This window comes from Natator depressus, chromosome 6 (assembly GCF_965152275.1).
Source record: "Natator depressus isolate rNatDep1 chromosome 6, rNatDep2.hap1, whole genome shotgun sequence".
NCBI classification, from domain to species: Eukaryota; Metazoa; Chordata; order Testudines; family Cheloniidae; genus Natator; species Natator depressus.
In genome coordinates, this window is record NC_134239.1 from 21,978,698 (window position 1) to 22,082,270 (window position 103,573).

The following is a 103,573-nucleotide window of genomic DNA, read 5'->3' on the forward strand; positions in this document are numbered from 1 at the left end:
ACAACTGAACATTGACTTAATACAGCTTTGAAACTTGACTGTGCAGAAGAAAAACGCTGCTTTCTCTTGATCTTATCTATCTATCTATATTTAGTAGTTTACATTTAACACAGTACTGTACTGTATTTGCTTTTTGTGTTGAGAAGGTGTGAGCCGGAGCGACATCGTGCATCGACTCTGAGAAAGGGACTGAGAGACTTTTTACATTGGACCACATGAACTGGAACCATAAACTCACTGAATGTTAAATCTCCCCAAATGAGGGTCAATCCATCCTCCTCATCATATCCACTCATTATACTCCACACCTGAACATAGCCATCATATGAACAACATACCCTCATATCTCAATGTCTGTACTTTGACCTGTTAACCTTTTACCCCCCAATCGGGGATATTGCAGATTATGTATTCCTTATGCCATCTGATCTTAAACCAAACTTCGCACCCCTTGATAATCTGTACGTTACTCCCTGATAACCAGAAACTTCTACACTTAAACTCTGTACCGTTCACTTTTTTTAAACATCATCTTAATATCTGAATGCAGGTGTAGTGAAATGTTGTTCTCGTTGTTGTTGTCTTTGTCTGAGTAAAGGGGAGCAGAACTGTGCTTCCCTGCCCAAATGAGGGGGTCACCCTCAGCTGAAAGGACTTCATGCCAGACCCCTGTGAAAGCAGAGAGGGGTGGGGACAGGTGTCCCAGCCAGGATTCTCCCCACTGTTCAAAGATAGAGCTAAATCTGCTCCATTAGGAGCCTTTTGTTATTTTAAATGCTTAAAAGAGCTGACAGACACTTGTGGTGGGACAGCTTCTCTGCCCAGCCTCAGAGCTGAAAATCACTAAGAGCTGGGTGGGTGGACCCTCAAGAGACTGAGCTGCAGAGGTCACAGCAGAAAGGCAGGTGGCAGAAAGTGACCAGAGGAGCAGAATGAGCAGCTGGCAGGGCGGCCAGCGGAGGAGGTGTTCAGATGGCAGAGCAAGCAAGGTGTCTTCTTCCCCAGGTGGGAGGTGAACTCCCACAGGTCCACCTCTGAACCCTGGGTCCTCGCCAACCAAGGGCAATCCCTCCGAGTGGTGTATGGTGAGTGAGCAGAGAGGGGCACAAAAAAGGAAATTTTGGTTGTAGAACTCAAGAACATGAGGCAGAAGGCACTGCCCCACGCACTCTGGGGTGGGTGTCCTATTCACAGTTTTATGATTAGGAATCCTGCTTGTGGGATTTTTCCTAATTAATCGACTTCCCTCCTTTCATTAAAAGTTTCTTTTCTGCACTCAGACTCTGTGCTTGCGAGTGGGGAAGTATTGCCTCTCAGAGGCGCCCAGGGGCGATGTGTAATTTTCCCAGGTTATTGGGTGGGGACTCAAGCCGGTTCTGTGTTGCATTGTTAAAAAGGAACCCTGAGATACTGAACCCAGCCCTGGTTGCTGCTGGCTCCATCTGAGCGAAGGGTTAATATATCTCATCTGAAAGATGGCAGCTCCAGCAGCCCAGCACCTGCTCACTCTGCTAAGGCCACTTGCTGCAGCACACTGGATTTTCCTTAGAGGTTTCCCATTAAACTACTCATGAGGGCTGGAGGATCAGCAGATATCATGGGATCTGGCAGTGAGAGCTCATTCCAAGGTGGTATGGCTTGTGATAAGGCAAAAGCACTTTAAATGCTGTTCTACCTTCAGGAAATGCCTCTAGACCCCTTCTTCCATCCCCAAAACTGTACAAGGGAGCATATGAAACTCCCAAAATAAACTGGAAATGAAAACGTTGACCGCTTTTGACTTGCTATTTATTTAAAATCTTTAACGTGTTGCAAAATGGTAGACGTTTCAGCAGGTCCAGTTGATGTGGTCACAAGATAGGCAAGCCTTCAGACACAGCTCTTCTAGGGCAAGTTTTTCCTGATTTGGAGAACAGATGTTTGATAGGCTTCTTCCTTTGGGGCTGCATGGCCAAAGTTGTAGCAGCAGGGACTTTGGAAGAGGATGGGGCTTGTGAGGAGAGAGAAATACATGAAATGACAACATAACCTACTGCATAACTCACTTGGATTTGTTATGTTCATGGCACACAAAAGAAGTTAGATAAAAATAATCTTGCTGGAAAGTTGCAATGTAACCATACTTTTTCTGAGAATCAGAATGATGACACACAAGAACCCTAAAACAGAGAAAACAGGCTGCTCCCTAAAAGAGGCACACCTCACCCCACCTGACTCGAGGCTGTCTGTATGCAGACTCCCTGCTGTTGGGCCTAGATTGCACGCTTCCCTACAGAGCCCCCTAGGCTACAAGCGGGACCAGGAAAACCCCTGAAATTTCAAGTGACTGATCACAATTTTAGTACCGTTTTCAATACACCACGCTTTTGATCAGAAGATTGAGGGTTTTGAGTCCTTTTGTGGTGGGCTATAGCGGTAATGTAGTCCAGTGGTTCAGGGCGCTGGCCCAGGCCTCATGAGGACTAGGCTTGATGCCTGACTCTTCTGCTGATCTGCTGTGTGAGACTTCAGGCTGACACTCCGCTTCTCTGTGCTTTTTAGTGTTTCTGATCTGCAATAACCTCTTATCCTGACTCGATTCTTCTTTATCTGCTGTTTCTTAAGAATATTTACTTCTGCATTTTATCTCTGATCAGGCTAGTTTCAATTACCCCTCCGTGTTAATGCTGCTCACAAGGGTAAACCATAAGGAGTGACAGGAAGGGGAGAGGAAATTAAATGAGTGCTGGGTGTCGTCTCAGTAATAAGGTGCATAGGTTTAAACTTGAGTCACTTTATTGATATGGCAAGGTGCTTAGGTACTAGTAAAGTCAGTACCTGGAGGGCCTGATGATGATAACATCTACCTCTCACGGTAGAGCCAAGAACAGAGTCCAGGTCTTCTGAGTCCTAGTCTAGCTTGCCCTCCTGCTTGACTGCTCTACGCTGAAGAGACACTCAATCCTCATCTTGTGTAAATACATGCGGCTCCGTTGAAGTGACTGGAGCTACGCCCATTCATGCCCGATGACGATCTGGCTCCAAGTTGCTATTTCCCAGTTTTGTGGTGGTAATGAAGTGAAATGCACTGTTGACTTTTGTATTGCTCTCCATTTCTGGGTCCCAATTATGGCTGGGTGGAAAAAAAAAACTCCATTTTGTGCCTGATTTGGAGCAGGGACTTGAAGCTGGGTCTCTTACATCCCTGGTGAGTGCCCTAATTGGCAGGCTGTTGGTTATTCTGGAGTTCCTTGCTCCTAAAATTCCACCCTGGTTCTGAGAAAGCTTCACCAAAATGGAGATGTTCCCGTGAAAAGTTTTGTTTTTGACAAATTGTCATCTTCCACACACCCCTCCCATCATCACCAAAAAAAAAAAAAAAAAAAAATTGTCAAAATGCCTGCCCAGCTCTGGTCCTGATTCTTCTGCAGCAGGATATGAGCGATTCCCGTCAACTTCAATAGTATTGCAATGGGGGAACAAGGCCACTTTTGCCACCTGTACTCTTCTTCTCCCTGAATTTATACAGTTTTTCTTCCTGGTTTTTGTCTAGGGATAGGGATGTTTCTCTTACAGCTTCCAATAGTTGGAGGAAATAGCTTCTCCTTTAGGAGAGTGTCTCTCACCACTTCTTCGTCATGACAACAAAATATGCACTAGAAACGGGGCCAACACAACCCACCCTCTCAGATCCAAACAGCCCCACAGCCTGGAGGATTTGCATCCAAATCTGAATGTTGTGGTTTGGGCCCATCTCTGCTGTGCCCAGGGGGCTAGGTCCAGAGGAGCTATGCTGTCCTGTGCCATGTGAGGAATTAGTTCTTAGAGCAAAGCCAGAACCTTTGGGAGAGATGATCAGGGCTGTGACCTTGTGTAGCTATACTTATCATGAGAGTGTGGCAGAGTTCTTTCTGCCCAGGAACCCATACCAACATGGCACTGGTACGTCAGGGGCGGGGAGCACCCACTGTTCAGCACTATGCTTCAGTTTTAAAAGTAACTCTCTGAGTTCTCACTCTCCTGTTTTGGGGCTTCCCCCTTTTCAGTTTCAAGCTTCCTCTGAGGCACAGATATAACTACGGCATTGTGTTTCAGTTTCCATGGGTACTTACCAGTCTAATGCCATGCTTGGGGGGGTCACCCTCTGAGCTACACTCCATTCCCCCTGGCTGCGGATGGACACTGAAGTGTTGGCTAGCTCACTGTCTCTGAAATGCTGCCTGAAACTCAGGAGAGACTGTGCCAAGTACACCTGACTCCAACAGGTGTAAGCAAATGAGACCGAGAATGTCTTGGCAGCAATACATCCCTCTGTATTTTAAAGGGCCGGTGTGCTCTCCGGAAAGCTGGCATTAACTGGGTCCCTGAGACGGAAGGTCTGCCAGAAGGGAGACTGCAGTGGTAGTAAGTGGCTGTATCGTCTCTACCAGGGGAGCCTATGAGACCTGTGTAGCCCAAAGAGGGGGGCAGTGCTCGCTGAGGAGGGCTGCAGCCAGGGTAAGCACTGATTCAGTGTAGCCCAATCAGCTGTGGCTGCTATGGAGCCAATATTAACGGTGCCCCTACCTAGTGGAAACTCCAGTGTGGGACAGGTGGAGTGACACCCCTGTCAACAAATGGTGTCCACCCTCCACATGGAACCTAGGTGGCCCAGCTGGTGTAACTTATACCTCCTTGCCCCAGCTTCAGTGAAGTGAGCTTATACGTAGACTTCCAAAAACAGATCACAGAAAACCTCCCAGTTACAATGTGGACCTGTTTTGTCTGCAGCTCTGTTCCCTGGCAGCAAATAAATAGGATCAATCCCCTCCAATAGCTTGTCTGAATGGCAGCAGAAGCAGTTCAGCTGTTCTCTCTGTGCCCGGGGGTTTGCATCATACACAGCCCGGACTGCCCCATGATGCAAGATCCAGGGCGCATGGAGAGTCTCTGAAATGCCGAAGGCATCCTCTGTCATTCAGACATAGCAGGGAGGCAGGACTCCATGCAGTCATTTACCACACACACAAATTCCCCCGCTCACACATGGTTATTTTTTTTCACTGTGCAAACCCTGCTCAGCAAACATTGCTACAGCCCTGCCTACACCTCTCACCTTGTTTACACCAAGGAATTTTAGAAAGAAAATTCCCATCAGGGCTATCTGGAGTTCAGCAGTATCAGCGCTAGTCCTTCTGGGAGCAATAGCATGGACAAGGTGCTGGCACTTTGCTTCTTGGTCAATTCAACTGGCAGTTTGTTGGCTGGTTTGGAAGTTTACTGACTGGCCACTGCATTCTTTCCTCCTGCTTTACAGAGACCGTTGCTCAGGTTGTTGTTTTGGTTAAACCATCAGAACTCCTGAAATGGATGGAGTGAGGTATTTTTATATTTAAAATTTAGTCTCCTGTGAAGTGCTTCTCTCTGTTCAGACTCTGGCCCTGGTAGAAACCACTTCCACAGTTTCTTTATCTGTGTTTAGGTTAAGGCCGTAACAAGGGGAATCTCTTGCACTTCTGAATTGCCTCATCGGGGAGAGACGACCATCTCTGCATAGTCAATGTGACTGTTTCAGTATTGCCAACTCCAAAAGTTCAAAAATCACAAGTCAGCCCCAAAATCCATCAGATTTTTGTGTTTTTTGGGGAGTCTGTCTTCTGAGTTTTGAACTCCCTTCCACCCGTGTGTCTGAGTGTTGCCAACGCTCACTGTACTCTATGAATTCGGGACTTTGGCCGTACTGCAGGAGCTCTTGCTGGGAGACCCAGCTGAGACCAAAATACACATGTCTGTGTGAAATACTGTGGTGCTTCCAGCTTCTTCCCAAACCCCCAAATTCTGATTACGCCTGTGCCCCACATCTACCCATCCCAGCAATTAATTATGCCCCCCAAACCCTCACATCAGTTCTACCCGCAGAGCATCTCTGCTCCTCTTACTTTCCCCCTGCCCCATTCCCAGACCTGGGAGAGCCCCTCAGGAATCCTTCACTTCCCCCCACCCAGTTCCTTTACTTCCCCCACACCGAGGTGTTGCAGGGATGGGGAGGGGAGGGTGGATGAGCAGAGGAGATGACTCACTTCACAGGAGGGGAGGGGAGAGCAGAGCCACTCTGAGCTGTGGGGATCTGTCTGCTTCCCCTCCCCCCCCCCCCCCCCGCATCATGTGAAAGTAGTACTGGCTGCTCCTTCTCATCACTTCAGAGGATGGAGTTTTTTGGGAAGGAGATATATGGGGGGAGTACTGCCTGCCCCCCGCAGCAATTCTGACTGACTGCTCTTCCCCAGGAGGCAGGGAAGTGAGGAAGGCAACCAGTAGGAGAGTGTCTTGCCACACTTGTTCAAGGAGGAGCTAAAATTGCTTCCTGGCCATTGGGAGTGTTGGTAACATTGGCTAATTCCGGTTGTTGGGTTTAGTGTGCAGGTGCTAGGTGACTGATATACAGGAGGTCAGAGTGGGCGATCTGGTGGGCCCTTCTGGCCTTAAACTCTGCCTGTGGCTCTACGACACTGCTAGCTTCCTGTTACGATACTCCATGCTCCTAATGTCATGGACCCTCAACCAATCCTTCTGAGTTCTTCTTGTTTGCACTTTCCTGGCAGAGGAGATCTTATTTGGCAATAAAACCTAAGCCAGAGAAATGACCATTGCAAAGAGAGGTGCAGGATGAAGGGACCAAACTCCTGGAAAATTGTTTTGGCAGAGATATTCTCCCTGCAAAATGCTTAGGACCAGATCCCAAGCCCTCAAATCTGATGTTTTTGCACTCTGGGAACTGACCTAACCAGGCAACCGGAATTCCCAGTGCCTAGGGGAATCCCTGAATGCTCTGAGACCAGATTAATTAGTTCTGTGCTATCTGATCCTGACTCCCCCTCCAGTCCCACTGCAACAGAGGGGGTTTGCTGGGGCTGGAGCAGGTGTGGCTAACGCACATTGGTCTATGGCAATACCAGGGGAAATAGCCCTTCCAGATGGCCTTAGTTAGAGCAACACTGAGAACCAGGCCCCTGGCTACCCCTGGAATCAGGGCCTTGGATGGTGCCGAAGGACAGTGGAAAGCCACCTCTTCCCCATGCCTCTTCAGATGCACTGGCAGGGGGGAAAGGGGGCGGATATGGAGTGGACTTTTCCAAAGTGCCTAAGAGATTTAGGAACACCAGTCTCACTGAAAGGCAATCTGACTTGTGCCCCTACATCTCTCTAGGCACCTTTCGAAAATGTCCCCAATGGCCCTGAAAATCTACAAACCCTGAACTCTATCCCCCTTCCTGCTTTGACACACTCTTGTGAAAGGAGAGTATCACATATTTGAAATTCCCTTAGCCTAGTCCTGTATAATTGTCCAGAATTTACCAGTCCAGGCACAGAATCAATCTGCCTTTCCTTTACCAAGATGAGGATGGGAAATGAATGAGGTTTTCTTTGCCCCTCTCAGAAGAGTAATTTTGTACAGCTGCCTCAGTCTTCTGAGACACCCTTGTTTTTTTCATAGGAGGGCTTCATTTTGTGATACTGCTTAAAATGCCTTGGCAGATGGAGCCAGTATTTTAAGGAGCTGAACCAAACCCTGTTGAAGTCAGTGCAGTGTTACCAACCCGTCACCTTAAAAAAAACCATGAGTCAATCCCCTGCCCAATCTTGACTTTAAAAAAAAAATTGGGGGGGTTTGTTTCGTGTTTAGGGTGCACTTTGGTCAGATTTCCAAGCTTTCCTCTGCAACCACGAAGGCTAGAAATTTACTTTTTAAAAAAAAAAATATTAAAGCTGGCATTCTCCCATAATCATGTGACTCCAGAAGCTGGGGCTTTAAGGAAAAACAAAAAACGTCATGAGACTTGTGATAAAATCATAAGAGCAGGCAACACTTCCATGGGAATCTTTCCATAGATTTCAATGGGCTTTGGATTGGGCCTACAATGAACAGAGGTTCCCCAGGACTGTCCTTTCTGCCCTCTTTTACCATGCTGGCTGACTCTTTTAAGGGGAGTGTTGGTGTAGCCGTGTCAGTCCCAGGATATTAGAGCAACAAAGTAGGTGAGGTCATATCTTTGATTGGACCCACTTCTGCTCGTGAGAGAAACAAGAAGAGCTCTATGTGGCTTGAAAGCTTGTCTCTCTCTCCAACAGAAGTGGGTCCAATCAAAGATATGTCCTTACCCACCTTGTCCCTTTAAAGGGAGTCAGACTCACCCTGGCCTGTGGCCTAGCAGCTATCCCCCAGCTGGTTCTGATTTGGCAGCTTAATTATAATTAGTGATCCCAGCTATGAAAGGGTCAGGACAGACTACATGAAGAGGGAGAATGTGGTGAGGTTGTAGGGAGATTTTAACTGGCTGAAGAAGGTCACCAGGATGGAGTTGTACCCTGTGGTGAGTGCTGGAAAGACAGAGAGGGGGTGCTCCAGGGGGGCTGATATTCCAGAGATGGTGGGAGGAGTTAGGGGAGAGGCTGTGTTAAGTTCAGGCTCTGAGGAAGCAGCACAAAGGGGCTTAGGGGTAGAAAGTGGCCCAGGGAAACAGCTGTGTATCTGAATGAGTAGGCCTAACTGCTTAATACAAGGTCCCTGGCCTAGAGCTGAGGTTGGGCCTATTCCCCTACCAGCTCCGAGGAAGGGGCATGCAAGTCTGATGTAAGGGCTATTGTGTGTTCAGGGTGGGGCTGAGGATGGAATGTGAAGGACAAGCTGAGGAATAGCCCCAGCCTCTTGTTTTGGGACTTTCATTTGTACCTTTGTCACCTGGGAAGGGGTCTAGATCAGGTGGGACTTAGCCAAGGAGCTGAGTTGTGGACAGACTCACGCCATCTCAAAGTCCCAGTGAAAATCAACAGGGGTTCTAGGGGTGCAGACCTCTGCAGTGCCATGCCCTGATGCCAGGGGATGCTATGAGAGATAGTAACTGCTTACCCCCTGGCAGGAGTGAGGCTCCACAGCTGCTCTGAGGCAGACTGGTATAGAATGGCTTCACTGGAACCAAATGAATGATGCAAAGATTTACAGGAAAAAAATAGCAGAGCAATGAGGAACCCCCCACTGTTTCTCAGATGTTCTTGTCAACTGCTGGAAATGGCCTACCTTGATTATCACTACAAAAGGTCCCCCTCCACCCCCGCTGTCCTGCTGGTCATAGCTCACCTTAAGTGATCACTCTCGTTACAGTGTGTACGGTAACACCCATTGTTTCATGTTCGCTCTGTATATAAATCTCCCCACTGTATTGTCCACTGAATGCATCCGATGGAGTGAGCTGTAGCTCACGAAAGCTTATGCTCAAATAAATTGGTTAGTCTCTAAGGTGCCACAAGTCCTCCTTTTCTTTTTGCGAATACCAGACTAACACGGCTGCTACTCTGAAACCTGTCATTAAAACTTAGCCCTGGTCTACACTAGGAGTTTAGGTCGAATTTAGAAGCGTTAAATCGATGTAAACCTGCACCCGTCCACACGATGAAGCCCTTTTTTTTGACTTAAAGGGCTCTTAAAATCGATTTCCTTAATCCACCTCTGACAAGTGGATTAGCGCTTAAATCGGCCTTGCTGGGTTGAATTTGGGGTACTGTGGATGCAATTAGACGGTATTGGCCTCCGGGAGCTATCCCAGAGTGCTCTATTGTGACCACTCTGGACAGCACTCTCAACTCAGATGCACTGGCCAGGTAGACAGGAAAAGGCCCGCAAACTTTTGAATTTCAATTTTCTGTTTGCATGGTCACCTGCAGCTTGCCACGCTGGCCAGAGCTCATCAGCAGAGGTGACCATGATGGAGTCCCAGAATTGCAAAAGAGCTCCAGCATGGACTGAATGGGAGGTACGGGATCTGATCGCTGTATGGGGAGAGGAATCTGTGCTATCAGAACTCCGTTCCAGTTTTCGAAATGCCAAAACATTTGTCAAAATCTCCCAGGGCATGAAGGACAGAGACCATAACAGGGACCCGAAGCAATGCCACGTGAAACTTAAGGAGCTGAGGCAAGTCTACCAGAAAACCAGAGAGGGAAACGGCCGCTCCGGGTCAGAGCCCCAAACATGCCGCTTCTATGATGAGCTGCATGCCATTTTAGGGGGTTCAGTGACCACTACCCCAACCGTGTTGTTTGACTCCTTCAATGGAGATGGAGGCAACACAGAAACAGGTTTTGGGGACGAGGAAGATGATAGCTCACAGCAAGCAAGCGGAGAAACCGGTTTTCCCGACAGCCAGGAACTGTTTCTCACCCTGGACCTGGAGGCAGTCCCCCCCTCCCCTCCCCCCCCCCCCCCCCGAGACCCACCCAAGACTGCCTCCCGGACCCGCCAGGCAGAGAAGGAACCTCTGGTGAGTGTACCTTTTAAAATACTATACATGGTTTAAAAGCAAGCATGTTTAATGATTGATTTGCCCTGGCATTTGCGGCTCTCCTGGATGTACTCCCAAAGCCTTTGCAAAAGGTTTCTGGGGAGGCAGCCTTATTCCACCCGCCATGGTAGGACACTTTACCACACCAGGCCAGTAGCACGTACTCGGGAATCATTGTAGAACAAAGCATTGCAGTGTATGTTTGCTGGCATTCAAACAACATCCGTTCTTTATCTCTCTGTGTTATCCTCAGGAGAGTGAGATATCATTCATGGTCACCTGGTTGAAATAGGATGCTTTTCTTAAGGGGACATGCAGTGGTGCCCGTTCCTGCTGGGCTGTTTGCCTGTGACTGAATAGAAATGTTCCTCTCTGTTAGCCGGGGGGGGTTGAGGGGCTAGCCACGTGGTGCGGGGAGGCAAAATGCGACCGTGGAACGAAAGCACATGTGCTGTGTATGTAATGTTAATGGCAAGGTTTACCATGAAAGAGTGTAGCCATTGTTCTAGAAAATGTGTCTTCTAAAAAACCACTGCCTCTTTTTTTTTTTTTTTTCTCCACCAGCTGCATGTGTTTCAATGATCACAGGATCTTCTCCTTCCCAGAGGCTAGTGAAGATTAGAAGGCGAAAAAAACGCACTCGTGATGAAATGTTCTCTGAGCTCATGGTGTCCTCCCACACTGACATAGCACAGACGAATGCATGGAGGCAGACAATGTCAGAGTGCAGGAAAGCACAATATGACCGGGAGGAGAGGTGGCGGGCTGAAGAGAGGGCTGAAGCTCAAATGTGGCGGCAGCTTGATGAGAGGAGGCAGGATTCAATGCTGAGGCTGCTGGAGGATCAAACCAATATGCTCCAGCGTATGGTTGAGCTGCAGGAAAGGCAGCAGGAGCACAGACCGCCGCTACAGCCCCTGTGTAACCAACCTCCCCAAGTTCCATAGTCTTCTCACCCAGACACCCAAGAACGTGGTGGGGGGGCCTCTGGCTACCCGGCCACTCCACCCCAGAGGATTGCCCAAGCAACAGAAGGCTGGCATTCAATAAGTTTTAAAGTTTTAAACTTTTAAAGTGCTATGTGGCCTTGTCCTTCCCTCCTCCACCACCCGTCCTGGTGCTTCTCTCCTCCACTACCCCTCCTGGGCTACTTTGGTAGTTATCCCCCTATTTGTGTGATGAATGAATAAAGAATGCATGAATGTGAAGCAACAATGACTTTATTGCCTCTGCAAGCGGTGATCGAAGGGAGGAGGGGAAGGTGGTTAGCTTATAGGGAAGTAGAGTGAACCAAGGGGCAGTGGGTTTCTTCATGATGAAACCCAACTTTCACATCATAGCCTGGCCAGTCATGGAACTGGTTTTCAAAGCTTCTCTGAGGCGCACCGCACCCTCCTGTCCTCTTCTAACCGCCCTGGTGTCTGGCTGTGTGAAACGATTGCCTTTGCTTTCACGGAGGGAAGGGGGGCCTGACGATATGTACCCAGAACCACCCGCAACAATGTTTTAGCCCCATCAGGCACTGGGATTTCTACCCAGAATTCAAATGGGCGGCAGAGACTGCAGGAACTGTGGGATAGCCACCCACAGTGCAACACTCCAGAAGTCGACGGTTGCCTCGGTACTGTGGACACACTCCGACTACATGCACTTAGAGCACTTGTGTGGGGACACACACAATCAACTGTATAAAACTGCTTTCTACAAAACCGACTTCTATAAATTCGACCTAATTTCGTAGTGTAGACATACCCTTAGTGTGTGGGTCAGAGTGACCCTGTTTGGCAGCGGCTGGGCTCATTCCTGTGTTACTCTGTCATAGCTTTGCAGAAGTGCGGAGTTCTCCTGCTACAGGCAAAGGGTGGCAGTTTCTCATTGGACTTTTAGCTCCCAGCCTAACGACTTTCTCCACTGTATCATGGCTTCCATCAGTACAAACCTCCCAGGAAGATATCTCAAAACCGCATCTCCACCAGAGAGCATTCTCGTTCACACTAAGCGTACAGCTATGCGGCAGCTGTGGGGTGAGGTCACAGCTTGGCTAAATGTACCAGCTCGTCTTGAATTTGGGCCTGAGAATAGCAATGTGGCTGCAGTGGCATAGGCTGGCTGCCTGAATATAATCCTGGGGTATGTACTTGGAAGGGCCGTCCTTACCCCTACGAAAAGTACACACTTGCATAGGGCACCAAATTTCCTGGTGCCCTACGCAGCTGCCTGCTGCTCCAGTCCCTGCTCTGCCTCTTCCCCATGACCCCCGCCCACCCCTTCCCCAAAGCCCCTGCCCCTGCTCTGCCCCCACACCGCCTCTTCCCACCCCCCTTCCCCTGAGGACTGCAGCAGGGGTCAGGCGCCCTGCACTCACCGGGTGGCGGTAAGTGGAGCGACCTGGCCCCAGCCTGCTCCATGCCGCCGGATCCCAGCCATGTCGGCGGTGAGTGCTGGGGGGCAGTTCCCCCTGCCGCCCAAGGCTGGGAGCCAGGGGAGCGGAGTGGGCTGGGGCCAGGTCGCTTCACTTCCTGCCGCCCCGTGAGTGCAGGGTCGGGCCTGCTCTGCACTCACGGGGCGGCAGGAAGTGAGTACTGGGGGGCAGTTCCCCCCCCCAAGCCTGCTCCTGACCCCCCCAGAGGCCTGGGTCCAGCCTGCAAAAGCCTGGGGCCACCCCACCCCCCCATGGGGGGGGTGGGGGGCAGCTGCGTAGTGCACCAAAATGGCTAGGGATGGCCCTGGTACTTGGACAGCTAGGCCCTGCGGCTGCAGCCACTCTGCTGTTTTTAGGTGCTAGCTCAAGCAGAGGTTGTGTGTGTACCTGAGCTGGGAACTACCTCACAGCTGCTGTGTGGACATATCCTAGGACAGGGGTTCTCAAACTGGGGGTCACGAGGTTATTACATGGGGGATCACGAGCTGTCAACCTCCACCCCAAACCCTGCTTTGCCTCCAGCATTTATAATGGTGCTGAAAATATTTAAAAAGTGTGTTTAATTTATAAAGGGGATAGCAAGCCTCTGAGTGCAATGTGAAAGGGGTCACCAATAAAAAAGTTTGAGAGCCACTGCCTTAGGAGGACCCCTTCATAATGCTCTGGCAGTGGAAAGGGACCATAAAGTGGCTGTGAACTCATGCTACCAGAGCAGTGTGAGGGAGGCCTTCTGGTAAATGAGAATTAGTCCCACACCTGGTAAAGGGGGTGTTATGGGAGAGAGTAACTGCTGGTTAAACACAGACTAGAATCATGGGGCCATATTATTTTGTCTTAGTAAATTGTGCTTGATTTTACTCACGCCCAGCTGGGTTCATTTGGGCTACTCCTAGAGTAAGGGTCTGCTCAGTGTAAATAAGGTAATTAGAATCTGACTCAGAAGACCTTGGAGCTGGAAATGACTTACCCAGGTCTTCCAGTTCCCCTCTTTCTCTCTCCCCCTCCCCACCCCCGACAGCTCCTAAAGGTGAGCAAGATGAGTGCAAATATCCCCTTCCCATTTCCATCCTCCACCCTGAGGTGCAGCATCCCTTGCAGTTGCAGGGGTTTGCACCTCCTGAATCAGTCCCAGGTGTCTGAATAGTCTCTTGGCCCAGGTGTTTGCTGTCTGTGCTATTGTAACTGGACACTGAAACTCCGGCAACCTCGGCTTGTACAGCCTGAGGTGTTTGTTTTATTAACTGGCCAATGTAGATGCTGGGGAAACAGGCCTGTACAGCAGACATAAAAGAAGCTATGTGGTGGTGGTTACATGCTGATGCCAGGCTTCTGTTTTGGGGTCCCCCTCTGACATTGCATTTCAGTGTTGGGAGACTTCTGCCTTTTTTCTTCCACTGCCACTGGTGCCCCTCTGACATACCACCCTCCGTTCCTATCCTGCGAGCGTGTTCATAGTTCCCCTCCAACGTAAGTCTGGCTGTCACCTGGGCCACAGCGAGGGCTCATTCTGCTTTCGAGGCTTGCTGCAATATCCCTCTGTGTTGTGATGTGCTGCGGCGAGGAACGGCATCTACTGTCTGCATGACTTCCATGCTAGGTGTTTGAGCCATGAAAGTCCTCTTCAGTTAGCACTTTTATAGAGACTCAGTGGGGCTGACTTAAAGACCTGCTGCAGGAGCTTCTGCTGACTCTTCTCAACTGCGCTTTGTTCACTCCAGAGCTTCTGCATTCTGGCAGCAAATCACCCAGGGTGCAAAAATAAGCAAATGTGGCTAATGCAAAATTAAGCAGCTCTGCAGCATTACCATTCAGCCTAGAGCTTCCAAATGACTGACTTTGCCCAACAGAGGGGTCTTTCATGTACAGCCCAGCCATCAGGTCCTTCATTAGCTCTTACTACCCTGTATCCTACTTGTATAGATAACAAGCACTCTGGACAACAAAACCAGCACCCTCTGCTGTATTTATTTGAAATAACAGGCTCTTCGTTTTTGCTTCTAGCAGGAACTTGGGTCTCAGGAGTTGCTGAACTAAGCCATCTGCAGGATCTTGTGGCCAGACACAATTCTCACTACGTATAAACGGAGAAAGTGAAACTCATCCGACCTGGCTGGCTGGCCTCCAAAGAAGGGTATGTCTACACTTCAGCCTAGCATGAGCTTCTGAGCCCGGGTAGACAGACTCCCGCTAGCAGGGCTTGAAATACTGTGCTAAAAAGTAGCAATGTGGACATCTCAGGCTCTGAAGCCGAGGGGGGTCAGGTGACCTTGAGAGCCTGAGCTAGAATGTCCACACCGTTAATTTTAGCACACTGAATCACACAGGCGTTGACTTCTTCCTTTCCCTGGGGCTGCTCAGACCCATGCCCCCGCCCCTCCTCTTCCTGCCCCTGCTATGACCCCACCCCTGCTCTTCCTGCCCCACCTCTTCCGACCCAGTTCTACCCTCTTCCCTGAGCGCACCCCATATCGGCTACTCCCCCTCCCAGCGCCTCCTGCACACTGTGGAACAGCTGATAGTGGTGGGTGGGAGGCGCTGGGAGGGAGGGAGGGAGGGGGAGGTGTTGATCGGCGGGGCCACCGGTGCTTGGGAGGCGCTGGAGGGGAGTGGGGGTGCTGGTGAGTACTAAGCACCCACTAATTTTTTTCCGTCGGTGCTCCAGCCCTGAATTGAGCCCCCGCTAGCACGAGTCTGTCTACCTGCACTGGGAGACTCTCTTCCAGTTGCAGTATAAACACACCCAAAAGCTAGGGCGGGGGCGTTCTGCTTTTGCAAGGAGTTCTGTTTTTGCAAGCTGCCTGCTTGGATCTGGCAACGAAATGACTTTGTGTATCAGTTCATTCATTAAAAAGATGGGTCTCTTAATAAATTCTTCACAGCGAGAAGGGACTTCTTTTACCGCTGACGTACGCGCTTCCTGTAATGAGAACCACTAGGAATACGCCAGTGGCTGCAATGTCTGGTTGTTCAAGTAGACATGGGTCTGAGTTGCAAAATCCCGACGTGGATCCGAAGTTCAGTGGTGTGGTGGTCCAGGCTTATCTGTGGAATTTCCTAATGTACGATAGGGCCTGGTGTCCCTAGAGAAATCCAGGTTACAGCCTCCTTTGTCTGGCCTTATTCCTGCCATAAAGGATACCCAAGACTCTTGGAGCTGATGTGTGTAGTCTGGACAACTTTCTTGAAAATGTCCACCTCTTTCAAGCCCTGATCCAGCGAAGTACTTAAGCTCAGGTTTCATTTTAAGGGCCTGGGTTGTCCCAATGACATCAATCAGTTTTCAGGAATGCTTAAACTTAAGCAAAGCTTAAGTGCTTTGCTGGCAAGGGTCTCAGTGGGAACCTGTTGAAGATGATGCTACTTTGCAATGGGAGGGAGAACAAAGATTTTGCTGTCAGACTGGCCTGACCTTCCCCTGCATGGTCTTGCCCTCAATGATGGTCCAGAGACCCAAGATTAGGAGTCAGGAGATATGGGTTCAATTCCTGGTTCTGACTTCTGTGTGAGCCCAGGCAAATCACTTTCTCTCTCTCAGTTCCTCATCTGTAAACTGGGGACAATACTTCCCGTCCCCTGTAGGGGTGCGGGGAAGTGTTGCTTGCTCATGTCTGCAAAGAGCTGGAATGTGCAATGGAAAGCTGGAGTAATCGCTGGGTCACTCTAGTGCCTGTGTGCTCCCCTCTGCGTCAGCTGAGGACGTTGAGTGGACTGGGGATGAATGCTGTGGACAGTGGAGGCAGGAATTAGAAAGGGATGAGACGACAGCCTTCAGGTTTAAAATATGGGACAGGAAGGCAGCTGGCTCTATTGCTGGCTCTACCAGAAATTTCCTGTGACCTGTCATTTCACTTCTGTGACTTGGTTTCCCTGTTAGGTAGGGGTGGCTCCATCTCCCCACCCCTTCCCAAATTCACAGGGGCGTGGGAGCAGTAAAGGCCTTCTCCTGCTCCCATTGAACCCAACAGCAAAACTCCCGTTGATTTCCATGGTGCAGGATCATTACATTCATTAAGATTTGCAAGGCACTCAGACCACGGAGCTGAGGGCCATAAAGATGCTCATAAATAAGGGCCAAATTATGACACCCTTCCTCATGTTGACTCCTCAGCAGAGAGTCCCAGTGAAGACAGAGAGGGGAAGTCCTCTTGGTGTGAGGTGCTACCAACGTGATTAATGCATCTGGTTTAATGTCGATCCTAGGCTAAAGTGGGAGTGATTGGGAGTTTTGGGTAAATTGGGCAGCACAGGAGGAATAAGTGACCCCAATGACATAGAACTGCGGGGAAGGAACAGAGAAGATCTCAGGATGGGAGGTGCTGAACATTCAGATGGATGAGATTACAGTAACTGGAATTAGTCCTTTTTCAATTTGTCCTGAGTCCAGGAATTGGGTATCATCATAGTACTTCATCCCTTTCAGAATCTCTGCACGAAGCTGATTCACCGGCACCATCTATTGGATTTGCTGTGCATTACCAGTTTGAGGATGTAACAAAAACACTTCATAAAAGCAATAACTCACTTGCAAGAAGAGCGTGTCGCTGTGCTGGGAGATGTAAATGATTTTTTTTTTTGGGGTGGGGGGAAGAGGGTGGCTGAATAATCATCAAAATGACAATACCCACATATAGCACCGCCTTTTACCCAGGGTTTCAGCATGTTCTGCTAACCTTAAGTAAGGCACATAAGGGGTACATAGGTATTGCATTGCTCACCACTGAGATGCAGCCTCCTCTGTTGTGGAATGTGGTGGCTGTTTAACAGTGTATAGAATGCAGTTTGGGTCAGGAGGAGATGAATGCTGTATCCAGCTGAAATGTCTAGTGGTATTCAGGGATGCAGAATACAATCACAGAGGTTTGAATTTAGCTGGGATGCTAAATTCCCTTATTAATAGTCCTGCCCTTATTAATAGTGCTGTGTGCTCTGATGACCTGAGTTTAAGACCTGAGTTTTTTGTGTGATTTGAAGGATAGCTGAAGGTGTGTTTTGCTGAACTTACCACAACATACCCAAAGCATGTAAATATCCCACGTTACTGCATACTTAGGGACCCTAATATATAAAGTGACTATGTGTGACAATTGAATTACTGATATTGGCTGTACATTAGCCTAATCAGTGCATTATTGCTTTAATATATAAGGTTATTGGTGCAACATGATGTTGGATGTACTGTCGTGTACCTATCATGTTGGAGTGGATTGAAAATTCTATTCAGGTGCTGAAGAATTCCAGTTCTCCAACTGGAGTAGGATAGGGTATAAAAACCACTGAGAGGATGGAAGATATCTGCTCTTGTGAATGAGTGAGAGACATTGGCTTGGAAAAGAGTTTATTCATTTTATAGCACATTAATAGAATAGTGGGTGAGGGTCTTTGTGCTTTGACCATTGCATTTTGAAGTTGTTGTGTTTTTTTTGTTTTTTTTTTTTTGGTATGAAAACTGTCTCTTGGTTTGCTGTCTCATGTAAAGTATTGAAACTTTACATACACCAGTAGCCACTTTCATCCAGGAATCTCAAAGCACAGAGTGAACTTAACTTCACAAATACAAGTAGGAGGTAGATAAGCATTAACTCACTTTTCCTACTGGATAAAGTAATCCAGAGTCCACAGCAAGACAAGTGATAGTTTGGGAATAAAATGTGAACTCCTGGTTCACAGTCCCTAATAACTATATAGAGCCACCTCCCCCAAATAAAAATCCAGGCATCCTGACTCCTGTGAGTCCCAGCTATAACCAGTAGGTGACACTCCTGATCTGAGCCACATTTTTAGAGCTGCAGGTGCAGAACCACGTACCAAATTTACCTGCCCAGTTAAAGACCGTGCATGCTGACTTGAGGTTTACAGTTGTGCTAATTGCACATGCAAATCTCACATGGATGCAAAAATGTATGTGACCATTTGCACTGCAAATCTGACTTAGTGTTTTCCATGTTTTGCTTTCCAGCTCTTTTTACCTCTTACCAAACAGTCAAACCATTTTTTCTAACCATGTTTTAATTTTCGGTTTGGGTGTTTCCTGATGCTTTAGTATTGTGATCAGGTTTGTGCATTCATATGTATGAATATCAGGGGGTATATGCTGCTTCTAATCAATGCATAGAGCTTTCAAAGCCATCAAATAGGCATTTAATGTCACAATGTGGCTCAAGATCACTCTGTGGATCCAAGTGATTTACGAGACAATATCATGGGCTATTTTCTATTGTGTATCATTGGTTTTAATCAATCACATTTTTCCTGTGTGCAGATTTTGTCTTTCCTGGGGAAGTTCCTGCTACTCTCCTCATAGTTGTGAGCAAAGTGTCTTTCATTGGAAAGAATGAGCTGATCATTTGCAACACAATGCTGTTATGGCAGTGACCAGTATCCCTGTAACCATAAGGGGGCAGTAAGTGTATGCACAATTGTTTTGGATAGACATAGGCAAATAATTCATAGCAAATTTATCTGGTCTCTTTTCTGTTCACAGGAGCAGCCCTATGATTTTTCTGAAATGCAAATACCTGTTGCAGGGAAATGTTTAGTTTGTAAGTTCACAGATTGTTCATTGATATGTATTTTTAAAGCTGCCTAAAGTTAGGCTCCTAAATCCATATTTAGTCACCTAAGTAGAATGGGAGCTGCTGGCTGCTCAATGCTTTTGAATATTGATCAGTTTATTTAGGTGCCTATAAACAGTGTTGGAAGCCTGACTTTAGGCATGCATCTTTTAAATTCCTGGCCTGTGTTTGATATTTCAGCACATGGGCTGGTGTTGATTGGACACAAGTCATATGGTATTGTTTCTGTTCTCTGGCTGGCTGAGTGTAACTCTTAAAATCAGGTCTCTGGTGAGAACTCACATTTGCATTCAGTATTTACTTACACAAATACCAAATATTCAGTGAAACTTCTTTAGCACACAAATAATCATGGGAACAGCAAGAGTACTTCCTGAAAGTGAACACAGGAAGCAAATTCCTTCTTTCAGTTTCCATTCCACTCTCCTTTTTCTTTATTTGAGCCTCCAAATACCTCAACCCTTTCCACAAATATTTAGGTTTTAGTTATGGGCATTGTGGACTGAACACCAAAACCTCCTATAGTGGTAAACCTCCTCTTGTTTGCTTTGCTACTTCTGTCTCAAATACTGTAACTATTTCTTTAAGGAACTTATGGCATTCTTAGAGTGGTGGTGATGGGGAAATCCAGCTGTATTTCCATTTAAATACTGCTAGAAAATTCCCCAAATATACTATTGAGAAAGTTCATCCTGTGACAGAATATCCCTCTGTATACACACCTTACACACTACTGTAATAATCTTTGTACAAAATATTCCTTGTGAGATCATTTAAAAACTAATAACTCACTGGTCAACAATGAGCTCTCAAAACTGGATACTCTCATAAAAAAACAACCTTACACACAAACTTCCTCTTGGCTGGACTTTACAAAAACTAGACAAGCCATTTACAACACACACTTTGCTTCTCTACAAAAGAAAAAGGACACTAAACTACTACATGTCACGAGGGGCCACACCAGTGGTTCCCTTAACCCACCCAGCAATATTATTAATCTATCCAACTATACTCTTAGGACAGATTCTTCTGCTGGGCTATCTCGGGGCCTCTCCTTCTGCCCCTCCACCCCCACGAACATGATACAGTTCTGTGGTGACCTAGAATCCTATTTTCGACATCTCCGACTCAAGGAATATTTCCAACACACCTCTGAACAACATACTAACCCACAGAGACCTTCTTACCAAGACTACAAAAAGGAGGATTCTGGGTGGACTCCTCCTGAAGGTCGAAACAACAGACTGGACTTCTACATAGAGTGCTTCCGCCGACGTGCATGGGCTGAAATTGTGGAAAAGCAGCATCACTTGCCCCATAACCTCAGCCGTGCAGAACACAATGCCATCCACAGCCTCAGAAACAACTCTGACATCATAATCGAAAAGACTGACAAAGGAGGTGCTGTCATCATGAATAGGTCGGTATATGAAGACGAGGCTGCTAGGCAGCTCTCCAACACCACTTTCTACAAGCCATTACCCTCTGATCCCACTGAGGGTTACCAAAAGAAACTACACCATTTGCTCAAGAAACTCCCTGAAAAAGCACGAGAACAAATCCGCACAGACACACCCCTGGAACCCCGACCTGGGGTTTTCTATTTGCTACCCAAGATCCATAAACCTGGAAATCCTGGATGCCCCATCATCTCAGGCATTGGCACCCTGACAGCAGGATTGTCTGGCTATGTAGACTCCCTCCTCAGGCCCTACACTACCAGCACTCCCAGCTATCTTCGAGACACCACTGACTTCCTGAGGAAACTACAATCCATCGGTGATCTTCCTGAAAACACCATCCTGGCCACTATGGATGTAGAAGCCCTCTACACCAACATTCCACACAAAGATGAACTACAAGCCGTCAGGAACAGTATCCCCGATAATGTCACGGCAAACCTGGTAGCTGAATTTTGTGACTTTGTCCTCACCCGTAACTTTTTCACATTTGGGGACAATGTATACCTTCAGATCAGCGGCACAGCTATGGGTACCCGCATGGCCCCACAGTATGCCAACATTTTTATGGCTGACTTAGAACAATGCTTCCTCAGCTCTCATCCCCTAATGCCCCTACTCTACTTATGCTACATTGATGACATCTTCATCATCTGGACCCATGGAAAAGAAGCCCTTGAGGAATTCCACCATGATTTCAACAATTGCCATCCCACCATCAACCTCAGCCTGGTCCAGTCCACACAAGAGATCCACTTCCTGGACACTACAGTGCTAATAAGCAATGGTCACATAAACACCACCCTATACCAGAAACCTACTGACCGCTATTCCTACCTACATGCCTCCAGCTTTCATCCAGACCACACCACACGATCCATTGTCTACAGCCAAGCTCTACGATACAACTGCATTTGCTTCAACCCTCAGACAGAGACAAACACCTACAAGATCTCTATCAAGCATTCTTACAACTACAATACCCACCTGCTGTAGCGAAGAAACAGATTGACAGAGCCAGAAGAGTACCCAGAAGTCAGCTACTACAGGACAGGCCCAACAAAGAAAATAACAGAACGCCACTAGCCGTCATCTTCAGCCCCCAACTAAAACCTCTCCAACGCATCATCAGGGATCTACAACCTATCCCGAAGGACGACCCATCACTCTCACAGATCTTGGGAGACAGGCCAGTCCTTGCTTACAGACAGCCCCCCAACCTGAAGCAAATACTCCCCAGCAACCACACACCACACAACAGAACCACTAACCCAGGAACCTATCCTAGCAACAAAGCCCGTTGCCAACTGTGTCCACATATCTATTCAGGGGACACCATCATAGGGCCTAATCACATCAGCCACACTATCAGAGGCTCGTTCACCTGCACATCTACCAATGTGATATATGCCATCATGTGCCAGCAATGCCCCTCTGCCAGGTACATTGGCCAAACTGGACCGTCTCTACGTAAAAGAATAAATGGACACAAATCAGACGTCAAGAATTATAACATTCAAAAACCAGTTGGAGAACACTTCAATCTCTTTGGTCACTTGATTACAGACCTAAAAGTGGCAATTCTTCAAAAAAAAAAAAAAAAAACTTCAAAAACAGACTCCAACGAGAGACTGCTGAATTGGAATTAATTTGCAAACTGGATACAATTAACTTAGGCTTGAATAAAGACTGGGAGTGGATGGGTCATTACACAAAGTGAAACTATTTCCCCATGTTTATCCCCCCCCCCCCGGCCCCACTGTTCCTCAGACATTCTTGTCAACTGCTGGAAATGGCCCACCTTGATTATCACTACAAAAAGTTCTCTCCCCCCCACCCCCACTCTGCTGCTGGTAATAGCTCACCTTAAGTGATCACTCTCGTTACAGTGTGTATGGTAACACCCATTGTTTCATGTTCTCTATGTATATAAATCTCCCCACTGTATTGTCCACTGAATGCATCCGATGAAGTGAGCTGTAGCTCATGAAAGCTTATGCTCAAATAAATTGGTTAGTCTCTAAGGTGCCTCAAGTACTCCTTTTCTTTTCACTGGTCAATGATATCATAGTGTATGTGACAATATTATATGTACAGTTATGAACATAAGCTGAAATCATGACTGAAGTGTGTTTTCCAGATGGGTCTGGGCAGTGGGTAAAAAAAAACCTGTTTCTCAAAGACTAAGGACAAGCTGATGCCTGGCCAGGTGTCATCAGTGGTGATGTGCCATCATCTATTAAATGGAAATTCTTTGGCAAGGAAAGGGAGCAGGAACAAACAGATCTGCATCTTAGCAAACCACTTAGCAACCCCCGCCTCCCCACCAGACTCCATGTCTCCTTCTGCTCAGCTAAATAGAATTTTAGCTTGCGCCAGCTCAACTTCTTAGGACTTCAATAGGTAAATAAAATTTTGTGAGGGGGCAAACACCCTCAAGGTGTATCTCTGCCTCTTTGTACCCAAGAAGACAAAAGAAACAGCTGCTGGACTTTGGGGGTGGGCTCCTGACCTGAAGGCTTGGTCAGTAATGCTGTTAGAAGGTTATGGTAAGAACTTTACTTTGAATCATGTATAGTTTGTTAAGCTAGGCACTAGGAAGTCTTATATTTATTTTTCTTGTAACCACTTCTAACTTTTATGCATCATTACTTGTACTCACTTAAAATCTATCTCATTATGGTTAAATTTGTGTTAATCTTTAATTGAAACTAATCCAGTATGTTTAAGTTAAATTGTCTGGGCTGGGTAACTCCATTTAAGGCAGCAAGTTGTTGTGTATTGTTCCCCTAAAGGGACAACATGCCTAATATCTCTGGTCTGTCCAGGAAAGGACTGGACAGTACAGAACATACATTTGGGGGGGCGGGTGAGGAGAAATACAAGACTGCATGTGTGTTGGGGTCACCAGGCAGAAGTAACCCAGGTTGGTAAAAGCCAGAGTGTAATCCAAGTGTGGCTGGCAGTTGCAGTTACACACTTACACACACACACACACACACAGGGTGTGGCTTGCGGAAGGCTGTTTGTGAGTGACCCAGGTGGGAGCTACTTCAGCAAGGGCATTGTAAGGCACCCAAGGTTGCAGGGCAGGAGTGACACAGGCCCTTGCTGGTCTGGATTGCACCCCAGTGTATGTCACACCCCAGCGTACTGGCGGGTGAGAGATGGGGGACAACAAGGGAGCAAGGAAGGGGATTTGAGAATGGAAATAGTCTATGGGGAAACACTCTTTTATAATTGGAGCTCATAAGGGCCTCTCCATTTGAATATTCCAGAGGCAAAAAAATGGTATCTGTGTTGGGGGGAAGATGGGGAGAGAAATAGTAGATGCCTGCATGTGGATCTTGGTAGGAAAAGATTTTAAAGAGAAAACAACATTTGAAAAGGGGATTGTTCCACTGAGCATATCTGAGGGGGGAAATCTCTTCCAGTGTGATCTGACTTACCTGCTACATTTTAGAATGAATGGATGCTCCACATTCACCTGCTGCTAAAGCTCAGGCATGCGTCCTAGCAGCCATGATGAATTTAAAACAATATTGCTTTTTTAATGCTCACGGAGGATACCTGCTGACCTAGGCCCTGATCCTGCAAATCCTACATGCATGTGAGTAAATTCACCCATGGGAGGAGTCCCATTGATTTAAATGGGGATTATTTGTGCAAGTAGAGTTTCTCATCTGCATAAGTGTTTGGAGGATTAAACTGTTAATAATTCATTTTCATATAATGTTGTTTGAAGTGTGTGTAATACACTTGGGATCAAATTCTGTGAGCTTCCACTGAAGTCAATGTACCTTCGTGCAAGGGCAACATGTGATTCTTGGCACCATCACTGTGAACATTTGAATGCACTGGGATGGACTCCTGCCTGTATTGGAACTCTACCTTCTTGATAAACTTGTCTCTCTGATCTGTTATTTCCTGGTTAATAAAAGGGATCAGGAATCTTTCAGTTGGGTTCTTTGCCACCTGTCGTCAGTCAGAAACTTTTCAAGTCATTATGCCACATGAAAGCAGCTCAAAGCTCTTTATAGATTAGCTAAGGGAGAAGTAGCTCATTGCAGCCAGCATGACTGATCTGTGCCTAAAATTAGCAGGGTTCTGATGTAGGCTGAGTAGCACCACAAAGAGAAAACAGTATGGTGAAAGTCCTGGGCCTTTCCTACCCCCACCTCTCTTCTCTTCCCTCCCCAGGGCAAGTATTTTCCTTGTTCCTTTCCATGCTCCCTTGTACCACCCACTCACCTTCCTGCCTTTCACTCCATACACACAACTTACAAAAAATACTGTTTGCCTGGCACTGCTAATGACTCCTCCTCGTCTTCCCTGTCGCCACCACCAGCCTATCAGGGCTGTGCTGGGAACATGCTCTAGATAGCATCAGCACTGAGTACGCTTATTGTAATCCGTTCTCTATTTTCCCATGGGATGTGGGGGAAGTCCCCTTGTTTGAGTGAAGCTAGTCTGGGCAAAGCGCTGAAGAATATGAACTAGACCGAGCCCAGTCTGGCCCTGGACTAGATGATCTAGCAGGGCCTTCTCCATCTCAAAGCACAGTTGTAAACCAGATTAGCTCCACTGACTTCTGCGCAGAAGCTAGGCTGACTTACACTAGCTGAGGGTCTGCTCCTAGGAGGCTGTGGCAGAGCCAGAAGTCCAGTGATGGTGGAGAGGTTGGTGCACTAGGGGATGTATCTTTTCATGTGCTGTGTATTTATACCTGCCTACTGTATATTCCATTCCATGCATCTGATGAAGTGGGTTCTAGCCCACAAAAGCTTATGCCCAAATACATTTGTTAGTCTCTAAGGTGCCACAAGGATTCCTCGTTGGGGTGTTTTTTTAGGGGACATGGAAGAGAAATTCTCCCTTACCCTGCACCTTGTGTTGTCAATTGTCCTCCCCCTCCCCCTGCGCAAAGGTGGGTTTCAAATGCTGCTAAATCAGAATGGTAACTATTGCATCCACTTTTCCCTGGCCCAGGGTTATTCTGGCCAGTAGCAGCACAAGGTCAAGAAGACGGACCAGGAGTGAGTCAGAGCAGAGGCCCAGGATGAGGTGAAGGGGAACACTGGGGCAACTTCAGCAGTAAACAATCCTCGTCTGGGATGGTACTGCAGTTGAGAGAGCTGCCCATTCCATACCCTCACATATAATGTTGATTCAAGGTGACAGGCTCAGCAATTTGCTATTGAGAAATTTTTGTGATGTCAATGGAAGCTTTATGCTTTTACAGCCTGAGATCCTTCTATGCAGATGGAACTAATGCTTGGCTTCCTCCATTATCTGATAAACTGTGTATGTATTCTAAGCCACAGAGACTTCCTTGTCTAACTCCCACCCTCTGCAAGACAGCTGCTCCATGGAAACCCAGGTGTGGTCATTCAAACACAGAGATTCAGCAGCCAAAGTACAGTAGCATCAAGGGATATTAATAGAGACCAGAGGAGATAGATGAAAACAAAGTCCAGAAGACAACTGGTCTGCGTGACTTTAGTGGGGTTGCATGGATGTAAATAAGTTGGATTTTGCCCCAAATTTGCACCCCAGCTTATCAATACATGTAAGATTCTGTTCTGCCTTTTGATGACGATGAGCATCTTAAAACGGAGTTGTGCTTTCAGCTACACTGGTGTCAATTGGAGTAGCCCCACTGAAGCCCGTAGTGTCAGTGAAAGTAGAATTTGCCCCAAGTTTATAGATCAGGAATGGGTGTGGTTGTGTATTGCTGTCAGGACTCTAGAAAAACAGACTTATCTTGATGAAACCCTGATACCATAGGAAGCTGAACAAGTGGAATAAACCAGAAATCCTGCTCTGCTAATGCCTTGCCCGTGATGCATAACTTTCTGACCACCAGGTCAACCCATTGCATGTATTGGGTTGACCTGGTGGCCGGTTTGCTTTCTGGGCCAGGTGTCACCCTGGGGTTGACCTGCTGTCCCAGAGGGGACTTACAAAAATGTCTGGCCACTTCCCAGGGGTCGACCTGGTGTCCCAGTGGGGACTTTTAAAATTTTTCGGCCCTTTTTCCCCGGGGGTCTCGACCTGATTCTCGGCCTGACTTAGGCCGACCGTCGGGGCCCCGGCCACTTGCCCCTAGCCCGAGCCTCACAGGCGCCCAGGGCTGGGGAGTCGGGCTGCAGCTCCCCCACCCCTCCCTGGCTTCCTCCGTGGGGGCCCCGGACCGAGCCGCCGGAGGGAGCCTTTCGACCCCACGAGAACCGGGGGACGGCAGTCCCGCTGATCCTCTCCGCCCGACCCGGGCGCTCCCTTCTCAGCTTGGGATACGAGCTTCTGACAGGTGGCGACCTGGGACCCCCTCCCCTCCCCTCTGCAGCTGCTCCTCCTCCTCCTCCCCCCAGACTTGGCGCTCCGTTCCCAGCCTTGGAGTCTGCCTCTCAGCAGTGGCTGCCTCGTGTCCGAGGACGCTCGCCCTCCGGAGGCTGATGATAAAGCCTGACGCTGACCGCCACTACCCCCCGACTCTCCGAGGGATGACTACTAGGCATCCCCCTGGACTGCCCAGGAGACGACAGCTAAGCCTCCCTCCAGACCTCCCGGGGGACGACTACTAAGCCTCCCGCCCTTGACTGCCCAGGGGGGACGACTGCTAAGCCTCCCTCGGACCTGCTCCGAGTCGACTATTAAGCCCCCTCTACGGTCCTCATGAGAAGTACTGCGCTGCCCTGGGAGTGGGGTTACACCAGCTGAGAATCTGGCCCAAAGAGTTGATCCCTTCACTCAAGACTCTCTGCTTCCACAGTCTGGAAGCACCTTGTTCGTTAGGGATTGCCAATGGCTGACATAAGGACAGGCAGTGATGGGCCGTAAAGGAAGCAATGGTGTAGTCACCCCTCCACAGTGAAGAAAGGTTCATGGCAGCATAAAGGGGGTACTAGAGGAGGACAATAAGGAGAAGGAAAAAACAAGCTTCTGTGAAGCCAAACCATAGAACAGAGCAGGAAGTCTGCAGGTTTTTAACATATCCCATGGCAGCTGGTTCCCTGCCCCTCTGGGAGGATCTGATCTGCTTTCAGGCTGGCTACTGTACTAGGCCAGTTCGGTTTGGTTCTGATAATGATGTTAGATTATTCTGCTCTCCTCCTCTAAGGGGCAGAGAGAACCTGCTGGGGCAAGAGATCACTATTGCTTTATTGTGGGTTTAAATGTAGCTGCTGGAGCCAGTGGGGACCAACCCCTGCCATGGGATAGGGTTACAAAAGGCCAATACCTATGCCTCGTGATGAGCCAAGAAATAAAGATGACAATCTTATCTGCACTCCTGGATGCCACAGCTTTATTCCAGAGACACGTGTGGTCCATTCGGCTTAGCATGACAGTGATCAGAGAGCCATAAAAAAAACCACCTTGATCATCATCTAAATATGAAACAAGGAGTCTTCTACTAACTCGTGGCCCAGGTCTCCTCGCATTGGCCCCAGGTGTGACTCCCCCTGAAGAGATTTGTATACCAGTGTCCCTGTGGATTTGGGAAAGGGCTCTGTGAAGGAGAGTTTACCCTCTTCTGCCCCACCAGTAGATCAGATCAATGCACAAACCAAGTACAATACGGTTACCAAAGCAGAGGGCTACTTTACAGTAGTTGCGGGCAGCGCATGCTGAAATCCTCTGTAAATTAATAGGTTTAATCCTTCGTTGTGGTCTTCATGGTTAGGAAAATGCTGGATGAGGCCCAGCTTTGCCCTGTTGACTTCATTGGGACTATTCCTACGCATAAATGTAAGCATGTGCCTAAACGTCTGCAGGACTGGGGCCTGGCTTTGGACTCGCTAAGCCACAGTGGGTCACATTCCTATTCTAAATTACACCAGTGGAAATCGGGAGTAATGGCCTTGATATCACAGCGGTGTCCCCGCAAGAAGAATCAAGTCTTAAATTAAAAACAATAAAGAATAAAATACTCCATTAAAGTGTTACCAGTTTGTGCAAATAAACATTCCTGACGTAGGGAGGAGATGACTAAGCTATGCTAATAACAGGAAATGTAATGGTATTTCCCACTACGCTTGTTTCTATGCTCTCTAGCTTCTGTGGGCAGAATGAGCTTGTAGTGAAGCGGGAGGCTGTTAATTTTACCTGGGGGGTGAATGAGGCTCATTCAGTCTCAGTGGGAAACTCTGTACTTTCCTTAATTTTGTGCCACTAAATGGTGGTGCCTCAGTGGTGTAACTAGCACTGGGATTTAAATGAGCCTCAAAGCAAACCTCTGTGGCAATTGCCTGTTTCATGTCAAAACCAATTAAAACGGACTCTCTGCAGCATTTTAAAGCAAAACCTGAAGTTGTCCCTGGGAGCTTCCCCACTAATTAACTTGGGAGGGGTTCATCTGTAGAGAAAGCCATAGGAAATTCACATCTATTCAGCCATTTCAAGGGAGGCTTAAGGGTATCTAGATCACTGCCAAAGAGTTCTCCTGATTGCCCCTCAGAAAAACTGGAAAGAGGGGACAGAAGTATTTTTGGAGCCCCCTGGCTGAAGTAAGACCTGGGCATAGTGCCGGTGGCCTAATGGCTAAGGCACTGGCCTTTGAAGCTAGGAACTGTGGATTGGACTCTCCTCTGGAGTAAGAAGATACTTGATTTAAATCAATATCAGCTCTGAAGGAGATGGTCTAGCTTAACCCCAAGTTATTGGGCCCAGTGCAGGCATCATTGAGTGAAGTTTTATGGCCTGTGCTAGGAAGGTCAGACTAAATAATCACAATGGTCCTACCTGGCCTTAAAATCTGTTTACACTAGAAGGCAGAAGGGGATCACGGAGAGTATGTTCGTGAAATCCGCCAGCCACCTGTTTGCTAGCAGGCCTGTCTCTCTCACAGCACAAAGAAACTGGGACCCTTAGAAAAGTGGCTTCAAATTACCCACAGTTTCCAGATTGGCAAAACTCACTTTGCTGAGCCTATTACAAAATGTCATCTTCTGTGTCTGCATCCTGGTCAGGTTTGAGGTTCCCATTCGTTGCTTGGAGCTGAGCTCTCTCTAGAATGAAGGACACCACTGGGTCACCATGCTGACTGCCCTGCTCATCATCCTCATCCTCATCCTCCTCATTCCTATCCCCGTCCCCATCACTATCATCTTCTTGTTCAACCTGGTCTTCAATCACTACAACATCATCCTTTGTGTCTGGATCAATATCATCCTTAAACCACACAGCTTTGTATCCATCGTCCACTGTCTTCCTGTCCTTTGTGAGGATAGATTTCACTTCTTTATTGCTGTCTGTGTCCTTTCCCTCTTTGTCCTCCTCCCCACCCTTCATGGCAGCGGAAGCTGTTGCAATGCTGCTCTCCACCCTGGGCTCCAGAGGAAGGAAGCCGTCTGACGGCTGCTGCCCGACAGGGGTACCGTTCTCCAAAGTGTCGCTTCTGAGCGATTCATTGTCTTTCGTGCTCCGAACAGGATTTTCATCATCTTGGTAGCTTTGGTTACTTAAATCCTCAAGGGGATCCTGGGGGAATGGCAAGAGAGGAAATGTCTCATGATTGGGGCCGGGGGGGGGGAATGAAATGCTTGGGCACCGCTCTGCGGACATCAGTGGAATTGCACCCCCGCTGCCAGCTGAGGATCAGGCTGTCGAGGGGGCCCAGACAGGAGGCATGCGAGACCCTAGTGGTAACTTTTGAGATGTAATTTCCCCTCCCTTCCTTTCTACCATCAGAAAAGTTGAATCAAACAGTCTATGGCATGACTGCCAAAACTTACTGACCCTCCGAGCCGCATATGACGATCTTCAAAAGCCCAAGAGCCAGGGGGTGCCTGCAGGGGCTCAGGGCTTCAGCCCAGCTCCTGCTGAAGCCCAGAGCCCTGGCAGGTGCATCCCACTGGGCAGAAGCCCTGAGACCTCCACCACCCCACTGCAAGGCAGAAGTCCCAAGCTTCCCCCACCCCAGTCTGGTAGGTGGAGAATGGGAGGGGAATGGGGGGTGCTCTGTGAGCTGCGCTTTAATAGTAAAAGAGCCTCATGTGGCTTGTGAGCCACAGTTTGGCCATCCCTGCCCTATGGGAAAGGACAAGTTCAGAACAGCTTGATTTGTTTAAGGATGGGTGGGCGGGATGCAAGACAGTCCAGTGAACTAATCAACAGCAGCCTCACCTCCATGACTCCTCCCCTCTTCCATCAGAACTTGAGGGAGAGTGTTTTTTTTTTTTTTTTTAAGCTGCTCCTAACCCCAGGTAGCCTGGTGAATTATTGGGACATTTATTCCTGGCAGAGTGATTGTCCAGTAGCACCATTACTCCGTTTAGGTGTTGTTAGCATTTGCTGGGGCCCATTTGTTCCTGTGGAAGCCCTGACTTGGGTCAACATGTCTCATCTCAGAGGCTTGCAGCAATCGCCTGAGATGCAGGCACTTGATGCATCTCTCAGTACCACCGCTGCAGTCGCAGGACACCCATAAGAAGTGTATCTAATACTTTGCACTTCTAAGGCACCTTCCATCTAAGGGTCTCGCTTCACAAACGTTAGTGAATCTCCCCTCCTGACACTCCTGTAACAGAAGTATTAGTGCCATTTTGCAGATGGAGACAATGGAAGCCCAAAGACATTAAAGCCAACATTTTCAAAAGAGGCCACTGATTTTTAGGATCCTCCATTTCTGGGTGCCTGACTTCTCAAGTTCTGAACACCTGCAGCTCCCATTGAGTTCCTACCCCTATCTCTTTGAATCCACCTATTGTCTGGCCTCTTATTCTTTGAATTCTCTGGGGCATGGGTCATCCTGCTGTTATATCTGTACAGTGCATAGCACAGGGGCTGGAGCCTCGACGTGCTATGGCAATACAAATCATAATGACTGTGACAGTGTGTGATGTTTGGCTCACCAAAAAATGGAGGCCTGCATACTCAGTGTGACGCTTAAACTTTGGTCCATGCGACCTGTCACCGTCACACAGCAGGACATAGAACGTGGATATCCCAGCACCCTGGTTCTTTCTTTAACCCCAAGACACATAGGTGCTGACTCCATGGGTGGAGAATCCATGGAGGAGAATAGTGGATGCTCAGCACCCACCAGCCACAGCTGATGGGGGAGGGGGGAAAAGGAGGTCGGCAACGGTGGCACCAATCAGCGGATGGGGGAGGAGGGGGGAGAGCAGTGGGTGGGCAGGGGTCCTCGAGGAGGGGACAGGAAGAGGCAGAGCAAGAACGGGGCAGAATGGGGGGTGGAGCATCCCCCGGGAAAAGGAAAAGTTGGCCCTTATGCCAAGGCAACATTTCCGAGCTCTAAGGCAACCCTGAAACGAAATAGTTACAAATTAACCACTTACTTTGTCGCTCTCTTTTCCAACCAGATGCTTAATTGTGTTTGCATAATGCTTGCCGACAATCAATCCAAGCAACAGTAAGGCGATTACCAGAAGTACCGCCAATGTGGCGCCTAAAGCAGCCATGTCCTGTGCAGTGTATTGCAGGTTAGCTCTTGCGCCTTTTGTACCTACGAGGAAAACAAATGGATGTTACACTTCTCAGAATCACTTATAGGTGGCCTTTAATGCAAGACTTGATTGGAGGAGAAGACAAAATCGCTTTTCTAAGATCAAGGGGAAAACTCTCCTGTAGAGTGCAAGTGGGGAAATGGACCATTTAATCTGACAGGGTGTACTGCAGTGGCGTGCTTGAGGTGTCGGCTTTTGGAAGGACACCGAATGGAGAGGCTGGGACTTACAAAGGTGAATTTCCCATTTAAGCAAATGGGGAATTTTTCCTGAGAAAGAATTGCTGGACTGGGACAGGAGTGTTATGTTGACATTTGGCTTACCACATTTAACCCCCAGAGCGTCCTTTCCTTAATCACAGCTCCTCATCCTGGACCTTGAATGAGGTGGGAGCTGAGGTGCCCAGTGCTGTGGGGATCAGTACCTGTGGCTTAGCAAACATGTCTGTGGCACATTCTGTACAGTGCCAGACAAAAGTTTACACCCATTGTGGGAAGGCAGATTGTGGCTGGAGTTTATTACTTTAAGTTTCAAATGATTAAAAGGCAAGTAGGATCCATTCTCATCCCTGTACCTGCTTATTACTGCCTAGACTGTGTAACTGAATGAGCAAATAAACAGTGGTGTTTCCTAGAGCAGACCTTTGTGACAATTTTTGCTTCACAAATTTCCACCAGCAAAAGAAAACATTTTTTTTTTGTTTTCTAGTGGAAAAATGAGGCATCCTTTGTGCAGCCTTCTAGCCCAGAGATTTGGGGCCAAGTAAAAACAGGGAATAAAAACTTGACCAGAATAGCATTCCGATCTCTGTTACATGGCTGCAATTTGCACTGACGTCAGTGGGATCTGAGAAGCACCTTCTACCCTCTTGTCTATTAACAGGTGGACTTATTGTGCCATATTACAGCTGTCATGCTGATAAAAGCTACGACATTGGCCATTGTGCTTGTTGCTATGCTGCAGTAAAGCGCAGAGGAAAGTGACTGACTTGGGAGTTGCATTAAGTTGCACTATTTTAAAGTGTCTTTAATCCTTCGTTGATGACAGCATCTCACTCTGATTCTTATATTCCATGCCTATGGCAAATTGCCAGCTTTTCCTGGCTGTAAGTTTGGGTTACACTTTCAGCACTTAGCAGGTACAAGAAGACCTTACCAGAATCAGCATAAAAACTGAGATACAGTACTATACTTCCAGAGGATTCATCTATTTAGCTTACCTCTAGGAATATTTGTTTTTTATTCCATCCTCATTTTGAATAGTAAACCAATTTCTTTCAAGTTTCACAATAATTAATAGCATGTTTTGCCCTTTTGCTGGCATGTTTTAATTGTGGACTTTGAATATTACCTGGGCCGGTGATAGTGCCAACTGTTTATTATTAACGTGACAGTGAAGGACTGGCACTTGTATGAAATTTTACTACTTAATTGTGTTTGATACCATGATTAGTGATGGGAAATGCAGTCTGTAGAACTGATGCAAGACTTCACTCTTTCTGACGTCAGTGGGTGTGAAGTTATCCCTTTGGTGCACATGTCCTAGAAATTAAAGTGTACTTCAGCATCAACCTCCCATAAGTTGAGTATTATTAAAATGTACTGTAACTTTCCCACTGACTTCTTCAATGCGCTTTGGCTCACACCCTTAAAGTACACTCCAGTCCTTGGCATACAAATCCCTTGACACCAAAGAACAGCCTTGAGGATAGGAGTCAGAGCATTTAGACCCAGAACAGGCCTATTGGCTCATTCCTCCTTGCCTTTGATAGTGCTGACTTGGCCCTCTGAAATATACTGTGTATACAGGAAAATAGGGCAATAGTTCTGTCACTTTAAGTACCCCAAGCCAACATATTTTTAGTACAGCGGTGAAACCATTTCCTTGCCTAGTTACCAGTATGTTGTTTGTTTGATAAATAGACACGAAGGGCCAAATTTTTAAAGTCACATCTATGTTTGGGTACCTCAGTTTCTGGGGTTTCAATCTCAGATACTTTAGGTACCAAGACTTGAAAATGTTGGCCTAATTTTGGCACTTAATAACTTGCCAGGGGGTGGGGTGGTGTTTTCCTTTTTCCCTCAGAGAGGCTGAAGCACCTGCAGCTCCCTCTGAAGTCATTGGGAGCTGGAGGTGCTCAGCATTTCTGAAAATAAGGCCCCATCAGTCTAAGCCTGGGCATCCAGAAATGGAGGTACCCATTCCAGCCTGGATCTTGGAGAAAAGCACAGGCTGGAGGAGGGAAAAATTTGGAGAAGGCACCAAGAACCCCATTTGGGTGCACATGGCTAGAATGCTAGCTACAGCACCTCTGCAAATAGTTCTCTTACTAAAGAGCCAGTTTAGTTTTAGAAACATGAACTCCTCATATGTTGTTACCCAGAATGCAGTATGTGAAACCACGGTGACAGCAGTCAGTCTAGTGAGACCCACAGCAAAGAAGAGAGTATGATTAACACGCAAACTAAGCAGCACCTAGAAATGGAGCAATCGGGTAGCATGGAGGGACTGGGAAAGCTGGATTTCCACACACAAATCTTTGCATGAGCAGGGAAGCAGTGGAAGCAAGAACTGAGTCTCATACACAGCTGACCATGGAAAATAACTATGAGAAAAAGAAGATAAAGCTTTTTTTACTACCTCTTTGGGGATGAGACATGAGCGAGACACTGGAACAGCCAATGAAAGTGTTTCTGTGCTGGGGTCTCACGCAGAATGAGATTGTAGAGATAGGTGATCGGTTTTTTTACCCCAAACCAAGAAGCCGAAAAGAGAATAGATGCGTACACTACAGAGCTGAGAACTCTGGCATCCACATGTAACTTTGTAGCCATGATTTAGAGACAGAGTCATTTGCGGCACACCTGATTCCAGCTTACAGGAAAGATTGTGAAGGGAAAACAGTCTAACCTTAGAGAAAGTCTTCCAAATAGCAAAAGCAGCTGAACTGTCCAGGGAAAAGATCAAAACCATGATAGCCATTAGTGCAGAACAAATACACAGACTCAGGAAGCAGGACAGAGACAGACGGATTGAGAACGTAGGCATCATTGTCCAGCGTACGTACTGCGCAAAGCAACATAACAAGGAAAAAAGAAATTGCCCAGCCAATGGGCAGTGTTGCAAGGAGTGTGGGAAACACAACCACTTTGTCCCCGAGCTGCAGTGACCCTGGAAAGAAAGAAAAGCAGCAGGACATGCAATGGTTTGTGGATGTAGAGGCTTCCAATGAAGAAAAGTATGTCTGCAGTGTGACTTCAGCAAATCCGAAGGCTGTCTGTGTGCACTGCCAAAGAAGGCGGTCAGCCATTCAGCTATTAGCTCAACGACCAATTTGATTCCGGCTGGATTGTGGGGCCAGCAGCAAATGTAATCCCAGCAACAGTGACACAGCAATATGAGACAGGAGAAATGTGGTTTCATTGTACACCACCAGGACTTGGTCATTCTGAGAACAGCAGGCTGTTGATAAGAAAACGTCTCCTGTTTCGTGGCTATCGCTTGGAGTCTATACTAGTTGATGCACGGTAGCACCAGCTGCTGCTAGGTAGCAGGGCAGTGAAAGCTGTGGATTGGACTGTAGTGTAACGCTAGAATATCCTCCGCATGAGAGAGGAGGAAGAACAGTCAGTAAGGGCCCTGCCCAGCATTTTAACAGAATATAAGGCCATATTTGAAGATGGGCACCTAAAGGGCAAGCTGAAGTTAGAAAACCATCCCCACATGCTGCCTGTGAGATCTCTTAAACAGATTTCAGAGTAGCAGCCGTGTTAGTCTGTATTCGCAAAAAGAAAAGGAGGACTTGTGGCACCTTAGAGACTAACCAATTTATTTGAGCATAAGCTTTCGTGAGCTACAGCTCACTTCATCGGATGCATACTGTGGAAAGTGTAGAAGATCTTTTATACACACAAAGCATGAAAAAATACCTCCCCCCACCCCACTCTCCTGCTGGTAATAGCTTATCTAAAGTGATCACTCTCCTTACAATGTGTATGATAATCAAGTTGGGCCATTTCCAGCACAAAGGTTTGTGTGTGTGTGGGAGGGGGGGTGAGAAAACCTGGATTTGTGCTGGAAATGGCCCAACTTGATTATCATACACATTGTAAGGAGAGTGATCACTTTAGATAAGCTATTACCAGCAGGAGAGTGTGGTGGGGGGAGGTATTTTTTCATGCTTTGTGTGTATAAAAGATCTTCTACACTTTCCACAGTATGCATCCGATGAAGTGAGCTGTAGCTCACGAAAGCTTATGCTCAAATAAATTGGTTAGTCTCTAAGGTGCCACAAGTACTCCTTTTCTTTTAGCTCAAAGTAGATCAGCAGCCTAGTAGTGGTGAGAGAATCTCCAGGTAAACTGAGGATTTGCAGTGATCCAGAACCACTTAACAGAGCATTGAAAATAAGTCATTATCCGGTTGAGGACCTGCTGCCTGACTTATCCAGGGCAAAAGTCTTCACACTTTGTGATGTTTAGAATGGATTCTGACAGATTCTGTACTGTGGCACTATATAATATATATATATTTAAAATCCCTATTAGTTCTTCACTCTAAAACACGGAAAACCAAAAAATGAGAAACAAATTTTTCAGAAAACTGGCAAAATGTGTCTGATTTTGCAGTGTTTTTTGATTTTTGACAGAATATGGTTCCATCAAAGTTTCTCTGACCAGCTCTGGTCAGCAGCAATGAAGTGCTACCCTCCTGAGTACTGGCAGAATTGAGTTGGAGAGGGGTCTCTGAGCCACAATGCCCTTCACGGCTGCATCTGGGGTGGAGCACCTTACACTTAACCGCCTTCAAAGGGCTGTTCCTAAAGTCACAATCTATTTAGCATGTTTCATCTGAAAGAATTCCAAAGCAATTTACAAACTAAATAGGCACAGGAGTCCCTTTCCCCAGCACTGAAAGGCAGCCGCCTTCGGAATACAGCAGTTTAACAGCACAGGGCAATACCATGCAACATTTGAGAACAGGAAGTGAAGAAGAATGCTGTATCCAGTAAAAGCTGCACTGGGATTTTAGTTAGGCACTAAAAAGTAATTATCCAGATTGGGCTTTCCCCAGGACATGGGGGTTTAGCCCCCCCGCCCCCCTTGCAAAAGGTGCCATGGGACCTTGATGACACCAAGTGGTCAGAGCCTTGCTGTGCACCACAAAAAAGGGCTATCTCCAGTAGTGTAGTGTTCCCCAATAGCATACTGCCATGCTGAGGAGTATTGATCCCAAAGGGTGAGTACATCCTACTGAGTCATCAATACTGCAGCAGTTCTTGAGACTTCCTTGGAAACCTCTCCCATTCATAAGGAGGACAAATCAGAAACAGACAGCGAGAATTAAACTGAATTTGCTGAGCGCAGAGCTATTGCGGGGGGCGGGGGGAACCTTGATTCTGAGTAGCACACACATCTATCTACCTGTCTGATGACTGTTTGTGAAGGATGTTTGAGAAGACACAGGGTCTGATGGCCTCGGAGATCTGCTTGCTACTGGAGTTGATGTAAGATGAGGGCTGGGCCCACCAGATGGGGAAGATGGCAGACCAGTGGATTGAACAGTTCCACCTGGGTTTGTTCCTGTTATGGGGAATTTGGTGATTCCGGATTCTGAAGACCCCACTGGATGCATGCTGGATACTGCGCTGGTAGAAGACTTTGTGGTAGCAGGCTTTGTTGTGGTTACAAGAGGAGGGATAAGTGAGCCTGAGGGAGTACCTGTCACAGGCTTTCCAGTGGGCCCAGATGTGCCAGCATTGTTGGTTGTCATGTTCACTGAAGAAGTGGATTTTATGGGTCCTGAATTGGATGTAGAGGCCGTGTTAGTTACTCCAGGTGGTGAAGCTGATGATGAACCAGAAGGTTTTGGAGTGGTGGTTCCTGTCCCAGCAGCAGCGGAGGTGGTGGTGGTGGTAGAGGTAGGAAGAGTTTTTGTCCCTGGAGACCCAACAGGTACCCGAGGTGGTGTTTAACTTTTAGCTACAATTTCATGTTACTTTACTTTTGACAATGGCAAAACATTTTATTCATCAGAACAGAGCAAAAGTAAAGCAGGTGACGATTGATACAACAAGCCATAAAGTTTCGATATAAATAACCAAGAAAGGTGTGTGTTCTACTGGCTGGAGGAGAAGGAGCTAAAACTTCTCCCTCCTTGCAACTCTTTAAAAGTGGAATTATGTTAATGGGCAGGCAGAATTTTAAAACCTACTCAAGTCCAGGACTGGCATGAATCTTAACAATCAGCAGAAGACTTGTGGAGCCATATTTTAAAAGGGCCTCCAAAATGCACCAGCAATATTTGTGAGTGCGGGCAAATCTGCATTCATAAGGGGACTCCTCCTGTTTTTGCACATGCAAATTCTTGTCTGCATGTGAAGCTGCAGGTGTTTGCCCACACAAATGGGTGTGTCCTCAAGTATAATGGACATGTTTCAGGAAAACTTTTTACCACTTGGCCTATTGTATCTTTCTGTGCACGTCTAAGCACCATTTTGCTGGTGTTATCCAAACATTGTTATAGTGGTGAGGTAATGCAGGATATCAACTGCAACATTCTGCAAGGTGTAGTAGGATATAAACCAAGAAGGATATTTGGCAAGGTGGCCTGGGGTTTCTGACCCACTCCGTGTATTTAATGTGCAATGCAATATTGGTCTGCCTTCACGCAGACTACAAGGTGCTCACCAAGCTTTCAAATCTGATTGAGTGTAAATTCTATCCAACAGCAATTGCTAATGAGTATGGAAGGCACAAACTACCTTGTTCCAAAGAGGTTCCGTGATGGCCAGGGGGCCACATGAAGAGTTCCATGCATTGCCCTGTGGCTACCCTATTCTGCATGAGTCACAGCTCCATATTAGTAAGAGCTAAAGATCCCAGAAGTTAATGTTCCATCTTGACCTGAGTAGGAGGCTGCTGGGATCAAAATGAAGCACAGTATGCTGGGACCTCTTGGCTTCCCTTCTCTTTTTTAAAGATAAGAGCAGCTGCCATCTGGTCCTTTTTAAGCAAACTAGGAAAAACCCGTTAGCAAGGTACCCTTGTGACTCTCACTTTTGCCAACACTCAGCACCCCTCTTCATTCTGACCAATAAAATGAAGCATTACATGATCCTAGCTCTAGTCACATGTATAAAAAACATGGGAAAAGGAAAGTGAGCTGTCAAAGGCTAAATCCCTGGCACTTTGGGTGGGGGGAGGTTGAGAGTGCACAATGGCTGTTGTGAGTGTTTTAAGGATACACTTGGAGTGCTCTAGCTGGAGGATAGAATAGAGCCTCCTATGGGATACGAATAGGTTTTGAATTGGGACCATAGTCTCTAATGTGTGATCTGTGTTCTCTAGATTGCCTGGGGCAATGTAAAATAACTCTTTGAGAACCATAAAACAATGGGATGCCCAGCGTACCTGTGGAAGATGTGACCTCCACCGTGATCACAGTGTTTGCCTCCTGCAGACTCTCCTCATCGGTAGCAGTGGCCTATGCAGACATGAGAAGGAGATGACATTGGCTGCTTGCTTCATTCATTCATTCTCCGAACATCCCCTGAAGTAATAGTACTCTGTACACTCCCTCAGCACCTCCCGCTTGAGGCACTCAGAGCTTTATACACGTTCTATAACAATCCTTGCAGCATCCTTTGCAACTATGAAGTGGGGAAGCATTTTCTTTGCTGCTTTACAGATGGGGACTCTGAAGCATGAAGGGGTAAACTATCTTGCCCAAATTCACGCAGGAAGCCTGACAGATCTGGAATCAGAACTCAGATCTCCTGAGTTCCAGTCCTGTGCTTTCAACACTAGACCATATTTCCTCCAGAAATGCAGCAGGGAACAATCTGGCACTGGCAGAAGGATACACAATGTGACAAAAAAGATCTATCCTTTAAGAAAACCCAAAGGCATAAGCCCCCTTTCTTGCTCAGAGGGGGGAAAAAAACAAAAGGCTTTATCAGAGGATTTCAGAGTCCCTACAGCTGGTGCGTATACCAAATCACCAAAAGTCTTTATCTCTCATCAGTCCCTTTTGGACGTAGCTCCCAGTTAAGTCATTGGTGACTTTGTGTGTCTACGGAAGGCAGATTCTTAATTTTAAGAAACATTGCCCCTCTTTGTGTAAACCCTTCTGTGTGCATGATCGTTCGGAAAAAGCCAGCTCAGAGGAAAAATCCTACACAAAAGAGAGCTCTTAACATTGTTATGACAATCGCAAATAACTTAAAATATTAAGTGCCAGAACCTCAGCTGTTGGAACATGGCACAGCTCCACTGATACTGATTTACATCCGCCAAGGATGAGTCCCTTAGTATTTCGTCTTCCCAACAAGAGCTGGTCTGTATCCTAAATGGGAACCTGGTAGATACGAATGGTGTTAATTGCACAGTCAACCTTTTAGCTGGGTCCTAAAGTCTTCCAAGAAGACAAATTTTGTTTTCTTTTTGTTAAATTCTGTGCATATGTAACACCAGGTTTGCAATGATTAGTAGACAGCGGAGCTCATTGAAATCTTTCTGTAAATTTTTTTCCTGTGGAAAACTGGATTTTTGACTAAACAAAAAATCTTGTGAAAAATGTCTGATTTCTTTGAAACTTGTTAACTTTTCATTGGAAAACTGAAAATTTTGTTTTGTTTTAAATGAAAAGTTGAAATTTTCTACCGAAAACTCTGGAAAACTTTTTTGTGTGTGTGTGTGTGTGTGTGTTCGTTGAAATTTTCCATGGGTGAGAGGGAAAACCCATTTCTTGACTGGCTCTGGCAGACAGTCCTGTATTTTGCAGGCTTCTCAGGCATGTTAGCTCTATGACAGGGGTGGGCAAACTTTTTGGCCTGAGGGCCACATCAGGGTTCCAAAACTGTATGGAGGGCCGGATAGGGAAGGCTATGCCTCTCCAAACAGCCTGGCCCCCGTCCCCTATCCGCCCCCTCATACTTTCTGCCCCCTGACTGCTCCCCTAAAAACCCCCCACCCATCCAACCCTCCCTGCTCCTTGTCCCCTGACTGCCCCCCCAGGACCTCACCCCCTATCCAACCCTCCCTGTCCCCTGACAGGCCCGCCAGGACTCCCACGCCTATCCAACCGCCCCCTACTCCCTGTCCCCTGACTGCTCCCTGGGACCCCCTGCCCCTTATCCAACCCCCCCGCTCCCTGCCCCCTTACCATGCTGCTCAGAGCAGCATGTCTGGCAGCTGCGCCGCTCGGCTGGAGCCAGCCACGCCGCTGCACTGCCCGGCAAGAGCTTGCAGCCCCGCTGCACAGAGCGCTGGCTACACGGTGAGCTGAGGCTGCGGGGGAGGGGGAACAGCGGGGAAGGGGCCGGGGGTTAGCCTCCCCGGCCGGGAGCTCAAGGGCCGGGCAGGACGGTCCTGTGGGCCAGCTGTGGCCCATGAGCCGTAGTTTGCCCACCTCTGCTCTGTGATCACTATTACCTTGAACTCCCTATCGCCCCAGCTGTTGTCTCATCATCTGTTTCTATTGTAAGGTCTCTAGGGTGGGGCCTGCCATTTTTATGATGTGTCTAGCTCTGATCGGAGACCCCAGATACTCTGGGAGCTACTGTAATACAGATAACTATCCTCTGCCTATCAGGAAAGATGACATACCAATACTGTTACAGTTGCGGCTGACTGCAGCATTATGTTTGTCAGGACAAGTCCGTCTCTGGTTACAGTGAAATCGCTGCTGTTTTGAATGCTGTACGTGATTTGAGGGTTGAGTTTCTGAAAATAAGATAAGAAAGTGAGTTAAGCGTCTGCATTGGCTGTCTGTGTTTTCCCAGAAATTGTTGCCCATAACAATGAGCGGAATCCTTACTCCTATAGAAATGGTTCCCTCACGGCGAAATTCACTCTCATGCAAAGAACCAGCACAAGTGAATCCTGTTGGGAAGGTTTAAATGGGACAAAAACGTTGCATAAGCCTCTTGCTGGGCTTCTGGACTGGGGTAATTGTTGCTGTATCTCTATATGTTGTTCCATCTATATATGTCCTGTTCCTGTCAGAGGCTGGCTGGCCCTTTAGAGCAAGCTAGGCTGAGCAGCTGAGCTATCCCTCAGCTTCACTGGTGATGCAGTGAATTAGTGATCCCAGCTGGGTGTGATGGAGCTTAATTACAGTGATAGACCCCAGAACGAGGATGATTTAAAAGGAGCTGTGAACTCAGCCTGGAGAGGAGACCAGAACAAGGGGAGTTCCCTCTCTGGGAAGGGCCTGGGGGAGTCAGGCTGGAAGGCCCACAGGGATTAGGGTAGGTTCCTATGGGGGAGCCTAAGATGGGGCCTGCAAAGAGCAGGGAGATCCCTGAGCAGGGGACCTGCTCGAAGGAAGCAGCATAGGAGAAACTTTGTGGAGGGGCTGAGGGAAAGGGCCAAGAAGCAGTGAACGTCAGTGGAACCCGAGCGGGTATTTATTTGGACTTGCAGAGGAAGGGGGCTGAACTTAAGAGGAGACCTGACTGGAGGGCCAGGCCATGGAAGACTTGGAGAGAGAGAGGCCATCACAGGCCTGAAAAAATGGTCAACAAAGGGTGTAAGAGAGACAAAGCCCACCCTGTGCAATGCTGCATCCAAGCCTGAGGGAGTGCCCCTGAGGTGAGGGTGCACCATAACAGGTACCCATACTGTGTTCCTGGCTGCCCAATTAAAACTGTCAATCTCCTCTCTTTACCCAGTATTAATCACTCTGTTGCAGACAGATAAATACCTATCCTTGCTTGCTCCTATCAGTAATGTCCCCATCAAGCTGAGCCCTCCTTCAATGTCTGAGGAAATGATGGGCCTTGCAGTGAGACTGAAAGGCTATGAGATCCAGACTTGGGATTTCTGGGCTTCCCTGTCACAGTGGATGCCATCAGCAGCTTTCGATGGGCTTGATCTGGTTGCCTCTCAAGTCAGTGGCAAACCCTTCCCTCCTATCCCCCACCCCCAATCCAGATCCACGCATGAAGTATGTAGAGTAACAGACCAGACCCTTCCAGTTCCTTACATTAGGGAAGTCGTCATCAGCTGCAAAGATCTTCAGGGGTATTGAAGGTGCTTTAGAGTCCATGACCAGACTGAGAGTGGCCAGCCCGGCAGACACCGTCCCTGTGTACCTGGAGTTTTCAAAGTATGGTGCGTGGCTACTTTTAGCGATGACCTTGATCTCTACTGTGGTGAAGGAGTATCTCAGTGCATTGTTGGCCTGGGTGGCCTATAGAGAAAGGAGACAATACAGACACACAACTATTCCCGTGGTTGGTGAGACACAAGAGGACGTGGGGCCAGATCCAAAGCCCATTAAAGTCAAAGGGATTTTTTTCTGTTGATCAAATGGGCTTTGGATGAGGCCCATGATGGGAGGCTGGAATAGGACTAAGTTAACATTTAGAGCAGGGGACTGATGGTTAGAACTGCTGTGTTCTAGCCCAGTCTCTGCCACTGGCTTCCTCTGTGACCTTGAACAAGTCTCTTAACCTTCCTGTGCCTAAAATTTTCCCACCTATCACATGGGGGGTGCTTGAGGCTTAATTTATATATGTAAAGTGCCTTCAATTCTTCAATGTCAAGGGCTACAGAAGTGCAAAATATTACTAGGATAGGATGATCCAAGCCAGCAGACACGGCTAAGCTGCATAACATCAAGAGGTTCCACCAGCAGCTGTGTTTACAGCCTGATAATCTAGGGCTTGGCACATATTTTTTTTCCCAAAAATGGTTTAAAATTCTTAACTTTCCTTTGATTATATTCTAGTTGGAAAATGAGCTTATTCATATGGGCAGATTAAATAACTGCTTTTGTGCCCACACAGATCATGCCCAAGTCCCCAGCACTAGTCCTTTCTGTTAAGTTATGATACTTTTAACCCAAATGGATGGCTCTTCAGTTAAGGTTGCTTCCTACATCCTGATTTGAGGGCACAATCTAGTCATCTTTACGCAGGTCAAAATTCCCACTAAGAAATCCCAGCAGGAATTTTGCTTGTAGGAACGAGGCAGGATAACACCCGTTTCCAGACACCTGTCGCACACTGGATGCTTCAAGAAGAAATCCTGTGTTTAATTACTCTTCATCACAAGCCGAAGCGCTGTGGTTTCCTTGACTCCTAGCACATGTAAAGTCACTGTCCTCCTGGCCAGAAGCTCTGGAGCTGAGACCTGGGGTTCTGGAATGTCAACAGACTTACCATGACATGCAAAATGAACGTGTCTGTAGTATTTGCTGCTTTGTTCATAGTTATATTCCCTGTATCACTATTCAATAAGAATACATCGTCCTTGTTTCCTAAAGACAATGGGAAGGTTAATTAGGACTAGTGTTGACCATAAGAGATACTTTAGTAAACGTATCTAGAGCTTTAAGAGATTTCGCTATGGCTTATGTGTTTTGCACCTTGGATATTGCAACCCATGACATCATCTCCTTTTCACCCTTGCCAGGCTTTAGGACTGGGGACATGTAACATGGACACAGTGTTACCTCAAAGCATGGATTCAGCCTGATGAGAACAACAGGAAGACACATGCAAGCCTGATAGGAGGTAGGAGAGCAACACTTCTTATTTAAGTTGCACTTAAGTGGCTCCAGCTGATGTATGAGCCCGACTGTGCTAGTACATACATAGTAAGAGCCAGTCCCTACCTCAGAGAGCTTACAATCTAAAAGGACAAAGGAGGTGCTCCCCTCATTTTACCGATGCGGGGGAACTGAAGCACAGAGAGACTAAGTGACATGGCTAGGGTCACCCAGGAAGTTTGTGGGGCTGAGCCAGGAGTTGAATCTAGGTCTCCTGGGTCCCATTCCAGTGCCTTAGTGACAACACAAGCCTTGGGAAGGAATGAAGAGATTTTTTTACAACACAGTGGGACATGTTGCTCACTGTCAGCATCATGTTCCCTACTCAGTTCTGCATTGCCATATGGGTATGCAGCTAGGCCACGCCTTACAGAACAAATTAAAAAGATCAGAGAACTAACGATCTGTCTGATATGGATGAATTGTATTTGTCAATCAACTGACCTCTTTTTTTAAAAAAAACAAAACAAAACAAAAAAAGGTTGACTGAAATAATGTGCTATTTGACCATGGAGAAATCAGCTGATTACAGTCCAGCCTTTATCTTTTGAAATCAAGACTAACGCATGGAATCCCAGTCAGAGCTTTTCGCAATGTCCAGTGGTGCGAATACAAAATTCTCAACTAAAAATGAAAACACAGAAGGTTTCAGGAATTTTTGGTTCAGGCAGGTTGAAGACTAGCTGGAATCAGTGTGACTGGAATGGAGAAAGTCAGCCCCAGCCATTAGGATAAAGATCTGTTTCAGCTGACAGAAAAGAGCTTCCCCCTCTCCCCTCCCCCCCCCCCAAACAAACACACTGCGCTGAGCTCTGGTTGTAGTGATGTGCTGCTCCTTTTCTCCCCGTCTCTACAGTCTAAAGAGACAAGAAACCTATGAGGTTCCCACCATGTGTCTATACAGCACCTAGCACAATGGAGGTCCTAATTCTATCCTGTTGGGGCCTCTAGACACGACAGGAACACAGGCAATTAATTGCAATAATTATTTTTCTGATCTAGAGCTATATTGCTGTGACTAAATATTAATTCTGAGGATTCCCCCCGCTGGTGGGGGAAACTTGACAATATTACCAATGGGAAATGAATGTTTGGGAAGATAGGAACTTTACTCACCATCAACAATGCTATACACTACTTTTTCATTCAAAGTGTAGTCAGGGTCGATGGCATGGAGGGGCCCAGGTTTTAGGATCAGTGGTTCAGTCTGCAACAACAAGGCGAGACTCTTAAAAACAAGACACTAGATGCCTGCAAAACTTTCCAATCCAAGTGATACTTAGCTCACGTGCACTCTGTTACTGGAAAACACAATGCTTATTGCCAGGGGTTGACTAGTGCAGAACAGAGACGACAGAGAATAGGATTTGGGGTTGTGTAGCTCCTTCCTTGCTCTAGGTATGCATCAAAAGCAAGGAACCCTCTGCTGTTGGGAATTTTCAGTCTCAGTGGTTGACTCAGACTTGCCACTGCACTGACTTGTCCTCATTTATGACTGGCGTCAAAAGCCTGCTCATGACTAAGTGATACAGCTGGTACTGGGCATGATCCTTGGGGGAGAGGGTGATTTATTGTTCAGTGTAAGCAGTCTTGTCCCAGCCTCCCCAACATGCATTATTCTGCTGACCATAGTCTCAAATAGTTGCTGGGGAAAACAAACCATGTTTGACTGGAACCTTCTTCCGTGTGGGGTGTGAAGACATGCAAAGAGCTGTCTCATGGAACAAAGCTGAGCAAACCCCACAAAGGGTCCAGTCCTGCAGCCCGTCCTCGGGCAAGAGAGAGACCAATGTGTACCAGTATCTGATTCAGAACAGATTTTCCAAACGCCTCATGAACTGAGCTGATCAGTGCTAGACAGGGGTTCAGAGTTGACGTTCTAGCGTCGTTATTATCGTCCCTCGCTATTGAGAGGGAGCTACCGGCGCTCGCATTACAAAGCCTTCATTTCCAAAAGGGCTTTTTGAGCAACTGTTTTGCTAAGCACATCCACACTGACTCCATGCCAATGCTCTCATCTCTCTTAGGATGGTAATACCGTGCTGTAAACTCAAGCAACAAGCACGTCAGGCGGAGTATGGTGATGGCATAGATACGGGCTGCACCACATGGGTGCAGCAGAAGGCATCTCTCCTAAGCAGACAAACAACTTTTTCAAAGAAAGGGCACCGTATTGAGGGCTGGATTGAAGCCCTAGGCACACCCCGACACTGGGGCTGTTCCCATGGCCTACACCCCAGTAGAGGGGTGAACTAGAGGGGTGGTCCCCTCCATGCTTCCAGCAATGAAAGACAGGGTGGCAGGATGCCTGCCAAATATGGCAAGCCCCTTCCCCAAGGCGTGGGCCTGGTCTGCTCCCTGATGGTGGCTGCAGGACCAGTTGGCTTCCTCCCTGATGACTGTGCTGCAGACTCAGGGAGAAGTCACTGCCTTGACTTATGCCTGCCTCATGTTTTCAAGCTTTTCTGCACCACGATGGGAGCTAGGAATATAGTAATTTAAAGCTGAGGTTCCAACATCACGTGAATCCAGGAACCAGGGCCTTAGGCCTCTGCTCCGATCGGGCCTGGACCATATCTGTGATGCTAAAGACCTGTCCTGGGATACAGACTGAAAGCATAAGCTCCTGTGTGGGCTGCCTACCGTTTTCTCTGAGATGTTGACCCTTCCAATGTAGCCGCTGCTGATGCAAACTTTCTTATCCGCATTAAGGAAATTGCACGGTTGGAACCAGGGCGGTTTGGTGTCGGCTTGTTGGATGTCTATGTTTATTGTTGCAGTGGCTGTATTGCCATCTGCGCTGCCAGGTGCCCGGTCCTATACAGAAAATCAGAACATTCCTGTTAGATGCAAGGCATATTTCCAACCTTAGAACCCCCTTCCCTGAAGCCCCTGCAAAATCTAATGGGCTGGATCCTTAACTGATGTAAATCAGTGTATCTTCATCGATTTGTTTTTTTTCCAATGGAGCTATGCCAGCTTATACACGCTGAGAATCTAGCCCTGCAACTCTTGTTAGTATGACAATTACAGCTATGTTGGTGGATAGAATACACACCAGGACATAGCAGCTGTGAATAATGAGATGTTTTGCTCACATATAAAACTCACCCTTGCATACAAGATTAACTGCATAAATTTATATTTTTCATAGTCCAGGGTTTTGTGCAAGTAAATGCTTGGGTTATTAATTCCTTGTATGTTAAAGTAGTCAGTTGCTTCCTGAAAAACAAAAGGGGGCGGGGAAGGATGATAGCTGTCTCCATCACAGACACACACTCTGAAATACTGTTAGCTGCTTAACATATATAACATCCAAGGCTGGGTATTTATAGGAGAGATACATGCATAGTTCATCTGTTGATGCTTTGAACTCTTTTTGGTCTCTTGCTAGTAAAATGGAATCATCTCTGGCATTTCAGTATGGATCATTAGTGGAATTTTGAACATTCTTCTCTCAAAATGATCATAGGGCTGAATTCAGATTTAAATTAGTGGAACAGAGAGCAAAACTTGGCACATCGCCTTCTACTGTAGTCGGAAATAACAGGCTTGGCTTCGCTCTCACTTACACCAGCGCCTTTCATAGCATTCTTCCTGATTTATACCATTTTGAGGCCAGAATCTGGCCTGATGGGTAAAATTCTGAACTCATTTACACCTGTTCAACTCCATTAAAATCAGTGAGGTTTCACAAGTGTAAATGATGCAGAACTTTGACCCCCATCTGCCCTTGACATGATTCTCTTCTTTTTTTGTTTTGAAAAAAAGTTTTTATCCATTCCTTTGTTAATTAAAACTTAAAACAAATCAAACAAAATGACAAAACACCATCCTTTATACTGCAGATTGGCATCAGTTTAACTGAATATAAATTATCCATTGGTCTTTCAACAAAATCCTTAAAGATGAAGGCTGATCTTGTGGCTAAGGCCCTGGACTGGGGCTCAGGGGATCTGGATTCAGTTTCTGGCTTTGCTCCAGACTTCCTGTTTGACCTGGGGCAAATCCCTTAATCTCTCTGTGGCTCAATTCCCTGTCTGTAAAACTGGGGTAATCGTGCTTCCTTTCCCACTCTGTCTGCTGACCTATTGAGAGTCTAAGCTCTTCAGGACAGGGTCTCTCTCTTACTGTGTTTGTAGTACAGCCTAGTACAGTTCTTCCCCAACCTTGTGTTGGCTTCTAGGCACTACTGTAATGTTAATGTTGAACAGGTGCTCTGGTAATATATATATTTTTAAGTGTGAATTTTTGAAGAATTCATTATCTAAAACATGGATTTCTCTGTTTCACTAGCACCCTCCTTGCTCTGTCCTTGCTTTATCTTTCTGGAAATCTCACATGTACTCCAGCAGGTGAAATAACCAACTCTTGTTGAATGTCCCACTTGTCACCTGTCTCAAAGTTGGTGCCAGTGTAAATCACTAACAAAGAGTTCTATGCTTTTGCAATGAACATACTCACTGGGGTGATCGCTGTAAGTTCATATTGTATGTTGTCCAGATCAACGTCGCTAGCAGTTACGCTCTTGTCGGGTATAATGATCGTATTCACTTTTGTATCCTCAAAACAAATATACATGATTATTTTTTCCATTTTGGCAAATGGTCACATGCTGGATATAGCGTCCTCACTGGTAAATCCTTCCTAGTCCCCTTGTGCTGTATGGGTCAGTGCTCTTGAATTAGAGAGAATCCTCCCACTGCCACCTCTGACCAAATTTAATTGACATGGTGGTAAAAATGCTGGATGCCCCCAGAGCATTGTCTACACTAGGGCCCTTATCGGAACTGGTGTTGCTGAACTGAGATGGTGTCAGCAGAAGTGTGTATTCTAAAATTCCCTGGTGTAGATGTGACAGCTGCCATCTTGGCTGACACACCAGGGACTTAACCAGAGCTAAAAGCAGGCGCTGCTGTAGCTTGAGCTAAAGAGCCAAGTTTTCCCAAGCTGTGGCTGCAACAGGTTCCTATCCTCTGATCAGTGTGACCAAGAAGGGCAGGCCTCACAAGAGGACCTGAAGTGTTTTGAAACCTGCCAGGCTCTCTATGTGGAAGATGGGTGACACCTGGTAGCTAAGCCTGAATATAAACTGCCTGTTTTTTTAAGATGCGTCTTCTCTGTGCAGAGCTTTTGTTCTGACTAAATAGTACTTTGCTTTATGAAAGCTGGCTGGTCGCTGATGAACCTTGTCCTTGCCTCTGAGAGAGCAGGACTGCAGGTGCTGAACTCAAGTCAGTTCTGCTGAGGTGATCACAGTGAATTGCAGAAATCTGCAGCCTAAGTCTGAAGGGAGAGGATAGTGAGATCCTGCCCCAAGAAAGTTGACCACCAGAGGCCCGAAACTTGGGTGGGATCCCTCAAGGCTGCCCATAAGAGGTCAGAGGTGCAGTTACCTTAGGAAATGTGACAGTCAGCACAGAGGGGGACCTGTAACGTGTACTGAGAAGTGGGTTCCATAGACAAAGCCCCTGGAAAGCTGCACATTAAGAGGTGCCACTCTTGGCTTCAGTTTGCTTTCCTCTGTGTGCTTTGATTTTGGCTAAATAGGTTAAGGACTGATTTCAGAAGTACTGAGCACCTACAACAAAACAGCTGAAGTCAACAGAAGCAGCAAAGATTCAGCACTTCTGACAGTCAGGTTTTAAATGACTTTGACTGCACAGGCAGTAATTCTAACCTGAAATGTCAAGGAAGCATGGTCCTCTAATTTTCATGGACGAGAACAGGTTGCATACATGCTTATAAATCATTTTCCTCTTGCCAAATTAGAGTCCCACATGAATTGGAATTATTCGATCTGTAATCTTCCCTTTATTATGACAACACTTTAATAAAACCCTTACCTCAGGAACCTTTGTAGTGATATTTGTTTCCTTGAATGTCGGGCTGTTATCATTCAAATTGCCAACTTTTACTACAACATTCACAGAATTGACCTGGTCGGGAGGTAGGAAGAGGGGAGAAAAATCACAAATAAAGTAAGACCGTTCGGAGCGGCACTGACTGGTAGGCATGAGCTGAGAAGACCGTGTGAGAATCAGAATTGGAACTGGACTACATGTGCATTTGGGCTGTAGGCTGAATGAAGGCCTGGGTTTGAATTTGGATATGATGGCACTGAAATCTCATGGACAGTGGGTTGGTTTTTTTTTGCTCTTTCCAGGAGAAGACAACATTTTAACCATGAGAATGAGCAGTTTCTCACAAGGGGTATGTGTTGTGAATAGTTAACATCCGAGCCAAGAATGGTGTCCTGTTTCTATCTAGCAATATGGCACCATATTAGAAATTATACTCACCTCGACACCCCCTTTCCAGCAAAGCAGGGTTACTAGTAATACATTTTCTGCCTGTGTTTTAAAAACATAAACAAAAAGTCTGTCATTTTAAAAACATCCATTGTGGCACCAACATTCTCAGGTGTGGCTCACTCCGGTCCTGACGCAACAAAGTAATTGAGCACATGCTTTTGTGCATTTTAAGCATGAGCTTAAATCCCTTTTACTTCAGTTGGGATTTAGGGACAAATCTCATTTGAAATCAATGGAATTTAAGTATATGCTTAAAATAAAGCTAGTGAATAAGTGCTTTGCTTCAGCTGTGTTTATACTTTTTTTTTTTTTTTTAAGATATTTTTCTTTCTTCCTTTTACAGGCCTTCAATTAGCTTCTGATCTCCGTTACACTGGTGTCAGTGTGAAATCATTCCATTGATTTCAGTGAAGTTACTCTAGATTTACATAGCTGCAGATAGGATTGGACACTTCCCCCCCATGCATGATGCTAGGGCTTGTCTACACTACCCGCCGGATCGGCGGGCAGTGATCGATCCAGCGGGGGTCGATTTATTGGGTCTAGTCTAGATGCGATAAATCGACCGCCGAGCGCTCTCCTGTTAATTCCGGTACTCTACCAGGGTGAGAGGCGCAGGCGGAGTTGACGGAAGAGCGTCAGCCGTCGACTCACTGCAGTGAAGACACCGCAGTAAATAGATCTAAGTATGTCAGCTTCAGCTACGTTATTCATGAGGCTGAAGTGGCGTAACTTAGATCGATTTTCCCCCTCCCCCTCCCAGTTTAGACCAGGCCAAAAGTGGGGCAGTGAGAGAGAGTTCTTTGATGCTGATGCTCAGCGAGGTTTCTGTTTATACAGATACCAATCAGTCCAGCTCCTTTCTTCATGGCTACATCTGTTCCCATAGCCAAAACCCTGTCTATCTGACTGCAGAATTAACATCCACCCTGCTATAGTGCCCCTTCATTGCTCCCGCATTACAGTGAGTCTGGCTGGAAAATCTGCAGCAGATCCAGGTAAATTAAACAGAGGTTAATATTGAACAGTGAGTACAATGTCCCCCACAGAGTCTGTTTTTACAGGAAATCTTTCATTGTTCGATATGCTGCAGATTTGTACATTGGGAAAAGCAGGACTGCATTGCAGAAACTATTGAGAGGGTGGGAAGGAGCTGGAGGCTTTTGTTGCTGGGGACAGTTTAGGATTGGCACATTTGCTGGCTATTAAAATAATCGGCAGTGAAATAGTTAACAACTCTGCCATTTAAATTGCTATTCAATTTCCAAATTAGAACTCCACTAAGGTGAACAGAATCATCTCGCAGCTCTAGACTGTTGTCATTTTGTGTATGTATGCGTACGATATTAAACCAGCCGTGGGGAGTATCCAAACTCCACTGAAATGCAGTTACAAGTCTCTGCTTTAAAACCTGCACCATATTCTCCAACACACCTTATGGACCCCTGGAATAGACTTCGTGGGTAGGGAACTTAAGAACAGGTATACTGGCCAGACCAGTGGTCCATCTAGATGAGTGGCCTGTCTTCTGACAACGACCTGTGTCATATGCTTCAGAGGGAATGAACAGAAAGGGCAGTTATTCAGTCCCAGCTTCTGCAAGTTACAGGTTTAGGGACACCCAGAGCATGAGGTTGCTTCCTTGACCATCTTGGCTAATGGACATTGATGGACCTATCCTCCATGAACATATTTAATTCTTTTTTGAACCCATTTGTACATTTGGCCTTCGCAAAATCCTCTGGCAAGGAGTTCCAAAAGCTGATTGTGCATTGTATGAAGAAGTACTTCTTTGTTTAAAACCTGATGCCAATTAATTTCATTGGGTGACTCCTGGTTCTTGTGTTATGTGAAGGAGTAAATAACACTTTTTTTTCTCCACACCAGTCACGATTTTATAGACCTCTATCATATCCCCCCTTAGTCGTCTCTTTTCTAAACTGAACAGTTCCAGTCTATTTAATGGCTCCTCATACTGAAGCTGTTCCATCCCCCTAATCACTTTTGTTGCCCTTCGCTGTACTTTTTACAACTCTAATATATCTTTTTGAGATGGGGTGGGTGAACAGAACTGAATGCAGTATTCAAGGTGTCGGTGTACCATGGATTTATACAGTGGCATTATGATATTTTCTGTCTTATTATCTCTGCACCTGTCGGCTTTCCCCCAGCGTTCCCTTGAAAAAGAGAGAGTTGGTGGGGGCAGAAAAGGTTGAATTTACGCGTACAAGTTCCCTGTTCAGGATACCGAACATCAGTAAAATGGAAAAGGTGACGCCATTTTACAAGCCAGCTGTGCTGTGACTGTCAGAGGTATTAGATCATGTCCCTTTCACGTGACCTGTACTCTATGAAGAGTGTTTTACAGTATTAACTCATCTGCTAATTGTCTCTTTTTTTCCAAATAAAAACTTACCTCATAATCCAAGGACTTGGTTAGACTCAATTCTCTGCCAATAATGGTAAACGATCCGGAGTCGGGTGAGTTCTCAATTGTAACTGTGACACCAGGCTGCATTGTAATGGTGGTAACAATAGCCCCCAGCTGATTATTCTCATCTATTGTTGGGTTCTCATTTTCTACAGAACATTCTGGAAAAAGCACACAATCATTTGTATCAGCGTTGGCACAAAATTGTCAGCCAGTTCTCTTTGGATATTGGAACAGTCAGACTGGATCAGACCCATGGTCCAGCTAGGTCAGTACCCTGTTGCTGGCAGTGGCTAGCACCAGCTGCTTCAGAGGAAGGTGCGAGACACCCTGCAATAGGCTGTTATGGAATAATCTGCTCATGGGGAAAATTTCCTCCGTGCTCGTAGGACTCAACAGATGCGGACTTACCTGTGGTGCTCTGTGCAAGAACTTGTGTTAAGGGCAGCAGCAGAAGGAGTGCAACAGCAGGGAACTGATTAGAAACCGCCATGCAGGAAGCAGAAGGAAGCCCACGTCTTTGGACAAATCTAATCCACCACTTTTTTTCTCTGTATTGTCACTGAAGCGTGCTCACCCATTCGCTGCCCCAGGAAGAAAAGAACACTGCATGTCTGGAGCAGACTCCCACCTTCGGCACTTCAACCTTTGCCTCCCCGCTTTATTGTTTAACTTATTTATGACTCATTTACTGGTTCCTGTTTTCAGAATGCGATAAGCTGTGAATTCCACATTCTTCTTGGCTCTGGATCTCTGGATTTTTAACTGCGTTAGGATTTGGTGTTGAATACCCCCAAATAAATATAGTGGAGGGGGGGTGGACGTTGGCACCTGTTACGTTGTCTGTCTCCTCCAGTGCTCCTCAGTGGCAGGTGTGATTGTAATCACAGAGTGCATGCTAGAGTGTTTTACTGAGCCAATGATTTGGAGCAAGGCTGCACTTCAGATGTACCATAGAGACTCTCTGCTTCATGGTAGGGTCACCAGATGACCTGTTTTTTTAAAGGGACAGTCCCTTTTTTGGGGGACTTTTTCTTACATAGGTGCCTATTAGCCCTCACCCCCATCCTGTTTTTTCACAGTTGCTATCTGGTCACCCTACTTCATGGGGATGTTTCATGGTAGAAATAATATGGGCTTAAGCAAACCTTCCGTGTCAGATCTCGACTCACTACTGGCCAGTACTGTCCTATGCAGCCCACATCAGGTCTATGCTCAGCTCCATAGCAAGCCGTGTTCTCCAGCACATTCTCTATGTTCTCCTCCTGCTTCTCGTTACAATGTGTTGCATAGCTCTCTGGGATGTTTAACTACAGTGAAAGATCTTGGTAGTGCAATGGACTGGGAGCTAGAACTCCTGCTTTGTTTGGACCAGCAGGAAGCCTCTGTTCTCCTACTAGCTCTACTGCTTCTTTCTTTGGTGGCCTGGAGCAAATCAGGTCCTCTGTCCCCCGTCCCCCCCCCCCCCCATTTGTAAAATGTTGATAAAACTTCTCTACCTCAGAGGGATGTTAGAAGGCCTAAATTTTCAAAAGCGACAAGTATATTTTGCAAAAAGAAGAGGAGGACTTGTGGCACCTTAGAGACTAACTAATTTATTTGAGCATGAGCTTTCATGAGCTATGAAGTGAGCTGTAGCTCACGAAAGCTCATGCTCAAATAAATTGGTTAGTCTCTAAGGTGCCACAAGTCCTCCTTTTCTTTTTGCAAATACAGACTAACACGGCTGTTACTCTGAAACCAAGTATTTTTTGGCTGCCCGACCTGAGACACCTTTGAGGGAGGCTGATTTTCAGAGGGCCGGTGCTTAGCACTTTATGAAAATCCACGCTCTTTAAACTGTTTCAAGCTGGGTGCCCAGAATTGCCGATCACTTTTGCAAATGCTGCAGGCTGCCATATCTGCAAAGTATTTTGCCATCCTGGGCTGAAAGGCACTGGAGCAGTCAGAGTATTCGAATTCTATCATAGAACGTTTCCCTTTGTCTCTCTATAAAACTACTGGAGCGTGAATAGGTCAGTCGATTCCCATATGATCATGCACCATGTCAGAGCCTAACAAGTGATGGAGTTACTAACAAGGATGCTAGTTAGTGAGAAGATTGCACAATAGAGGAATATGTGCTTTAAAATGTCATTTGTGTAAAGAGGCTCGCGCTGCATTATGGTAACACCCTGTTAAATAGAGACCTGATATTACTGTATGATGTTTCTCTGAACAAAAACTCACTGTTGTAATCATTATTGTTTTGTCTCTTATATTTACTTGGCAAAGATTTGTAAACCTAAAACTTTCTAAATAGGTTTTAAAAAAATCTTATTAAAAGGATCATTGAAGTGAAAGGGTGAATGACTGGAGGCTGTAACAGAAGAATGCATGGACTATTGATTTACTGCAGTGGTTCTCAACCAGAGGTATGTGTACCCCTGGCAGAATGCAGAGGTTTTCCAGGGGGTACATCAACTCATCTAGATATTTGCCCAATTTTACTACAGGCTACATAAAAAGCACTAGCAAAGCTAAAATTTCATACTGACAATGACTTGTTTATACTGCTCTATGTACTATACACTGAAATGTAAGTACAATATTTATATTCTAAATGATTTATTTTATAATTATATTGTAAAAATGAGAAAGTCAACAATTTTTCAGTAATAGTGTGCTGTGACACTTTTGTATTTTTGTGTCTGATTTTGTAAGCAAGTAGTTTTTAAGTGAGATGTAACTTGGGGGTTCACAAGACAAATCAGACTCCTGAAAGGGGTACGTTAGTCTGGAAAGGTTGAGAGCCACTGATTTTACTGCGCTTGAAGAGGAGGACTGGTCTTGTGGCGAAAGCATTGAACTGGGAAAATGAGAGAGGATGGCTCTCTGTTTTAAGGCCCTGGACTGGCACTCAGGAAATCAGGGTTTAACTCCCGGCTCTATCAGAGTCCCTGGGTGATCCTGAGCAAGTCACTTAAACTCTCTGTGCCTCAGTTCTCCATCTGTAAAATGGGGATAATAAACCTTTCTTTGTCATGTCTATTTAAATTGTAAGCTCCTGAGGGTAGGGACTGTCTTTTACTATGTGTATGTACAGCACCTAGCACATTGAGGCCCTCATTGCAGGCCTGGTCTACCCTAAAAAGTTAGGTCGACCCAGCTACATCACTCAGGTGTGAAAAATCCACACTCCTGAGTGACGTAGTTAAGCCAACCTAACCCCGGGTGTAGACAATCTTCTGTCAACTTCTCGCGGAGGCGGATTACCTATGCCAATGAGAGAAGCTCTCCTGTCAGCGTAGGTAGTGTCTACATTGAAGTGCTACAGCAGTCCAGCTGCAGCATTTCAAGTACAAGCCCTCAGGTGAAATCTTGAGGTACTACCATAATACAAATAAAACAACTTCTAACTTGCCTTCCCTGCCTTTCCTTTGGATTTTCATCTGACTGCTTGTGACATTACCAGGGTACAATCTGGACTCAATTCTCCAGCCTGGGATGCCTTTTACACTGCTTTGCTGTGAGAGCAAACACTGCTGGTCAGCTCACACACAGCCTCCAGCATGTAAATTAAGCCCAGCTATTCTGTATGAGTGCTATGGCCAGCTATTCATGAATTACACTCAAGCAACACCAGAAAATTCCCAGCCCCAGACGTTCTCCCAGAAATGTGCATTTTGTACAGCCCAGCCCTCTCCTGGACAACACACGCTCATATAAATCTATCATTTCATTAATAGAAAATGATATGCACAAATTCTGTTCTCAAATGGGATTTCCCCAAACACTTCAGTCCAAACACACCAGTTTAGATAAAATAATAAAGCAAATTTATTTACTACAGACAGATTTTAAGTGGTTACAAGTAATGAGGCATATAAGTCAGAATTGGTTACAAAGAAATTAAAGGTAATACCTAACTTAACAAGCTAAGTGAATTCAAAGCAAAAGGTCTCTCAGCACATCCTTCAGCTGTCTTACTGGCTGAATTCATTTCAGACAGGATCCCTCCCTCAGTCCAAAGCTGTTACGTTGTTCCCTAGATGTTGTGGTTGCTGAGGATGGAGAGAAAGGGAGGAATATTTTGGGGGCACCTGTTCCCCATTCTTATTCCCTTCTTTGAGAAGCATCTCCAGCTGGGGTTTAGGAGACAAAGTGTAAATTTCTCACTCACACCGTTTTTCCTGCCAAAGAATGGCCACTTAACCAGGTGATGGTCCATTTGATTTTGTTGATACCTGGCTGAGGCATCAGTTTGCCTTTTTCTCTGAGGAACTGGGTTTGTGTCTGCTTCCCCAGATTTGGAATATGTCTCAGTAATGTCATACAGTAGAATTTTTTATAACTTTACATACAATGTTGCCACACTTATTTTACCAGGGCAATAATGACCAGTTACTTCTCTGTTTTCAAATGATACCTCACAAGGCATACTTTGTACAAAATTCACCATAGTCTTGTAATTGCGGTTACAGACCGTCATACTGCACATGGCAAAGCTTTCCTAAGAGGAATTTTACAGCAGTTTTTTGTGGCTTGGCCTTGAAGATAAGCAAAGATTTTTATTATCACTTGATGATAACCTGTCTTTTCATTCCCTTTGAGGCACCTGCCATTGGTCACCATCAGAGGACAGGATACTGGGCTTGATGGACCTTTGGTCTGACCCAGTATGGCCATTCTTATGTTCTTATTATACCCAGTATCTTGCACTCTCATGACAAGCCATTGTCCTCAAGCTTTAATTCATTTTGATGTTTCTTTGTGTGGCACACGTTGGCTAAAGATGTTTAAAAGGTTTGATTGCTGTAGTGAGCCAGCCACGAAGCAGACTGGATTCTTTGTGTAATGCAAGGTCATTACTTAACGAGACAAGGCTGCCACTTTCAGGATAGAAGTCTTGAGGGCTGCAGAGAATATGGTGGCTTTTGTTAGTAGGGTATGATTCACTTATGAGAATCATTAATAGAAAAAAATTTACTGAGAATGAGACTAGATGAGTGTGAAAATAGGTTTAATCTCCGTAACAGAATGGTGAGGTAACTAAGTACCTTACAAAGCAAGGAACTTGAGAGCTGGCTGTGAAATGGTTGATGGATAATTTGAAGCTTGTTACTTTCCTGACTCTTTGCAATTTGTATTTTAGGATGATATCTGTGACTAGGGACATAATAATCGTTCTCTGCAATCAGTGTCCCATTGTGCTGGGCAACGTGCATACACACACAATGACGTACTTTCAGGGCCAGATTAACCTTTTGTGGGCCCCGGCACCTGGACTGGGGCCCCGCCCCCACACTCCACCTGCGTTCTGCCCTGAGGCCCCATCCCCACTCGGCCTCTTCCCCCAAGGCCCCGCCCAGCACTTGCAGGGTGGGAGGGGGCGGAAAGGAGTGAGCAGTGGGTGTGGCCTTGGGGGGAAGAGGCTGAGCAGGGGCAGGGCCCTGGGGCAGAGCAGGAGGTGGGGTCACAATCTGGGTGCCTGGGCCCTGTCTGAGTGTGGGCCTGGCACCATTGTAAACCCGGTACTGGATACTCTGACCTGAAGAGTTCATGTTCTAAACAAAGTGGGAGAAAGGGAGGATTATCTTCCCCTATTAAACCTGGGGAAATAAGGTGCAGAGATGAGGTGTGGGGGCTGGTTGAAAATCTTTGTCTCAATACACTTTTTCCATGGAAAACGGGGATTTTGATTAAACAAAACCTTTGGAAAGTGGCTGCTTTCTCCAAATTTGATTTTTTGATAAAAAGCAAAAAAAAAAAAAATGTTTTCAGCACTTTTGTGGTTTTATGGAAATTTTGAAACTTTCAGCTAAAATTTGAACAAAAACTTCTTGTTTTCATCAGTCTTCCAGGGGGTGGGAACTCATTTTCCAATGACTTCTAAGGGTCTGTCTTCACAGAGAGTTAACCAGGCCTCTTACTTGGGTGTCACCCTTAACCTGTCTCCCTTCCACACACACAGCGCACACTGGAGTTTAGTGGTGCTTTCAGCCCAGACTGGCTGACTTGCCTAAGGCTTTAGGCTAAAACCTGAGTGCTGCTTTACCTCTGGCTGGTAACACTGCCCACACTGCAGTGAGGATAATCCGCAGGCTAAATCCCTGAGTGCTGATAGTCCTCCGGAGCCTTCCCACAATTCCTCCCCACCGTGTCCCCAAAGGACGAACTCTCTCCTACAATTCACTGGGGAAGAATCAGAGTGGATCAGTTTACTGCAGCGCAGAGAACTATGGGATGTGTCCCCAGAAACCATAGTGACATGTGGGTGGGCACAGCACCAGTCCGGGCACGGTAGCTTGGGTAGGGGTTTGCAGTGGGGCTGCTTAAGCTTGGGTAGCAAAGACAGACCCTTAAGTGACCTCCCCAAGGTCATACAAGTAGTCTGTGAGGTGAACCCAGGTTTGACTAAGGAGAGTATACGCTGTACTAAAACAATCAGTTTAGCCAATCTGAACAAAATCCAATCACTTTCACAAGCGGTGGACTTTCTTCTTGCTGAAAAGACCAGGATCTCTGCAGACTTCGCTCCCCACCCCCCCTTTTGATTTGGCTTGGTTTGGTTTGGTTTTGCTCTTGGCTTTGTGAGATTACATTTTACCATGTCTTTTACCTGCAATGATTGTGTCATTTCTTATTTCTGCTGTGGAGTTGGAAAGCAATTTCTCATAATGGGGTTTTAAATACAGAAGGGAGTGTAAGAAATCTAATCTGAAACGCTCCTCTCGATATTCACCCCACTTGGCAAACCTTATGGGCATTCTTCTGTTTTGAGGATTATTTTCAGGGGGGAAGGCTGAATAACACATGCTTTTTTGCTTTGTGTTTTGCATGGAGTGCTCTGCTCCTTTACATGCTGCTACTAGTGATTTCCAATCTAACAACAATTCTGAAGCTGTTATTTGCTTCTACCATCTTAGTCCTTGTTCTCCTGCTTGGCAATATAACAGCACACCATTTTTTACATCATTTTTCTTTCTTTTCCTCCGTCTCTTAGGTGCCTGCATCATCCAAAACTCAGCTTGTCTTCTGGTGGGAGACAGAGTCATATAAAGAGGAATGTAACTTTGTTCCCTTTGAAATGGGTGCAGAATAACAATGCCTTGTATTCACTGCTGTTCAGCTGGGCCAAAAATGTTCAAACCTGGGGACCTAAAGTTAGGCCTTGTCTACACTTGGGGATAACCCTGATTCGTATATCAGTAGCTAGCACTAGTGCTGACCCCTAAGTGTAGATCTAATCAGGATAATCCTTGTAATCAGGGTAAACTCTAATAAGCGCAGCAGGTCCAAACCCCAGCTACACTGAGGCACCTTCCTCACCAGGCATGTAATCATATCTTAACTTTGCCTTTTAGCCGTTGAGTTAGCTGGCACAGTGCTGAGTGGCCAGGTTAGGGCAGTGCAAGTCCCATTCAGCATCATGTCTGGCTGGCACAAAGCAGAATGTGACTTAACTGACTGATTACTGCAGACAAGGGCAAGGTTAGCATTGTGCCAGCTAACTCAATTGTTAAAGCATGTTTAAACATGATTACATTTCCTAGTGAAAACAAATTCTTAGGGGTTAACACTAGAACAATTGCTGGACTCTCGCTGAATTGAGGCTATGTTTGAATATAGGCAAGATTTGAAGAGTCCAATTCCATGTATTAGGCACTTAATTAAACATATAGGGCTGAATTTCAATGGGATTTGGGCACCTAATTCACTTAAACTGCTCTGAAAATCCCAATCAAGGTGCTATCAAAGCCAGGTTTGAAAATTTTAGCCATGCTGCTTTTAGTGGTTTAATCACATAAAAATTCTTCCAAATACTCCTTTGAGATTTTTCTAATGTTTTTGTAATAGAAAGTTACAACAGCATGGTTTCCCACATGCTGCAATAAATGGAAGCTGGCCTGTGAGATGTGGAAATGGTTCTTTAAGTGCTTGTTAGCCGATGGCCAGGGATGTTTGGTGAGGTGCCAGCTATGCCCGTTTTATACCATCCGTGACTTTAACCGCTAGGACGCACTGTCCCTTTGCGGCGGGCAGCCCGGGCTAGGCTGACGGATGCCCCAAGGTCCTAACCACCCGTGACTTTAACTGCTAGAGCTCAGAGCTCCTTCGCAGCGGGCAGTCAACACTGACTGACAGGTGCCCCAATGGCAGCACTAAGAGCCTCTCCACACCCGTGACTTTAACTGCTAGAGCTCAGAGCTCCTTCGCAGCGGGCAGTCAGGATTGGGGCACCTGTCAGTCAAGAGTTTGCCCCGTGGAGGCGGCACAACTCAACGCTAGGCTCTTAGTACTCTCACCTAATGGCCAGGCTTTATAGCCAAAACGGCTGAGGTTCTTTAATTGTGTTGGCTGCTTTACAGTAAACCAGAGAAACAAGTCAGGCTTATGCACAAATGGTTACCAAAATTTATTAAACTAGATTCTAATCATGTGGTTACAAAATTGCTAGTGCCTACTTATTTAAATGTAGAGATGTTACACACACAAACAAGTTACAAAACTGAAGCTACAATCCCAAAGAAAGAAAACAAAATATAGAGCTCTATTTCAAAATATGTGCACACTAAAGATAGGAGATCAGGTGTGGGTGCTTCTTACCCTCCTTGCATCTCTCGATTCCAGCGGTGCCAAGCCAGGATCGGTCACTCAATTCCGCGGAAAGACGAATAAGGGACAAGGCTTAGGGACCCTCTTAGCTGCAGAAGCCTTGGGAGGCTGTCACTTATCTGACCAGCAGATAGATAGTGAAAAGCACTCCAAAAATCATGGTGCTGTAGGTCCCCTACTTATACCTCTGTACTCCTTTATTCTCTTTCTCCTTTCTTATGCCAAATTGGGGCTGGTCTGTCTGGGCGACGCCAGCTCTCGCAAGAGTAGTTCACACTTGCAAGGGAGAGAAACAATAAGTTTCGACTACCAGACATTCCTTTTATTAGGGTAAATATTTTCCCACCTAGGATGTTGGTGTGTGTGCATCATGCTATTTAGTAGGGGCTAAGAGCCATGTCTGTCACAGCGCCTCTGCCTGCTGTGAGCCTAATCGTTGTATATGTTCCCAGAGGCACATTGTAGCAGCACACCTGTGCTTTTCACAGCTTCAAAGGCTGTGCTGCTATTTATGTTAAGTGCCCTGTTTTGGCTTCCGCAATGCTGGTCTGAGGGGTGGGGGCTGGCTGTCTGGCTACATTCCACCCCCTGATGCACCACACTACATCCCAGATTGCAAGGTGGCGGTGATGCCAGCACCTCTTGCCCTCCTTGGGGAAATCTAGAAATACCCAACAACCAAATTAGAGGATGAGGGTTCGCGGAATTGGTTAGGATCCCTTTTTAGCTCTAGGTATCTGATTTGTGTGGAGGAAAGAGCAGTTTGAATCAAACGCTTCATAATACATAAAGTTACACAAAAAACAATTACAATAATTAAAATGGTTAAAACAGTATTTACAACCGAATGTAAAAACGGGGAGAGGGAAAATCCCAAGTGTTGAGCTAACCATTGCATCCATGAGGTTTGTCCATTCTCAGCCACTGCATGTAAAATTTTAACTGCACCTTTAATAGCAACCACATCTTGCTCTATTTGCCCTGAATGATTTACATAAACTTCTTTAGATGATCCCGTTACATATTTCACAGGCCGTCCCCAAACAGTGCGATGCCATTGTCCCATCTCCCCCAAGTCAATGCGAGGGTTGTTGGTGTACCATGTTGCTCCCCACTGAAAGATGTCGCTTTTGTTCCACCAATCATTTAGGCTGAGTGGTACAAATTCAATTCCCAGTCCATTGGTTGAATTTTAGCAAGGTGCACATCCAGCAATTTGTAGCACCAGCAGCTGAGGCGATGGTTTGGATTGCTCCCCGAAGAGGATGTTCTGGTATTGCCAAGGTGACTGGAGCCAACAGAAGGATCATGAGGGCTTGCAGGAACATATCTCTGGTGGGTCGTGTTCTAGCTAAAAAACTTATTTTAAAACCAAAAGCAAAAATTACACCTGCTATTATAAGTAATGGCAAATATATCAACAGTCCATAGTAGTCTCTAGTGATCAAACAGGTCTGCTGCATGGTCCATTTTGCTGACAGGTTAGCTGGCAGGTTGCTCGGAACCATGGGACCATTCCTGCAATAAATCACATGGTCAGCCGGTCTTGGATGCGATCCAAGCCTCTGTAATGGTTATTAGCCTTTTATCAGCATTTAAGGCACTCCATACACCTTTCTCTTTATAGGCGTGCAAAACGCAGGTAAAGGTTCCCAGGGCTGGGTGTTTAATCATAACAGTGTCTCCGGGAGCATACTTGGAACTGTGCAGTGGTGTTCTGGCAGGGGAGATAGCTTTCCCTGTAGGGAAGAATCCCCTGCTGATTGGACTTCCTGTAGGAGTCTGTCTGTTGTTTAATCTCTGCACCACTTCGTCCAGTCTGTCTCCCCATGTGCCATCAGTAGGCTTCAAGTGATTCTTTAGCAACCCATTCCAGCGCTCGACCATGCCATTAGATTGAGGTCGATATGGAAGGTGGAAGGTCCATTGGACTCCATGGTTAAGGGTCCATTCCCTTACAAGTTTATTCTTAAAATGCGAACCATTATCTGATTGGATTTCTTGAGGCATTGGGACAATTGCTGTTAAGCGGTTTAGTCCCATAATTGTGGACAACCCTGTTGCCAATCGGGTTGGATATGCAAAACCAATCCCTGAAACAATTTCTACCCCAGTCAAGATGTATTTCCACCTCTGCCTTGTAGTGGGCAGTGGTCCGACATAGTCGACCTGCCAGGTTGCCCATAGTGTTTTTCCATCTCTTAGCCTGGCAAACCTTTGTCCTTCTGCTATATGTTTTCTAGTCTCAGCACAAATAGTGCAGGCTTGCACCAGGTCTCTAGCCTGTCTGTGGGTGATAGGCCACCCCCTGATATGTGCTTGCCGAACTAACTCATCACTTCCTGTGTGTCCTAAATTATCATGTAACCATGAATATAAGCGTTCCCATTCTACTTGTGTGGTAAAGAGCTGGGCAGCTGCATCGGCTAAATTGTTTAACCGTGCAGCTGGGGTATTATTCCTCTGATGAGCTGAGACATGTCCTATAGACAGGGGTTGTTGCAGGGCATGCTGATATAACCACTTCCAGTATTCCAGTCCCCATACTGGTTTACCTCCTATTTCCCAGTGGTTATTTTTCCAGTTAGTGATCCACTGAGTGGCACCTGCCCATACCGCATAGGAGTCCGTATATACTGCGGTGGCTCCTGCTTCACAGGCCAGTTTAATTGCAGCCAATTCTGCAAGTTGTGCTGACCCATCAATTTCAGCAGTTAGGGGTGCTGCAGAGGTGTCTGCAGGCACTGCTGCAGCTTTTCCCTTCCATTTTCCTTTAACCAGCCTGGCACTGCCATCAGTGAACCATACTCCCTCAGGCTTAGAAGGATCAAATGGGGCAGCATCCTTAATAGGAGACTGCTGTGGAGGTAGGCGGTATTCATCAGGCATTCCTACTTTCCATAGGGATTCCTGAATCATAGTGGGGTTTTGTGCAGTGTCTGCACTACCTACCCTGTGGTGTATGTAAAGTGCCCATCTTTGGATAGTCATTTTTTGTGCTACACCAGGTGGTAACTCTTTCCCTTCCAATATAGGTTTAATGATTGGAAGAGGAGTGTGAATTGTGATGTCCTTATCCTGAGTTAATTCCTCAGTTTCTCTCAAGGCTGTGTAAGCTGCCAGAAGCACCTTCTCATAAGGCGTGTAGTTAGCCTGTGACCCTTGCCATGACTTGGAACCAAACTGAATTGGTCGTCTGGGAGCAGTGTCACTTTCTTGCCAGAGAGCATAAGACATTCCAGTGGCTCCCACAGTTAGGTACAAATGGAATGGGGCTTCAGGATGTATGGGACCCAGAGCCTGATAGGTGTGTATCTCCCCTATCAGTTGCCTGAGGGCTTCCTCATGGGCAGGAGCCCATTCCCAGGCAGCACTTTTCTTTAACAAATTGTACAATGGTCTGGCTATAATGGCAAAGCCAGGTACATGTTTTCTCCAAAACCCCAGGGTTCCCAAAATCTGTCTCAATTGATCTTTACTTTCAGGGGAGGGTGCCTGATTTAGCTCTTGCACAGTGTCATTAGGCACAGACCTCCTACCTCCCATCCATACAGTACCTAAGAATTTTATCTCTTGGGAGGGACCTTGGCATTTCTCAGCTGGTAACTCTAAATTAAGGGCTTCTAGTGCTTCTTTGATTTGATTCATAGCCTCCTGTACCTCTTCTGAGGTTTTCCCACCTATTAAGATGTCATCAATGTATTGCACAGTTTGTACATTGGGTGGCAGTATAAGGTCATCTAGGACCTTTGCCAGTGCCCCATGGCAAATAGTGGGTGAGTGTTTAAACCCTTGTGGCATTCGGGTAAAAGTGTATTGTACACCTCTCCAAGTAAAAGCAAATCTTTCCTGGTCAGCTGGTTGCAAAGGGACCATGAAGAACATGTCCTTTACATCTAATACTGCTAGCCAAGGTTTATCTATGTTGGTCCAGTGCATTACTCTGGGTTCATCTCGGTCTGCTGGGTAAATTCCTCTTGCCCATCGACAAGCCAGAGACCAAAGTGTTTTAGGGGTGTTCCCCTCTGAATGTTCCAGGAATATGCCTGCACCTAAGTTAAGGCGCTCAGTTTCTTGGGCTGTCAGGCGTATATATCCACCCCCAGGGTCCCAGAGGCGGACCAGCCACTCTATTATACCTTCCTCAGGCTTTTTAGCAAAATCTCCCTGGATTGTTTTTAACTCCATGGGAGTATATTGGCGGGTGGTAATTTTGGTAAAGTGTGTTGGAGCTTTACTCCCTTTTCCCTTTTCACCTCCCTTCTTTGTTTTTGAAGAGGTGGATGGATCATTGTCATCCCCTTCTTCATCCAGCTCTGCCCCACTCAAATTTCCCTCATGTTCTTCTGATTTGTGCTGTGTGATAGCTGGTCTTAATTTTACAGAGGGACCTTCCTCCTCAGAGGAGGGGGACTCATCTGCTGAATCCCAAATATCTCCATCCCATTCCTCAGGGTCTAGCCAGAGAGCAGTCTCAACTTTAGCCCGGTTGATTCTGCGTGTTTTAGTCTCCAGCTTTTCCCTTCGTTCTATCCCTTCTTTCTCAATTAAGGGAAGTAATCTTTTCTGAAGATGTTCCATATCCCTATTCAGTGTTCTTACTCTGGTATCTAAATTCTGGCATTCCTTGCGCAGTGTATCCCTTTCCTGTTGTAGCCTATTAAATTCTATTGCCAGACTATGATAATCCTTACAGGCAGCTTGCCAAATGTTAGTAAGCAGCCATATACAAGCACCTTTTCCTTTCCCTTTCTTCATCTTGCAGGCAGTTCTCCAGTTACAGAAATGCTGCCAGATCTCTGCTGGTTTTCCCCAATATTTCTCCAGCAGTTCTTTGCTCCACAGAGGATTTCCCCATCCCTCTTGGGTCAAACTTTTCTCTAGCTCAGGGAATTCTGTGGTGTTTATCATGACGGGTTTCATTGTGTTACTGTAGTGCAGCCTATATCACAATCCTGTTCGTGACGCCAAATCTGTTAGCCGATGGCCAGGGATGTTTGGTGAGGTGCCAGCTATGCCCGTTTATACCATCCGTGACTTTAACCGCTAGGACGCACTGTCCCTTTGCGGCGGGCAGCCCGGGCTAGGCTGACGGATGCCCCAAGGTCCTAACCACCCGTGACTTTAACTGCTAGAGCTCAGAGCTCCTTCGCAGCGGGCAGTCAACACTGACTGACAGGTGCCCCAATGGCAGCACTAAGAGCCTCTCCACACCCGTGACTTTAACTGCTAGAGCTCAGAGCTCCTTCGCAGCGGGCAGTCAGGATTGGGGCACCTGTCAGTCAAGAGTTTGCCCCGTGGAGGCGGCACAACTCAACGCTAGGCTCTTAGTACTCTCACCTAATGGCCAGGCTTTATAGCCAAAACGGCTGAGGTTCTTTAATTGTGTTGGCTGCTTTACAGTAAACCAGAGAAACAAGTCAGGCTTATGCACAAATGGTTACCAAAATTTATTAAACTAGATTCTAATCATGTGGTTACAAAATTGCTAGTGCCTACTTATTTAAATGTAGAGATGTTACACACACAAACAAGTTACAAAACTGAAGCTACAATCCCAAAGAAAGAAAACAAAATATAGAGCTCTATTTCAAAATATGTGCACACTAAAGATAGGAGATCAGGTGTGGGTGCTTCTTACCCTCCTTGCATCTCTCGATTCCAGCGGTGCCAAGCCAGGATCGGTCACTCAATTCCGCGGAAAGACGAATAAGGGACAAGGCTTAGGGACCCTCTTAGCTGCAGAAGCCTTGGGAGGCTGTCACTTATCTGACCAGCAGATAGATAGTGAAAAGCACTCCAAAAATCATGGTGCTGTAGGTCCCCTACTTATACCTCTGTACTCCTTTATTCTCTTTCTCCTTTCTTATGCCAAATTGGGGCTGGTCTGTCTGGGCGACGCCAGCTCTCGCAAGAGTAGTTCACACTTGCAAGGGAGAGAAACAATAAGTTTCGACTACCAGAAATTCCTTTTATTAGGGTAAATATTTTCCCACCTAGGATGTTGGTGTGTGTGCATCATGCTATTTAGTAGGGGCTAAGAGCCATGTCTGTCACAGCGCCTCTGCCTGCTGTGAGCCTAATCGTTGTATATGTTCCCAGAGGCACATTGTAGCAGCACACCTGTGCTTTTCACAGCTTCAAAGGCTGTGCTGCTATTTATGTTAAGTGCCCTGTTTTGGCTTCCGCAATGCTGGTCTGAGAGGGGGGGGCTGGCTGTCTGGCTACAGTGCTACATTAAGGGAAAGACATATGTTTGTGTAAGACTAAGTGCTTTGTAGATGTCTCTGAAAGAAAAATGAATGGTAGTTTTCTGATGAGCTACATCATAAACAGTCTTACAGGCAACATGGAATGATCTCTACATTGTTCTTTAGCTGCCTTATGTTTAGAGATGATAGCTGAATCTATTACTTCTGCATTAGAAGTAGATCCCCTGATCTTTTCAGGAAAGATAATCAAAACCATGCAGTGTGAGTAGCATGTACAAACTTGAGTATTAAGAATGAATTTCTGCTTTTTGGTTGGCTACAGTGCCTGTCTCTAACTGCTAGAAGACCAGTCCTGTAAACAGAAGGGCAGAATCTATTGGAAATTGATCCATATGTAGCTGCCATCAGTGTAGTATAGTTCTCACGGAGATCTTTGTCACAAAACCCACCGCCCATCTGACGTTTTCTGCTTAAACAAAAGCACCGATCTCTTTGTCTGTGTGATGTCTCCTGCTCTGTCTTTCTAACATCGGGGTACCAGAGTAGTGGTGAGACTCTCGCTGAACAAAGAGGACCAGATCTTCAGCTGGGCTAAATCCACTCACTTCACCAGAGCTATGCTGTGTGATGCCAGCTGAGGGGGTGTGCGGGTGTGTGCGCGCGCACGTACGTACACACATACATGCATAGATATGGGAGAGAGAGGGAAGGACATTTCTTGCCCTGACCTAGCAATCCCCACAGTGCTATGCATAGCAGCCTTGCTCCTGTATCCTCAACTGCTTTCTGGTGCTTGACCAGAGGAACCAAAACACAAGCCAAAGCACAATAGCTGCTGAAGAACTTTTATTAAAGTTTAGAAACAGACAGGCCTGGAACAAAGTATTGTGTAAGCTGCTTCCATCATTCATGCACCATCTACTAACCCCACCCTCTATTTTACACTAATATACACAGTGCCCTTGATTACATGCTTTACTGTTATTTTGGCAGTTTCTGATCCCATCATTTACACTTGAACCTGATTCAATAGCTTCCTTATTTATTTGTAGGCTGCACACGGAACCCACCCCACCAGGCTGTAGTTTATGGAGAGGTTTGGCTGCTGTTGTCCCCTTCATTTCTAGTCCAGAACAGACATGTCTTCTTTCATCTCTTCAGTCAGTGGTTTGGAGGCTGGGCAAATGTATTGGCTGGTCATCTGAGTGGCTTCTCTTGCATCACTCTCTGACAAGCTGTAGTAGGACAAACAACAGGGAAGTAGTCCAGGATTCCACAGGGGAAGTGGACTAGAGGGTAGCGATGAGACTGAGTTACAAAGTGAAGGAAAAAAGTAAAATGAAACACCTGCCAGTTGCCCTAAATTATCATCATCCACCTGCTGGTGGTAGACTACAGCCAGAGCAGGTCTCGTTGTACTAGGCACAGTACAAACACAAAGTAAGAGGCAGTTGCTGTCCCAAAATACTTACAACCTACAGGGACAAGATGGACAAAGGGTGGGAGAAGGCAAGTATTATCCCCATTTTACAGATGGAGGAGCTAAGGCACAGAGAGATTAAGGCCATGTCTACACTGCAGGGACTATAGCGGCCTAGCTATAGCATCATAGCTATGCTGTGAAAACCCTGCAGTATAGACACATCTTACTGAGACACAAGAGGCTTTTCCACTACTGTAGGAACACCACATCCCTGAATGACAGTAGCTGGACCAACTGGAAGCATTCTTCCATCAACATAGCTTCGGCCACACTGGGGGTTAGGTTGGCATAGCTTCGGCACTCCGTGGCTCTGGATTTTTCAGACCCCTGAGATCCATCACCATGGCGACCTGAGTTTTGAGTGTAGACTGGGCTACATGACTTGCCCAGGATCACACAAGAAATCTGTGGCAGTGCCAGAAACTGAGTGCGGATCTCCTGAGTCCCTGTCCAGTTCCTTAACCACAAGACCATCCATCCCTCTCCTAAGGGGCCCAGGAGGGTTGCTTAAATGCCAATAAGAAAAAATAGTGAGACCACCTTTGTGGCACTGTCAGTAACTTTAAAAATTAACTAATGACCTGGCTCAGAATATTTCAAATTCAGAAAAACTAAATAAAGATGGTATAGAAAATGAGTTAGAATAGTTAGACTTTTCGACAAGAAGTGGAAGATGGCTTGGTCCAGAATGTTAGATCCAGCCTCTCTACAATCAGAGAAATATTTTATTTTCCCCCATGTTACTTAGTTTTAATAACTACCTCATACAAGGGGTTTTTTAGCCATCGATCTCAAAGACAGGTAAGTGTCAGAAGGTGAAACTGAGTTCGTATGCGCTTAGATCTCCATAAGCATAACATCAAAATTATCCTGAAGAATTGCATAGGATTTAAATGCATTTCTATGATGATAGCTACATGCTAACTTGTGTTTCAGCTATGGATTTGTCCCTGATCCCTATGCAAACAACCTCTCATACATGCAGGCCTCGGCAGGATGACACTGGATGTAAAAATTTGTGACAGACCCAAAATAAGAGACAAATAAGCAACAATAAAACGCTTCAGGAAGGGATGAGGAATGATGCAGGTTTGATTTAGTTAAAAATGTGTTTAAAACTTTCTCTGGATCAGCTGCTGTAAGTCCACAGAGGTCAACTGAGCTATATTGATTCACACAGCTGAGACTCTGTCCCGGTAGCTTTAGTGTTAAATGTCTCTGATGATACTAGTGAGGTACACCAAGGTTCTATGTAAAGTTAAGGCTGTGATCCTGTGAATTCTTGCTTGTGGGAATAGTCCCATTGGGATTCATGTGAGCAGAACCCTTGATAAGTATTTGCAGGATCAAGCCACAACTTTGAGTCTAAAATGAGTGACCTATAGTACCCAGTCATGAGATGTCACCATCTAGCATGTACAGAATCCAGTTCATTTTCCTCTCTCATACATTGTCTTTTGAGGCTAACCATTACCTTTATGAGAATTTAATAGAGATCCTATCGGAGTATCACATTTATAACATTAGACCTAAGGAATTGGCATCAGTTGCATTATAATTAACCCCCACTATTTCAAAACACTACAAACCTTAATTACCATCCCTTGAGTCCGTTGGCATAGAACTTGTCATCTCAGCTGTGCATTTTTCCCCTTGTGTTGAAGCTATGAGCTAAAGACCTAGTTCTGCAAAGCCCGTAAGGGTAGGATTTTCCAAAGTGACTTAGAGCCAGATTTCAAAGGTATTTAGGTGCCTAAAGATGCAGAGAGGCTCCCGGTGGGATTTTGAAAAGTGGCTAAGCCTAACTCATAACTGAAATCCACAGGCCTTAGACATCTAAGATGCTTTGAGAATGACTGAGGTGCCTGGGCACCTATCTGCATCTTTAAATGCCCAAAGAACTTTGTAAATGTGGTCCTATGTCATGTAGTCAATAGGATTTGTGCTCCTAAATCACATGCTAAGCACATGGACAGCTTTGCTCATGTGAAGTGTTCCACTGAAGCCAATGGAAGGAAAAGAGAAGTGTAATAAAATTAGACATGTGAGCCCGGCTAGCCCATTGACAGAACATCAGCCTTTGGCAGGGTTCAAGTCCCTGTTCAAGTAAATACGTTAGCCACTCAGATGCTATGATAATGAAGGCCATAGAAGTACCACAATCAGTCCAGGTTATTCTTGCTGATCGAGTAGAAACATACTGTACATACCTATCATTCAGAAAGCTCTGGTATAACCACATGAAGCAAAAGTCATCGTAAGAGCTGCCGGTCTGATGTGTCCTTGGTATATCTGTATGGATTAATCCTTCAGAGCCATCCACCTCATCACTGATTTGGAGGAGAGGGGGAAGAATACTGTTAATGTCACCCATGCCACCTGCTTTTGGGGAATGTTCTTCCAAGCAAAAGCTGAGCTGCTGTGAACAAGATGTTGTGATCTGACACCTTGAGTAAAGCCAGTTCCTGAAGGTTACACTGATTCCCCTGTATCTTAATATACAGTGACAGCCTGTTTCCTTCTGTGTTTCCAAAGGCACTCTAGTGTTTCTTAAACCAAAGAAGTTTAGTAAAGAAAACAGCTACAACAACTGATACAAACAAAACAAGTTCCCGTACAGCTTGAGTCTCAGTTTTGGCTCCCTTATTTAGCAAGGACTGCGTGCTGCCTGGAACGCTATGTAGCACACAGAGACATTTAGTGGCTGAATAATATACTGCAAGTAAGCATGGCGTTACAGGGCCTATCTCCATCATGTTCACAGACTGACACAGGTTGCCTTGCCACCTCCTGCTAGGCTGCAGTTGTGACATGTAGAAGCAGTGACTTCTGATGACATATCAAACTGACCGCCCACATACTTCCCTGCCTGATTATTGATGGGACGTGCTACAGCTGGGTGTGAAGGCTTATTGCGGTTGTGACATAGGTGAAGGCACATGTGCCATTGAAAATCATATTAATTTTCTGGGGCAAAAAATTTTGGGCCTTTAATTAATTCGCTGCTGCTATTCTGGGAGCTCACTTCTGTTCTAGGGAGAGGAAGCTAATACAACAAAGATAAACAGAAATGCCGGTAGATGCTTCCTCTCCAACAGAAATCCACTTTGTTGATCCTCTGAATAGGGGCAAATTGTGCTCTGATCTCCTTCCTGGCTGCTGATGGCAGTATATATACTAGCCAGCTGGAGTAGGGGGCTGGATATGCTCAGCAATTAAGCCGGCATTCCTCCCAGTGCATTCTTGTGTAGTGTGGAAGGATTCTACCTCGTTTGTGGTATTGAAGCAAGAGGAATGATTTTTCCTTCTATGACCATCTTCCCCTTGCATACTAGCAGAGGACAGGCTATAGTTATATAGCTGAATCCTGCTATGCTAATGATTGTAATGTACAAAATATCACGTCTACTTCGGGTACGTATAGGTGCACTGTAGGGGTCAATGAACCAGACAGTGTCTCTAGCTACACCTCAGCTGGGGAACAGAAGTGGCAGCAGAGAGAGGCTGTTAGAGTTGTTTTTGGGTGACTTATCTGTCCCCTAATATACAGGAAACATTTATGTAAATATGAAATTCGAGACATGGAAGTGAAATTCAGGATTATCATAACCTCATCTGACACAAGAGGAATGATAAGGCAGGGAAACAGTGGCCTCAATCTTGCAACATCTCTCTATAAACTGACCTTCTAATCCATTGTAGATGTTAGCTCTGGAGAAAGATGCACAGTATCCTTACATGGCTAGAGTTACTATATGGGTCAATGGTCACAAATTGGGATGAGAAGGGGAGAAAAGATGGGGAAATAGTGATGCCCAGAGAAAAGAACACCAAGAGATGGCTTGCTATGCCCCTCAGTAGCACTGCCAGTGGGAGTTCCTTTCCTTTCCTTTCTCTTGACCAGGAAAGGGCCAGGACTGAATTAGGCCTTAATGCTTCCATTGATCGTTGTGCTCTAGTTATTTGCTAGAGCCCAGGGATGGGATGGGGGTGGAATGTATTGCACTAAGTGCCTAGAGGCCTGACTTAGATTGGGGCCCATTGCACTAGGTATTGCATGGACACACATGACCTGACTGACTTCAGGGGGAGCTTGGTAGCTCAACACCTTGGCTGATAGAAAAAGACAGTCCCTGCCCCTGTCGCTGCAAATTGATATAAAAGGCAAGACTTGACAGGTGGGGCAATGGAAAGGGCATTGGACGGGTACTTGGGAGACCTCTGTTCTGTTCCTAGCTCTGCTACAGACCTGCTATGTGACCTTGGGCAAGTCATCTCACCTCTGTTTGCCCACCACCCACCCTGTGTCTGCCTGGTTTATTTAGATTGTAAGCCCTTCAGGACAAACTCTCTCTCTTACTATCTGTGAATGCACACGTGTCGTATGATGAGATGTGTAGGGCAACCTTAATAGGTGATGCTACACAAGTGGGCGGGGTCATGTTGCAGAGGGGTGTTTACATGCTTGCGACTGTACATCAGACACAGGCAGTCAAGGAAGGCTGAGCAGTCGTAGTGAGTGGGCGGGGAACAGTACAGAGCTAGCTCTGGTGTCTGAGGCTTTCAGAAGTCCGGGAAGTACACACTGCTCTCTCTCCCTGGAGGATGGGGACCTGTCACTCTGCATTCGGGGTGCCTGTTTTCTAGCTGTAAGCTAACACCTGTGACAGGTTGAATGGCCAATAAGTCACTTTCCTTTCCCAGTGGATGTATTTGTTACCTGCGCTTGTAGCCCACCAGAGACTTGATTAGTTTCTGAACCTGAGCGTTTCCTCTCATCTTGCTGAGTTCGCTGGTGAACGTGCCGTCAGAGTGCCTCTGGTACCTGCGCTTCGGGAAAGAGAGGAAAGGCATGGACCTGCCCTGAGGCTGCTCTCTCTGTTCTGAGGGACTTCCATTACACCTGTAATTGCCGCACAGCGGGGCCTTTCCTGCTCAGGTAGGCTCCTGCTCCCAGCACTGTGTATGGGATTGTCCCACAGGATCAGAACTTAAAGGGGAGACAAGCTGCCTCTCTTGGGTGTATGAATTATGCCCTGGCGTAGGTAACTGAAAAGGAACAGTTCTAGATGGGCATATGGCTTACTCTAGACAACATACGATCAAGCCAGCTGTTCATATTTAGAAAGGATGATCAATTTTTTTTATATAACCGTGCTGTTCTCCCCCCACCCCCCGGCAAAAACATCATCTAGTTGCATGAATTTCAAGGGAGTTAAATGGTGTGTCGCTTCCCCCTGTTCCTTAACGATAGCTTTGAAATGTTGGCATCTGTATAAAGTTACAAACCTTGGGCTAGATCGGGGCGGGCAAACTTTTTGGCCTGAGGGCCACATCGGGTTTCCAAAATTGTATGGAGGGCCGGTTAGGGGAGGCTGTGCCTCCCCAAACAGCCAGGCATGGCCCGGCCCCCGGCCCCTCCCTGCTTCTTGCTCCCTGACGGCCCCCCCAGGACTCCTACCCCATCCAGTCCCCCCTGTTCCCTGTCCCCTGACAGCCGCCCCCGGACTCCTGCCCCATCCAACCACCCCTTCTCCCTGTCCCCTGACCACCCCTGGACCCTCCATTCCTGACTGCCCCCCACCGCCCCATCCAACCCCACCTTTCCTTCCTGACTGCCCTCCCAGGACCCCTGCCCCTATTCAAACCCCCTGTTTCCCACCCTCTGACTGCCCCGACCCCTATCCACACCCCTGGCCCCTGATTACCCCCTCGAACTCTCCTGCCCTCTATACAACCTCCCCTGTTCCCTGCCCCCTTACCGCGCTGCCTGGAGCACCGGTGGCTGGTGGCGCTACAGCCATGCACCGTGCAGCACAGAGCACCGGGTCAGGCCACGGCTCTGTAGCTGCACTGCCCCAGGAGCTCGCAGCCCTGCCGCCCAGAGCATTGCACCGGCGGCGCAGTGAGCTGAGGCTGCGGGGGAGGGGGAACAGCAGGGGAGGGGCCGCGGGCTAGCCTCCTGGGCCAGGAGCTCAGGGGCCGGGCAGGAGGGTCCTGTGGGCCGGATGTGGCCCGCGGGCCACAGTTTGCCTACCTCTGGCTAGATTGTCACTTTACCACCTGCCCTGGGTAAGTGGCCCTGCGCAGCTGTGCTGGCCCAGGAGCACACCAGGGAGGGAATTGTGACTCTCAGACTTGCTCGAGGGGGGAAGCCACCTGCTACCAGACTACACCATTAGAGCAGTTCCCTTCCCACTTCACACCAGCTCAGCTCAGCCCATGGCTGCACCCAGTCCCTGCTCCTTCCCACCCTACACCTGCTCAGGAAGGGGAGAACTGGCCCTGCAGAAGCTGCTCTCCCACCAGTGCTGCGACCTGAAATGTGGGTGTCCCATGCAGGGGAGTAAGGGAGCACCGTACCTTATTATTTGTATTGCAGTGGTGGCTAGGAGCCCTAGTCATGGACCGAGACTCCATTGTGCGAGGCACTGCCCAGACAGAGCAACAAAAAAAATGGTCCCTGCCCCAAGGAACATACAGGGTAAGAAAACCTTCTAAGCGATAACCTTTTCCCCCCAGGTGTGCAGGCACGTAGGGTGAGTGATGATTTAGCCCCTTAGTCTGACATGCAAGGAAGAGGAGAAGGCAGCAGACTCTCTCTGTTTTTTCACTTGTTACCTCAGGCTTGGAATTGTGAGTGTACAGCGACACACCACACCTCCATTGGCATGGACACCCCAGGGGAAAGGGGAAGTCCTTATTCCAGCCTTCCTCAGGCAAAACTCCCTTCCAGTGCGTTCAGAGGGAGCTACGCCTGAGTGAGCTCTGCAGGGCTGATCAATGAGCTCTCTAGAGTCAGACCTGGTTGCATGCAAGGCAGGGTATGTTCCTGAAGCACTAGGGCTGGATTCTGCCCCATGCTGGCTCCCCTTTTGGGCTGCTCTGGCTACCAAAGATTTCACCTAGAGAATTTGAAGCTGCCTTGAAGCAGCAGTTATGGATTCCTGTGTGGAAGGTAATCACCTGTGGCTTAGCCGGCTTTATGCCACTCACTCCTAGCCCCCCTCTTGTTGGAAGTAATGGCCCATTGGAACATCCCCGGGGGGAGGGGGGGCATTACAATGTGTGCCAGTTAGAGCAGCCCTGAGATGGCTTTAGCTTTTGCAGCAGCTGATCTGGCTTCTGGGTACCGTCAGGATGGACGGTTCAGAAGCTCAAGGTGCACCTGAGGATCTGGCCCCAGATTTGGAATCAGGCTCCAGAGAAGGCCAGGCAGTTTGCTTGCTAGTATGACTGGCTTGATCTCTAGACCCAGTCTATAGTCTCTTTTTTTTGAGGCTCATCATGATCTTTTTATACTATGGAGTTCAGAGGTCACAACAGCACCAAGCAGGGAAGAACCAGTATTTTTTACCTTTGATTGAGGCCCACAAGAGATTTGACTAACTTCTGCACATAGGCATTTTCATTCATCTTGCTGAGTTCACTGTTAAATACCCCGTCGGCATGTCTCCGAGCCCTGGGAGTTTAGAACAGAAAACCAAAATGGCTGCAATGCCATGCTTTATATGGGGTGGGTGTTTAAAACCATCCCTTTGGGAGAGGGGGGGAACCTGGGAGGCAGGATCATAGCTAGCCATTAATAGAAATCATAATGACCTTGACCCAAAATGGGAAACGGGAGCTTTCCAAGTAGGGGCGGGGGAAGAGGGTAAAAAGGCAAAGGTTCAAAGCATAGAAGGAGCAAATATTTAAAGGTTTAAATATATTTTAAACTAACCAAAAAGTAAAAATGTCTTATTTTCCTTTCTTGCTAGATTTAGAAGAGCCTGCCGATCATATATGATGGAATACACCCCTGTGTTCACACCCTACACACGAGTGTAGTAGTCTTTTTCCAAAGTATGCCTTGTAACATATTGTTTGAAAACCCATAATTTGTGGGTCAGTATTGTCCTGGTAAAACGTGTGTGGCGACATTGTATGTGAAGTTATAAGATTCCCCTGAAATTATAAAAAGGAGGGACAAACACCCCAAGGCTTCCTGTGTGATGTTGGGCGAGCCACTTCGCCCTTCTGTGCTGTAGTTCCCCATCTGTAAAATGCGGAAGGTACTGTCCTATCTCCACAGGGGTGCTGTGAGGAGAAATACAACAAAGTCTCTGAGGTGGTAGAATAATAGGGGACATAAAAGTACCTGAGAGCAGGGGTGCTGGAACAGTTTTTATAGTGGGGGTGCTGAGAGCCATTGAACCAAACTGTAAGCCCTGTATATAATGGAAACCTCTTCAAATCAGCGGGTGCTGCAGCATCCCCCTGCACTCCTAGTTCCAGCACCTATGCCTGAGAGAGATGGGATTTGCAAGACTGGGCCACTAGAGTGTCTCTTTGGTGCAAGGATCTCTATGCCTACAGGTCTAATAAAGCACCTAGCATGCTTTGGCATTGTGTAGATCAGGTAATGATACTTGGTGTAGCAAAGAACTTCTTCAAAACAAAAAAGACACCTCACTTAAATGGATGTTTCACTGAAAAGAAATGTCCAGGGTCTACATAATATCACTCCTCAGAGCCCATAAGGTCAGACCCTCAGGGGCTCTACTTCAGTGGAGTCACACTGATTTACCCTGGCTGAGGGCCTGGCAGTACCCATGTTTTGTCACCAGTTGGTTGGACTAAACTAATCTATACAAAGGAACTCTTAGTGTGGAATAAGAATATGCACACAGGGAGCTAGTGCAGAATAGCTATTGTGCTTTAAATTAATACCCTAGCTATTTTGTACTAATTTCCCCATGAACTCGCTATGTAGACAAGCCCTAATTTAGTTACACTGTTGCAAACTTGTGTGTAGACACTTAAAATGGTTGAAGAGTGAGTGGGTCATTTCAGTTTAGCTTATTCTGTTCTGACTGCCAAAATAAGAGTGTCTACACAAAAACTTGCATTGGTTTAGCCAAATCAGTTTAAAAACCAAAACCAGTTGCAACTTCTGTATATAGACTAGACCTTAGTTTTCTAGCTGCTGGAGCCTTAGAACAGAAAGTCATGGAAAGAAGAAGGGGGATGGAGTCCCAAAAAGACTCTTACCTCTCTAGAGGAGGAAGCGTTGCTGAGAGCTGAGACAGGACAACCACAGAAATAACTAGCTGCCAGAGTCCAGTCAGCAGGGAGGCCATGATGTCTCCTGAAATGAAGCACTAGGTTTTGTGAGCAGTAAAATGAATGACGCTGTAATTTGTTTGGAACAATTTACCGGTTGCACAGCACCAGATATTGCTATGTTACTAAGACCATTGTAATTAAATAAGGCAGTTCTTGCCAACAGAGAGAGCATTCTGTGAAACGTAAAAGATGAGCAGACCCAAATAATTTGCCCAGCCAGTAAATTACAAGCTGTTTGTACTCTATATGCCCCAGTGAAACCACGGTTTTGATGTTTTAATGTTGGTATTCAGCGCAATATAGAATGAATAGACTGATAATACATCTGGGGCAAAACACAATGGAGCAAATCCCACTCTGTTGCAACTCAATATAAGTCAAAACTCCATGGATGAATTTGGCCATATATTTAGAATTGGGAGGATTAAAAAAACCTCACCACCACCACTGAACACATTCAGCTGTCAAAATACCTATAGGAAATCCAAGTCTAATATTTCAAACTGTCAGGCAAAAAAGTATATGCAACACTATATTTCATCTGGACAAGCTGGGGGCTTGCCAGTGCTTATAGCCATGTGCAAGCATCCATTTGACACTGGAAAGGGGTGAGTAGCCAGTCTCAATATCTGCACCTTCAAGGAAAATCTTCAGGCAGATGTTTATATGTGTATTTTTTTAAAAAACCCTGAAAGATTATCACCTGCAGTTGGAGCATGAGATGTTTTATGGACTTTGGGGTGTAGCCATAGCATAAATAAGGACAAATCACCCAGAGAGGGCAAGATCATAGGAAAGCAGTGGGAAGAGAAGCATGTTCTACTCCAGGCTGATGGAATGGAGAAGGAGGAAGAGGACAGTGGCAGCCTGCAGAGAATGCTTGCTACATGAGAGGTTCCTTTCAGTGAGCTCTGTCTAGGCTGGCTAGATATGTACTGGCCTCCCTGTTCCCCAGAATCCCACAGAAAGAATACCTAAACTTCACTAAATTCCAGTTTGAAGGATCACCCCTGAACCAGCAGACACCCAAACAGCTCCGTTCCAAAGCCCATGCCATCAGCACAAATTATTTTAGCCTACTGCACATCTCATGGATGGGAATGTGACTCTCATGTATGAGCAGTGGCCCATTCCCCTTGTGCATGCTTATTTTCTGTAGCCTGCTTCTCTGGCTGTCCCCATCCTGAGCTGTACTTGTTATGCACTGCAGGTGATTTCACAACCTCATTGAACTTACACATTTATGAATGGTGCCACATGTTCTTATGTGCCGGTAGATGGCACCCTTTCTATTAACTATACACATATCTCACCATTATGTTGGTCTTTCGCATAGAACCCATGAAACGTTCCCCAGTCTCTTTCTGCAGCTTGGTATAAGAGGTTACAAAAAAGAAAGCAGACATGTGCACTAATCTAGACTTTACATTGCTTATCAATGATGATTAGAAAAGAAGGGTGGTCAAGGGGTTAGGGCTTGGGAAACCTGGAGTCAAGTCCCTGATCCACCACTGATTTCCTGTTGTGAACCTGGGCAGATTACTTCGCCTCTCTGTGCCGCCATTCTCATCTGTAAAATGCAAACAGTACTTCTCTACCTCACAGAGGTGTGCTGAGAAAAAATAAAGCTTGTGATGTGCTCAGGTACTGTGGTGCCATATAAGTCCTTTGGATAGATAAATTAAACCACTATCCAGATCAAAGATATCATGGTTTTCTGCTTGCAAAGAAATAGATCCTAAATTTCAAAATAACACACACAATTTTCTCCCAAATGTCTTGGTTCAAAACCCTCAGTGCATATCTGTGCTTGTGAGAGCTAACAGCGGAATACTTCTACAGAATTCAGGGTCCTCATGCTTGGATGCTCAAATGAGAATCTGAGCAGACAGTAGGAAAGAGATTACTTAAGGTAACATCCAGTTTGTTAGGAGAGCTGTGAGGGGGACAGAAGTTCTGTTTCACAAAGGATTTTGAGATTCTTAAATTTGACTTTGTTCTGAATCAGAATGAAAGCCAAACATATTTGAAATAGTTTCCGAAGGAAACTGATAATACAAAATTTTAAAAAATTCAAAAAAGTCCCTTCAAAACAAAAAATCAAAATGTATTGTTCTGAAAATGTCGAAATGGGACATTGTTGGAACTTTCCCCCCATTTTTCTTCTGAAACAAAATTCCAGCAAAATCAGCCTCGTTTTCAATTTTGACAGAACTACGTATTCTGACAGAATATGGTTCCCCTGCAATTCCTCTGAGGAGTTTATTATCCAAGGAGAGAGAAGTAGAGAGAAGCAAAGGGAACAGGAGGGGAGGGTCCTTGCAGATGAGTTCTGGGAGGTTGTACTCTGCACAGGGAGCCCCATGGAAGAAGGCACAGAGGTGACTGGTGAGAAGCTCACAAACAAGGATCAGATGTCATTAGCCTCTTTGCCTCTTCCCATGCATACAAATCTTGCTATTGGTCAGAAAATTATTCAGCCCTCTCTAAAACCCTGATTTTTGGCATTTGACTCACTGCCTTGCTCTGACCCTACCATGTGAAGAATTTTCATTTACCTAACATTCATTTTTAACAGCTGACCCATTATTCTCTTACTATAACCAGGGGGAATAAAAGCCATGAGCTAGGGCCACTGGATAACCATATTCTACATTGCAAAGAAAGAGAAAACAGTGATTCAATAGAAATGTGCCCCTCTGTCTAATTCACCTCCCATTCAGCACCATTAACAAATGTCAGCATAGATTTTCAGTACTTACTGTGCTATGTTCACGCAGGGCTTCTTCACTCTTTCACACCCGCTATGTGCCACTAATCCATCCTTGCCTGCACCCCCTATAAATATTCATCCCTTATCAGGTACACTAAATTAGGTAAAGATGGAAATGAGAGTAACATTTATTAATGGCACTGATATCCTGGCTGAAATGTATTTTTAATTGCACTGTAAACCCAAGCAGGTAGGTACAGCCGTTTGACTGACCATTTTGCCAATGTTTGTTGGTTCCTGTTTCGGGGATGTAATAAAACTAATTTGTCAGACAAACATCCTGGACTGATACTGATGATATCAGTAATGACTAATTGGTTTTGAATGTCACCAGCATGACCTCTCCTAGCTTTAACTATCTGCTTGATGGGATTTTAATACATTTCCCCCATTTTTGTTAGGGTTTTGTTTTCAAATAGCTGAGAGAGAGAGAGTGTGTGTATCCATACAAGGAACGCTCTTGATATTTGGATGTATATTACAATAATTTGCAAGCAGTAATTATCGAGATTCAGTATCTGCACAGTGGGTGAGGTTCTGGAACACCCTCCCAGTAGGAGCTGTGGAGGCGAACAACCTAACTGAGAGCTTGAAAAATTTATGAGTGCAGTTGTCTGATGGAGTTGCTTGTGACAGTGGGGGGCCAGGCTGGGACTCCTAAAGCTCATGCTTCAAAGTTTCAACCGGCCACCAGCAGGGGTCAGGAAGAGATTCTCCCTCTTTCTTACCCCCCAAATGTTTTCTGTGAGGGATTTTTATGTCCTTCCTCTGAAGCATCAGGGATGGCCACAGCTGGAAGTGGTATATTGGATGGGGATAGCCGGGGCTCTGGGGTGGCACTGAGGTGCTGGACTGGCTGGTCCCTGCTCACATGTGCAGGATCTAACTGACGGCCATAGGTGGGGCTGGGAAGGAGCCTCCAGATCAGCTTGGCAGTGACGGTGAGGTTTTTTTCATCCTTCTCTGCACCCTGTGGGTGGCTCACTTGTCAGCATTGTCTGGGTATATCTCATTTGCTCATTGTCCTACCATTGTAGGGGCCTTGGGCACTGGTGCACCTCGATCCTTCCTATTCTCTGCCTTTATCACATTGTAGCCTAATCTCCGGTGGCCTGTAATACTTTGGTCTAATTTCAGTTGCTGGGTTTAGTGTGCAGCTGCTGGCTGGTGTCGACAACCTGTGATACACAGGGGAGGTCGGACTAGATGATCTGGTGGTCTCTTCTGGTCTTAAACTCTGACTCATTTTAGGGCAAACCTTGACTGGTCTTAGGTAGGAATAACCCTGGCTTTGGAAAAACAAGGCTGATGCTGCTGAGACTGGAGTTGCCTGGACAGACCAGGGAAGAGTCATTTCCTGGAATAGCAGAGTTTGCTGCAGCTCAGCAGTGGGCTGCCTACTTAGAATTGTGTGGGGAATGGGCTGGGCCTAATCAAAATACACTGACATCAGTGGAAAGACTCCCGTTGACTTATGTGGACTTTGGATCAGGCTAGGTTCAGTCAATGTTCTTAAAGGGCTGGAAAGAGAGAAAATAGAATTATGCCCTTTCCTTGCATCTTCATGACATATAAGGTAGCTTGAAAGTATTTTTCATTAAAAAAATGAATCTCCTTGTCCTCTACCATAGAAGTTTGAGGAATATTAAGTCTTGTCTTCCCTGTTTTTTTCTGGAGGATTCTTTGGAGGAGTAGAGGATTGGAGCTTTCTCAGCTCTCAGTTAAAGAGATGGAAGGGACCTGAATTTTCACAAAGAGATCTTTTATCCCGACTGTTTGGCATACATTAGAGTTAAACGAGAGTTAACAAAAACAAACAGATAACAGAGTTATAAATAATGTGACGGAGGGCCAGAATGTGACTATAAGGGACAGCCTTAAACAAGGAATGGTGTGTAAATTTCACCACCTTAGGAGGAGCCCCCAGAGGCATTTTGACTCAGACACCCTTCTTAGGCATGGGAGCTGAATCATGGATGTACAAACTAAGAAGAAAAAAGCTTTCAGGCTTCTTTTAACATCATAGGTAGCTAAAAAGGACCCAAGCAATTTTCTCCTTTTCCAGGGATCTGTTAATAGTCCTGAATTTCACGCCACCTTTGATGGAGTTCGATTAGTGTTTTGCAAAGCCCTTTGAAGCACTCAGATGAAAGGCACAAGGAAAAGATTCATCATGATGATTAATTAAATGGCCCCATGATGGCAGCAGAGGGTGAGTAATAGGAGAGAGCTTTTGGATGCTTGAAGAGTGACGGTCTCTGAAAACTGGAGTAACTGGACTCACCTACCTTCCTACTAAAAATACATTTTCCCTTCTCACCAGCACAGAATGAAAGGGCTGTGGAGAGCTGGAGAATGCAGAGCGTTCTTTCAGCGTCTCTGGATTCGAAGGAAATCTTTAAATAGAGGGGTTTTCTCTCCTTTAAAAGTCCCCCTGTTGTAGTAAGCTCTCTTTATAGCACAAAATCCCCTAGCTTTTCTGAAATGGCCTCCTCTCTGGGTAAGAGTAGTCCCCAAAGGGCATCCTAGAAGATGTGCCAAACCCATGGAGAACTGAAATGCCACCTGTGACCACCACCCTCATTTTTAATATGGAAGTGCCACTCCCAACTTGCAGCGTTCCGAGTTGAGGTAAGAGCTCTGGCTCCATTAGACTGTAATAATTAGTGGGATTTCTGTAGCACCTCGAGGCCCCAAACTAGATCAGGGCCCCATTATGCAAGGTGCTATACGAACATATAATAAGACACTCTCCCTGTCCAAAGAGTTTACAATCGGAATAGACAAGACAAAGGGAGGATCATTATTCTCATTTTACAGGGGGGAACTGAGGCACAGAGAGATTAAGTGACTTGCCCAAGGAGACACATGGAATGTGGCAGAGGCGGTAATTGAAACCCACATCTCCTGAACACCAGTCCTGTGCTGTAACCGAAAGACCCTCCTTCCTCTCATGAGTATGTGGTACAAAGATTTATGCAGCAAAAAAAGTACATGTGGCTATTTGAATGGCTGTAGGATGCCATTAGACACAAGGACTTGTGCAAAGTGAAATGGATACATGAGTAAAACAGATCCCAAAATCAAATGCTTACTGACAAGAAAAGAAATGACTTCCTACTCCAAAATTAACGCCCAATCCTGCTCACACTGAAATCAATGATATAACTCCCACTGACTTCAGAGGGAACACTAACAGGACTATACTTCCACAGAGCAGGGATTTAAAGATGGGAGAATGTACCAATCTAAGCCATGGCCAGATCCTTAGCCGATGTAAAATGATGTAGTCAATGGGACATTGCTGATTTACCCCAGCTGCAGATCTGGCCCCATATCTTCCTCTCCCCATTTGAGTAAGCATTCGAACTTGGGGTGGAGATTCCCAGTGAAGCACATGGAGTTTGATTAATTCTTGGCTGTAATCACCATAATCTAACCCAAAATCACTGTATAGGCATCATTACAGTGAAAAGCTTCCACTCATTTACTTTAAAGAAAGACAAGGAAATGAAAATTATAGCCCCTGATTGATTCCTGCTCTTCAAATACCCATCATGCACACTAAGAAGCATGAAATCTGCAATCTGTGGCTAGGGCTGAATTTATACTTTCTTGATGACTGTCATGCATATCTACAGTCCATTTATCAGGGTCCAACCAGCCTCATGTCTGCCCCAAGTCAGCTTCTGTCTGGGAAAAGGATGAAAATGCTTTGCTGGGAGATTTCACATGGGATGGCTTTTCTTATCTTTTACAAAGAATAGGGTCAAAAAGGTTCATGTCTTTTTTTATGGGAGGCTGGTGCTAGTGGAAACTGACCATAAACCACTGATTGCTGTTGCCAGAAAGGACCTGTCAAACACGCTTCCCCCCCCCCCCCCCAAGAATACAGAGATTATTTTTTCAGCTACAAATGTCTGGTTTGCAAATTGAACACAAACATGGGGGAGATTTGGTGGTCGCAGACACATGCTAAAGAATTTGACAGAAGGGCAGTGGAGCGAAGTCTGGAGCTAGGTATAGTACATGTTAATCTGATTCAACAAAACCCGTCCGGTCTCAGATGAAATGTAGACTGTGATTGCTAGACCTACATCTCACGCTGAGACCCCGGAGAAAATAATTCAGGCTATTACAGCGTGTCCAGGGAAGTATATTCCCGGTCCCTATTATCACTTTACGGTGGAGCTCTCAGTACTAAATGGGTTATTTTTTAAACTCACTAGGATGATGTTACAAAAAAATGTTTAAAGGGATCGATTAAGGTAATTTAGGGATTGAAGAGAAGGTCCAAAGACATTTTATACTGGCCTCAAATGAACAGCAACGTTGAAGAAGCTGTCAAGGCTTGTCGTATATGCCAAAAATACAGGCCAAATCAAGCAAGAGAGCCCATATTAGTGGCACAGGAAAAATTGCCCACCATGGAGCAAAGTAGGCATAGATTTGTTTACATTGGCTGGAAAGAAAAATATGTGCTTGTCCTAGAGTATTATTCTCACTTCCCTGAGATAGCTTCACTGGACGATACTACAGTTAAACAGGTGATTATACGTGTCAAATCTGTTTCTGCGAGACATGGTATACCTGACGTAGTAATGGCTGACAATGGCCCGCAGTTTAGTGGGCATGAGTTTAAAGTGAAGTATGGGTTTCAATATGTAATCTCTAGTCCCCATTATTTCCATATCAACAGGTTGGTGGAAAATGGTGCCATAATAACAAAGCACCTACTGGAAAAGGCTGTGGAGTCAGAGTCTGACCCATATTTAGCCCTGTTAAATGAAGGAACGGACCCAGTGAAGGATGGGTTGGCACCTGCTGATGTGTTCAACAGAAAACTGAAAACAAAAATGCCTGCACTGTTAGAAACTGATGACAGAGCACTGGGGACTTGAAGACATATACATGGATACGGCTAAACAACAGCAATATGATTTTATGTCCTGGGAGCTGCCACCACTTAGTGAAAATGACACTTTTGCATATCTACAGCTGGAAATGGTTACAAACACCAGTGGTATCACATGAGGCAGCCCCAGGATCATATGAGGTTGGCACCCCAGACGAGTACCTACTGCAGTGCAATAGATGACACCTTCTCCAAATCCCCGAAGGGAGGGAGATAAGTGGCACTGAGTTGGCCAACTTGCCTGAGAAAGTCTCAGACAGATGACAACCACAGCAGGTTGAGATGGCTAACCCCAGGAAACGGCACAACCAGAATTCATGGACTCACTGCTGACCCACTGCTCAGCAATGGGGCTGACGTTTCAGGGGAGCCCAACAGGTCTATGCAATGGCACAGCGCACCTCAGAGACTATTGAACATTGCTACTTAGTTTAGTCAGTAGGCAGGCTATAACTATTTGACATTCTGTATTATGTTAACGTTGCTTGTTACATTTGTCTGGGGAAGGGAGATATGGGGAACTGTACCTTTAAGAGGTTCTGGCAAGAGCCCTTTGGAACCCATTGCGATTAGTAGATTTATAGATTCCCAGGCCAGAAGGGACCATTGAGATCATCTAGTGTGACCTCCTGCATAGCACAGGCCAGAGAACTTCCCCAAAATGATTCCTAGGGCATGTCTTTTAGACAAACATTCAATCTAGATTTAAAAATGGGCAGATAAGGAGACTCCACCATGATCCTTGATAAGTTGTTCCAATAGTTACTTTCATTGTTAAAAATTTATGCCTGATTTCCAGTCTGAATTTTGCCAGAATTCTATCTTCAACTTCCACTCATTGGTTTGTGCGATACCTTTCTCTGCTAGACTGAAGAGCCCATTATTAAATTTTTATTCCCTATGTAGATACTTATAGACTGTAATCAAGTCACCACATAACCTTATCTTTGTTAAGCTACATGGATTGAGCTCCTTGAGTTTATCACTATAAAGGCAGGTTTTCTAATCCTTTAATCATTCTCGTGGCTCTTCGCTGTGCCCTTTTATCCAATTTATCAACATCCTTCTTGAATTGTGGACACCATAACTGGACACAGTACTCCAGCAGCAGCCACACCAGTACCAAATACAAAGGTGAAATAGCCTTTCTACTCCCACTCATGATTCCCCTGTTTATGCATCCCAGGACTGCATTGACCATTTTGACCACAGCATCACATTGGAAGCTTGTGTTCAGCTGATGATCCACCATGACCCCAAAATCATTTTTAGAGTCATTGCTTCTCAGAATAGAGTCCTCCATCTTCTAAGTATGACCTACATTCTTTGTTCCTAGATATAATTGTTTCCATTTAGCAATATTAAAACCATATTGTTTGCTTGCACCCAGTTTACCAAGAGATCCAGATCACACTCTGTGTCAGTGACCTGTCCTCTTCACTTCATTATTTACTCAATTTACCACTCCCACAATTTTTGTGTCATCTGCAAACTTTACCAGTGATGATTTTATGTTTTCTTCCAGGTCATTATTAAAAATGTTAAATAGTGTATGGCCAAGAACTGATCCCTGCAGGATCCCACTAGAAACCTACCAGTTTGATGATGATTCCCTGTTTACACTTACATTTTGAGACTTATTAGTTAGCCAGTTTTTAATCCATTTAATGTGTGTCATGTTAATTTTATGTCATTCTAGTTTTTTAATCAAAATGTCATGCCGTACCAAGTCATATGCCTCTCAGAAGTCTCAGTGTATTACATTGACACTGTTACCTTTATCAACCAAATTTGTAATCTCATCTAAAAAAGATCTCGTTAGTTTGATGTTATGCAGAGGCTCATGTTACATGGTGCTGATCAGTGAGAACTCACAATATGTCTAGGCTGAGAGAAAAAACCTGCAGCACCGGGGCATCTGACTCAGGCTTGTGGGGCTTGGGATGTGAGTCTAAAAATTACAGTGTAGATGTTCGGGCTCAGACTGCAGCCTGAGCTCTGAGACCCTCCCACCGCACTGGATCCCAGAGTCTGGCTCCAGCCCAAGCTCAAATGTGTACACTGCAATTTTAGCCCCACAGCCCAAGACCTGCGAGCCTGAAACAGCTGACACAGGCCAGCTGCAGTGGTGCTGCAGGTCTTTTATTGCATTGAATGAAGCACGGCTCTGTCAGACTCCTTGGCTTGGAGTGACTACAGAACACAACCGTGGGTTAAATTCCTGGCCCTGGGTGACCTCAGGTCAGCAGTTTGTTACTTTCAGTAAGCCTTAGGCCGTGCCTAACTCACGTAGGCACTTTTGAAAATGTGAGCCTTGGTGCCTAAACCCCCTCTCATTTACACTGGAGTGATTTCATTGCAGTCAACAGAGTTATACTCGTGTAAAACGAGCATAACTGAGAGAATAATCAGGCTCAGTCTGTTTCTCACTTCCCCATCTGTAAATGGAGTATGATAATACCTGTCCACTTGGACTGCAAGCTCTTTGGGTCAGGGACGGTCTCTTGCTGTGGGTCTGTACAACACCTAGCACGATGAAGCTTTGATCCCATTTGGGGCCCCCAGGTGCTACTGTCATACATGTCATGTTGCTGCCCTCCCTGTCTCTCAACCAGACTGGCTGGAGCCTGCAGTCTTGTTAGATAATTAGAGCCCTGTATTTAATCTGGCTGTTGGGACAAAGCATCATGACACAGTGAAATCACTGCACACAGCAGCATGGGGACGTGAAGGTGCAGGTGACACAATATGATTATTGTGCCATCCCCAGAAAGAAAATTAACTTGATGATGGGCTTTTGTGGCACTGGGCGGCACAGTGCAGCAGCAGGCCAATAATAAAGAGCTCCTTGAAGTCAATGGGAAAACCCTCTTGATTTCAGTGGGCTTTGCATCAGGCCTTAAGTGAAGGGTGAGTTGTCCTGTGTTGGCTACAAGGGAAGTTACCATCTGTAGAGCAGCTGATAGCTTTGCACAGTCTCCTCCGGCATCCTGCCCTTGCTTGGATCGCTGACAGTTTGAGCACATGTGCCGAAAGCATGGAGAGACCTGCCATAATCTTCATTACTTAAATCCAATTAACATGAGTGGGGAGCTAATATGGTTGCAAATGTTTGGAGTGTGAAGCTGGCTTCCCACTCAGCCAGAGAAATGGGGCCCTACAGCTGAGCCAAGGACCATCTTTGTTTGCGTGGGGAAGAGGCAGTGGAGTGGAATGGGAGGGTGAGTCAGGCTGACCAGAGAGAAAAACATTGCTCTGTATTTCTGTAATGAACAGCAAAGAGAGGACCTTAGAGACTAACCAATTTATTTGAGCATGAGCTTTCGTGAGCTACAGCTCACTTCATCGGATGCATACTGTGGAAACTGCAGAAGACATTATATACACAGAGACCATGAAACAATACCTCCTCCCACCCCACTCTCCTGCTGGTAATAGCTTATCTAAAGTGATCATCAAGTTGGGCCATTTCCAGCAGTGGGAGGAGGTATTGTTTCATGGTCTCTGTGTATATAATGTCTTCTGCAGTTTCCACAGTATGCATCCGATGAAGTGAGCTGTAGCTCACGAAAGCTCATGCTCAAATAAATTGGTTAGTCTCTAAGGTGCCACAAGTACTCCTTTTCTTTTTGCGAATACAGACTAACACGGCTGTTACTCTGAAACCTAGCAAAGAGAGGGTGCTCTCAGCAGAGAAGGAGCCTGTCTAGTGATCAGAGACATGGGGCTGGGGGGTCTGGAGAGCTGGGTTCTATTTGCAGCTCTGACACTGGCTTGTTGTGTGACCTTGGGCAAGTCACTTTGCCTCTGTGCCTCAGTTTTACCATCTATAAAAATGGAGTTGATGATGATTATGATTAGTCTTCTTGGGATTTTAAGTTCCACAGGGAGCATCTTCCACCAGAGACTATTTAATGTCCCCTCAGAAGAATGGCATGCCCACAGTTCACTACCCACTACCTCCCCCAGGCCAGCACTGCCCTGCAGTGTCAGCGTGCAGGGGGCAGGCTAAGGTAATTAGCCCAGCTATAAGGGGATCAAGCATTCAGGCCATGGCTACACTCGGGAAATTTACTGAGCAAACACCAGTGCGGGCCCTAGTGTGGACATGGCTCCAGTAGCTCCCAGGATTTTTATCACTATGTCAATGAAACCTGATATGTTAAAATGGATCCAGCTGCAAGAACCTAGTGTAGACAAGACTGAAGAGACTGAGTGCAGGAAGGAGCTAAATATTTAGGCAGCTACGCCAGGAGGGTTAGAAGAGGGGGAGAGAAATGTCATTCATGGAGCAAAGAAGCCAAAGAGAGAAGAGGGTCAAAACTAATTAATAAAAAAAGGTACTGTAGCCCCAGCAAGGGGCCTGATTCAGCTCCCATGGACGTCTGTGGAAAGACCCCCACTGGCTTCAGTGGACGTTGGATCATGCTCACGGTAGGCTGTCAAATGAGGAGCAGCGGCTTCAATGGGATGTTCAGTCCTGAAGATAGCCTGCCCCCTGAAAAGCCCTCACCCTGACACAGAATGGAGGGTAATATCCCATCCTGATTCACGTGCAGGACTGTACATCCAGGAGAGTGGCTTTATGTGTTAGGCTGCATCTGCTGCTCACCTCAGGACTCAGCGCCAGTCCTGCCAGCCCTCGCTTGTGTGCACCATTCCTGGCCTTGGCGTGAGGGGCAGCACAGCCATCAGTCAAGATGTTTAAGGCTGTGTGACCCAGGGAAATCTTGATGCCAATTGGCAGAGACCCCAGGAGTCATAGGGGTATAGGGATCCCCTGGGTTCACCAAAAGGATATTGTGTAAGGTCCGTTATAAAAGCCTGTGTCACACCGATCATCACATTCACTGCGAGATGACTGTGTGGGGAATATGTGAGGAGTTATGGATATATGTTGGAAAGTTATGTGCTCTAGGCCTAGTAGTAAGTTAAAGGGAGGTCACTCAAAGGTATGAACCCTGTGACAAACTTCTCCGGAAGGGAGGTGGGAAACACTTATCTCCCTGCTGGACCACAGTGTATTGTGCGTCTCATAATAGAAATCTATCCGCATACTGAGCCAAATGCTGCTGAAGAGCTTGGGGTGACTTCAAAAGGAAATGATCAGGAAGAGCTAAAAAGTCGTGGGGAGGGAAGCTGTTTTGAAGTGAAGGTCAGTGGTCCAGTCTGGTGTATCTGTGGGTGCACAGAGACACTCTGGCATCCTTCAGTCTGTGATGACAAGCTGCCGGTGGTCTTGATCTTATGAAAGGGGGATCTCAGCCAACCTGGCTGAGAATGCTGGGAAAAGGACTTGGAGTAAGCTCTCCTGTAGGAGACAGGAGTTAAGTTGAGGCTGTAGAAAGCATGTTATGATTTTGTAACTGTCTGTTTCCAGTGATCCTGTTTACTGTCATTTGAATCTCTCTGTTCTTTCATAATAAACTTATTCTCATTTTCACTATAAATATTGCTAAGCGCTGTGTGTTAAGCGGAGTGGTCATCCCGAGTTAAAACCTGTAAGCTGGTGTGTGCTGTTCCTTTGGGAGGAGCGAATCTGAGAGCTCTGTGAGTGCTCAGTGGAACCGGGGCTGGGCATTCTAGGTGGACGTTTGGAGGACTTGGGGGTTGGTGGGTGCCCCTTGCTAACCTGTGCAGAGAGGGCAAGGCCTATTGAGGCCTGGAAGCTATTGCTTGTGTTGCCAGAGGCTGGGGGTTTCAGGGACCTGACCCACAGCAGGCTCAGACAGGACTTCCTCATGCTAAGGGCAGGTGGTAGCGAGGTGCCTCACAACCTGCGGGAGCATCCCAAAGGCCTTGACGCTGCTGCCACTGAGCTTCTCTTGAGGCAGGAGGGAACAGGAGTGGGCTCTGAAAGGGAAACTAAAGAACAAGTGCGGCAGCAGGCTGGGTTTGCAGCCTCAAAAGCAGGCATGCTGCCAGTCCTGACTCGAGCAATAGAAGCTTTTTTGTAGGATGCAATGACCAAATTATATAGCGTATTGGGCACAGCGCGCTGCTGGCTGAGAGGAAATTCCATGCTGGGGAGTCCCCTTGCAAACCTTGACATTGACTCAGTTAGTTGGTCTCACACTGGAATAGTGTCTGCTGGGAGTGCCGAGCCCAGAGCAGAGAGTGTGCATTTTCACCTTCCTCTGCAGCGTGGGGCACGGGTCACTTGCTGGAGGATTCTCTGCTCCTTGAAGTCTTTAAACCACGAGTTGAGGACTTCAATAGCACAGACATTGGTTAGGGATTTGTTACAGGAATGGGTGGGTGAGATTCCTTGGCCTGCGTTGTGCAGGAGGTCAGACTAGAGGATCATAATAGTCCCTTCTGACCTTAAAGTCTATGAGTCTATTCCAAAAGGAAGGATTGGCTCTGTGCTGAGTGCACTGGATTGGGACTTGGGGAAAGCTGGCTCTGCCCCAGGCTTCTGGATGACCTTGGCCTAGCCATTTCGTGTGTCTTTGCCTCAGTTCCCTGTCTGTAGTATGGGGATAACAATACTTCCTTTCTCAGTCTTGTCTATTTAGATTGGATGGTCTTCGGGGCAGGGACTATCTCTATGTGTTTGTGCAATGCAGGCCCCGGTCTTGGTGCGAGCCTCTAAGATCATAATGAACATGACAGCTGTGAATGGGGTACACACTGTCATAAACAAGGGTTACCCAAATGTGACTGTCTAGTATCACCCAGTGCAATCCCACTGAAACTGGCTGTCATGCCACTTGTCCTATTATATACAGCTGTGCTTCTTTCATGACAGAGAGATCATCACAGCTAGAGATGGAAAAGACCTATTAGATTATTGAGTCCATCTTCCTGCAAGATTAGGATGCAGTCCCCAAATAGAGAGTGTATTTGATAATTACTCTGATACCATCCTCTGACTTCAAATTAAAGGTCAGAATGTAGTGAGAGATGCAGTGTTGCCAGACCCAAGCATTCACAATTAAAGAGTCTGACCTAAAAAATTCAGGAGATTAGCTTAACAATCATGTGACTTTTACAAAATAACGAGTGTTGGGTTCTTTTTCTTTTCCTTCTGGTTCTGAGTCTTTAGGGTGCACTTGGGTCATGTTTTCAGGCTAGAAACTTTGCTTTTAAATGAAAGCTGAGATTCTCCACAACCATTGGAGCTGGGGTGATGAGAAAAACACCAACTGTCATCAGGGGTGAAAATAAGTCGGTGACTTACCGGTACTCTGGGGCCAGCTCTGGCCCCCGGAAGGGGCGGGGCCTAGGGTGGAAGGGGCAGGGTTGAGGGGATCAGAGCCAGCCCCAGCCCACCCTGTAAGGTAAGTGCTCCCCACACCGGGGTAGCAGCAGCAGCCCGGTGCTCCGGGGGCTATTTAAAGGGCCCGGGGCTCCCCTCTTCTACCGCCCTGGCCCTTTAAATAGCCGCCGGAGCCCTTGGGAAGCGGCGGGGCTCCAGCAGCTATTTAAAGGACCAGGGCGGCAGAGGCAGCTGGAGCCCTGGCCCTTTAAATAGCCCCTGGAGCCCCCACTACCCCAGGTCTCCGGGAGCTATTTAAAGGGCCCGCTGCTCCCCTGCTTCCACCACCCCGGTCCTTTAAATAGCCGCTGGAGCCCTGGAGTAGCGGTGGCTGGGCTCCAGCGGCTATTTAAAGGGTGGTGGAAGCAGGGGAGCCCCAGGCCCTTTAAAGAGCTGCCAGAGCCCTGCAACCACTACCCCAGGGCTCCAGCAGCGGGGGTCTGGAGGCAATTTAAAGGGCCTGGGGCTCCAGCCACTGCTGGGAGCGCCAGGCCCTTTAAATTGCCCCCTGGGGAAGCCGGGCTGCCCCAGTACGGTGCTCCAGCTCTTGCCGGTACACAGTACCGGGGCGTACCGGCTTGGTTTCACCTCTGACTGTCATGAGACTTGTAACAAAATCACAGGAACTGGCAGCACTGTGGATGCCCCGCCTATTTCATGAGCAGCAAACCAGCTGGCAAATTAATGCTGCAGCTTTTTGTTTTCTGGTGGCAGCATGATGTGGACTCAGCCTCTGCCCCTGCACAGAGGCTTTTCTTCACCTCTGGGCTGCTTGGTGAAATGGACCACGGGGCCACCTAGTCAACAGCACACCGCTGCCAGCAGAGTGGCGAAAGCACAGTCCTCATCAGTATTTCCTTCCAGGCTGCTGTTGGCTTAGAGAGACTGAGGGTATGTCAGAATTAGACACCTGCAGCTGGCAGGCCCGGGCTAAGGGGCTGTTTAACCCCTAAACCACAACCGACCCCAAACCAACACGCCCGAAACAAATCAGCCTTCAAAGTGCATTAATGGAAAAAATGTAAAACAAAAAGCCTCCTCCAAGCAGGGTTTTACTGTGAAAGGGGAGAAGAGCTAGAGACTCCATGGAGGTTCCGCTAGAGACTTGGCTATTGCTAATAGATTTAACATGCAAGGCGCCCAGATGCCATGGTGATGGGTGGTAGCATAAATCCTCAAGACAGAAAAATATGGCCCTCGTTACCTTAGCACCTGAGCACCTCCTGCTACTTAAAAGATGACAGTTCTGTCTCTTTCTTCCCTGCCACCAGGAAGAAGGCTTACGGGGTCTTGTTTAGAGCCAAATGTGAGACCCCCTCCCTTCCATGTCTTGCATTTGCCCTGAATGCAGTGAGGGCAGTGGCCATCCTCACTTCGTCTGGCAGAGACTTCCATATCCTTGGTCCAGCTCCCGTGACGACTCTGTCTCCGACAGTCACGCGCCTCCCCCACTGCTCGACTGAGACATCATTCCATTTGCGTGTAGCAGTTGTAGGAGGTCCTGGCCACAGAGGGAGAGACGTCTCTTGGGCGGCCAGGACCAATCCCAGCTGCCAAACTCTCCCACGACCCACAGAGACGAGCAGGTACAACCTGCGCTTTCTCCTGCACGCAGCCTCTAGGAGACGTCCCCCAACTGACCCTCTTTCCCCTCCACATATCAACGTCTTCCTCCTCCCTCAACTGCCAACTATTATTTATTTATGATTTGTATTTAGTAGCCCCCAGGCACCCTAGTCGTGGATCACGACCGCACTGTGCCAGGTACTGTACAAACACAAAGAGCTGACAGTCTAAAGAAAGTTAAGAGTTCAAGGTTTTCTTGTTTCAAAAAACTGCTTTTCAATTATCTGTTTAAAAAAAACGCAGCCACCAGGCTGGTTTATTTATAGAGGAAGTGACAGCATCTGTTAGACAATTTGTGTTAGTGTGAAGCTGTGGATCAGGATGCGAAGCAGTTATCTCCTTTAGTAATATCCACAAAGGTTAGTTGCCAATAATACTGCCTGAGTGACAGCACCTGCTGAAGGTGTTACAGACTCCAACAATGCTGTGCAAAGCACTTAAGAACAGGGGTGCTGGAACAATTTGTATCGTGCGTGTGCTGAGAGCCATTGAACCAAACTGCAAACCCTGTATATATGACAGTTCCAGCACCTATGCTTAAGAAACATGGCTTTAAACACACACACCCCAAAACCAAAACCAAGCAATCTACATGGACGATAGACACGGCACTACTCTGGCAGTGTTAAGGGGGCGTTAACTGGTGTAAAGAGGCCTTAGTGCAAACATCAATCAGCCCCAATGGCCACATAAGACCGATGCATGCAAGATCAGAATTGGGCTGACAGGCACAGTGCATGAATCTATACGGACACCGAAGGCACAAATCCGGGGTTCAGAATGGACTCTGTGCAGAACTCAAAACCTTTATAGTGTCTCTCCAAAGCAGGGGTGGTCAACCTGAGCCTGAGAAGGAGCCGGAATTTACCAATGTACATTGCCAAAGAGCCACAGTAATACATCAGCAGCCCCCCATCAGCTCCCCTCACTCCCAGCACCTCTCACCCACCGGCAGCCCCACCAATCAGCGCCTTCCCCTCCCTCCCTGCACCTCCCGATCAGCTGTTTCGTGGCGTGCAGGAGGATCTCGGGGGGAGGGGGAAGGAGCAAGGGCACGGTAGGCTCAGGGGAGGGGGTGGGAATGGGTGGAGGGGGGCAGGGCCTGAGGCAGAACCAGGGGTTAAGCAGCGAGCACCCCCCCCCCGGCACATTGGAAAGTTGGCACCTGTAGCTCCAGCCCCAGAGTCGGTGCCTGTACAAGGAACTGCATATTAACTTCTGAAGAGCCGCATGTGGCTCCGGAGCCACAGATTGGCCACCCCTGCCATAAACATATCACCTTAAAGTTCTCCGGCGATTCCAGCCAGCTGGAACACAGGACAGCAGATCGTGCAGACCTGCCCTCAGCCCATGGTCTTCCTGTGTTGTGGCTGCCCTGATGCTGCTAGTTTGTGCCTTTGATTTTATCAAGGTTAAATGAACTTTCAGAGACCTAATCAATGTGATTAGATGCAAGTGGAAAATGGAGCCGCGTGATGCACAGCCACATGGTGGTGACTTGCAGTGCCGCTGTCTTTCATTTTTCCAGAAAGCACTGAGCAAATCCAGCCTCTTCAAAGTGTCTCATGCTGGACACCTAAAACCATTCGTTGCTTTTGAAAATGTTGGCCTGTTCCTCTATGAGCGAGCCGCTTTCTTGTCTGACTGATGTATTTTTATAGTAATTTTTTGTCATCTATCAGGTTGTCTCACACCGATCCCCTTCAATAGAACATCAAAGTATTGGCAATACTCGCCCAGCTGGCAATGCTTAGACTTATCAGCTGTGCGATCATACCAATTGGACAAGCTGCAGTTTGAGTTCAGAATGGCGGCGCAGCCCCTTTTCAAGTCCTGGGTTATAAATCTTTGCTGTGATTATTCTGATTACAGGGTTGCCAGCTCTCATGATTTTGTTATGCATCCCATGATAACTATTGTTTTCCTTAAAGCTCCAGCTCCTGGAGTCAAGTGGCTAGGTGATGATTTCAGCCTTCATTCTTAAGGAAAAAGTAAGTTTCTAGACATTGTGGCTGTGGAGAAAGCTTCAAAATGTGACCCCAGTGCCCCCAAAAGGCTCAACAAGCCAAAGGCAAAGAAAAGGATCGCCCCATCTGTTATCTTTACATAATCTCGTGATTTTAATGCCAATCTCATGATTTTTGGTGAGCCTGACTCATTCGGGGTTGGCAATACTGCAGACCCCAGACTGTGCCTCTCAAATATCCATTATTTCAAGGACTCTCACTCATTTTAGTCCCAAAGTTACCAGGCAAATTTCATGCAACCCTCACTTTTATTGCTGAACAAATATTTGCCGCAGAAATCATCACACAACTAGGGGTAGGTAGAGCTATCTGCACTAAAGGAAGGGATCCCCCACAGTATTTTAAGCTTCCTACCTGGATAACGTTTGTGTTCCTTCTTTTGGGTCTTTGTTCCACATTGCGCCCTGTGTTTGGACTTTGGCAGGTTGAAAGGTAACACCCAAGGCACTGGGCCATTGTAAATCTGGGGTAACTCCACTGGAGTAAAATTACTCTGGCTTTACACTTTTGTAACTGAGATCTGGATGTAGCGCTCTGAGTTTTAACTTGTGCTCAGTCACTGCCAGCCATCATCGTTCCTCACGCTCTCCCTCCATTCCCTTATAATACAGTATTCTGCTGAAATGTCTACCAGTTCGACAGCCTCCACATTCCAGTCATGTTACTGCGGAAGTCGGGGCCATTGGTACCATGCTGGTCTTTGTGGTAGCAGCGCAGCTGTGTGGGGAAGTGTCTTGCTAACCAGGAGCCACAATAATACTTTGCTGTGGAGTCTATCCCAGCATTTGGCATCACCCTGCACTACTCTGCTTGGCTTGAGGGGTGTGCGTCTGCCTAATCGGAGCATTCGGGTTGTACTTTGTCATGATTTCTAGGGAAAGTTTCACTGGTCTTTCAACAGAAACCAAAAGGGAGGATGGATGGTCTGGTGATTTGCATGCTAGTCTGGGACTTGAGAGAGCTGCTTTCAGTTCCTTGCTCTGCCCCAGTCTTCTTGCGTGACCTCAGGCAAGTCACTTAGTCTCCCTGTGAGTGCCTCAGTTCCCCATCTGTACAATGGAAAGAACAGTTCTTCTCTGCCTGAGGTGCTCTGATATGACACTTGTGGGGGCCATAGAAGTACCTTATCCTAGACAAATATGGTCTGGTCCTTGTGCTCCTGCCATCTGTTTGCCAAATCCAACTGGTGTGTCTCTTGTTACTTAGATGATCAGCTGTTTGAGGTAGGGACTCTGTTTTCATTCTCTGCGTGTACATCTCCTAGCACAATGGGGCCCCAATCCCTGACTGGGACCTCGGCACTACCGCAATGCAAATACTCCATAACAAGGTCATGACTCCCAGCCTAGCATTGTGCCCACCAAATGCCAGGCCAGCCTATTGAGGTCAGATGGTACTAGGGACTGCCTGGCTAAATCCTTTCTATGTAAAAGTAAAATACCCTTTAATCAGCTTAAGAGAAGTGGGGAGAGGAGAAGAACTTTATTTTACAAAAAGCCCTGCAGGAACCTGCCCGTGACTGTGCTCTTGTCCGGGAGCAGATTGCACTCATTTTCAGAAAAGCTCCAGCAGCCTCATAAGAAAGGGCCCTAATTGGAATAAGGGGATTGGAGGATTTAGCTTTTCAAATGCTCCTGTATTGCACGGGATGGTTTCAGGAGTGGCATTAATCCCTAACACTTGATTTCTGGGTTCAGCTGCAGTAGTGGGCGGGGGGTGGGGGAAGAGGGATGGGAGAGTGAACAGAGAAAACTTCAGGGATGTAGAAGGATAATTTCCAATAGCCCTTGCCACTGGTCTGTCCTCTTGTAACACCAAGGGTCTGCAGGAAGGATACATACGGGGCAGACCAGACTCCAGGGGAGAAGGGATCTCACTAAACTGGGTGCCTGAGCAACAACATGGCAGCTGAAATTCAATTTTAAGTTCAAAGTAATGCTAATTGGAAAACAATCTGAACTATACATATAAAATGATGGGGTCTAAATTAGCTGTTACCAATCAAGAAAGAGATCTTGGAGTCACCATGTATAGTTCTCTGAAAACATCTGCTCAATGTGCAGCGGCAGTCAAAAAAGAGAACAGAATGTTAGGAACCATTAGGAAAGGGATAGATAAGACGACAGAAAATAGCATAATGCCTCTATATAAATCCATGGTATGCCCACACCTTGAATACTGTGTACAGGTCTGGTCAGGTCATCCCATCTCCAAACAAGATATATTAGATCTGAAAAAGATGTGAAAAAGAGAAGGGCAATAAAAATGATTACGGGTATGGAACAGCTTCCAAACAAGAAGAGATTAAAAAGACTGGAACCGTTCAGCTTAAAAAAGGGATGACCAAGGGGGGATATGATAGAGGTCTGTAAAATCGTGAATGGTGTGAAGAAAGCCAATATGGAAGTGTTATTTTCCCCTTCACATAACACAAGAACTAAGGGTCCCCCAATGAAATTAATAGGCAGCAGGTTTAAAACTAACATAAGGAAGAATTTCTTCACACAAGGCAGTCAACCTGTAGACCTCCGTTGCTGGGGATGTTGTGAAGGCCAAAAGTAAAATTGGGTTCAAAAAAGAACTAGATAAGTTCCTGGAGGATAGGTCCATTAATGGCTACTAGCCAAGACGGTCCAGGATTCAACCCAGTGCTCTGGGTGTCCCTAAACCTGTAACTGCCAGAAGCTGGGAAGGGACAACAGGGGATGGATCACTTGATAATTGCCCTGTTCCGTTCATTCCCTCTGAAGCAGCTGGCACTGATCACTGTCAGAAGACAGGATGCTGGGCTAGATGGACCACTGGTCTGAGCCAGTATGGCCACTTTTTCTGTTCGTAAGGACTGAGTTAGGGATGGATGCCCTGGGAAATAGTGTCTTGAAGGGCTTCCTTCCCTCCGTGCTGCTGGGTCTCCATGGGGATTATTGCAATGTGCCATGTCCCAGCTGTGAGCTCTGCTGGAAACTTCTTCCTCCAAAGGATTTGAATTCCAACAGGTTAGGGGGCATTTCCCTCCCTTTCTCCCCATCACCAGTAGCATCAGATGCACGTTAGGGTCTTTTGGTTGTCTTAGCACTGAAGAGGCTGCACTGCCTCCTACCCTGTGCAGTTTAAAATTGCAGGCGTCATGCTGGAGGCTAGGCCCTCCTGCTGGTACCTCCCTAATGTGTCTGTTTAGCACGGTGGGTCAGGAGGGGAGGAAGACTGAATCCTCGTTTCTTGCACCAAGTTCCTCCCTGTAATGTTTTTGCAGCCTTTGGGGCTTCTTTTGGTGCAGAGAAGCCTGATCCCGCTAGCTAGAGCCAGGCATGCTGTGGGTAGGAGCCGCGCAAAGTTCCCACACTCGACTCTGGATCTTGAATCTTGAGTCCCGGTCCTGAGCCCCAGCACAGCTCTGCCAATGCGCCTCAGTCTTAATCCCTCTTGCCCTTCCTTTTGTGGCCCCCTCACAGCTCTGCCATTGTGCCCCATTACTATTTGGCAGCACCTGCCTACTGCTCCCATCCTGGGCCCCTACACAGCTCTGTGAATGCAATTCCTGCCAGGCCTGCAATCCCCCGGTCGCTGCACTCCTGAGTCCTGTCAGTGTATGGGCCTGTGACGTGAACCAACCCCTGCTAGAGGACAGGGCTCTCAGGGCAGAAGTGTGGTGGGTTGCACCCCCCGCTTGCAAGTCACACAACAGGAACTTCATCCACATGACTGTCCCAGGGCCTCTCAGACCTTCTCTTGTTCTTCTCCTCAGCCTTGGAAGCCCCTCCCCTACTTCAGTGACCCTCCCTCTGGCTGAAGAAGGATGGATGCTGTTCCCAGCGTGACCAGCAGAGTCACTGCCAGCCCATGAGAAAATGGCCAAGTTTACGCGCAGATCATGGACCCCCTTGGTAGCTCGCAGTGCCACAGCTATGGGCTTGTGTACATTTCAAATGCTACAGTGGCACAGCTGCACAATGGGAGCACTTCAGAGTTCTCCCTTCGGCATAGGTACTCCACCGGAAAGGCAGTCGATGGAAGAATGCTTCTGTTGGCCTAGCACTGGAGGTTAGGTTGGCTTAACTACATTGCTCAGTGGTGCAGATTTTTCACACCCCTGAGCGACAGTTAAGCCAACATAATTTTCTAGCATAGACCAGGCCTAGACCACAAATTGCAGAAGGCTTCAGGGTCCTTCACACAAAAGCTGCTTTGCACCAGCTCGGGAATTTAGCCTTTGATATTTAGGGGTAGTGTCATCACCTGAGAGCTACTCTGCCGAAACTGCTTAAGTGGGGTTTGGTAATCCATCCGGGTGCCCAGGGTGCAGTTACAACAGATGGTGCCGTGTTGTTTTCCATTGCAATTCTGAATGGCTAAGGAAAGGCGAGGATGTGAATGCAATCTCCTGTAACAAACGGAGCTAACTGTGTGATGGCACATGTATAACTCAGTGACATGTACTTAAAAAGACAGATGGTGAAAGCAATCAGGATGTGCAGGCAGCAGGCAGAGTTAGAAGGGCTTTGTTATGAAGAATAACAGCCATGTGGAAGTAGGGCTGGAGGGAAGGGTGGTGTTTTGACTCCGAGGAGATGAGTGGAACTCTGGTGACTGCTCCAAAGCTGCTGTCAAAAGCACCGTTGTGCGAAAGGCAGCTTTGCCCAAATTGGTCTGTTCCGTCATGGATGGAGTGTATTAAAGCCGGAGGAATGGGCTCTCTGTCTCACCAGACACGTAGGAAACACACAGGCGGGGAGAATTCATCCCTCTCTTACCTCCTCTTTAATGAAATCAGTGCTACTGTTGGTGTCAGCACTTTCATGTCTTTGCCTGCTGGCCATTCTGTCTTCCGCTCCGGCCTCTTTGCGCTGCTCCCATGGCATTAGAGGGGCTGTGAAGGTAATGGAACCTGCCCCCCAGGATTACCCCAGTGCAAGGTCAGGGGAGCACATCTGGGGTGGCATGGAATTGTTATGTCTGCTTTATACCACCTCCTTTTGCAGCCCCCAGTATAGGGCAGGGTGCCAGTGAACAGAAAGGTTTGGGCATGGCCAGACCACACTGCACACCAGCTAATCCCAGCTGGTGCAACAGCTTCTAAGGGGTAGTTACAAGCATGGAGACAGCATTAAGTTGTTGTGGGGGGAGAGCAGACCCCCCCAGCAGGGTTCTGAATATGGGAGGCACAAAGAGAGGAACCCCCAGATGTCCTGTCCAGCCCCTTTTCACTGCAGATGTGACCTGAATTGTTTAAAAATGGGCTTACCCAGCTTTGGTCTTATTTCCACTTAAAAGATGACATCAGGTGGGGAACATTAGAAGGGTGTTTTTCTGAAGATGTAGAGGGGAATTATTGATTCGTTAGCTCCATGGATCCTGATTTTGAAGCAATAAGGCTGGATTCCCTCTGCCATTGAAGTGTTGTGCTTTTGACTTCTGTAACGGGATAATGCTTTTATTTTTCCTTTTGGAAGTGATACTTTGTTGCAACATGGCTGTTTGAATGTGGGCTTTTGTACTCCTGGTTTGTTTAGGGATTTTTGGTTGTGCTCGGCTTCTGAGCTGTTCTTAGATTTGCTCAGCTTCCTTTCTTTTTCTGCCTCTTTAGCTCTGTGGTATTTCCCCTTGGTTTCCCCTTGGTCAAGGTCTTTAGACACGGGAAGTATTAAAGGGAAGCTCATATTTGATGTGTATGTAGCACAATCCTGATTCTCCACTGGTACATTTGCCTTCTTTATGTCCATGGATTCAGGTTGATTTATTTTTAAATCAACAACAAAAAATTTTAACTGGTGAATAACAGGGAAAAGTGCTTCTTCGCTGCAATGAAAGGGCAAAGGTTTGGATTCTTGAAAGAACAACTATTCACTCTGTAGTATCAAGGAAACAGAGTGTTAGATTTTTGGTGAAATGCTTTTATTATAGGTGGGGCAGGTTGTGCTGCCTCGAGTTAAGTTGTCCTAATACTTCCCAGTCTAACACCCTGTTTTCAGCTGCTCATAACTTTCCCAAACATTAACTGTTCAGGCTGAAGTTTTCCATGCTGGTGTTTGCCTCAAGCTGAATATTTT

At 46.6% G+C, this 103,573-nt stretch overlaps 2 protein-coding genes across 4 annotated transcripts; both read right to left on the reverse strand.

Moving 5' to 3' along the window:
• Window positions 1-1,770: 1,770 nt before the first annotated feature.
• On the reverse strand, window positions 1,771-54,303 carry CDHR5 (cadherin related family member 5). 3 transcript variants are annotated; one of them, XM_074954758.1, is made up of 15 exons: window positions 53,935-54,303; window positions 53,509-53,684; window positions 51,081-51,131; window positions 50,625-50,717; window positions 49,243-49,341; window positions 47,890-48,000; window positions 47,422-47,595; window positions 45,895-45,985; window positions 44,390-44,487; window positions 43,210-43,416; window positions 41,829-41,945; window positions 39,633-39,705; window positions 37,941-38,159; window positions 32,053-32,219; window positions 1,771-1,990 (listed from the first exon to the last, which is right to left on the reverse strand). In XM_074954758.1, the coding sequence occupies exons 1-15, from the start codon at window positions 54,014-54,016 to the stop codon at window positions 1,829-1,831; spliced, it is 1,920 nt and encodes a 639-aa protein (XP_074810859.1). In that variant the 5' UTR covers window positions 54,017-54,303; the 3' UTR covers window positions 1,771-1,828. The 3 variants fall into 3 exon arrangements, with proteins under 3 accessions (XP_074810859.1, XP_074810856.1, XP_074810858.1); XM_074954755.1 differs by lacking the exon at window positions 1,771-1,990 and adding an exon at window positions 28,046-30,232 and having other exon boundaries at window positions 53,935-54,159; XM_074954757.1 differs by lacking the exons at window positions 1,771-1,990; window positions 37,941-38,159 and adding an exon at window positions 28,047-30,232 and having other exon boundaries at window positions 53,935-54,149.
• A 14,945-nt stretch (window positions 54,304-69,248) lies between these two features.
• Window positions 69,249-81,739, reverse strand: SCT (secretin). Its single transcript, XM_074956902.1, has 6 exons — window positions 81,687-81,739; window positions 78,850-78,946; window positions 77,174-77,278; window positions 74,537-74,641; window positions 72,027-72,146; window positions 69,249-69,568 (listed from the first exon to the last, which is right to left on the reverse strand). The coding sequence occupies exons 2-6, from the start codon at window positions 78,936-78,938 to the stop codon at window positions 69,457-69,459; spliced, it is 531 nt and encodes a 176-aa protein (XP_074813003.1). The 5' UTR covers window positions 78,939-78,946; window positions 81,687-81,739; the 3' UTR covers window positions 69,249-69,456.
• Between the last annotated feature and the right edge of the window lie 21,834 nt (window positions 81,740-103,573).

Coding starts and splice junctions, on each gene's coding strand:
- SCT (XM_074956902.1), bottom strand. CDS start 78,938: ATGGCCTCCCTGCTGACTGGACTCTGGCAGCTAGTTATTTCTGTGGTT. Junction 74,642..77,173: donor CTTGTGGGCCTCAATCAAAG/GTAAAAAATACT, acceptor CCCGAAGCGCAG/GTACCAGAGGCACTCTGACG. Junction 69,569..72,026: donor CAGAGCTTTCTGAATGATAG/GTATGTACAGTA, acceptor GTCCTACTACAG/CTTGTCAGAGAGTGATGCAA.
- CDHR5 (XM_074954755.1), bottom strand. CDS start 54,016: ATGGCGGTTTCTAATCAGTTCCCTGCTGTTGCACTCCTTCTGCTGCTG. Junction 50,718..51,080: donor GCTGGAAAGGGGGTGTCGAG/GTGAGTATAATT, acceptor CCTCCCGACCAG/GTCAATTCTGTGAATGTTGT. Junction 49,342..50,624: donor TCACTACAAAGGTTCCTGAG/GTAAGGGTTTTA, acceptor ATTTGTTTTGAG/GATACAAAAGTGAATACGAT.